Below are 140,203 nucleotides of genomic sequence, written 5' to 3'. Positions count from 1 at the left end.
CTTCAACCAGGAAAAAGCCACACTCGCAGAGCTCAAGCGATGCTGGATTTCGGCATCAGTGTTGGCCCTTGTGGAAAGATAACTGCCTAGGTAGGAGAAGTGATCTACATTTTCCAATGTTACACCATTGAGTTGGATTTGTAGCGCTGCGGAGGGGTTATTTTGTACTTGTTGGTACAGCAGTTTGGTTTTTTGGATGTTGAGTGATGGGCCAAGCTTTTCGTAAGCCTCTGCAAAGATATTTTGGATGGTTTGGAGGTCATCCTCTGAGCGTGCGCACACTACGTTGTCCTCAGCATACTGAAGCTCTATGAGGGAAGTTACGGTAACCTTACTCTTTGCTTTCAGCCTGCTCAGATTGAAGAGCATAGTGATGACTGCATGATGGAGCAGTTGTGAGCTATTATTTTTCTCATGGCAACTTGTCTTCTCAATGCCCACTAAGTCATTGTGGTTCACCACGTCCTGGAGAATGTTCAGCATACAAGTCAGGGTGAACACATGAAACTGCCTTATACCGAGTCAGACAATTGATCCACTGCCTACTCTGCCAGAGACTCTTCAAGGACTCGGTCTTCGCTATACATTTGAAACAGTGCCATAGCACTTTAAACACACATGGCTTCCCCAAAATAATCCTGGAAACCGTAGTTTGTTAAGGGAACTAACAGCTGTTGGGGGACCTCTATTCTCCACACAGAGCAACAAGGATTCCCTCTTGCCAGGGCACTCTTGAAAATTGTGGCTCTGTGAGGAGAGTAGTCGGTGACATTGAGCTTGGGAGATCTGGTGTCACTGGATCAGACCGCTTCTCTGACGGTTCACTAGAGAATGGGAGGCGGACGTATTCACACCTGCTCAGTGATCTTGTGGGTGGGTGTGTCACCACTTTCTCCTTCATTCACCTGAAACATGTGCAGGGAGGAAAAGGTGTGAGTAACCTTTTCAAGTTGTATCAAGTAACTACACTCACCCTTGTGGATGGCAGGATCTAGAATCACTCTGGATCCGTGGTTCCCAATGTGGGGCAAATTTATTTTTAATGGGGGAAATTCTTTTTTTTTTTTTAGAAAATTTTTATTAAGAGTTTTGTTAATACATAAGAGAAAAGACAGAATAAACAAAGAATAGACATAGAAGAAACCAACATAAAATTTAACATCTTGTGATACCCATCTTTTCTTCATCTTTGGACTTCCTCACATCTCGCGCTCCTGCATTCCAAATTTATAAAACTTTGGCCAGCAACTTAACACCTTATTTCCATTCTTATTGTACATATTTCCAATGTTTTGTCCCTAGCTTTGAATATTTTTTATCTAGGTCTTAGATATCTAGTTTTAACACAATATTTATTCAGAATTTATTTTTCTCATAAAATTCACTCCTTCTCATAATCTTTTCAACTAACTTTATGGGGCCCTGTTGTTTTCAAATCTCTCATCCTTCTTAGCACTCATATAGTTTACAATGTTTTTGTAAATAGTCCTTAAATTTCTTCCAGTCCTCTTCCACTGCTTCCTCTCCCAGGTCTCGGATTCTGCCGGTCATTTCTGCTAGCTCCATGTAGTCCATCAGTTGCATCTGCCATTCTTCCAGCGTGGGCAAATCTTGAGATTTCCAATATTTAGCGACGAGTATCCTTGCTGCTGTTGTTGCATACATGAATAATGTTCTATCATTCTTTAACACCCTCTGGCCAACAATGCCCAAAAGGAAGGCCTCTTTAATGGGGGAAATTCTAGAATGAGTTATTAACAGTGAATGGCCTTTTAGGCTGCCTCCGTGTGAATAGGAGTTCACTTTTTGAATAATAAGAATGATATGTCATGGGGGGAGGGGGCGGGCATCAGGATTTTAGGGATGCTTAGGTGGGGGCATGGCCAAAAAAAGGTTGGGAACCACTACTCTAGATTGAAAGGAGCATGTTGAGGACGAGCATGAACAATTGCATATTGAGAAACACTTTTTAATGCTACAAACAGGTTAGCATGTATGTGGGCTTAGACAGCAAAAGATCACTTTTCCCCAGTGGAAAGGGGGAAAGGAAAGTTGTCATGAAAATGTTTAAGCAGAGCCAGCTTGCGGTTTGATAAGATAGTGAAATAAGCTTGATACCATCATTGTTAGCTTATGTTGCAGCATGATCTTAACAGTTCTTGATCCAGGCCTCCCCACCCACATGCACATGTTGTATCTTGTCTTCAGTTTTAGCATAGACAAACTTGATGATCCAACTGCCTTATCATATATAATCTTTGCCTCACAGGAAAAAAGCAACAACACCTGATTCTGACTTGGGTTTTGAGGGGATGCCACAGTGCATTTTTAAAAAAACCATTTGCTGCTTACAGGGGTGAGAGGTTGTGTCACCGGGTCAAGCAACTGCTGTGCCATGATTACATAAAACAGGGGCTGCTGGTCCTCTGGATGTGATATTAGGTGCTTAGGTTGCTCCTCTTTGGTACAGAGATAGACTCTGAGAGCACTGGAGCAGGAGCACAATCTGGAAAAGCCAACTTTTCCTTTAAGAATCTTTCAGAGATAGCAGTTCGAAAGCACGTCAAAGTGCAAGTAGATAAATAGGTACCACTCTGGCGGGAAGGTGAATGGTGTTTCCGTGCACTGCTCTGGTTCGCCCGAAGCGGCTTAGTCATACTGGCCACATGACCCGGAAGCTGTACGCTGGCTCCCTCGGCCAATAAAGCGAGATGAGTGGCGCAACCCCAGAGTCAGTCACGGCTGTACCTAATGGTCAGGGGTCCCTTTACCTTTACACCCCCATTGACAGGAGGTGGAATTCAGCTCCTCAACCAGAGGTGGGGCTCAGGAACCTAGTTATGTCACCCTTTCCTACAGAGCTGGCAGCCTCACCCTTTTTCGAACACCATCCTTTGTGGAGGCGTCCTCTCCCCTCTCCTTGGGAGTCCTGTCCCTGGTCTCTCAGCTGCCCCCCTGCCTAAAGAGAGAGGCACCATTCGCCTGCGGAGCTTGTAGCCAGGGCTGCTGCAACGAACAGCCCCGCAAGCCTTTGGGAGGCAGAGACACGAGAGGGCATCAGAGGAGCGAGGGAAGGAAGGAAGGAAAGAGGGACAGAGGCTAGTGTTGCCTGCAGCACCCCTGACCATCGTTCAAGACACTCCACAGCACACTGGTTGAAAACCACTGTCCTCAACTATAGAGAGAATGGCACTATCTGCTGGTTGGAGTATCTGTCCCAGGATTAATTTCACTTTTGTCTGTTAAAATGCTTATGATGCCCACTCCAAGCTGGTGATTTAAAAAAAAGGAGGTGAATCCTACAAAATGTCATTGACACAATACTAGTCCATCAATGGTGGATTTATGCTGGACCATCCACTCATTTTTCCATTGTTCTGTGATGCTTCCTCAATGTTACTGGATTATTACTGTCTAAAGGGGCACCCTTACACCACAGTGCAACAAAAGGGGGGGCACAGCAACAGAACCTTTGTGGCGTGAAAAGGATTTCAGCAGGGAGCTGCAGGACATGGACTGTTTGAAGCAAAACAGCATGACTGCCCCAGATATTTTGCAGGCAGAAACAGTATTGAAAGCAAGATCATGTATAACTGCCCCAACAGTCAATGAGCACAAAAGTAATGCACAATACAAAAGACATCTGGAGAGGCCATGAGCATCACTGTTTGTATGGATGCAGTTCTTGAAAAGCTTATCTGCAGAATTTGTTTTAGTTCACCATGCAGGAAGGTGGGGCTACAATTACATTCCAACTGCCTACTTCCTATATAAAGAGCATTTTTAATCCTCTGCCTACCTCTTTTTCCATACAGTCATACACATTTGAGAGTGTCTCTTTTTCCACTTTCCCTCTCAACCCCTATATGGAAGTCTCTCTTTGGTCATAATTATTGGATACAAGTGTGGCTCCCTTAATCCTTCTTTTCTGCAACAGAGTTTCTGAGACAGGGCCATTTCCTTTACCGTTTCCCTTCTCTGTACTCAGGTGAAGCTGACCAAACTGGAGAAAAGCTTGTCAGGTTGTTGCTTTTTTAAAAAAAGTGAGTACCGTATTTCATTGCACACCAGTGCTGGTCTTTGGAAGGGGAAACTACCGGTAGTTGCATAGAGTTTCTCCACCATCTTGTCAGCTCTACCGCAAACTGGAGCCTGACTTCAGTGAATTTGACAAGGGTTTCACCATAGATGATGTATGTAGCCTGAATGGGAAAGCAATTTGGGGCAGCATTTTGATGTTGTTGTGCGGACACTGCTTAGAATATGCATGCATGAGTAGCACTGACTTCACAAGAAACTGCTAGCTAGAAGCTAGCTAAAACTGCACTGAATACAGTGAGACTTCCATGTAAACACGCTTAAACTGTTCACTGATTAGGTTGAGGTTGTCATTTAACAGCCTGGTCCCGATTGTGTTTATGCAGAACTGTTCTTTATATAATGGGATTCCACGGCCCGCCGCCACTGCCCCAACATAGTTTTGAATCTGCTCCTTCCCTAATGTTTCCCATTGGGTTTAGTGGGATATCTTGCTTATTTTCCCAGAAAGCTTGTGTGCAGGACTTTGCTCATTGGCTAAAACATGGTTTGTCTTACCGCAACCTTCCAAGATTCTTCTTAAGCTGCAATTCGAAAGCTCAGAATCAGGTCACAGGTGGTAGAAGCTGAAAAGTTTATCTGGCATAACAAGTTCCCTTATGAAAGTGGATTAATAGAATCATGGGTGTACCTAATTCTTTTGTCCTCAAAAAGTTGTGTTACTTTATTAAGTAACATTTGTCCCCAAAGGTCTGCACTACTGGTGCACTGACTAAGCATCTAATTCTAAGACGTAGAGCAGGGATAGTCAACAGGTAGATTGTGATATATTGGTAGATTGTGGGGTGCCTGTAGTAGATCATGGGACCCCTCCCCCGCAAAAACAACTTTGACCTCCCCAAAGAAAGCTCAACAACTTTTACTTCCTAAAAAAAGCTCAACAACAACTGGTCAATCCAGTAGATAGATCACTGCCAGTTTTTTTTATAGTAGGATCGCAGTCTCTTGGAAGTTGGACAAGCCTGACCTAGAGCCTAGAGGCCTCTACAGACATCTTTCTTATGTGTATTCATGATTATTTGTGCTCATTATGCTACTGGAGCAGTCATACACAATCCAATTTTCAATATTGTTCATGTCTGCAAAAGTTTGGGGGAGGTTGTATGGCTTTGTTTCCCACCAGTGCATATCCTATAATTTCCTGTTGAAATCCCATAACTTTTCATACCACAAAAGTACAGTCATACCACGAACCCCGAACGCCTTGCAATTCGAACGTTTTGGCTCTGAAACGCCACAAACCCGCAAGTGAGTGTTCCAGTTTGTGAATGTTCTTTGGAACTTGAACGTCGGATGGGGCTTCCACGGTCTTCCAGTTGGCTGCAGGAGCTTCCTACAGCCAATCAGAAGCTGCACCTTGCTTTCCAAACATTTTTGAAGTTGAATGGACTTCCGGAACGGATTCCATTTAGCTTCCGAGGTACCACTGTACTGGAATTTTACCATTATTTTTACCATTATTATTGGTAGCATGGGGAAAGCTGAGATTAACAATGAATAATGCAGAATGATGGATTGGTGGTCTAGTATAAGTTCTCCACTAATGCATTACTTTTGTGCCATGGACATGTTTCAGAATACCCAGCAAAAAAAGATAAAAACAGTTCGGAGTGGCCCTGCAGAGTAAAAAAGCTGGCAAATAGAGCTCCATCACAGTATAAAAATTGCGGCTAATTTTATTCCCAGCTAACCTGGCTATAGTATCTTTGCTGAGCATGGGAAGAGAAGACAAAACATGATGAGGCAAGAATGTAAAAGCCACACAATTCCCCAAAGCAACTGAACATTTTTACTACGGTTGCCTTGACCTTTTTAATGATCTTGATGAATATTGATTTGCTTGTTAACAGCTCCCTAGCCAAAATAGCTTCCAAGAGATAATTGTGTAAAGATAGCCATAGTCAGTACCCATATTTAGCAGTTCTCATACTGTTTTTCCCTAAGCCAGGGATACACCCATTGACAGTTTGCAAACTTTATTCAGGGTTCATCTGTTGGCTCATGTCCCAGGCTTTGAAGCAAATCCACTTTGTGTTACATATTGCCCTTTGTAGCCATTATTGGTGATGGTGACCCAGCCAAACCACTCCTGTGATTTGCTGGCAGGTCATGACTAGGCCGCAAGCGGTTTGCTGGCAGGGCTCCCCTGTCCTTAAACAAGGTTATAGGCAGGTGTTTCCTGACCCTTTGGGTATGTTTCTTCCCTTCCCAGGATTCATTTCTCAAAAGTCTCCAATTCCTGCCTTCCTATGTACAACCAGTCCTGTAGGTGGCACTGGCTGTCAGCTTCCCCCTCCTCAGTCTGTGTTCCTCTTGTATAACTCAGAAGGGAAGAAGAAGGAGACATAACTAGAGTTAGTTGGATCTGCCTGTCATTTGCTATGGCCGCACCTGTCCTTGGCTCTGTCTCCACCTATTGTTGGCCTCCTGCCTTACACCCAACCAGCCCCAATGGACACCAGCCACCATTGAGAGGAGACATTTAACGAGCCAGTGATATGATCATACCTGTCAACGTTTCCATTTTTTAAAGGGAAATTCCCTTATTCCGAATAGGATTCCTCGCAAGAAAAGGGAAAAGTTGACAGCTATGCATATGATCTGGTCCATGGGTAGGCAAACTAAGGCCCAGGGGCTGGATCCAGCCCAATCACCTTCTAAATCCGGCCCACAGGACAGTCTGGGAATCAGCGTGTTTTTACATGAGTAGAATGTGCCCTTTTATTTAAAATGCATCTCTGGGTTATTTGTGGGGCATAGGAATTCGTTCATTCCCCCCCCCAAAAAAAAATATAGTACGGCCCCCCACAAGGTCTGAGGGACAGTGGACCAGCCCCCTGCTGAAAAAGTTTGCTGACCGCTGCTGGTTTAGGGCACTTTCTGCGTTCCTGTTTCCAGAGTTTATGCCAATGACAAAATGCACTGGAATGATTGATAACCGGTTGTCAATATGGTTTAAGTTTTATAATCACATTGGGCTACTTGTATTCAGTCTTGTTGGTTTCCATTGACTGGTCCTGATTGCTCCTAAAAAAACGCACAGAGAAACGCAAGAAAATTTGGACTCATTTATCTAAGACGCATGTTGAAAAAGAAACACAAAAGAATTGAATGATACATACTTCCAACAGATTTATATTCGTTAAAAAACCGAGCTGAAGAAGGCATTTAGTCCGAAACAGGGCCCTGTCCTGGTCACCACTACTGAGTCGTACATCTAATTCATACTCCGGATCTTCTTTTTGGCCCTATTTGATTCTTTATTCTGACTTTATATAACATGGACTCTTTTTGACTGCTATTGAGACTTGTATAAAACAATTGTTGTGTACTGGTATTTTATGTACCTTTATACTATATCACTGCATATTTGAAACTACATTATTTCTGCACTTAAACGTTGTGTTTAAATTTACTATTATTTTAAAACTGTCGCACATATACATTGTGTTTAAATTTACTATTAGTTTAAAACTGTTATTCTTAGCAGAATATACACGTTTTTCTTTTCAACTTTTCAACCTTTGGCCAGAGCTCTTGGTATATCCTTTTCAGTGTACTTCCAACAAGAACTCCAATTTCTTTAACGGTTTCCATTGACTTGCAACGTTCAACATAACATTCGTCCCACTCCCAAATTTCTGGTTAACAACTGCAGGCTGGAGAGTGTGGAATCCACAATAATTCATATTTTTTTCTGAACAGAGATGCACAGATGTGAAGAGTTTAACCTATTCATTTTTGTTGCCCATTTTGCAGGTATGACAAAAGCCATCCAAGGAAAAAAGCAGTCAGCAGCCCTAGTCATGACCAGTCATTTGGAAATATTACTACTGAACTGCCACTCATCTAGCAGTGTATGACCATTGAAAGGGAGTGTGATAACCATAGTTTATTACCCAAAAAGTACTAATAAGGGAGGGGTTGCAGTAAATCACATGCTTTTCTGGCAGAACATCCTAAATTTGCCCCCCCCCCGGCATCTCCAGAAAAGAAGCCTTGTTTGTTTCTTTGTTTGTTTGTTTCCCTAAGAAACCAGGGGCCTTTCTCCTGGGCATAGTCGGCCAATCGGTGATAAAGAAGGATAGAACTTTCTTTATGTACGCAACAGCAGCAGCAAGAATCCTCATCGCAAAACATTGGAAGACACAAGATCTACCCACGCTAGAAGACTGGCAGATACAACTGAAGGAGTATATGGAGATGGCGGAAATGACTGGCAGAATCCGAGATCAGGGAGAAGAGTTGGTGGAAGAAGATTGGAAGAAATTTAAGATGTATTTACAGAAACATTGCAAAATTTTTGAATGCGAATGATGTTGGAATGAAATGAAGGGGTTCTAGCAATATGATTAGAAGTTTAAATTCATAGGATAACTAATTAAGGGTAAAATCAAGAAGAAATGAATTTGCTATTCAAATTTTTAAATGGGATACAAAAGAGGGAGATGTGAGGAAGTCATGAAAATAAGTTAATGAAAAGTAGGATATTTGGAAAAGGGATTTTCTTTTTTCTTAAATTTTCTTTTTAAGTTTTGGTTTTGTGTGTGTGTGTGTGTATTTTTTATTCTTGTTTTGTTTTTGTGAATCTTTTTTCTGTAAAATTAAATAAATATTATTTAAAAATAATAATAATAATTTTTATTTAAAAAGGAGCCCTGTTTTAAAGCTTATGAGAGTTGCCAAAAGTAGATAATACTGAACTAGGCTGACCAATGGTCTCACTCAGTATTCCACACCACACAATACTTTTCGTTACAGACACTGTGCATTACATCTCAAGAAAGATTTTAAAAAAGAAAACAACTCTAAAGCTATTACTTACAACAGCCCTGTTAAACTTTTCAGAAGTGACACATCATATTCTTTGAATCGTTTTTAAGTATTATAGAATGGTCACATTCACATTAATGTATAACCAAGAGAAGGTTTGTGAAAGTATTGCCTGGGCACCCCTCTCGTCAAGCCTTCTGTTTATACATTTGTTTATTTTTAATCTGCCTCTTTCCCAGGTTGTTTGCAACCTTGCGTGAACACCTCCACGTTTGTTAATAACCCATGTGGGAAATGCACCTTGCTCCTAAGCTCCCATGTAATAAAAACAGTTTGCTGGGAATATTACAGATCCATGATCTCATCCCAGAGCAGCAGAAAGAAACCAGTTTTTCTGCTTTCCTGCCTTCCTTTTGGCCCTCTCTCCTCTCCTCCAGGATGAAGCAACCTGTGTGCTGGCAGCTGTTTCTCCAGATTCTTCCATGAGATAAACATCCAGCCCAGGGTGCCTCTTTCCCTCAGAATTCCACTTAGGTCATATGACAAGATCAGCAACTTTTGCTGTTGTGTCTTCCAGAGTCTCATCTCTTGTTGTTTTTTTCATATATTTTGTGAGGTTTGCTTCTACTTCTTTCTGTCTTTTTTAATTGTTGTGGCACTTTGAGGAAGAGAAGCCCGGGCCTTCCCCTCTCCCCCCCCCCAAAAAAAAGAATCTTCCTAAAAGCAACCTAAAAGTTGCCCATCCCCGTGTGGTGAGTTGTCATGCATACTATGCATGCAAATTGAGGAAGCACATGCCAGAGGCTCATTAAGGTCATCTGCATGCAGAAATAACTCCAAAGGCAGTAAATGGATCTGGGGATTAGGCAACAATGGGACGGCCCACTTTATCAAAGGATGCCACAAATGGATCAGTGTTCTGAAGCTTCTGGCAGGGGCTGGTGAGCTCAACCTCCCCCACTCTGTGCCAAAGAAGTTAAATTCCAATGCCAATGTAAAGGATCGGTCTAAAGAAGAGCTCAGTGCTCAGAGATTGATGCCACACAGGCCTGCAGGAGTGGGTATGAATAACTGAAGGAGCAAAACCTAAATACAAACAGTCTAATATATGTAAAGGAAATTTAATTTACCAAATAAATAAAAAATTGGAGCATAGGTTCTAGGTTCTTGCACCAGCCTCGGTGTGGCTCCTAGCATCTCTATACAGGGAGTGGCTGTTGTTAGAAGCAATTAAATAGTCCTATAAACTAGCTCTGCAGATCTTTTTTCCTTTGGTATGCATAGGGATGAACCAGATGTGATGGCAGCAGTTCTGTGTATTCTAAGCACAGAGCCACCCCAGTTGCATAGAGATTTAAGTTGCATGTCATCTGTCTGTCAAGCATAGTATTGACTGACAACAACTCTCCAGAATCTCTGGCAAGGGCTTTCCAACCTGAGCAAATGTTACCTGACCATTTAACTGGAGATGCTGAGGATTAAACTTTGAACCTTCTGTATGCAGAACCACTAGGCCAGGGATATCCAACAGGTGGATCGCGATCTACCGGTCGATCGCGGGGCGTTCCTGGTCGTTTGTGGTTGATCCCGTGATCCTGATGTATCCCCCCCAAAAAAGGGGGGAAGCTGAACAACTTTGGGTATGACTCCCCCAAAAAAGCTCAATAAGTTTGGTGAAGGCTCCCCAAAAAAGCTCAGCAACTTGGGTCAAATGGTAGATCACTGCCAGTCTTTTTATAATGGGAGTAGATCGCAGTCTCTTGGAAGTTGAACATCCCTGCGCGAGGCTGTTCCCCAAAGGAAGATGTAGGGAATCTAGTTTTAAAAAGAAAAGCAGAATAAGGTAGAGCAGTTAAAAAACAATGTCAGCCAACATCACTTTTAAGTCCCAGGTGGTGTAGAGGTGAGGAATGGCAGGCTAGAGCGAGATTATTTATGGCAAGGAAAGGGTTCCCCATTCCTCACCTGCATGACCCTTTTGCTTTCAAAATCAGACTCCTGCCCTCCCCTCTCTTTCTCTGTGACTAGAGCAGTTCTGTGCCACAATATTTAATTTGGCTCCTAAAGGGGACTTGTTGACCTGCATTAAGCACATTGATATGGTTATTTTGAAGGACAAAGGAGTAACAGCAACAAATGCCCTCAAAATGCTTTTCTACTTGGCCATTTAATCTGAAAGCACATCTGAGATCAGGCCTTGCCTCCTGGCAGCTGAAGTCGCCCTGATCCTTTGGTGACATTTGTACCGGCACCCATGGGAAGATGTTTGGAATATGCCTGATGGAAACCTGGTCACCACCACCAAGGCTGCAGTCCTGATGTCAGGTTTATGGAGGCAAGTAAACTTGCACAACTTGGTCAGATAAGCCTCTTGTTGTTTTTATATTTTTGGATACGAGGTCGCCCAACTCTTCTTACTTACTCCTTTTCCAAATGAAACTGAAACTCCACTTTTACCCCTGGGATGGTTCCTACATTACAGTTATCAGATGGTTTGTTTTTCACTGGCAACCTCAATCATGTAGGAAATAATCTGCATGGGTCTTACGTCTTCTATGACAATTAAGAGATTTGTGGTAACGACATAATTATTTTAAGCAGGTTTATAACACACCCGCAACTCATTACAGAACGGTATCCCCTTGTAGCTCTCTGTACTGTGGGAAAATTTGCCATGGATAAGGTTGCCAACTGACCTGAAAAAACCTGGCCTGGCACACTCTGGAGCCATTAGTGATCTGTAGAAATCAGTAAGTAAAGCTGTCACACCATGAGATTACTACTTTCCTGTGATAATGCTGGCATGCCAAGATGCTGTTAAAGGAGCAGGGTCTGTTTTTTTAAAAAAAATGTTGGAAACTCTAGATAGGGCTGCCATCTTTGTTTTTATTTTTACACCTTTGAGGCTCCTGTGCCTCTCTTAAGTAGCACATCTGAAATAAATACAAACAAATAATACTTGAAGTTTTTCTTGGCTTGCAAGTAAAAAAAAATGGGGGAAAAGGAGCACAACCAGGGGAAAGGTAGAAATCATAATTGGCATTAAATGTAACTACAACTTCTCCACATCTCTGTAGCGTTTTGTATTTCTAGGCAAGACATGTCCCAAGATGAACTTCATTGCAGTGCAAAGCACAGGAAGGCAGATCACTGACATGTGTTCCTTTAATAGCATAAATGATGTTGAGGAACATCCCACACATATACACAAACATAGACCGATGAGCAACTGAAGCCAAGAAATAGTGACTTGCTCCAAACCGTTTAGGTAAGGGCACAGCTCAGCTACTTTGCACAGAATGAGAGGGTAGATTCCAAATTGCATTCTTCAAATTCTTCCTAATAGAAGAACTCATTCCCAGTATGTAGAAAATTAGAATATCAGGAAGAAAGATTTAGGCTTGGGCTTCGCAAGCTGCAGAATAAGGTGGTATAATGCTGAAATGGGGGCATTGGCTTCTCCAATCTGGGGGGCATTGGCTTCTCCAATTGGCTTCTCCAATCTCCAAACTGCATGTGGGAGGAACCATATTTTTGAATGCTCTGTGGTTAAAAAGACAAAATTCCTGCAGGTAGAAAACTAGCTCAGTAGGCGAAGAAGAAGAAGAAGAAGAAGAAGAAGAAGAAGAAGAAGAAGAAGAAGAAGAAGAAGAAGAGTTTGGATTTGATATCCCGCCTTTCACTCTCTTTAAGGAGTCTCAAAGCAGCTAACATTCTCCTTTCCCTTCCTCCCCCACAACAAACACTCTGTGAGGTGAGTGGGGCTGAGAGACTTCAGAGAAGTGTGACTGGCCCAAGGTCACCCAGCAGCTGCATGTGGAGGAGCGGAGACGCGAACCCGGTTCCCCAGATTACGAGACTACCACTCTTAACCACTACACCACACGAATAGCTTAGAGAGAACCATTCCAACTAGTGTGCTATTTTTTTCTCTTCATACAGTTTATTATTTGGTGGGAGCATTCAGGGCCAGCCCATCCATTAGGCAAAGTGAGACCCTTGCCCCAAGTGGTCATATGGAAGAGGCGTCAGTGCCCCTGCCTCTGACCTATGGGCTCTGCTCACCTGTAGAGCTGCCTTTTGCCCTGGACCTAGGAGCATTCAAAAGTGTTTTTGCACATTAGCAGCAGGAAGAGGAATGCTCATTCGTTTCACCTCAGGACCCTTCTCTTTTTCTGCTGCATGTGTAGGATCAACCTGGCGCTCGTCCTGATTCACTAATTTACTACATAAAGAGTAGCATGCAATCTGTGCAGGCAGTGCGTGGGCAGGGTGCAGGAGGAATAAAGTTAATTAATTATTGTGCTTTTGACTAGCAAAGGAAATCTTCCATATCCTGTGTAATTACTTGGCAGGGATCAAGCATTGATTAATTTGTATTCCATTATTAATTACACAATTACCCCAAACTTCCAAAACCACGGCTCAGTCTTTTTCCTGTCACCCACAACCATGTTGCTGTACTATATTTTCAGTGACTGAGAGATTACCTAGATGCAACTACCCATCTCCTCTGCTTAGTCAATCATAAAAACCAGCAAATCTCACTCCTGTCTCTAGGGAGCAATCCTGTACATAGTTATCAAGGAGCTGAGTAACACACAGTTACTGCGGTATTTATTTTATTACTTATTTATTTCATACAATTTATACATCACTTGAATGGTGCCCAGAATTTGCACACAGAATTAAAAAGGTGGTCCCTGCAATCTAAAAGGCACCACACAAAAGGAAAGGGAGGTGAAGAGGTAGAATATTTCTCCCTGATGTACTAGGTTTTTTTACTTACATAGAATTGTTGTTAATATGGGCACATTAGAAAATGTCTTCCTCCATGTGCAGCTTAGAATGGAGCAGTCCACTGTACTTCAGAATTCATGTTGAAACCAGACATTGGATCTGCCTAGTTTTGTGGAATTCACTGTAATTAGGTGATAAGGCTGGAGTGTGCTATGCCAGACCCATACAGTGGAACCTTGGTTCTTGAACGGCTTAGTTGACAAACAAATCGGCTCCCGAATGCCAAAAACCCAGAAGTAAGTGTTCTGGTTTTCAAACGTTTTTCGGAAGCCAAATGTCGGATGCAGCCGTCGGCTATTGTTTCCGGGGCACCTGCGCCAACTGGAAGCTGTGCGTTGGTTTTTGACCATTTCAGGAGTTGAACGGACTTCCAGAATGGATTAAGTTCGAGAACCAAACTTCCACTGTATTTGAAAACTGTGTTGTGTGAAAACATCCCTGCAAATGTATATAACATTTTAGGCTGGGGCATATTTGGTCCCAGCAGCTTAAAAAACCTTAACACATCAGTGACAAAGATTTAGCACAGCATTTACCTTAACACGCAAATTTACTTCATGCAAGGAGCTTTTTATGTGAGGGATTATTAATAACGATAATAATACACAACCGCAACGTATAATCCTGACTGCAAAGCTCAAATTGATTTTTAGCCTGATATACATTAAAACTCTATTCCCTATATGGCAGAGCTCTCCAGAATAAATTACCCCCCTTTTCAGCAGTCAGTGGGAAGATCCCCACCCCCACCCCCCTTTATGGTTTTCTGAACTCCGAAGGCAAATATATATTGTTGGACAATTAAGATGATTTTTTCAGTTAAGACATCAAATTGCAAGGAGGACAATGGAAACAAAAAGTCTTTTGTTCAGGCTAAACTGTTCCTAATGATCCCCTGTATCAACAGCGGCACCAGTGGAGGTATCAACAAGGCCCTGTATTGAGACCCCTTTCAAAAGGCTAAGCAGAGCAGAACGTGAAGTAGAAACTCACAGAGAGTTGCTGGCTCTTCGCACCACCTTGGTGGTCTGACTGCAGAAAAAGGGGGATAGGAGAAAACAAGAGCAAAAATAGATGGAAACATGACGTATCATCCTACAAATAGCAAGGCATGTTTGAAATTTGCTCTGGGGCCTCATTTCATTTTCAAATCAGAGACTGCAAGTGAGGACCTGTGAAATTTCATGGAAATGTGTGCAAGAGAGAAGGGGTGGGGTGAATGAACCCTCGGGAACTTTAAGGGTGCCCACTTATGTGTCACAGAAAAGGAGAAAAGAAAAAAATAAAGCGGACACAGATTTGCATCTGCTAATTTATATGTATAGGTGCAAGTATATAACTCATTCCTATAAATTAACTAGGAATAGAAATCATTCCTATGAGTTAAAATAGAAATAACGTATTTTTTGCTCTATAAGACTCACCTTTTCCCTCCTAAAAAGTAAGGGGAAATGTGTGTGTGTCTTATGGAGCGAATGCAGGCTGCACAGCTATCCCAGAAGCCAGAACAGCAAGAGGGATTGCTGCTTTCACTGCGTAGCGATCCCTCTTGCTGTTCTGGCTTCTGAGATTCAGAATTTTTTTTTTCTTGTTTTCCTCCTCCAAAAACTAGGTGCGTCTTGTGATCTGGTGCAAAAAATACGGTATATTTCATGGTAGTAGTGAAGACTGTGACCAAGTGACCTGTGTGCCTACTCAGTCTGCTGTCCAGCTGCAAACTGCTGATGGACTGCTTCAAGGCTCCTCCTTCTCTACTTGATCCAGCCAGTCTTTCAAACAGGAAGAATCTTCCCACCTTGACTTCATGCAAACACAAGCTTGTGATGCACCACTACAAATCCTTGACTGCGTACTGCGTGATCATTGTCTTACTTTTTTATGTAGGTATATAAAAAAGGAAGATAAGCATAATGAACAACATTTGCAGTGCAATATTCCCAAATTTATCCTTGCAGAAGGACTACAGTTCAGTGGCTGAGCATCTGCTTTGCATGCAGAATAAGATCCCAAGGTCAATCTCAGCATCTTCAGGTAGGGTTCAGAAAGATGCCTGGAACCCAAGGAGCTGCAGCCCAAGATAGGACATTGACAGCGTAAACAGGCCCTGCCATCCCTCCATGCATCAACAGAAGTATAATGTCCTGATCAAGGCCACACCTGGAATACTGTGTCCAGTTCTGTGCACCACAAATTAAAAAGGTTATTGACAAGCTGGAATATTTGCAGAGGAGGGCAACCAAGAAAACCAAGAGACTAGAAACCAAGCCTTGTGAAGAATGGTTTGAAGGAGCTGGGTATGTTTAGCCTTGAAAAAAGGAGACTGAGAGGAGATGTGATAGCCATCTTCAAATATCTCAAGGGCTGTCACATGGAAGATGGAGCAAGCTTGTTTTCTCCTGCTCTGGAGCATGGGACTCGAACCAATGGCTTTATGTTACAAGAAAGGAGATGTGTGTCTTGTGGCTCTGACTAAGAGCTGTTCAACAGTGGAACAAATTCTCTTGGGAGGTTGTGGGCTCTCCTTCCCTAGAGGTTTTTAAGCAGAGTTTTGATGGCCATCTGTCATGGATGCTTTAGTTGAGAGTTCTGCATTACAGGGGGTTTTACTAGTTGACCCTTGGGGTGTTGTATTTGCAGAGTCCTGTACACAGCGGAAGGATGAGCAGTACATGCCACATACTTTTCTTTACTTTATTTACACTTCAATGCTGAGAGATTACAAACATGCATCTTGCCTCTGCGAGAGCAGAGAAACAACTCCTCTCTCCTCGGAAACACCGAGAGAACTGTGAAAAACAGGAAACCAGTGTACGTCACATCCAGTCTCCTATTCCCGTGGGAAACCCAACAGCAACTCTGACTGTGGAATGTAAACAATGCCTTGTGACTAGCATTTCGCTGCACAGTGAAGAAAGCAGAAACCAACATCCTCCCCCTTTCTGTGAACATCACTGGGCAGCGTGTTCGTACAATATCAGTACAAACCCAACTTCTGCACATAGGTACAGTGTTGATCCCTTGATACAATCTTGGACAATACATCAGCAGGAATTTCATTACCTGGCATATAGGACACCGTTACGAGTCCCTTCTGAATACATTCCCTAGCATGTTGCAACTTCAATTGCAAGTGCTTTGTGCTTTGCTTACAACCTTCAGAATTCAGCAAAGCCAAACATGCTTTGTTGTCCTGGTAAACCTGGATTGGACATTTGACAGGAATTTTCATGTCTTTGCACAATTGTAACAACCATTCACAATCTTTAAGTGAATAAGACAGTGCATTCAGTTCAGCTTCACAAGTACTTAAGCTAACTGTTGTTTGCTTCTTGCATGACCAATCAAATAGACCCTGATTGTACATATAGCAAACTCCAGACGTACTTTTCCTGTCTGTAGTGTCACTTCCAAAACTTGCATCTGCAAATATCTCAAGGCCACCAGACTTCTGATTGTTAAATCTCAGTCTGTAATGCATAGTGCCTTTCAGATACCGCGCTATGTGTTTCAGAGCTTTCCAATCCTTAACAGTAGGATTGTTGACTTGTCTGCTTAGCAAATTACAGCTAACAGCAATGTCTGGTCTTGAACATCTGGCAATGAAGTTTAGCTTGCCTAGCACACTTCTGTACAGTGTAGTGTCAGAAAATGCTTCTTCAGTGTCATCTACCTGATAACCTGTTGTCATCGGTGTGTCTACAGGGTTAGCATCCATCAGGTTTAGTTTGCTTAACACATCAGCAATTTTCCGTGACTGGTGTACTAGAATGTTACCATCTTGATCTCTCTCTATTTCCAGAGATAGGTAGTTGTTTACCTCACCAAGATCTTTCATGTCAAAGTGCTCTTTCAGTTGAGCTAGGGCATTATTGTACATTGTGACATCTTTCCAAAAGAACAAAATATCATCAACATAAAACAAACAATACAGCTTCTTTTGCCCCTCCTCTTTGACAAATACACATGGATCAGCTTTCCCTTGCTTAAAACCTAGAGAAAACAATACTTCAGTGAGTTTTGTGTGCCAACATCGTGCACTTTGTTTGAGACCATAAAGGGACTTCTTCAGAGCACAAACAAATCCCTGTTTTACCTGTACGCCATCAGGTGGAAGCATATAAAGAGATTCACCTAGAGATCCATACAGAAAAGCTGTATTCACATTGTGGTGACTAATGTGTAGATTCTCCTCTGCAGCTAGCTTGAGCATAAGCCTAATGCTCTCATACAGTGGGTGAGTAGGTCTCGTGATAGTCTTCACCTGGTACCTGTGCAAAACCTCTGGCTACTAATCTGGCTTTGTGTCTGACTATCTTGCCATTTTGATCAGTCTTCGCTTTGAAGACCCATTTGCTTCCAAGCAGTTTCATTCCTGGAACTACTGGAACAAGCTCCCATGTTTTGTTCCTCTCTAAGGAATCAAGCTCAGCCTTCATGGCATTTAACCATGGCTCAGCTTCCTTTGAATCCAAATCCTGGATTTCTTGGAAACTTGAAGGTTCAAATACCTTCTTGGAGCTTTTAACAGCTGCTACTGCTGTCTTAGCAAATTCATCAGCAAATCTCTTTGGAGGTCTGCCTTTTGTGGCTCTTTGTGACCTGCGAATTAGCCTTAAGTCTTCAACACTCTCCTCTTCCTTCTTAGGAGAAAAATGACCTATTGTGAACAATGGTTCTTCCAATTCTTGATCAGAGCTTTCAGAGGGTCGCATAGAGGCTTTCGCACTCTTGAAATCCTCTGAATCACCCGATTCAGTTTCAGACTCAGAACCTTCATCAGTGGGTGTGGGTTGTTGTGGCTGCTTTTGCTGTTGCCTATCCTCAGTCTCATCACTGTCATCAGGATAGCATTGGAAAATTCCCACATTCTCCCCCCACTTGGCATTGTACTCAACACTTCTTGTGAGCTTAATTGTCTTAGAGTCAGTCATCATTATCCTGTAAGAACCTTTCTGATAACCTAGAAAGATACCATGCAATCCACGTTTGCCTAACTTGGAGCTTTGTGGTGTGTGAACCCACATGTCAGAACCAAAAATTTTCATGTGTTTGATGTATGGCTTCTTGCTAAACATCTTCTCATAGGGGGTACAACCAATCGCTGAAGATAACCTGTGATTATAACTGTAAGTAAAACACGAGAGAGCTTCGGCCCAATAACTCTCTGGAAGATTTGCATCATGCAGCAAGGTTTTTAACCCTTGAAGCAATGTCTGATTTGCCCTCTCGCAAAGTCCATTCTGCCATGGCGAGCGAGGACTAGACAAATCGTGTTGAATTCCTTTCTCGGTCAGAAAAGCTTCAAACCGCTGAGAAGTGAATTCCCCCCCGTGATCAGTGAAAAGAGTCTTTATCTTCTTACCATGCACATTTTCCAACCAAGCACAGAATTCCTTGAACCTTGGAAAAGCCTCTGATTTCTGCTTGAGATTGTACACATAAATATACCTGGAAAATGCATCAATGAGAACCATGAAGTACCTGTTTCCACCCAAAGAGGGCGATAGTGGTCCAACCCAATCAGCATGAACAACCTGGTATGGTTCTGTAGCTTGCCTACTAGACACCTTACCTTTTGCAGCCATTTTCACCTTGTTTGCTGCGCATGCCTTGCACTTCATGTGGTACCTGCAGGGTTTAATAGTCATACCTTCAACCAAGGCAGGCATTTTAGATACTGCCTCAAAATGCAAATAACCAAATTTCCTGTGAAAATCATGAATACATCCTGCATGCAAACTTTTGTTAGAACCTGCAATGCAACAAGTTTCATCCTGCACAACATCATCATAATATAAAACAAACAAACGATCAACATATTCAGCATGCAATACATAATCGTTTTTCTTTGTGATGGTGCATTTCTTGTTCTTGAAGGAAACGTCAATGTTCCGTTCATTCAGCTGCGCAACACTGAGTAGATTGTGTGTGGCATCTGGAACGTAAAGTACATCTTGTATCGATAAGTCCAAACTGTGAAGAACAACAGTTCCGTAGCCTTGACTGGGGATTGTGTGGTCATCCGCCTGGTGAATCACACTTTCCTGCGGTGTAAAAGACACAAACAGTCGCTTATCATTGCACATGTGGTGCGTTGCAGCCGAATCCACCACGAAGAAAGATCTAGACGTCTTCTGGACCTTTGCAACCTTTGGAGTGAAGCGTGAGACCATTGCCTTGTGCTGCGTTGTCCTGGACACCGGACCTTTGCCTTTGCCTCGGCCTTTTCCATGCGATGAGCTTTCGCTGCGCTGCTCTGTCTTGGCCCTGGGATATCTGCATTCCCTCTTCATATGGCCTAGACGTCCACACGAGTAGCATTTCACTGCCTTCAAAGCTTTGGTGCCATCTGGTGGTTCCACTGCACTCTGGGATGATGTCTGTGAAGACTCCCCCTTACCCATGCAGCTAGCACCCCGGCGGTCTGCTTCATTCTGAATCACGGCAGTAACATGGGCTACTGTGAGCTGAGCAGGTGGCTGAACAGCAATCTGAGTGGCAACAGACTCCCCACTTGCATCAGCCAGCATTGCATTAGCCATCTCTGCTTCGTTAAATTAGCTGCGTCACTGCTGCTTCAAACCTCATTCCAAAAGCAAGTTTAAAAGTGCTTTCGGTTTTCAAGCCTCCAAGCCTTTGCCTTAGAGCCTTTGCATGTGCCGTGGCAAACGGCTTTAAAAGTTCAAAGTCCAGCCATAAAGCCATTAAATAGAAGCTGGCAGGCTGCCCGGAGCATGAGCACATACCTCTCATCAATCATTTTGACGCGCAGAGCAGCTAACGTCCGTCCGTTTCTCTGTTCCCCTGCCGGCACTCCGATTCTTTGCTCCTTTGTTCAGTCTGACTGCGTTTTTCTGGGCCCGGAACCAAAAATGTTGTATTTGCAGAGTCCTGTACACAGCGGAAGGATGAGCAGTACGTGCCACATACTTTTCTTTACTTTATTTACACTTCAATGCTGAGAGATTACAAACATGCATCTTGCCTCTGCGAGAGCAGAGAAGCAACTCCTCTCTCCTCGGAAACACCGAGAGAACTGTGAAAAACAGGAAACCAGTGTACGTCACATCCAGTCTCCTATTCCCGTGGGAAACCCAACAGCAACTCTGACTGTGGAATGTAAACAATGCCTTGTGACTAGCATTTCGCTGCACAGTGAAGAAAGCAGAAACCAACATGGGGTCCCTTCCAACTCTCTGATTCTATGAACCCTGAAAAGTCAATACCACTGAATATAGAAAATACTGAGATCCATGGAGCAATTATCTGACTCCATATAACACAGCTTCCTATGTTCTCTACTATCATTAATGTGCTTAGGCTTTCATTCTTACAGGCCTATAGCCAGTGTGATTTAGTGGTTAACATAATGTTCAGTGGAGGACCTTATCGTTGTACATCCACTTGTCTCTTTAGGCCAATTTCTTTCTTTCCTTGTGAATTAGGTACAATAGCACAAATCCAGGTTTTATTCATGCATGCCGTGTGATGATGTAGGCTGTGCAAACAGAAATATTTATGGAAGGAAACCATTTATTTGTTATCCTTTGCCTATCTCAGGTCAGTCTACATGGTTTCCTCTCACCACTTTGTCCTCACAATAAGCCTGAAAAGTAGATTAGACTCAGAGAAAGCAACAGTCAGGTTACCTAGTAACCTGCATAGTTTCCTTGGAATTTGAACCCAGGTCCCTCTACTATATTCTCATATGGTGCCTTGTAAACTACACTAGCTCTTAAGAGTCTAGAGGAACATGATGGGAAATGAGACACGCAGCTGGTGTACTTGGGGAAAACATGGCCTTCAAGAATTACATGAAGGGAAAAACTGCAGCCCAACTTGTAACCTTAAGCTATTTAGCTCCTGTCAAAACCCAAAGCTTCACAGTGGCCTGCAAGTTAAATGCCTGTCCTAAGATGTTGTGTACTTCTAAGCAGCTGTCAGAAAAGTGTTCTTTATACAACTGAGGGTTAAGGAGGTTATGAATCATTTCCTGGTTTAGTCCCCTTGTTTTATTTTATGCCCAAAATATTTCTGAACAATGTGAAAGGCAACCTTCCGCCAAAATCCAATCGGAAAGAAAATGCACGCATTGAACTCCTTGCCTCTTTCCCCATAATTAGGAGGTGGTGATTGGTCTGATAATAGGACCCCTTCATGTGGATGGTTTTTGGACTGACATTGATTTAAATCTGCCAAGCCTTTTCAGAAAGGGGTCAGGAGCTTTGTGAACTGTTGTGATCCAGTTCCCAACAGTTGTTTGGTGAGGGCTAAGTTTATATTAGAACACACAACCTCACTTAACTCCAGTTCTTTCTACCTAGAAAAGAACATCATTTCCTTCAACCAAGGCCTGGTCTTTGTGAAGAACAGTTTCTCCCATCAAAGCAAAAACAAAGTTATGCTTCAGTGACCAGGGCTTGCGTATACACCATACATTTCCAACACATTATGCCACCCACTCCGGATTCTGGGGACTGTAGCTCACAAAGCTACAATTTCCAGCACCCTTAAACTCCCAGGACTCTTTGGGGAAAATAATGTGATTTAAAGTTTAAATGTATGTTTTCTGACAGTAAGGGTTGTTCAACAGTAGAACAGACTCCCACAAGAGGGGGTAGACTGTCCTTTAGAGGTTTCTTTGGATGCATTGCACGGGGTTGGACTAGATGACCCTCAGGGTCCCTTTCATTTAACCACCCCAATACCATTGTAAGCACAAATCACTGTGAATGCAAAATAAAAAGAATGTCTTGAGGGGCCCAAGGTGTGTAATAAAGGGAAGGTGTCATTCAAGATAAGTGGTTTTGGATGGAACTGGATGGAAAGATCTTAATGATCAGGTTGTTTGTTTATTTAACAGATTTCTTACCCCAAGGCCCCAGAGCAGGTTACAATATTAAAATCCCATAAAAAGATTTGAAACAAACCAAAGAATTTACATCAGACAATGGAGGTGGTCTCACAAAAATGAAAGGCCAGGGTAAAGAAGCAAGTCTTTGGCAAATGATGGAAACTGTATAATTATGCTTCTGTCCTGTCAGCTGTCTGTCCTTAATCTGTGCTGCCTAATATAAAACTGGTAATAATAATAATAATAATAATAATACCTGCAAGGATTTCTTCCTGCAAACATATTCATATATGCTTGTAATGTATTTGGGGTCTAGGTTGCAAGACAAAATGTACCAAAGAATGTATCACACTTTAGAGTTTTATACCAATAAACTAGGCCACATGTTGTCTCTGTTACTTGAAAAGTTTCTACTCAAAAGGCAGCAATGTACTTGTGAGTCTTTCTGATAAACGGTTGACTACAACTGACTGCAGTCTGCTGGCTGCAGCTTCAAAGGCTTCATGGTTTGGAAATTCCAGACAGATAAAAAATTGTTGAAAACACCTTGCCTTATTTTCTGAAACCCACCCCAGAAGAGGTCACAGGAATTTTTAATTTATCCAGGGCAAAATGAGCAATTAGATTTTGTGAACTTTTTTTTTTATACTGTCATCATTTTCTTCTCTTTTAAATTGCCTTTAATCTGTTTTTTAAAAGAGGTGTGACCTGCACACATCAGAGGAGAGACACACACATTCAGTCACTTGCCTCAGTCACTTGCCTCTTGGGTATTATTATTATGGAAAACTTTACCTGATCCTATGCATGTGTGTCTGCTCTTCCAGCCTTATCACTGGAGGCCCAGGTGACCTTGGTGACTAGGAACCAGCTTCCGTTAGTATGACAGCTGCAACCATTCCTAAGCCAGGATAGCTTGACCAAAGTAGTCCAAACATGGGTAACTGTGATGCACTCTATGTAAGTCTTCCCTTGCAGCTGGTAACAGAAACTGCAGTTAGTGCAGAATGCTGCAGCCCAATTGCTGACTGAAGTGAGATCTTACCAGCCCATTATGCCTCTGCATTGACTATATGCCTCTGATACCATCCCCGGTAATAATTTTGTTGTTTCTGCAGACTCTTTCCCCAACTTACTCTTCTTACTGTTCCTCTGTCAAATAGCACTTACTGTCAGAATCGTCCTTACAATAGGAATTCCTTACAATTTTTCCAGACAGATAAATTGTTTAAAACCCTCCGTGTTATTCTCTAAATGCCACTCAGGGCAGCTCACAGGAGTTTGTGAGAAAGGAAACTCCTCTAATTGTTGTTTTCTTATACTTTTGCTTGGAATGAAAACCTACAAGTGTTGCCAGTTTCAGAGTTGTAATGAACTCAAAAACTGCCTTTCTAAATCATGCTGTTTGAAAATGTGGCATTTCCCCTTTCTTTTTACGGAGACCCCCAGCTACAGGGGGTTGGTTATTTGACCTGAAATGACCACATAGAGTACCTCTTTTTATTTTTACATATGATCAAATAAAGCTATGGCCTTCTTAACCATAATTCATTGCATTTAACTCTCTCCCCCTTTCATTCTCCTATGGTGCAACCAGTGGTTCAACATTCCAGCCAAACTGCTTCAAAGAGGACTATGAAGTTTTAGTGTTTGAATTTTATTATTCCTTTCTTCCAGTATCTCTTGCATTGGAAAGATAAGACCTTCTTTATGGCAAAGGCATAAAATTGTGCAAAGCATCCATGTAAATTTTGTTGGGTAACAAAGAAAGAAAGAGAGAAAAAGATCTCTCTGGAAAGCAGTTTTTAGATTCTATGTGCACGTTTGGCCACAAATAATTTCCTATGGTAATGCCTCTCTCACACTTTCCCAGACTTTTACTGGCACCAATGAAGTCTGCAGGACCTCATTGTGATGTTAATTAATCATCTTAATGGACTGTTTGAACAGAAACATTCATCACCTTTTGTACCACACTGATTTTTTTAATATTAAAAAAAACCTTAAATGGTTAAGTAGGCAATAAATGCCTATCAGACCAACCACTGTGGGCTAGTAATCTATAACTATAAATCATGGGTAGATCATAATTGTCCTGTTTAATTAACACCTTCAGGGATTTCATCATTAGCTAGCCTATAAGGGGGTCATTCATGTTCACTCTAAGGGAAAGTGTCTTTATGTGAAAAGCATTAATTTTAGTGACTTGCATCAAGTAAGAGGGGGAGAAGGCATAGCCTTTTTTTCAAAGGAAATGACATTGATTGCTGCTGTACTGTATTTTAGAATCTTTGTTCACCATTATGAGCTTCATGCATTAAGAACATTAAGTAAAGGTAAAGGGACGCCATTAGGTCCAGTCATGACCAACTCTGGGGTTGCGGTGCTCATCTCGCTTTATTGGCCAAGGGAGCCAGCGTATAGCTTCCGGGTCATGTGGCCAGCATGACTAAGCCGCAATCTCCATACATATTGAATATGGGACGTCCCTATTTTCGTCGGACAAATGTTGGAGAGTATGAAGATGTCATTTTTCCAACTACAGTGGTACCTCAGGTTATGAACAGTCTTGCTTACAAACGCTTTGGGTTACAAACTCCACAAACCCGGAAGTAGGTGTTCCACGTTGCAAACTTTGCCCTAGGATATGAACGCAATCTGCTTCCAGGGCTGCAGGAGGCCTATGTAGGAAATGCGCACCTTGGGTTAAGAATGCTTCGGGTTAAGAACGGACTTCCGGAACGAATTAAGTTCGTAACCTGAGGTACCACTGTATTAAGTCCATATACTGAAATAAACAAGACCAAAAATGAAATAGTTATAAAGTATTCTGCCTAAGAGAATATAACCTAATAAAATTACATTTATGATTCTAGATGGATAAGGTAATGTTACTGTAAATGATATTTCTCGCTTCTAAAACTTGCAAATATGATCTCTCTAATTAGGGTCATGTTCTGCCATTAATTTTTAAACAAAATGGATCCAGCAGCATAGTCTGCATAAAAGCTGGTGCAAAAGTTCATAAGTGGGGGCTCATAAAATGAAATAAAGAATTCACCCCCTTCAAACTTATTATGAGCCAAGTCCAAATGTCATTAAACTCATCCCAGCACCATCATGGCACACAACTGACCTTTCCACCCCCTCACCCCACACCTTATCTGATGGTATCAGAAATATATAATTTCTAGAATGCCTCAGTATTTTGTAGAGATATAAAGCATACCAGAAAAGTAAATATTTCAGGGTTCCTTGCTCCTGAGAATCTCTTCTGCATGCTTATCTCAATATCCAAAATACAGAAAGCCTTAGGATGCTATGGGTTGTGTCAACTAGTTCCAACACAGAGTAGGCGCCCATTGAAATTAATCAACTATAGTATCCTGTGGGTTTGGGAAGGATATTCACTGTGTGAGGAAACCTTGCAAAGGGTCTGGCGTAATACCAGGAAACAGCAGGAGTCAGGAGAACTTCAATAGTTGTATTTATGAACAACAAAACAGCAACGCAACATAGTATCTAGGACTTGCTAGCAGGCAACACTAAGGTTTCAGCTAATTTCCAGTTTACTAAAGAGGAAACAATACCCAGAGAAGGAAGGGAACTTTCTTTGACACAGTCTTTCAAAAAGACAAGCCACACACCACATTAAGTTAGGCATATCTATTGATTTCAGTCAGCTTACTCTGAGTATGACTTAACTTGACACAATTCATAGTGTCCATGGTGTCTGATGGCCTTGTTAAGTATTCAAGTACTCTGGTAAAGTATATGTTCCTTTTCAAGTGTTCTAGGTATGCCTCTGTCTCTAAGGGTACTCCAAAATGCAACTTAATATTTTAACTGGGTAGTTGGTGACAGGTTGTTAAACAAAAAACAAACAAACCCAGATTTCTCCCAGAAAGGTAACTCCAATTTAAATGAAGCGGAAGGGAAATATAAGGAACTTGCATGCCTGAGGGGTGCTGATGTCACAATACACACCCATCTGGAATTACCCTGGAGAGCTTCCGCCAGGCAATGTAGACAAATACTGAACTACCGGTAGATAGACCGATGAACTGACTCAGAATAAAGCAGCTTCTGGTGTGACTGTTGAATTAGAATGCTGGAGGGGGGCCACCAGGTGGCGCATTGGAAGATGGCCAACAATAACATCTCTCTGACCCATACGAGGTAATTAAGAGGCTGCTATGGGAAGTATGCAGTCTTCCTACCCACCCCCAGGAGATGGGGGGGCTGCCTTGCCAGCGGTGTCCACAATGCACCCCCGGATCTGAGAGTCGGGGGTGCCGGTCACTTGGCATGAGCCTTCGATGAAGTCAGCTCTTCCTGACGCCGATTCCAATCAGCGCACGCTGGTTAGCTTCAGCTCGGAATTATAATTGGAAATATATAATTGGAATGAAGCTGAAGCACTTACATCAAGCAAAGTTCGAGAGATAAGGCTGCTGATTAATGCATCTCTGTGTTTGGAGCGACGGGAGGAGACAAATAAATCAAGCGATGAACCACCATTACAAGACTGGTATGTGCAGAGCGAAAAAGAGGGGGGGTGGAGGAAAAAACTTTTATTTTCTTTGCCTCATGTGAGTATTTATAAACCTCCACCCCAAGAGAGACGAATCGTCACCTTTTACTAATCACAAGCAAGAATTTAAGAGCTGTGTGGAGTGAATTATTGATTGAAGAGAGGACTGGCAAATATGGAGTGCGGAAGGAAAATTCTATGACGCAGTTGTTAATGGCGTCTTGCTAAGACAGGCTTGTCGAAGAAAGACGAGGGGAGGAGGACCAGGGTCATTGGAATGTAAATGATGGATTGAATGTGATAACCTGGCAGAGCCCCTTTGTGATATATGTGGCAAGCTTGGGAAAATTAATAGGACGGACCGAGGATAAATTTTTGAAGAAGGGGAGTAATGGCGGCTGTCCTTATGAGATATGACATTTGGAGTGTGAAAAATCCACTCAGATGTTGTTTGTTCTTAACCTGCTTGCGAAGATTATCAGAGATTGCAAAGAAAGGAATACATGATAACAAGAAGATAAAGAAGTAATAAAGAGACTATCTGGACAGAGCTGGATAGAATCGTTTGATAAAAGCAGTAACAGAAGTGATGTTTTGATTCTCGTTCGGAGCTTGATGCAAGGGTACCCCCAACAAAATTTAAAAATCTGGCTGTATAATTTGGAAGTAATATGATTTGGAAATAATGTGATTGGATTGGCCTGTTAATAAAAATTATGTTTAAAAAAAAGAAGAATTAGAATGCTGGAGTAAGACAGAGTGAAAATGAGAATTGCTGATTGAATTTTAAGAAGGCAGGAGTCTGGAAAAATATTTTCCCCCTCAAACCAGTGAAACTACTGTATGTCTGAATCTCTTTGCCACACAAACCCTCTAGTTACTCCACCACATATTAAGCCAGAATGATACTTCCTCTTTGCTTATGCCTTATGCCATTCTTCGCTCAATCCCTAACAAGTTGGGTGGCATCCTAGCCCTTCTATTTTCAGTCTTCGTCGTACTTACTATGCCAAAAACCCATTTATCAAAACAACGCACCTACTGCTATTGCCCACTATCCCAAATACTATTTTGACTTTTAATCTCAGACATCGTCATTTTAACATGAATTGGGGACCAACCTGTAGAACACCCATTCGTTATTAAGTCAATTAGCTTCAACACTATACTTCACAATCTTTCTTCTCCTGCTGCCTATAGCCGCTATAATCGAAAACAAACTCCTTAAATGATAACCAGCCCTAGTAGCTTAAATAATCTAAAGCACTGGTCCTGTAAGCCAGTAATGAGAACACATCATCCTAGGACACCAAAAGAGAAGGCCACAACCCTTCATTGCCGGCCCTAAAACTAGCAATTTTATTAAACTATCTTCTGTCCATTCTATCCAGCCACCCCAGCAGCTTTTTTGCCGCCTCCTCCACCCAGCCACCCCAAGATGTACAAAAAGGGGTGATGATCTTAATACTATTATGTATATAGAACATTAACTGATTTACCCCATGAAATAATAATATATACATTATCCTATATATCAGACATAATACATATACAGAGGTACCTCGGGTTACATACCCTTCAGGTTATAGACGCTTCAGGTTACAGATTCCGCTAACCCAGAAATATTACCTCAGGTTAAGAACTTTGCTTCAGGATGGGAACAGAAATCGCATAGCAGCGGCGCAGCAGGCCCCATTAGCTAAAGTGGTGCTTCAGGTTAAGAACAGTTTCAGGTTAAGAACGGACCTCCGGAATGAATTAAGTTCTTAACCCGAGGTACCACTGTACGTTTAATTATGCATTAAATATTTACTCCATGAATATCCTTATATATACTAGTACCTGTAATTTTACATAATACATAACTGTTTGTTGTACATAATACTATATACCATACGACTATTAAATATATATTATTAACCTATTTATTTATTTATTTATTTATCTATCTTACATTCAGACATTACCTGAAATATGTCTCATCAAAATGGAAGTGCATTTTATACCCGGTTATTTATTAATCTGGAATATCACGTGAGAATCATCAACCCCTGTATATAAGGCCCCCCTCCTTAGTATCACATCCATAACTTGAGGTTGCATCACTTTCTCACTTTTTCCAAGGCCTCTGGTTGTTAGGTCAGGACCATTCTACTCTCCATCACCACTTTCTCACCTTTTTCAAGGCCTCTGGTTAATGGGTCAATTCCCCTTGCACCCTTGCTCATAGAATAACAGGTTTTCCTGGCAGCTGGTATTTTTTTATTTCTCTTTCCCTTCAGATCACATCTTAAGTGCACACACCAATCTGGTTTCTAGGTAGATTAAAAGAGAAAGTGCTAGTGATACTGCCAAGAAGTAATATCTCACAGCCTGGACTACTTCACAGTATTGATGTGAGTTTGGCCTTTTCATACCCTTCCTCAGAGGGCTCCATCTTATTCCTCACCCTTTAATTTCTAGTCAGAATCTACTTTCCATTTCCTTCACTCTTTTTTTGAACATTCTGAACAGGTTTGTTTCAGTTGGGCATGATTACATAGCTGTCAACGTTTCCCTTTTTTAAGGGAAATTCCCTTATTCCAAATAGGATTCCTCACAAGGAAAAATTGACAGCTATGCATGGTTAGCATTTAAAGAAGATAATTTCAAACTAAAGTCAAAGTTACTGAATGAACTTTTCCTTAAGTGGGTACTCAGGCCTCATGTGAACTGTGAGAAGTATGTTTTGACCTCATGATTGCTTTTTCAGTACATCTGTCACAAATACAGTTTATCTAGGTCCTAAACAAACCTTGTGTAGTTATTGTATTTAATAAATGTTGCTTATAACAGAAAGACAACTTATAATACATCAGGTAACCATTTTCTCTCAACAGAACCTGGCAAATTCACACACAATGTGTCTATTTCGCTATGTCAAAGGTGTGTTGAGCTCACTGCAATAAGGAAGAGGTCAATACTTCAGTTACTTGTCTTCATATCATTCTCTTTGCAATTTCACTGACAGAACAGTTAATAATTCAAGAACTGAAATGCTATTTGGAAGCAGAATTCAACTCAGGTCATTCACAGTTCCCATTGCCAACCACAAAGCAATAAGTCATGCTTTCCTGCATACCCAAATACAGCATGTGATTTACAATGATGACATCAATCCGACTCATTTGGGCTTGTTCTGAGCCTCAAGAAAAGAATGACCTACACATACATAGGAAAGAGTCCTGAAAAAATGGAAATGTAAAAATATGCAAGGAAACATTTAAAATACTTATTAAGCAAAATAAGAGAAACAGAAAATATGGAGGTCCGTAACAGGTTGATAGGAGTCCTTCCACTGCATTTCATGATGAGCAAAATAAAATCAAGGATCTTTAGCAATAATGTTTTAATGTTTTTGTCCATTTTCCTTTTATCCCCACATACACAGAGATTATGTTCCCAGGTACTGCACATATACGTGAAATTGCGTATTCCGGGAAACATCATTTAAAAAGCCAAACTCTGCCAAAAATCCACAAAAATCTGCCAAACTCCACCACAATCGCTCCCTCCAAATCTCCTTTCTCAAACTCCAACTTTCCACAGAACTCAGATGTCAGTGCAAAGCCTTCTGAGATTGCAGTTGCAAAGGCTCCTGGGCTTGCTAGTCGTTTTCCCGCTCTTTTCGTGTCATTTTTGCACTTTTCCTACTCTTTTGGGGCCATTTTTGCACTTTTGGTGTCCTTTTGCAGTTTACATAAATTTATTTAATTATTTCCTGGTGTTGCATGTATACATGGTGGCACACGAGTCAAACACGCAAAAGTGGAGAGACGCCTGTATTCCACTCTCAGTTCTAACTGCATAAATCTTAAAGGCACCACACCCTTCATTTCGGTGGTTTGATAGACGTGCAATTGTAAGCAGACTGCATCTTAAATTCTTTTAGACTATTTTTGGGGTCCTTGGAGTAATATTATATTTTGTAAGATTATGCTAACATGGGAAACTGGAAAAGAACAAGAGATCATATTTCTAACTGGAAACAGATATAATGCAACTACTGTGCAAGCTTTCCTTGCAGGGAAAAATAAGCTAATTTGCAGTACACTAGCTGAGATTTCAATGCAATACATTGCTTTACTTAACACTGTGTTGATTAACAGTGGGTAGACCATATAATTAATTTTTTGAGTACCACATTTTAGAATAGAAAGCAGTTGAAGAGAAGACAAGATTTGCCCTCCCCATATGAGCCCTTTTCTGTATGTTGAGACCCTACTTAGATTTTATTGGCCTACTTAGAGAAGAAATAAGATGCGTAGTTAGTTAGTTAGTTAGTTACAGGTGGTAGTCGTGTTGGTCTGACACAGTCAAAATATATAAAAAATTAAAAGATTGTCCAGTAGCACCTTAGAGACCAACTAAGTTTGTTTTGTGCATAAGCTTTCGTGTGCATGCACACTTCTTCAGATACGTTAGTTAGTTAGTTAGTTAGTTAGTTAGTTAGTTAGTTAGTTTTAGTTAGTTAATAACATGCAGTCATTTCCTCAGAAGTACCAAAGGCAGAAGACCACAATAATAATAATATTATAATAATTTATTATTTGTACCCCGCCCATCTGGCTGGGTCTCCCCAGCCACTCTGGGCGGCTTCCATAAAAACCAAAAATACACTAAAATATCACAGATTAAAAACTTCCCTGAACAGGGCTGCCTTAAGATGTCTTCTGAATGTCAGGTAGTTATTTATTGCTTTGACATCTGCTGGAAGGGCATTCCACAGGGCGGGCGCCACTACCGAGAAGGCCCTCTGCCTGGTTCCCTGTAGCTTTGCTTCTCGCAATGAGGGAACCGCCCTCGGCGCTGGACCTCAGCATCCGGGCAGAACGATGGGGGTGGAGACGCTCCTTCAGGTATACTGGGCCGAGGCCGTTTAGGGCTTTAAAGGTCAACACCAGCACTTTGAATTGTGCTCGGAAACGTACTGGGAGCCAATGTAGGTCTTTCAAGACCGGTGTTATGTGGTCTCGGCGGCCGCCCCCAGTCACCAGTCTAGCTGCCGCATTCTGGATTAGTTGTAGTTTCCGAGTCACCTTCAAAGGTAGCCCCACGTAGAGCGCATTGCAGTAGTCCAAGCGGGAGATAACCAGAGCATGCACCACTCTGGCGAGACAGTCCGCAGGCAGGTAGGGTCTCAGCCTGCGTACCAGGTAGAGTTGGTAGACAGCTGCCCTGGATACAGAATTGACCTGCGCCTCCGTGGACAGCTGTGAGTCCAAAATGACTCCCAGGCTGCGCACCTGGTCCTTCAGGGGCACAGTTACCCTATTCAGGACCAGGGAGTCCTCCACACCTGCCCGCCCCCTGTCCCCCAAAAACAGTACTTCTGTCTTGTCAGGATTCAACCTCAATCCATTAGCCGCCATCCATCCTCCAACCGCCTCCAGGCACTCACACAGGACCTTCACCGCCTTCACTGGTTCTGATTTGAAGGAGAGGTAGAGCTGGGTATCATCTGCATATTGATGGACACCCAGTCCAAACCCCCTGATGATCTCTCCCGCTCTCAAGCAGATTTGTTAGAGCCTGAAGCACATGCTCTACTCCCTTTCATATTCCAGTGCAATTCTTAAAAAGTACGACAGTAGAAGACAGCTGAAGAGAAGAAAATCCCTTCTGAGACCTTCCCTGCTGAGGGCTTGTTGGCCTAGTGAGGTTAGAAATATAGTGACATGAAGCAGGCCCCCTTTTGATGTTAGGATGCATACATGGAACTCCCTACCCAAAGAGGCCCACCAAACACCCTCTCGTGTTTTTAAGATGATTGGCTAAAAGGCTTTTATCTCAAGAGGCATTTGAAGGACTTCACAGCATATTTGTCTGATGTGCTCGTTACACTGGCTATCTTTTTTGCAGGACAATCCAAGGCTAGATCTACACAGCTATAAAAAATGCTCTGGAAAAACCCGTTGTAAAGCTCACAATGGAAATCATTGAGTTGCAGTTTCAGCTCTACAGCACCATCTGGTGTCACGGGTGTTATAACGTTTAAAACGTTGTAGTTTGACTAATATAGCTGAGTCCCAAATCCCAGCTTGGTAACAGTAGGGTGGAGTCACCACCACATCCCTAGCCCTGTTTCTCATGCAGGGTTGGATGGAAGGTGGCTGGGCAGGCAGCAAATCTGGTTCAGTCCCTCCCTCTCCACACCCCTGGAATACTCCATTTGGGGGCTTGCAAGTTCAGCTGGCAGAGTAGAAAGCTTCATGGCAGTGCAGTGACAAGTCATTCCACGGGCAGGATGTGGTAGGTAGGACTGGGTGGAGTAACACCTCCACACAAACCAACCCCCCCATAGCGCAGCAAAAGGGGGGGCATGGATTACAGTTTTATTTACCGATAATATAAAACACATGGAGAGTGCTAAAAAAGTGGGATTTAAAATATATTTTTATATTATAAATAAATGTTAAAGGAAAACATTGAGAGAGTGTGAAAAGCTTTCGTCGTATTTTGTATGGTAAAAATACAAGAACCTATTAGAGAACAAAACCCCATGGTGGCTAACACCATTAGAAGCATTGTCAGTAAAAAAAACTGTGGAAAAAGAATGGGCAACATATAGAGAATTGTTAATTGAGGAGGAGGAAAAGCAATTGAAAGTAAAAATGATATTTTTAGGCTGGATAAAGGAGCTGGTTTTGGTAAAGTACTTTCAAGATTGCAGAGAGAACTGTTGAGAAAAATCTGTCAAAAATGTATAAATTGGTGCCAGAATAGGAAACAAAAGATGAGTAAGTAAAATCTGTAACGATTCATTGGGCAGAAGATGTGGGACATAACATACAAATCACCTCATGGGAAAAGTTATGGAATAAAGATCTAAAACTTACTATTGTTGTTCGTTAAAAGAAAACATTATGAAAATGATGTATAGATGGTATCTGACTCCTACAAGACTTGCAAAAATGTATAAGAACACAACCAACATATTTTGGAAGTGTAAAGTTAAGGAGGGTACATTCTACCATATGTGTTGGACATGTAAAATAGCTAAGGCCTTCTGGGAAATGATTTACAATGAACTGAAAAAAATGTTCAAAATAACTTTCATTAAAAAACCAGAGGCCTTTTTATTAGGTTTAGCAGGAGAAAAAATACCAAAGGATAAAAAAGTATTGTTTTTATATGCAATGACAGCGACAAGAATATTATATGCCCACGGATGGAAAGAGGAAAGAGCCCCATTGAAAGAAGAATGGATATTGAAGATGATAGAATTTGCGGAGATGGCACAGTTAACCGGGAAGATCAGGCACCAAGAGGACGATAGGTTTTGTAGAGAATGGTATAACTTTATTGAATACAGCAGGATTCACATAACGCTTGTAATTTAAATCAACAAAGGATAAAAATGGAGTATAACAAAGTTAGATAAAGTACAGTAATTAGAGGCAGTTAAAAGGGGAAGAATTCTGGAAGCCAGGGAGGGGAACCCCATAAAGGTATTGATATGAATATGGTTTTGTGAAAATAAGTGTATATGTCTGTGTGTATATGTATAAGTGTGTGTGTTTTAAAAAAGTATGTTTTCTTTTTGAAAATTTGGGGATTTTTTTTTTAAAAAAAGATAAGTGTGTGAAAAGCATGTTGGCAGTTTCAAACACACACAAAAACAAGTTCCTGAAAGTTCTTTGTTGTTGAGACTAGATTTTGGTAGACTGCACGCTGAAAGGCACCTCACTGATACATATTTCAAAGTTTGCTTAGACTATATAACCTTAGGGACAAATTACATATGATCTGTGATCTCCCAAGAGGTTCTGTTCTTTTTTTATTAAAAAGCAGCCACTTGTGCTGATTTGGATTGGCACTTTGGGAGGGATTAGCCCCTTTCCAAGTGCTATTTCCTTTTCTTAAATTGCTTATCCCATTAGCTGTGGTGGAGGAAAATATAGATATTTACATAATACAAGCCCTCTTCCTGCTCCACCCCATCATGGGTTATAGTAGCTTCAGGGTGATTTAAGTTGGGTTTCATTATGTTATGTACCCAATAGCCTAATGGGTCCCCCCCCCCTTCAAAATAGCATTAAAAATAAGAAATCTATATTGCCAATTTGCAGCACTGAGGGTGCTATGGGTGTCAAGACAAAGTCAACCTGGAACAAAATTAATCCCCTAGAATAAAAATTTCTCCTTGGTGCAGTGAACTCCCAACAGTGTTGTGTAATGTTTCCCCCCCCCACACACACACACACATCAAGTTTGGCCCTTAATCACATGGCACAAGAGCCAAGGAAATAGGTATGTTCCCTAGCAAAGGGTAAAAGAAAACCAGCATTTGAGATCCTAACTAATTGTAGTGGTCATGTCTATGTGTGTATTTAGGTCAGTAGCAGCCACATAGTTACACATCACATTACATCATCACAGTCTTCATGGTCCCTCTATGATGCTATGATTCCATGAATGTTTCATTCACCTTCTAAATGGAGCAGCCAGTGAAGTGGTGTTGGTCTAGGGACACTGATAACATCACATATTACATTTCTTCTTTTCCTATATATTATCAAAAAAGTTCCTCCTAGTCTATGAAAATTTGTCTCCCATAATCCACTCTGTGAAGGGATGGGGGAGCTTTGAATGCAAGCCAATTATTTTAAATGGAGTCATTTCACACATTCAGTTTGGAGTCATATATTACTAGAGGAAGATAAATCATGCAATGTGCACAGCATGTGTGAGTGCGCCCACTGGTGGTTTTTAATATTTGTTTTCAGAGTTCAAAAATATGCACATGAAATAAATACTAAACATAACAAATAAAAATATCAGTTCTTTCCTAAGACCACGATTCACATATACCGTAACATTCACTCAGAAGAACTGAAGCAGTTTACAACAATAAAGTTAAAATAAAATACAAAAGATACAAGCTTTAAAACCCATAAAACAATTTTGCAATTATATAAGTGTGGTGAACACTTTATGATAGTTGCTTGGTGTTACAGTCTCCTATCTCATGCTAGAAAAAGTATAAATATCTTCAATGTTAGATTCCAAAGGTATTGTGACAGAGATTAGGCATAAGCTTCCTTCTCACTAAATAAAGGATCTGTTAGATTTATATGTGGCTGAAAGAGTCAAAACAAAGAACAATGGTCAGAAAATAAAATCCCTCTATTGTACTGGCCTGGCTGCCATGATACTAAATTACCTGCAGGTGTTTCTCATTCAAACGTTATGTAAGCTAAAAACGTATTGGATTTTATTCTTTAAGCAAGGCATGTCAAATCAGAAAGGATATGCCCTCTTTATGCTCTTTGCTGTGAATGACTTTTCATCTCCTATTTCTATACTAGAGGCCCTGTTCATTAAAAAAGATCAACATCTTTCCATGTAAGCAGCAGGTGATAGGTCTGGTTCCCATACTCAGCTCTTGTTCATAGTCAAATCTGCTGGTGCATAGAATACATTTTTCTTCAACATTTTCTCACAGCCATGAGAAACTGAGAAGTGATACAATAAGAGATCCAGAAAATTCTTGTTGCCAATTATATTGTCTTTCAACTACTTCACATTTCTATTAACACTCTGGTCAGTGACTGACATAAATTGATTCATTCATTCATTCTGTTAACAAAAGCAACTGGATTCCTATATGTTACCAAATTGCTATAATTTATTCTAGAGAGTTTCTTAGTAGGAAAATAACCTGTTCCTCTTAGAGGAAGTGAAATAGGTGGCATTGTCTAATACGAGGCAATATGTATTATCCAATAAGATTCTTTGAAAAAACTAAACCCATAATTATGAATATAATAAATCTGAATGTTTTGTAACTATTGAACCAGTATAATGTGGAGTCAAAAGTTACTTTTTTAAGGATTATGAAATCATTATGAGCATAGTTAAAAATTTTAATGTGAGTAATTCACTGCATCACACACTGCATGTGAAAGTAACCACTTGTCTTTAGAACATTAAATAATTAGCACAGAAGATGAAGATGATAAATTTGTTTGTACACTGAGGCATTTCATCTGATACAACATTGGTAGGCTATCCACATGTGTTTTGTTTTTGTTTTTGAATGATAATACTTATAAGCACAACCTACATTTAATTGACTAATTTTGGGAACTTGCCAAATGGTGACCATTTCACTGAGAACATTCTGATACTTGAGTTTAGCTAGAAGGGCAATTTAAATACTAAATTATCATTATTTCTTTCAATAAGAGTAATGTAGGAAATGATATTCAATTTTGGAGTCAAGCCTAATTGAAGTGGATATTTGATGCTGCATTGAAATAAAAGGAGTCTTTAAAATATCTTACTATAGTGCACAATTTCATTTGCAAATGTTATTTAAAGTCATGACATATACTTGTCAGCCTGTGTATCAAATAAACCTTGAAACACAGATGCCTGATATGGAGTTCTTAAAAAGAGCCACAGGGGTTTGCATAAGTATTTTCCATTTGATCTCAATATACCTGAAGGCAAAAAAGGTGTGTTATTTAAAAGGATTTGTTAATTCCCTCTTCTTTTGTTGTTTCTTTGATAATTGCACCAGTTTCTTTCATGTTGGAGCCTGAGGCTTTACTAAAATGAAAAACTTAGATTTGTGTTACCACTATCATGGTGGGCTAAATCTCAAATTTCATATAATTCAGCTGAGGCTAATTGGTGAAAACAATGTCGTGAACTTTATGTCCATGGTGTAGACCCAAAGGTAGAAATCAACAGGAAATTATTCTGCCCCTGCATGGCAAATTGCTGACAATCCTGTGGCATGGATCCAATGCTGCCCCAAATTTCTATATATCATTGTAATTTTTGTGAAAGGAACTCAGGAATCCACTCTAAATTGGTTCACAGCATTTACAAAAATAGCAGGTTTTGCAAGTGGTAGCAGAGGCGAATTTAGGGTAGCATGACTGGTTCGGCTGCACTGGGCACAGAGCCTCAAGGGTGCTGCAGGGGACACCACAACTATGACGTTGAATGGAAGGAGAGAGGCAGAGGGACACCAAATTTTGGTTCTGCACAGGGCACCAATGAAATTTGAGACACCAAGATCTGTCACTGGTGTTAGATTACCAGTATGTCCTGGGAGACTAGGGTTAAAATCAGGACTCAAGACATGAAGCTCACCAGGTAACCTTTGGCTAGTCACCTTGACCTCAATGCCATTCTGCCCTACCTCTATCCAAGTGAACTTCAGCATTATACAGATAAGCTTTTGTGGCATTGCCTCACAGCAACTGCTGCTGGCCATTGCAAACACTAGCAAAGTTTTTAATGTGAGCAATTATTATGCCACATGGGGAGTATCAACTAAATTCTGTAACAACTTGCTAATTTTGTATTGGAAATCATGACATAAAGTCTGCTCTTGAACACAAATGTTCAAAACATAGCACCCAAAATTCTTATGTGGGTAGGATTGTTTGCCTTTGTGGTTACTTTTTTTGCAGCTCTCCTTCGCAAAGATTTTGTACAGTGATAACAGCAACAAGAGGACAGTATCTTTATCATAAAGCTTCTAGACGTTGTTAGCTCTAGTGATTTACTGTACAGTACAACAAAGTTAAGAGAATTTATACTAACCCATGCACTGTATTTGAGCCACATGCATACACCTCTTGGGTCCTAGGCTAGATTCATCATATTTTGCTAAATACTATGCTGTCATGATTTGGGAGTTTCCCAGTGGGAAACTGGGCCCTTATTTTCTCCTGTATTTATCCACTTTATAGGCTGAGGCTCTGCATATACCTCACATAGGTAAGTGTGCTTAGGATCGCAGCATTAACATTTTCTGCACCCCTTGACATATTGGCTTTTTTCTTATCACAATTTAACATTCAATAGCAACTGGGATGTTCTCAGTTGCAGGAAAACTGGGACCAGTGGTAGAATAAGTAAGCTTATGCCACTATACCGGTAATATGTATTTAAGTATTGCAGGTGTCACAAGAATCTTACTTTTGCACCAACAGATGGGTCCCTTCCAATTCTACAATTCTTTATGGTTATCCCTCTGGAAATAATGGTAGCCTAGTTGTCACAAAGAGCAGAAGGATGTCAGGATTTAGGGCAGGGGCAATGCTTTTGCATAGTTTAGTATGTGGGCTTTTGTGGACTAGTTTTCACTTCATCGGATGCTTCAGATGGCATTTATACACAGACAGAGGGATGGGAAATATGTGTGACAAATTTCGAGCAGCACCATCATCTTTAGTCTATGTAACACTTTAATCCGGTACATTTTTTCTGGGGGACGCAGGGGTACGCATACCCCTAAACATTTTGTGAATCTTTGTACTTTTGTCCATTTACTGTATTTATTTTTCCCAATTTGAACTACAAAATGGTGATTTTCTTGAGTCAAAATGAGAGTACAGTGGTACCTCGGGTTACATACGCTTCAGGTTACATACGCTTCAGGTTACAGACTCTGCTAACCCAGAAATAGTGCTTCAGGTTAAGAACTTTGCTTCAGGATGAGAACAGAAATCGGGCTACAGCGGCACGGCGGGAGAAGGCCCCATTAGCTAAAGTGGTGTTTCAGGTTAAGAACAGTTTCAGTTTAAGAACGGACCTCCGGAACGAACTAAGTACTTAACCCGAGGTACCACTGTACAGCTAAACATTTTTTAAGGAACAAAAGCACTGCTTCAATCTCAAGTTTTCCATAATAGGAGCTTTCTTGGGCTGCCCTAAACTGGGAATAAGCCCCATGGAATTCAGTAGGGTTTCCTATTGGGATTGTGCAGCTAGTAATAATCACCTCTCCCTCCTTTCCCCTGTTTGTATTTTTTCTAACACTAATACAAATCTGCTAAACAAGTCGTCCCTGGAGTTGACTTTCTGTTTATCTGTGGCCGAGGCAGATGGGAGACCGTTTTTAAAACAAAAACAAACAACGAAACCGTGACGTTTGTTGCCATCCAGTCAAAATTTTCCTCAGTAAATCATTTAGTGCAACAACTAGCAACCCTAGTATCTTTTATCTGATTGTTTTTATATTAAAAGCTGGGTACTCGTGGCAGCTTTGCCTGAGGAATTCTCTCGAAGCTTTATTTCCTCCCCAGTTGTTGTTGTTGTTTTTAAAAAAGCATCCTCGTGGCAACTTTCCCCTCATAACCTCCCTCAGATCTTCATATGTGTGTGAGAGAGAGAGAGAGGAGAGCCCGCCTATATCTCCTAATTTGATTGGTTGTCTGGCTCAGTCCTGCTGAAGACTGACACAAAACCGTCTTTGCTGGACAGGTGCGCGCGCTACCTCATTCTCTCCCCCCCCAACCGCGCGCCAAAATATCTAGGAGAAGGCGGGAAAGACCGTTGGTTTTGCGCGCGAGCCTCTCCGCTTCAGGAACGCCACGAAAAAAGGATCAGCAGAGAGGGGCGAGCAACGAATACCTTCCCTTTAGATTTGTTTAGCCTTCTATTTAGTGCCTTCGCTCCATCTTTTAGCCATGACCTTCCCTGGAGAGACGAACTGGTCCTTGTTCACCTTATTGGACAAACACCGACTTTCACTCAGGGAAGCGGCTGGTGTAACACTTGGAAGCAGACATGGCCCCTTTGTGGCCAGCCAGAGCTGTGAGATCCCCAGGTAAAGACTCATAGAGTCAGGCAAGATGGAAAGCTGCTTCCACTGCGAGTACCACACAGACGCAGCAATCACCACCTCTCTCTCTGTAAAAAGACATTAAACAAAAGAGAAAGAAGGTAGCCAGTGTTGTTGCCCACGTTCTCCTTCGCCCCTCAAAAGATCCCACAGAGCAGATACTGGTAAAATAGTAACATATAGTGCTTGCATATGCAAACAGTTCACTCCATCAGTGTGGGAGACATCCATTGAATGGCCATTTCACAAAGGATTGGGAAAGAGATTTCTGATCTGTCATCACCTAATATGAAACTTATGCTCTGAAATGAGGGGCAACTACTTAGCTCAGTCTGTGGTGAAACTGTACCCCAGCTACTAGCATGCAACTAGCTTTACTGTCTGGAAACTGCAGTTTATCTGTAGTACTTTTATGCTGTTTTGCAACAAAGTATTTGGAGAGCAAACATGTTTTTGTTTCACAGTCCTGTGATCCCAAAGAAGGTTGTAATTGAAACATGTTGGACCTAACCACTTGCATTTTTATACACTTAATGCATTTTTATACACTTTTCTAGTTCCAACAGTTGGGAGATATTAGAGTGGAGGATCTTTCCCTCAAAAGTACATTGAAATAATGGATGCTTGACTCTTCAGCTTAGTCCCAGTGGCAGCACCTACCCCACTGCCAGGCGTAACATGAATAAAAGATAACATTATTACCACAGAACTGCTTCTAAACTGTTACATTCTGAGAATATGAAGTTGCTTTGGATATTTGGCATCACAAAGCTGAAAGTAAACCCTGCCTACTGGTAAAAGACAGAGAGCTGCTGGGTTTTGTTTTGCCTGTTTTAGTATTATTGCAACTTGTTGCAAACCACCTGGAAGATTATTTATTCCATTGAAAAGCAGGATATCCATTTTCTAAACAAATTAATTGGTGAATATTGGTCTTTCTAGCCCACAATTATCTCCTCCCCTGAGGAACCCTCCTCAAGATAGGTAACATAACAAGCTCATATTGCAAGTAAGTTTACAATAATAATGATTAATTAATTAATTAATGAAATACAGCCATCTAAGCTGGTGCCCATAATCTTGTGGAAGCATATTTGATGGTTTAACTATGTGCTGTGTATAGAAGTACTTCCTTTTGTCCATCCTGCATAGCAAGAAACATCTTTTTATCCACTTTTCCTGCACCATGCATAATTTTACATAGCTTGAACTCCCCCCCCCCCTTACCTGCCTTTTTTCTAAACTAAAAAACCCCAGAAGTTGTAATCTTCCCTCACAGGGGAGTCCACAACTGGGGAACTGTTCAAGAACCACACATGATCTGTGCAGCCTGGGATGTGACCCGACAACTCCACCGGCAAAGGTCTGAGACTGGGAAAAATATACCTCCTAAGCCCACAGTCTAATAGACCATGGCTGAATTGAGAGTGGAAACAGGAACATCTAGAGTGCTCACATTCTTTCACATTAATTTCATCTATATATGTAGCAAACAACCTGGAATCACAGACTGATTTTCTAAGCTCTGAACCTATACATATTTAGTAGAATGTTCTTCTTGGGGGTTTTCACCCAAAAGTCAATTGCAGGATACGTTATAATAACCAGATTACACACACACACACACACACACACACACACACACACAAATAAAATAGTGTGCTTCTGATGCTGTATGCATTTATCATACTAATCCACTGGATATATTTAGCATAAGAAATTTGGCACTTTAATATCTTTGTCTTAAGCAACGTATGGTTTTCCAAATTTTAAATTAAAAATAATTCTAATCTACGTGCATACTGTTCACTTAACACACACGCTATAGGATTAAATCTGTAACTTGGTTTGTTTGTTTTATTCCTGTTGTGAAATAATGATTTAAGTGCATTTCTATTTGTGCTGCCAAAAGAAAAAAGAAAGAAAAAATAATGTTCATGCTGTGACTTGTTGGAAATGAGCTGACAGGCTTTATCCTCATGTGATACATCTGCAGTGCCTTGCTGTTCCCAGCTTAGATTTCTCTGTAATTAATGCTGAGAGCTTTTTAAGTTGGCATGTTTGGCCAGTAATGTATCTTTTTCTTCTTAAAGGTTACTTCATCTTTAAGAAGTGGGAGCTAAAATTAAAGAAAGAACATATGTGATTTGTTCCAATGAGCATGCCATTCAAATCCTTCTCTTTCTCCTTTAAACTACTCTCAACATATGTTGGCCCCAAACAGCAGACAATAAGCCTGAATGTGAAACCTGGATCTACTATTTGGCACTGCTCACTTACCCACACATTTTTAAAGATGAAACAAAAACCTATCTGGCTAAATTATCTGCCTTATACAGAACTATGATAAAATTCAATGCACATGGGTCATAAAAGATCATTGCAGCAACTGCAAAAACTGAAGGAATCAGAATTGATTTGGTAAAAAGTTACCAAGTTCCAGCTGGAACAAGAATCATTATTTAACTTTAAGAATTGGTGCATGAATTTGTTTCTACTACTTCTTCTTCTTCTTCTTCTTCTTCTTCTTCTTCTTCTTCTTCTTTCCTTTTGTGTTCTGTCTTTAAGATTTTCAATCTGCTTGCAGGGATGCCTTATTTTAATTGATTGCAAATAAGCCACTGGAATGGTGCATAAATGTGCTAAAGAAATAATAATACAATAATAAAAAGTACCAGTAGGAAACATAGCAAATGAGCAGTGCTGATGACCCTTGTGTGTTGAATAAATGGAATCATCAAATAATCTTATTCTGAAACTTTTCAACCTGGCACATTAACCATTTTTTAGAGAAAATATATCTGAAAGCTGAGGATTGTGTGGGCCTATATCAATCCCGTCTTATTTTGATAAATGCTAGTTTTCTAACAAAACAAAAACATTTCCAGTTTCCTCCTTTGTAAGATTATGAGTAATATACAATCATCTTCAAAAAGCACTTAATACTATACTTCCTTAATAGAGAGGAAGCATATTATGAAGAGTGACTAGTGGGGTGCCACAGTGTTCTGTCTTGGGCCTGGTCTTATTCAACATTTTATCAACGACTTGGATGATGGACTCAAGGGCATCCTGATCAAATTTGCAGATGACACCAAACTGGGAGGGGTGGCTAACACCCCAGAGGACAGGATCACACTTCAAAACGACCTTGACAGATTAGAGAACTGGGCCAAAACAAACAAGATGAATTTTAACAGGGAGAAATGTAAAGTATTGCACTTGGGCAAAAAAAATGAGAGGCACAAATACAAGATGGGTGACACCTGGCTTGAGAGCAGTACATGTGAAAAGGATCTAGGAGTCTTGGTTGACCGCAAACTTGACATGAGCCAACGGTGTGACGCGGCAGCTAAAAAAGCCAATGCAATTCTGGGTTGCATCAATAGGAGTGTAGCATCTAGATCAAGGGAAGTAATAGTGCCACTGTATTCTGCTCTGGTCAGACCTCACCTGGAGTATTGTGTCCAGTTCTGGGCACCACAGTTCAAGAAGGACACTGACAAACTGGAACGTGTCCAGAGGAGGGCAACCAAAATGGTCAAAGGCCTGGAAACGATGCCTTATGAGGAACGGCTAAGGGAGCTGGGCATGTTTAGCCTGGAGAAGAGGAGGTTAAGGGGTGATATGATAGCCATGTTCAAATATATAAAAGGATGTCACATAGAGGAGGGAGAAAGGTTGTTTTCTGCTGCTCCAGAGAAGCGGACACAGAGCAATGGTTCCAAACTACAAGAAAGAAGATTCCACCTAAACATTAGGAAGAACTTCCTGACAGTAAGAGCTGTTCGACAGTGGAATTTGCTGCCAAGGAGTGTGGTGGAGTCTCCTTCTTTGGAGGTTTTTAAGCAGAGGCTTGACAAGCATATGTCAGGAGTGCTCTGATGGTGTTTCCTGCTTGGCAGAGGGTTGGACTCGATGGCCCTTGTGCTCTCTTCCAACTCTATGATTCTATGATTCTATGAGTGTCTGAGGTTCACTGTGATATATATCATCAATGTGCTCCCATTTAAGAAAAGGACCACATTCTTATCCACAACTGAATGTGATCATCCAGAGTTAGAAGTTTATGGTCAGGATCCAAAGAACCACACAAGTATTTCTGTATGCCAAAAGGAACTTTGGACTTGTGTTCTTTGAACTTCAGCCAAACTCCCTTCTACCCCACCACCTCCACTCTCATGAAAAATCATTTTTTGAAACTGAAGAGAGTCTCTAAAGTGGTTTGTGATATGTAATGGGTGTGTACTTTCAAGTAAAAAAAAAATCACTGAGCTAAAGGAAGTTATTGTGAGGGCCTAATGTAGGGTGTTTGGGGTTTTTTTTCCCATATCTCAGCTTATATATATTGGGCTATGGATACAAGTTGTAGGTAGAGTTTTAACAAATTCATACAGCATCTATGAACTGGCAGCTCTGTATAACATACACAGCTCTACAGCTGGAGAGCAAGGGAGCTGATAAAATTAAGCAAAAATGTCCTTTTGTTTTTGGGAGGTTCCGCACAATCTGCTATTTTGCTATATGGGGAACAACATTACAGTACTACTGTTCTTGGTTCAGTTCATTGCACACTTTATCTCCCCCCGCCACACACACAATTTTGTTATCCTGCCAAAACCTACATATAATTAAAAACCACAGGCACTCATTCAAAGTGTCAGATCAAAAGGTTAATGTGCTATGGTAGAGAGGAAGTACTTATATTATACCCTTGAACATTTTTTGAAGTTTACAGCATTTGAAAACATGTTAAGTCAAACCCTAGCCAAAGTTAATATTACATCATTTGATTTAAAACATTAATCATAGTTTTAAAGCAGTTGATCCAAATGTTTGCCTGCTTGAAAAGAAATATCATGAGAAGCGGTAGGCAGTGTACTTTCTAATGCTTGAAGTGTACACACATGAAATAGCAAATTAAGATTTCTAGGGGTACTGAAACAAAAAAAGTAAAGTAAAATGTTTCTTGCAGCTTCATAAATCTAACATACTTAAGGCAGTTATGCATGTCAACATTTTATTGTAGACTTTGGAACTGGTATAGATGCAGTCTTTAATTCTATGTCATAACTTGTTTCAGCACTGATGTTCTTAGAGCAATTGAAAATGTTATTGAAGATGTTATCACAAGTCTATCCAGAAATGAAGCACCCGTTCTCATATTAAATAACAGATCTAACTGGGGAAATATACAGTAGGTATATTCTACCGTGTGTGTGTGTAACAAATGTTGTTTGTTTGTTTATAACATTATATACTATCATCTTAATCACACCAGGTATTAAGGTGGTGTACTGCATAAAACAAATACAAAAACATTAACAACTTTTATTATTGCCTCTTCATGTTTCATGAAACCCTGTGCCATGGTACAATGTTTTCCTGAAAAAAAAATCTTCAACAAAATTGTACACTTATTCTTACAATCTGCTGTGTGTGGTTTTCAGTCAGTGCATGAACTGACAATCTGGCTAAAGGTCACCATGGCTTCAGTGAAAATCACAAATGCTACAGAGTTTTTTTAAAAAGTCCCAAGAACAGGTCCCAACTGTGGATGATAATACAAGTTTTGAAGCATTAGAATCTTAGCAGACAGTGAGCAATAAATAAATTAATTGTCTATACCTCTCAGTGGACTTGGGTAATATGGCACCCTGTGCAAGGTCAAAATTTGACACACCCACCCACGCCCTTGCGCTGCATTCCCAAAGATGGATAAGAGACTCTAGGACTCTGTCTCCTTCCCCAAACCCAGAGCCTAACTTACTGGGCTTTGAGAAGGCACCTCACTTAGCTTAGCACCCACTGTGTGCACACCCTAGAAAGTTGAGGAATTGGTAGAAGTAAATTAACAGTGTTGGACTGACATGGTTATTAATAATACCAAATTTCAAGCAGCCACGACTGCAGAACCATTCATAAATACAACCCACAGACATCAGAAAGAGAAAAAGGGACGGCCAATATATGTGGTATCTCATAAACTACAAAGTAATAGGGAAATCATGGGCTTCTGTTGAACAAGGATGTAACACTACACAGTGTGGTGTAGTAGTCTGTTTTGGACTAGGATCTGGGAGACCAGGGTTTAATTCCCCACTCAGCCATGAGGCTCACTAGGTCACCTTGGGCCAGTCACTGCCTTTCAGTGTAACCTACCTCATAAGTTTGTTGTGGGAATTAAATGAGGAGGAGGAGCACCATGTACATCACCTTGAGCTCCTTGGAGGCAAGTTGGAGTATAAATGCAATCAATCAATGGAATCATTATCTGTTAGTGATGTTTTTGAATAGCTGGTTGACAAGGATATCCCCAATAGCAACAGTTCCAGAGCAATTCATCTCAAGTTTTACGTATATTGCATTGAGACACTTGAGAAATTAACTTGCAGCTGACTTAAATGTGTTGTACTGTGATTAGTTATTTAATAGCAAACATGCACTGTATGCAGAAGGCTCCAATGACTCTCCCAACAGGTTTTGCTTAGGAACCTTACACAGTAAACCAAAATAACTTCCTATGTAATAATTGTGTTGCTTAATCACAACATTCCACAACTGAAATTGCAGATATGACTGTAAAGAAAGCATATTCGAAATATGACTTGTCTCAGATGTGGTCCATTTGGACTTTTTATATGCTAATTTAAACCATGAGATTAGATTGTGTGCAACTGGTCTAAAATTAGATTTATGTTTTGTATGGAAATACTTTCAGATATGACCTATGTACATCTTGCCTGCTTTATTTAGATGATAGCTGACCTTTAGGTATTTTTCTAGGGGTAGAGCAAGATAAGAATGGAAATAGTCTGCAGAGAAAAGTCAGGGTTTTTTTCTGGATCATAGGCTTTTCTGTAGCTTTACAGTGCAGTGTCTTCTGCCACCTTAAGGACGTAAAAAGCAGTGCATTTAAAAAGTGAAAATGCAGTCATGTCACATTTGCGCAACGAAACCAATATAACCTTTCCCTAATAATACCACTCCAAATTTCATTGTGATTATACATATCAACAATATGTTAATTATGATTGTTATTCATCAATGTTACACACATACCATGGCACACCAGATTTAGAAAATATAGTACAATATTCAGGATGGCAAATAAACATTGTGACCAAATTTCAAGTACATTATGTTGAAATAAATTATTTATCAGTCACATTTAGGATCTCAGGGCAGTTTACATGACTCTAGATTTTATTTATTCTAATTCCTTACCTAGATCTGACAATATGTCAGTTTAATTTAACCATGTGCAATGCATTTATATAATTACAAGCAGGGAGTGCATGGGAATTTTTAGAAACTAAACAATATTGTGATTTTTAAATGGATTATTGAATTTTGTGGTTTTTGACTTATCACACCAAAAACAGGTGTGTTACTCCAAAGTCACATTTTAGTCCACAAATTTGATTCAAAGTGGTGCCTGACATCTAAACATCAACAAAAATACCCTTCTGCTCCGGAACCCTCTTCCCAATTTGGTCAAGAGACAGTCAAACCTATGCCAAAAAACAGGCAAAGTCATATCAAAATGACATTTCAGTCTACCACCATCAATTAAACACTCCACTCTGGGAACTCTTATGCTAAGTTTCATGATGATATCTTGAGTGATGGCCTAACCTATGCCAAAAAAACAAGCATAGTCATGCCAAAGTCACGTTTTGGTCCACCATCTTGATTCAAAATGGCCCCTGGCACCAAAATGTCAATGTAGATCCTGCCCATCCTTACCTCAGGAACTTTCATGCCAAGCTTGGTGTCAATATATTCAGAGGCAAGCTGAATCTATGGCCAAAATCTGGGAAAGTCACACCAAAGTCAAGTTTTGGTTTACCATTTTGATTCAAATGGCACCCAGTGTCAAACAGCAAGAAAGTCTGCCATCCCACCCTAGAAATCCTCTTGCTGAGTTTGGGGACAGTATTTTGGAAGGCGTACACACATAGAAAACAAATGAAAAACAGAGAGACAAACCCTTTTCTAAATAATAGAGTTGATTACACTCTTCCAAATCCATCTTCCTTTCCGATAGCATTTGACTTTTGCTTATCTGAATTCATGAAGCAACCCTCTTTTGTGTTAAACTTTACATAATAACACCAATTCTGAAAAGTAACATACAGCTGAACTGGTTTACACATCCACAGGTTTACAGATTCTGTAGGTTTGCAGATGACATCTACTGGTAATTGTACCACAAGGAAAATAAGAAGTAACTGTCCCAAATCAGCACCAAAATTTGGTAAGTTTAAGAAACTGAGCAATATACTAATTTATTTTATTTTAATGTAATATTCTGAAGTACAAAAAACATGTCTTTACATCTATCTATCTATCTATCTATCTATCTATCTATCTATCTATCTATCATCTTCAGTTTCAATACAGTATTGGACTACAAAAGTCCTGTTCACCCTCAAGATTTCAATTTGAAAAAGAGGATACTTGTAATTACAGCAAAGTACATTTTTCTAACCTTGCAGAAACTTCATTGATTAGTATATATAGACATAATGGTATAATACATTTTAAAATAAAAAGAGCACACCAATCTTTATTCAGAAACACTCAGATGGCTGGTAATATTTACTAGCTGTTATTTTATATTTCAGCTCTATTTCTTAAAATATTATCTATTATCTACAAGATGGTGCAGACAAACATTTATGCAACAAAAAGGTAATAATAACTTTGTATGTAACTGCAAAATTGAAATAACCATTTAAAATTAAAAATGTGATATAACAGATTTGGCACAGTATGTATAGGTGAAGTATTGTTATGATGCAAGTTGAGCTCAGGTTGAATGTTTTTAGCACTCAGCTGTTGCTTCAGCAACAATCAACCATAGACAAGGTCTTATATAGGAGCCGTAAACTCCACCTTTCCTGAAAAGTGCCTCTTCATTTAAAGGGGCTTGGCTCACACCAGTGTGTTGACAGAGCAGGGGAGCCTCTGGTTGTATTGGAGCTTCTGGAATGGAGTCCTCTGAGTCAGAGGACAGCAATACAACATCTTTGGGTTAAAGTGGCACAGTTGAGTGTCAAGATCCCGCAGCCACACCCTCGTTGGAAATAACTCACATAAGGACATGGATATTAGGTTTATGTTATTAGACAAATTTGGGCCACAACTTTATTGAAATTACAGAATGTGAGAAGTACTGGCTTAGGCATTGATTGGACCTGACTATATCTGACTCCTGCCCAGTGTGCAGGAAGTCCAGTAAGGGTAAGCCACCGGTAGGGGGAACCCTGTCAATGCGAACCAACTCAAGCTCCCCCTGGTGTTTCCATCGGGGTCGTGTCAAGGCCCTAGCCCCCAGCCGGGCTTCAGACTAGATCTACACCCTTGGATTCCATTAATGGAATACCCTTAAGCATGGAGGGGCAGGTGATGGCCACACCTCCCCTCCCCCCACACAAGGTCAAACAATGCCTAACCACAACCCTAAAAGTTGTGACGATTGCTACGAGGTAGGCAAAAACGAAATGGCCAGTGCCAATTTGCCAAGTGGAAAAATTCCTACCAGGCCCCTCAGACAACCAAGGCGACCAACCAAAGTCCATAGTAAGGCCATTGCCTAACCTGCAAAATAGGGAGGGCGGGTGATTGAGGAAGCGAGCCAAAGAGGAAGCCCTCTGGCTCGCTCCTTGGTTTAAACAGCTCCAGCCACACACCCCCAGCCAGTGGATTGGTTAACCAGGCTCTGACGTGGTCGGGTTCCCCCAGGCAACAGGGGATAAGGTGCCCCACCCCTGGTGTGGAGTGGGTGGCCACGCAGTCCACCGCAACTCCTCCCCACTGGGAAGGGGAGCGGATTTACCATAGGCACATCTTGTGGATGTGCTTTAGGATTGGCCCTGCATCCAGTTCCCCTTCGCACTTAAGTCTTGAATCTCATTTCCTGAGGAAGGAGAATCTGATCTCAGGGTTACTTATTTTATTTATTTATTTATTAAATGTATAGAGGATCACATGGCAGTTTACAAGATAAAAACATAAAAATGCATAACATAGTCATAAACAAAAACAATACCACCCCCCACCCTGCCACACACAGTTTAAAATGACAAAGATTGTTTAATTAGCTAAAGGTGTGGGAGAAGATGAATGTTTTTGCCTGGTGTCTAAATATATATAATGAAGTATTTCAAACTTTTAAAATCTTTTAGAGCAAACAACTCAGAAACTACTTAATGTATGAGCACTGTGTCTGGACAGTGAAAAGTCATAGCACTTGTCATTTAATTTTGTAATCGAGCTTGAAATGTTGATTTAAAGGTTTCCTCATTCCCATTCTTCACAGCATATGCCATATTTTTCCATGTATAAGACAATGTTTTTTGCTGAAGTTTTTTAGTCAAACATTGGTGGTCGTTGTCTTATACATGGATGGTGAATGCCAGAACACGCTTGTGGGGCTAACACTTGCCTGTTGCAACACTTTCCACCTGGGGAGGGAGCTGGAGGAGGAGGAGCACCTTGTGGTCCCGATCCACAGGTCAGTCATAGTGGGGACTATGTGCCCAGGCCACCAGCACCTCCCCGGGTGCGCCTCCCCACCAGCTCCCCCCTGTTGCAGAGCCAGATTCGTGCGAGTGCAAAAAGCGCAGCTGACTTGCAGTTGCTGAACACCCCAAGGTGGCTGCTTTCAGCTTGGCCAGAAAGAGCCCACCTCATGGGCGACTGGCAAGGCAGCCCTGAGGCAGCTCAGTAGCACGATCCCTTTCTGCAGGGCGGGTGAAGTAAGGGATGCCCCCCTTTCTTTGCTCAGATGCCCCTGAGCTGGTGGGCCATGCTCTGCTGTTAAAATATTGTTTTCTTAATTTTGGGTTCAAAAAAATTGGGCTCATCTTATACATGGGGATGTCTTATACATGGAAAGTACTTGTTTGGACCAAGGCTATGATTGTTGGGTTGATATCAGTTTAGGAAGGCAGGTGGTAGAAGATAATATGCATGGTATTTAAGTACTTAGACTATATTCCCTATGTAACATCAATGTTTATGGTACTATTATTATTTCATTTATTTTTGATTGACAATATTTTGTATCTTGACAGAGATATATTTTACACTGATACAGCACATTTTGGTAACCAAAGAGTAGTGGACGACATTACCAATGACATTTCCTGTATGCTCAAGATCCCAAGAAGGAGTCTGCATATTGTTAAGTATCAAAAAAGTTTTATTACATGATCTGTAAAAATGTATCACATTTGGAAAAGTACAGCAAATTATTATCATTTGAAGCTGTAGAAGGCACAAATAGGCCAAGAAAGTTATTTCACTGACTATTTCTAGCTGAATATGCCAATAAGGAGAGAAATAAGAAAGCTTGGTACATTGCTACAATCAAAAAATGCTTAATACCTCACCAATTAGTGTCTCAGCTCTGTTAGGAAAATTCCTAGGGCTCCTTCCTTGAAGTAGACTGCCAAAAGCCTCTAAGGAAAGAGGAGTCAGGTACACAAGGTAGGCTCAACAGAGAATTATTAATCATTAAGACAGCGCTGAATGGTCAGCCACGAGGCTATTGCCACAAGCATGGTCTGACAACAGTACATGCTCTCAGGCTCTTCTTATATACTCTTCTTCTATCAGGTAAATACATGAAATCCTCTTGCTTGTATCATTTATGCAACATTATTGGCTAAAGCAATGTGTGAACAGCTTGTGGATACTCTACCTGGCCTTCCAATTGGACACACCATATTTGGAGTTGTTTTCCACTTAGAAACTCCCGTTATCTTATTAAGATGTCATCCTCAATCATTCCTTTTCAGCAGGTTTTGGCTTGCATATTCTGTTACCTTTCCCTCCCAAACCTGTCCTTGGAAATTCTCCTTGTTTGTGCTAACTCCTTACCATTACATTCCAATATGTTTTCCTCCTCTTATCTGGCCAACTATTAGTCTCCTGTTAAAGAACATAGTTGCAAGGTTCTTGTTGCTTACGTACACTGCTTTGGACAGGCAGTTCTGACTCTAAGCATAGTCAGCAATTTTGATTTTAAATACTTCTATAATATTCATATCATTATACATGTTCTATATATCTAACACAGTACACATATTTCTGACAGCTCAAGGCCCCCAGATTGTGAGCATCCCAGATATTTATAAGGAACAGAATTTGCAGTAGCTTCATTTATTCTTATTTACTTTTCTCTTTTGCAACTTTCATTGCTTTCTCATTGAACTGTTTAACTTCTCTAAAGCAAACACAGCATGACATCAGAATTCTTTGAATATTTGACAATGTCTGCTCTGTAATTATTCCTAGATCTAGTGATTCAAGAGTTACCGTACTTGTTCAATCATCTAATCACAGAAGTCATAGCTAACAAAAAATTATAATGTCTTTACGAAACTATTTTTATTATTCACACCTGTGTTCTGAATTGTATAAGCATTACTTTTATTTATTTCTACAGTATGCAACATTATTCTTTATTTCTGTGGTACACTATAACCATTAAGGATGACAGCAAAACATTTACTTATGGGCTCAGAAATACATGTTTCAGAGGCCTGTAAGACTCACCTCACATTTGAGATGGTATTACAGCTTGTAAATTTTTCTCCAGCTTTCATTTTAGTCCCCAACCTGCTCTACCTACCATTCTCATCAGTGCAGTGATAGCTGCAAGACACAGAAGAGGAAAGTGAGGTCTTTCCCTCTGTCTGGTGGCAGCACTCCTGTAGGCTGCCAAGAAGACAGGTTGGTCTCTCTCCACTCACCCCCCTTGCCATACTTTCCTTTCTATGCTTAACATGTTGACATTGCAGTGGCTCTTGAAAAAACTACAGGGGCTGCTTCGGTGTCAGAAAATAGACAGTGAGTGCCACTGCAACAATGGGCAGGAAGAAACCTTTCTCTTCCCACTTTGTGTTGTAGTGCCAACCCTGTAAGTGAGATGGCAGGATTTTGGGAAACCAATTGTCAAAAGGGACTTGGAAAGTGAATGGAGTTCTACAGTAAGCAACTTATTTCCAAAATCAGATTGAGCCCAAAAACAGACAAGCTAATTCACATTTTTTTCCCCACAGCTGTCTACCAGCAAAGGTTGCATTGCTGGTAATCTAAGTTATGTTGAAGAAGATGGTACAAAAGTGAATTGTAGCTGCAGTACAACAGTATGTATTACTAATTCCTTAGAATAATAGAATCATAGAATTTGTAGTGTTGGAAGGGAATAGTTTTGGTTAATTAATTTACATATTATATAAATAAATATGCAATTGAGGTTTTGCAGCTGAGCAAATAAAGGAGGTGATTTCAAATATTTGCAAAAGATAAATGATTGCTCAATGCATTTTGTATATTATAATATTTCCTCAAGAGTTGGGGAACTCCTATTCTTTCTCAGGAGTCCTAATATAGTATCCATATTTTAGTTTGCAATTGATGTTTGACTACAACTTAAGCAGCAGAGACTGTCTAAGAAAATGTTGGAGCAGTGTAAGCAAAGGGGTTAAAACCAATTGTTCCTTAGCTATTGCTTCTCTTAGAACCGTAACAGAATGCCTGTCCAAATCCATAAAATATTCAAAGATGTTGCAACGTGTTAATAGTAAACATATAAAATCTCAACACTTCATAAACCAATGTATGCTTTGAAGATGTATAGATCAAGATCTTTTGGGAGAGAGAAATTAAATGATGACATTTTAATAAAGTTAATAACATTTATTCTAAATCCTTTTAAATTCCTGATGTCTTTTGAAAACATCCAGTATATATGAAAATACTATCAAATTATAAGGCCATGTTCAGATATAACACTAAACCTTGTTTTCAGATATAATACTAAACCCATATAAAGAAATGAGATTCAAAGCATTCCATCATGGCTAGAATCAAACTACTTTACTGTGGAATCCAAGTCTAGTAGGGGATCATTTGCACAAGCCATAGTTGCCCACAAACCACAAGAAGAAGCCATTGGCAAATGATTCCTTGACAGGTTCAGATGAAATAGCAAACTATGATTTGCCAGAAATCAGGAACAGAAGTTTCTCCTCACCTTACACACAAAAGAGGAAAGCATATGCCCAGGGCACATGACTCGGGCAATACATGGTTCACATAGTTCAGAGGTTACTAAAACATGGATTAACACTGGTCACATTCACACATAACACTAAGCCAAACTGTGGCTTAGTGCAAATGAGCTGGCTTCCATAGAGGAGATTGCACCTGCTTTGCTCCTCCCCAGGCTTCATGGCTCAGTGCAGCAGGGCAACAAAGCCATCAATTGAACTGTAGATCGTGCTTAAGGTCTCTCTTTCACCACAGTCTCAGGTCTGGATGACACATTAAGCCATCCTCTCTAGAAGCTAGTATGCTTGCACAGTCCCCACAATCCATACTTTATACAGTATTGTGACATGTGAACAGGGTCATGGACACAGAGTCAATGTTGAAATTTCCTTTTACTAAAGCTGTTACCTTTGACTAGAATACACTATTTATTTCTACAGTGGTATCTTGGTTGTTGAACGGCTTGGCTCCTGAACAAATCAGTTCCCGAACGCCGCTAACCTGGAAGGGAGTGTTCCGGTTTGCAAACATTTTTCAGAAGCCAAATGTCCTCCGTGGCTTCCAATTGAGTACAGGAAGCTCTTGCAGGCAATAGGAAGCCACACCTTGGTTTTCGAATGGTTCCGGGAGTCGAACAGACTCCCGGAACAGATTAAGTTTGACAACCAAGGTACCACTGTATTAATGAAACATTTCAAAAATATTTAACAATACATATCAACAACAAACCATATATAATTTTTTTCATTCACAAAAACATTTTTTAAAAACACAGTTCATCCAGAGTGGGCTTTTTCAGAAGTTCAATCACTGCCTTTTTCAAGAAGACCAGGACCACTTCCTCCCACAAAGATGCATTGGGCACACCATGGATCCACCCAGCCATACACAGTGGAGATGCTTTAATAAGTCAAGTGGTGCAAGATAGGAGGGAATACATTACTTAAAAATAAGCTTCTCACTCAGAGAACCACATGCATTCAGTTCCCTAGTGCACACAATCTGGCCCATTCATTCCAATGGAGAAAAAATATGAGCAACGTAAGACATATTTCCTTTTCTAGGACTAAATATAAGGTTCCTTCAAGATTAATATTTCTCAGGTATCCTTATATTTTAGTATGTCCAGATGTTCTATCTTGAACACCTGCAATGATATAATGGTTAAACAGTAAGGCCACACACTTCAGCTTACAGTATATAGGTGTTTATGCCAATTTCTCCCCTCCCCCATCTCCTTCCCTGTTTCTTTCTCCATATGTTTGCCATATTGAGACAAATTCCAATATGAGATATGAAATGTTAACAACCTTTTCCATAACTCTGGAACTCATATCTCACTTGAGTTGAATAATAGCTGAAAGGCAATAAAACAAATGGAAAATACAGCAGTTTAAAGTGTCTGTAAACATCTGTCATCAGGATGTTTAACGTTTGCCCTTTCTAGTGGCCATATGCAAATTTCAGCATAAAACAAAGTTATTATTTGGGAAGAGTGTTTTGGGCACATTGATTTCATGGTTAGAGTGTCAAACATGGACCTGGGAGACCAGGGTTTGAACCCCCAGTTGGCCACAGAGCTCACTGGGTGACCTTGGGCTAGTCACTGTCTTCCCTCAGTCTAACCTACCTCACAGGGATGTTTTGGGAATTACATGAGAAGGGGGAGAACCATGCCCACTACCTTGAACTCTTTGGAGAAGAATAGTGGGATAAAAGGTAAAGGTAAAGGTACCCCTGCCCGTACGGGCCAGTCTTGACAGACTCTGGGGTTGTGCGCCCATCTCACTTAAGAGGCCAGGGGCCAGCGCTGTCCGGAGACACTTCCGGGTCACGTGGCCAGCGTGACATCGCTGCTCTGGCGAGCCAGAGCCGCACACGGAAACGCCGTTTACCTTCCCGCTGGTAAGCGGTTCCTATTTATCTACTTGCGCCCGGAGGTGTTTTCGAACTGCTAGGTTGGCAGGCGCTGGGACCGAGCAGCGGGAGCGCACCCCGCCACAGGGATTCGAACCGCCGACCTTTCGATCAGCAAGCCCTAGGCGCTGAGGCTTTAACCCACAGCGCCACCTGCGTCCCTAATAGTGGGATATAAATGCAATATTGGGTGTTAAGGGTGGGGTTAGTACCTCTGATGGGGGAGACATTGTGCTCCTTCTGGAGCAGTTTGTCCACCTTTGGTCCCACCCTGCAGTCAGATCTCAACTGTGGCTCCTGGAAGCTGTCATCACGCAGCAGTGCTCAGGAATATCTTCAACTAACCAGCTAAACCAGGTGAGGGTAGCTGATGGGTCTCAAACACTCAGTGAGGTAAGGATTTCCCCTGCATATGAAGATGGACTGGTAGATTGAGTGGACAAAACCAATAGTGGGTCCGAAAGTCAAGAAGGTTGTTTCTGCACGTGCAGTATCCATCAATACACATGGAGTCTATAAAGCAATTATTAATGTAGAAAACTATATTGGAAATTAACAGTTAAGGCCTTTAGATGATTTATTCCTGTTTCTGTTTATCTAATTATTAAATTCCATATCTTTATTTTTGGTACTTTGCCTTTTGTTGTTTTAGGTAGCCGTACCATCTAATGTAGAAGGAATGAGAAGTATCCTTTAAGGAAAACATCTATCTGTAGACTGGGAGAGGGTTTTTCTTCTAAAGAGAGACAAAGACCAATATAAAATTTGTACTTCTTTTTCTCTTTAAAATATTGGCTCTGATACTAAGTTATTTACTATAGTATTCAGCACTTAATTGTATGGCACAATGGAATCCCATCAATATTTGTGGCCTTAATTTTATAGATTTGATCACAGAAGCAAAATTTATTCTAATTGTTGAAAAAGACGCAACTTTTCAGAGACTGCTGGATGACAACTTCTGCAGTAAAATGTCCCCATGCATAATAATTACGGTATGTAGCTAACATTTTGTAACTCTGGAACTTATTTGACTGGTAGTGCAATGATTTCTCAGTATATATTCAAAACATTGATAATTATATAAACTCTACTTAGCCATTATTTCCTTAGGGAAAAGGTGTGCCGGATGTCAACACAAGGCTTCTAGTCAGAAAGTTATGGGATACATGCCATGTGCCTATCTTTGCTCTCATGGATGGTGATCCACATGGTAAGTGTGAGAAATGGAAATGAAGATAGTCCTCCTCACCATATAATTTATAAAGATAGAGTAGTCTAAGAGCAGAATAAGACTTTATGATAGAAACAGTTCTCTCAGTCTCATGGCTCCCTTGTAAAATGATGCTGGGAACACTTTCAGGAGAAAATTGGAATGAGATACTTAACATTTTCCCACCCAGCAACCCATCATCCCTCCCAAGCTTTCTTCTGAAAACAAAAGTGAACTTAGCTGCGGAAGCGGGCAGAGTTGGCAGCCTTCCAAGTGCCCCCTACCTGACATTGGCATGATTTCTGCAAAAGCAGAGTTAGGAACTCTGCCCTACTGAAAAAAATTGGGAAGGCAACATATCTATTAATAATTCATAGCACTATTTTGGTATACAAAGATTTACAATTAAGATACATTGCTAAATCATACATTGATTTATTTTCACCTTTCAAAAAAATGCAACCATGTATTCAAAACACCAATGGTGGCTCAATCCAAAATCCTATCCAACATGCTGGGGAGGGGAGTTTAGATGAAGTGGAGATATATTTCTGCCCAGCCCAGAAGTGCTCCTCCAGTGGACTAATGCTATTGCTCCAACCAAAAGTGAAATGGGGCATTCTATGAACCAAATCTGCCCTCCAATAGGTATACCTCAATTTACATTTCATATCATCTTTATATTAGGTATCGAAATAATGTGTATCTACAAGTATGGTTCTGTGGTAAGTTTTTTACAACTTTAAATTCAAAATTCTGTTGCACCATTTCTAGCTAAAATGCGATATGGGAAAACTATTGCTGGTTTATTTAAGCAGGACTAATACGTTATGTCTTATTTGGTCTACATTCTTTCTGGACCAAAGTCTTATATCTTTTGGGACTGCAGTTGATGAAAAATGTCAATTCAGTGTGTAGCAGCTGTGAAAAGGATGACACCCATGCTAGAAATTACAAAAGAAAGAATTGAAAATGAAATTGTATAATAAAGTTCTGATACAAATTTATGTTGTAACCACATTTAGAGTATTTTGTATAGTTCTGTTCACTCTATCTCCAAAAATACATTGTAGAATTAAAAATGGTGCAGAGTGGGGCAACCAAAATTATCAGGGGTTATAACTCATTCTCATGAGGCTCCTGTAGGGCTCTTAACCTTGGGATGGCACTTCCCCCTGGAGCATATAGGCGATGTGAGTCTTCATTGCTTCTCCATTGGAAGGGCTGCCCTGCACTCCTAGACTGATCCTGCCAAGTAAACTAAAGTTGAATTGGGTTTACAGTTACAGATGGGTAGCCGTGTTGGTCTGCCATAGTCAAAACAAAATAAAAAAATTTCCTTCCAGTAGCACCTTAAAGACCAACTAAGTTAGTTCTTGGTATGAGCTTTCGTGTGCATGCACACTTCTTCAGATACAATGACAGTTCTCTTTCTCAAGCTCTGGGAGGAAGACCTTTCATTGCCTACAGACAGCCACCCAATCTTAAACAACTCCTAACCCACAATAATACTACAACCAGACTTAACACGGACACTGGCACCAGAGCCTGCAATAAACCCAGATGCCAACTTTGCTGCCACATACACCCAGACAACACCATTACTGGCCCCAACAACATCACACATACCATCTCGGGACTATTTAATTGCTCATCGTCTAACATTGTGTATGCCATCAAATGCCAACAGTGTCCTTCAGCTCTCTATGTTGGACAAACAGGCCAAACCTTACGCCAAAGGATAAACGGACATAAATCTGACATCAGGAATCACAAGACAGAGAAACCAGTAGGAGAACACTTCAATCTCCCAGGACATTCTATACAAGATCTCAAAGTAGCTGTTCTATTACAAAGGAATTTCAGAAATAGACTGGAAAGAGAAGCTGCTGAATTGCAACTTATTACCAAACTTAAAACCATGGAGAGACCTGGTCTGAACATTGGATTCTCATTATACATGACAAAGCCATTTTTCACCTTCTCACCCCTTGCTTTTTCCTGTAAGACCTATTGCAGTCGTTAAGAGTCGTCAACAGGCTCATCACAGCTATCTGCCAATCACCCATTCCCACCACCCTTCTGAGCAATACCCCTCCCCACCTTCTCACTATATAGAAGGGTCTAGTGACTTCTGTTTCAGTGTATCTGAAGAAGTGTGCATGCACACGAAAGCTCATACCTAGAACTACCTTAGTTGGTCTTTAAGGTGCTACTGGAAGGAATTTTTTCTTGCTAAAAATACTCTTTTACCGTCACCTCATACCCAGTTACCCTAGCAACCGTCCAACCCCCAGTCTCTGTTCACACCTCAGGGCAGGAGGGAAGGACAGTTCTCTTACATTGCCAATGGCCCTCAATGGCCCTGTATTGTTTCTTAATATCCTTGACTTAGCCAGGTCTCCCCCCCCCTTTTCTTTTCTTTTTTGCATAGGCTAGCCTAGGAATTCCTCTGCAGTTTGTATTTCTCCCTTCACAACCCAAATAATCAAAATCCTACTATTTATTAATTTCTAGGGTTTAGGAGGGTCCCCGAACCCTAGTATAACATAGTATACCTGCATCTCTACCAAAATGAGCATGGGTCGTGAACTTTTAGATGGAGATTCCTCATCCTGGATAGATGTGACTAGAAAACAGGATTCTGATGGGTTTTTTAATAGAAGGACTGAAGCTCACCTAAAACCAGTTATCTCAATAGAAAGAGGCTATAATTTACCTATTGTCTATCCTACTACCACCAATATCTTTGTCAGATAAACTTCCAAGCTGACATTTTTCTTTTTTTAAAAAAAGTATTTTTATTTAATTTTATCCATATAACCCCGATAACAAAATAGAACTTAATGAGACAAACACATAAAAATCAAAACAAGTCTTGGCATGGGATGCTCCATTCACACGAATAAATAATAAAGCTTATCTAGATATTTGCAAGACAGGTAAGTGGAGAGTACTGTCATAAGAACTGAGAAAACGAGAAGTGTTTTTTTCACATTTCAGTCTATGTCATTTGAAGCCCATCGCCTCACAGTTCCTGCTATAAGATGGCTTGGCCTTCTTCCATCTGATTTTGACCGGTTAGTTACTTTTCTAAGAACTTTAATTTCCCTCATTCTTTCACAAAAATGAAACCAAAAACAATACATTTACTTAAAATCCCACAAAACTGGGAAACTTCTGTTGGATTATTCTGTATAAAATACACATGGACAGCTACAGGGTAAGAGAGAGGGTTTTTCAATCAGTGCCCCACTCCTTTTATTTCAGTGTGTAGATTCATGAAAATATTTTTAAACAAGTGTGAAAAATAAGATACAGTAGTCAGATTCATCTATCTGCCTTTCAGACTGAGTATACCCAAGACTGCATTGATTCCATTGACTAAACAAGATCAAAGTAAACTGGACAGTTTGAATACAAGACCTTATATTGCTTATCAATCAGCATGGAAAAAAGAAGTATGTACATTTTTTTACTTTTTTTTTTTTGAGCTTCTTGAACTCATTTTTCCTCTTACTCTACACAGAAAGAATATGTTACCTTAATTAGAATAATAGAATTATGTGATTCTAATTGAGGTAACGTATTCTTTCTGTGTAGAGGAGGAAAATTCATACATCATCCCAAACAACAGTTTAATAGCATGGTGTTTAATGAAGAAGCCATGGTTTGCAATCAACTACCAAACTCAAATCAGAACTAGGTTTCCAAATTATTGCTTGGATCCAAGCAACTGGGAGGAGAAATTTATTCCACAAATGTGTAACAGCTAGCATAGGGGTGGGGAACCTTTTCCGGTTCAGTAGGCCAGATTGGCCTTACCCCAACAGGCCAAATTTGACAGGTGGGTGAGACATCCCATATATCAATAAGCTGTCATTATGACATCAGATCATTGACAGGTGTGTTATCTCACTCACCTATCAAAATCCCTTGCACAACATTTCCCAAGCACCCCATAGCCAGCTGGCTGTCAGGCAACTGGAAATTACTGTGCAGGACTTCCGGGTTGGTGCCACAGCCGAATGGCAGATTCCCTCCGAGCTCCGGAGGGAATCTGCTCAACAGGGGTCGGGTCCTGCTGCGCCAGCGACGCGGGGACCCTCAAAAACCACGGGCGCGGAAGCCCGTGGACATGGTGACTCGGCGGGCACCATTTTGCGACCCGCGACGGAGCCTTTTTAAAGGCTGCGGAGTGGGGACGGGAGCGGTGTGGTGCTGTGAGTCTTCTGCTTCCCCTGACGAGCGAAGCCGCATGCTGTTCGACTGAGAGCGCTGACTTTTTCCTACGAACATTTGGACTAAAAGCAACAACCTGTGAGTAATACGGAAATTGGATTTATAAAAGAAATTTATTTTGAATTTGGCACGACCGGGGAAGACCAAAGAGGAAGTCTGTCTCCCCAGTCTTGTAAACAATCTGAAGCAAGGACTATATATTTAAGGTCAAGAGAATATCTCCTTTTTAATTGGACTAAATTATTAATTGCACGAATTGACAGTATAAGTAACTGTGCTGGAGGATAAGAGCTAACTTTGAGAGCTAAAGTGCCCCCCCCCCGAGACCCGGGAGCGATCCGTGAGAGGAGCCTGCTGAGGAGACATAGAAGACTTTGACAGCTGTCAAATTAGCTGTCAAAGTGGGGAAAAGTAGAGAACTTTGTTTCTGATGCCTTTGCTGGTCACATTTGTTACAATATAGTGAGAAATTGTTGAAAATAAAGAAGAATTGAAACAAGCTAACTGGACTTTTGGGTTGGAAGTGTAAGGAATACTTAATAACCAGAATCCCTCTAGAGGGGATTCAGGGACACTACAAGAATGGAAATAGGCCGAAAAATACTAGCTGATCTGGAAGAGGTTGCTTTTCTCGTGAGAAAATTGGTACAGCAGAGCCATGTTTTGTCTACAGCCCAGGGAGCTGAACAAGAAAAAGTGCAGAAAGAGATATTTGTTGAACAGGAGCATCAGGAAGGAGGGGCTGACATGTTGCAGAAGGCAAAAGGGAACCGGAGGCCTGTCAAGAAGGATATAAAAGAAAAAGAGGACTGGATGATGAAAATTTGGTTTGAACTGAAGAAGGAAGAATGGAAAGTTCTCCCTTTGTGGAGAGCTGAAGAATTTGGGACATTTGGACCTATAAAGATTAAGAAACAAGTTTTGAAATCCACCTTTAAACCTGGAGGCCCGGCCGGATGGAACATGGACATTTTTGGGATAGAGCCCCTCCGAGACTCGGTGGTTATTACAGATGACTTTCAAAAAAACCGGCAGAAAGGAACTGAGAGAGATTTAAGGGCTTCTGATGTGAGGAATCCAGGCTGATAGCATAAGGACAAATGGACAATGGTTTGGGGATTGAAACCGGGAAGGGGAGGGTGGGATCTGGAAATCCAAAGGGTGCACAAGTATGTTTTTGATTTTTTCTATTGTTTCTTTTTTTTGTATTGCTATTAATGTAAAATCGGGGAATTCGTGCAAGGGAAACAGGGTAGACCTTAGAAAAAGTTTTAAAGCATAATGATTAATGTATATAAGTTAAAATTTGATATATAAGTTGAATTAGACATAATAACAAATTAGGGTTAAAAATCTAAGAATAAGAACTTGTTGAATAAATATCTGGATATGGAATACAAGAAGGGGAGGTGAGGGGAGGTCGCAGAAAAGAAGTTATTGGAAAAAAAGGATTGTTAAGGTTGACTGTTTTTCTTTTTTTTTGTCTTCTTTTTTCTTTTTTGTATTATTTGAAACCTCAATAAATATCATTTTTTTAAAAAAAGGAAATTACTGTACAAGGGCTTTCAACTATTAGAGCATTTTTGAATCAAATTTCATGTTTTCTGCTAATTAGCTATGTGTAATCTACCAGATAATGCACTATTGAGACAGGAGTGTATTAATGTGAATGCTAAAGACAATGGAAAAGAAAAGCAGACTAACAGATCCCAGGTATAGATTGTATTTTTAAAAACCTTTATTGGTTATATACAGCACTAAGGTTTATCCGTCACAAATAGTTTATCTTTAAGACCACTTTCATTTGTGTATTGAATAAACAGCTACTGTATTGCATAAGATTTGTCCAGTCATGCTTGTCCTTTTATCACTTTTAAGTTATTAGTTATTTTCTCAGCAATAGCCAATAGCCAATCCTTTCAAGGCATTCCAGGTTTATATAGGTAGAATAAATCATTGGTATTTAAATCAGTATTTAGGCCTTATAAAAGGGACAATAAGCATGCTGCATATTTGTAAAGCCTGTCCATGGCTTTTTGTGATCTTGGAGTTCAGCTACCACAACTAAACTGAAGTCATATGTGCCTGTGAGCCAAAGCCACATAAAAATAGTTCACTAACAAATGCATGATTTATTAAGCACATTGCCCACCTGTCCTCCCACTGACTGTAATTGTAATGAAAGACAGTTTATTATTAATTATACCACCAAATAAACTACAAACAGGAAACAAGAAAAGACCACATTACAGATCTTAATATATCTGACTACTTTGATTCATATAGTGTTATATACTGAAGTTCTCACCCTGGGCCAGCAGGGGGATACTGTAGATAGTTCAGGTCCACATATGCAAATAAGGGATCGAAAGTGACGTTCAGTGATTAGATAGTTACAGAAAGTTGTTACAGTAACATTGTACTGGAGCTCTATATAAGCAGAGTGGCTGAACCCTTCAGTTCAGTTCTGTTCTGACCTGTGAATAAACAAGAGCTGTTTGGAGAATCACTGTGTTGTCTGATATGTTCACCCACAACTCAACAGTAAGCTGCTTTATTTGTTGCAGTGCAAGCTTTTGATTTTACTGCAGCAGTAGCAGCTGATAGGATTGAGCTGTAAATTGCCATGCATAATGTAAAAAAAAGGAAATTACTACAAGTAAAAAGAGATTAAGACCATAATCCAACACAAACATAGGCATTCTTAAGTCAATCAAAATCAATGGTTTCAGTTCACTTACACAGTACATACTCAATTGTGGCCAAAAGCTGCTCTTGTACAATAAAGGTTTGTTTTTATACTATGAAATAACTTGAAACTGGAACAAAACTCTTTTGTTTCTTATGTGGCACAGTTACTCTTCTAGATCACTGTAATATATGCATCATATCAATTTCAATAGAAGTTTAATTTCCAATGCTTTCCTTTACAGCTAGATATTATGGCAACATGCAAAATGAAGGCTGAAATTCAAGCATTGACGTATTTTTCATCTGATTATCTTTCCAGAGTGTATTTGCCAAATAAATTGCAGTTTGGTGGATGGATATGAATATTCAGTCAACTGTTAAAACATTTCATGCATCACTGTAAAAAAGTTTCATGCAATCCTAATTGAAAAGCTGCAGAATTTTTTTTACAATTTGGGGTGCATTTGTTTTTGCCTTTGATCTTTTTTTTTAAATTGGAAAGAATGATAATTTCCTTCCATGAATCCACATTATATTGCAGTCACCTAATATGTACTAATTGCAAATTGTTAAAAATAAAAAGTGATTCTTACAGAAAGGCAAAGAGGATATGTTCTAACTTTTAATTTAAAACCTTGATTAATTTCTCATAATTCAAGATACAAAACTGCTATTTTTAATGCAAACTATTGTTGCAAATACTGTAAGATGTGATGTATCATATAGTCATTTATTTCAGCTTACAGACAATTGCAAATTAACCACAAGATAAAAAACTATAAAATGATTATTCCTCATCTTTATAAAATTTCCTAGAAAAATGGAAACATATGCAAACAATCAATATTTCACAGGCACTTGCAGTAGTATCAGTGGCGTAGCATGGGTTGTCAGCACCCGGGGCAAGGCAAGTAATTTGCACCCCCTAACCCGTGGATTTGCGCCCCCTAACCATAACCCCCAGATGTTGCGCCCGGTGCGGCCGGCCCCCCCTGCACCCCCCACGCTACGCCACTGAGTAGTATTGAAGTGGCTCAATGCATGGGAGTGCAGTGCCAGAACTTTTCAAAGTAGGAACACCAGGGTAGTTGATGGATCTTCCTTGCTTTGGCATGTGAATGAAGTGACTATGAGGCTTTTAAGGGTGGTTGTGACATAGAAGCCCAGAGCAGCATTCCCTAATGTCCCCCAGTTGTTCAACTGTGCTGCAGGAACATTTGTGCTTGCTGGGGCTATTGGGAGCTGTTAGTCCAAGACATCTGGGGGTAGCTAGGTTTGGTAAGTGGTTGGACAGTGTTCTCAAAACTACCAACATGAGTTTCACCAAACTGGGAAGCAGTGGAAGACAGGAGTGCCTGGCGTGCTCTGGTCCATGGGGTCACGAAGAGCCGGACACGACTAAACAAGGTTTGGGAAGACTGGCATAGAGGAAGCCAGAGAATGAGGAAAATTATCAGAGACGGAGTACTTTAGTTTTGATGGGCTTCCTACTTTACACTTGTTTAAATTGTAACACTTCTCTATAAAATTGTTTGCTTTCTAATTAAATGCTAAAGATTGCATTTCAGCTGGAGGAAGATCTTTATTAAATACCTTTTATTAAATACGTTTTTCAAGTTGAACCAATATAGTCAGAAGAAAGCATCACTAAGTTCAGTGGAGTTGTTAGAAGAGGAAGATCACTGAGTTTAGGAGAGTTTCCTCCCCAGAATGTGATATATAATATTGCTGATACAGTAAAATGGTCTTTTGGAGTGCGCGCGCGAATGGTAACAGACCAACACAGCTAGCTGTCTGCTCTTTTGGGCTCATTTGGACGGCTCTTGAGAACAAGGAACCGAACTCTCCTTGGAGACGTGCCTATAGGGGGCGTCACGACGAGCTCCTGCACTTCAAAATTTACCATTCCCTTACACCGGGCCACCTGTTAACCCCCTTCAAAAGCAGGCAAAATGCAAAATTAAATGCATCCAGATTCGTCGTTGAGCAAACTTCCCAACACCTCACAAATGATAATAATTTTTAAAATCCAGATTTTTCCCCCCTCCTGCGTGCCTTCAGCCAAAATTGTTACCTTCGGCTAAACTAAAGCAATAGCCTAATCGCGGAACCGCGCGAGCATCGGCAGCCACCTCGCAATAACCTAAAAGCAGCGGCTCCTAAGGACACAGCCTGCAAAGGACCAACCGGGCCAAGCACGTGAGCGCCCGCCAGAGGCCACGCCCACCTCTAACCCGGCGCCTACGAGTTCAGTTCTACGGTGACGCATGCGCAGCGTGGAGGGGCCTGCGTTCTGTTGCCGCGGCTCCGGGGTCTCCCTTGGCGCTCCGGCTGAAGAAGGAGGAGAGGGTCGCGCGGGGAAGGAGGACGGTCGGCCCCGGCCCGCCTGAGGTACGCTCCCCTTCCCTGCGCCTGACCAGGCCCGCGTGTGGCGTCCGGGGCCGGCCTCGTGGCTCGCCAGGCCCTCCCGCTGGAGCCGTGGCACCTCGCGCTTCTCTCCCCGGCTCCCTCTCCCGGCTTTCTCCGCGCCCGCTCGGTCCCCTTCAGCCGCGGCCCTTCCCTTGCTTGGCCGCGTCGTGGGGGTCCTTCCCCAGCTATGGTATCGGGGCTGGGGGCAGGTAGCCCGCCCTTCCAAGCAGCGCAGTAGAGCCGCTTGAATGGAAGGACTTCCGCCCCACGTGCTGTCGGAGCAGGACTTTATTCTTCAAGGCAGTTCAGAAATAATAATAATAATAATAATTATTATTATTATTATTATTATTATTTATTTGAACCTCACCCATCTGGCTGGGTTTCCCCAACCACTCTGGGCAGCTTCCACAGAGACCAAAAATACACTAAAATGTCACACATTAAAAACTTCCCTGAACAGAGCTGCCTTAAGATGTCTTCTGAATGTCAGGTAGTTGTTTATCGCTTTGAAATCTGATTGGAGGGCGTTCCACAGGGCGGGGGCCACTACCGAGAAGGCCCTCTGCCTGGTTCCCTGTAGCTTTGCTTCTCGCAATGAGGGAACCGCCAGAAGGCCCTCGGCGCTGGAGGAAAGAAAGAAAGGCAGAGAAAGGGGCAGATGGATGGCCGCCTGCCATGGATGCTTTAGTTGAGGTTCTTGCATTGCAAGGGGTTGGACTAGATGACCATTGGGGTCCGCTCCAACTCCTCGGCTCACTGATTCTATTAGCATCAACCTTGCTAACGGTCCCATGGGGATACCAGCAGTGTCCCCTGCCCTCCAGGGTTGTTGTAACCCCAGGGTCAGCAGACATTTTCAGCAGGGAGCCAGGCCACAGTCCCTCAGACCTTGTGGGGGGCCGGACTATATTTTGAAGAGAGAAAAAAATGAACGAATTCCTATGCCCCACAAATAACCCAGAGATGCATTTTAAATAAAAGCACACATTCTACTCATGTAAAAACACGCTGGTTCCCGGACCGTCCGCGGGCCAGATTTCGAAGGCGATTGGGCTGGATCCAGCCCCTGGGCCTTAGGTTTCCTACCCATGTTGTAACCACTACAGAGAACTCTGGAGAAAAAAAACTATGCAGTTGCCCAAGGCACAGCATAGATACGCCCTACACTGTTGGGATGTCACCTTGAAACATAGATCTTTATAATTGCTACAGGGATGTGTCTTGTACAATGTACAGCAATGAAAGCATGAATGCTTCATTACCCTTTTTAGTAACAGTTGGGAATATGTGCAGGGTATCCATATGCTTTTCCTGGAGAGGCACCTTTTTACACTGCTTGTGCTATGTAAAATTTTGAATTTTCCACAATGTGAACCAGCATTAAGGTAGAGAACAAAGTGCACCCCCACTTACATTGTGATAGTTCTCCTTTCTGGCGCATAAAGAGCAGGGTGTTATCTGAATATTGAATGAAGGATTCAGTCTTAACCGCATTTACTTAAAGAACGAGTAAGACCTCATTGAATAAAGTGGGACCTGCTTTTCAGTAAGCATGCGTATGTAAATCCCGCTTAATTCAGTGGCAGCGTTTATTTATAGACCACCCTTCAGTGCGAGGCTCCCAGGGCAGTGTACAGTATACAAAATTAAAACAGACAATAAAACACTACATAAAACAATATAAGTCACAGAAGTAGCACCAGTAAAATCCAGCAGAAGCCATGTCAACAACTACTATATAATCCTCAGGAAGAACACAGTCAAACCTCGGTTGTTGAACGTAATCCATTCCGGAAGCCCATTCGGCTTCCAAAACATTTGACAACTGAGGCACAGCTTCCGATTGGTTGCAAGAGCTTCCTGCACTCAAGGTAGTCCTTCAGATTTGCTTCTATGCCACTGTATTTGTGTGATTCAGGGCATAAATTTATTTTTGTAAAAAAACGAATTAAAAGTGGTCATATTATAAGTATGATGATTGAAAATACTTCTATTTAAATTATTTTCAATTATTTTTACAGGGGCAAGATGAGTTTGTTTGGGTCAACATCAGGGTTTGGAACTGGAGGTACCAGCATGTTTGGCAGCACAGCTACAGATAATCACAACCCTATGAAGGTATTTAGCCCCACTTTGCATCCCTTTGTTTTCGCCTTCACCTGACCCCCCATATCCATGCCACCTCCCTTTTTCATGCAAACTCCTCCCCTCATAGAGACCACTCCCGTGACAACCTTCTGCATCTTCCTCCTCCTACACATTGCACCTACTAAGCACCTTTCCCCCCTTCCATCCAGTTACGAAGCCATTATTCTGCAGCCTTTTCATAACCCCACTTTCATCTTCACTCCCATTCCCATGTAACCTGTCCCTCCTTTTTTTGCAACCCTGCCTTGTGCCCAACGTTTTCATATTCACTCAGATTTGTCTTCCGTCCTCTTTTTCTCAACTCTCCCTTGCACATAGACCACCCACTTTTCCATGCCTCCTCTCCTCGTGTTCTGCAGCCCCCTTTTCGTGCACCCCCTGTTACATATGCTGCTGTATATATAAGAGGAATAGGATTTTAAGAGCTTGCTGTATATATAAGAGGAATAGGATTTTAAGAGCTAGCCTGTAAGCTAGCTTGTTCAGTTGGAAGAGGTTAAGTTTAATTGATGGATGTACATACCAGTATATGGGTGTTTGCCTGTTAATAGAATACCCGTTGAGAATTGCTACTTTGAGCTGGGGACTTGATATTCAAGATAGGACATGGTATCAGGAGTGAAATAAATGGGAAATAAATCCTCCAGTGGGGGCAGTGTAATGATATTCTTTTAGACATGTCTCCAGGCAGATATATTACTTCTAACTTTAATTTCTGTTCCAGGATATTGAAGTTACTTCACCACCTGATGACAGCATAGGCTGTTTAGCTTTCAGCCCACCAACATTGCCGGGGAATTTCCTTATTGCAGGATCATGGGCAAATGATGTAAGTAACAAATGAAAGTAGGTATTGAGGCATACCATGCACTTTGCCTGCACTATTTGTACTGAATATGGGCAGCTGCTTCTTGCAGATAAAATGTGATAATCTTAATGTTTAAAGCATCTGTTTACCACTCTTTAAGACAAGTCTGTTGCAATATACTGACAGACTATAAAAAAGCACTAACAATTTAAATGTTGTTTTAAAAAATATTGGTTGCCTCCGGAACATCTCCTGTTATTGGAATAGAGACTAATGATGATTTATTTTGTATATGAATCACTTCCCATAAAACATTCCAAAATAATTTAATCGTTAAAAACATTAACAATTTGATGAAAAATAGAGGTAGGAGTAGTATCTTAGCTTGCATTTCTCTGGACACACAGATGTTGACATAACATCCTTGTGTGGTTAATTGTTCACTCTTTTCTAATAGTACAATGTTATACATGTCTGCTCAGAAGTAAGTCCCATGGAGTTCACTGGGTCTTACTTCCAAGTAAGTGGATATTGCATTGCGGCCTCAAGGTATCCTGCTTTGGTTGGTGCATCTGTTGCAAATGAAGTTGTTTTAGCAGACAAATTCTAAAATAATAGTCATGCTATACTGCAGTCTTATTCATACTTAATAAGCTTCTTTGAACAGTGGTACTTACTCCTGGGAGTAAGCATTCATAGGATTAGGTTTGCATCTATTGTAGCAAAAATAAAAGTCCTGTGGCACCTTAAAAGCAACAAATTTATTGATGCTTTCATAAATCAGCGTCAGTTCACCAGGAGGTTCTTTGGCCTAGTGTTTTCAAAACACCTGAACCCCCCCCCCCAATAATATTTAGGGTAATATTTAGGGTAACCCATTGCAGCCCAGTAGCTAAGGTAGAAATCAAAAGCCTTAATTAAGAACCTAAGGAAAGGGTTCACCAGATGGCTGCAATCTCACTAGCTCCATTGTCTTGATGTAAAATGGAAAACTCACAAGACTTCAGGGTTGTTTTTGTTAGAATTCGTGCTCCATGATTGCAGTCACAGGATTGTTGTCTATCACATGACGGTGTATGTTTTGACTCCACAGAGTGGGAAGTGACGGAGACAGGATGTTGGTGTTACTGTGTTCCGTGAAGTGGGACTCTTGTCCTTTGTTCTTTCTCTTTGCTGTCTGATGCTAGAGAGAGAGAGAGGGAGCCATGTTGCAGTGCTCCGTGTGTGTTTATATGTAAATAAAGCAGATTCGCCAAAATGCTGAGTTGCTGAGGTCTGTTACGCAAGCTGCGAAGACTTTGCGGATCCCTAAGTGTGCTGGTGTCTGTTGGCATCGGTCGCTGGCTGAAGAAAGCTTGAAGCTCCCGAACGAATGACCAGGTGGGAGAGAACATGCCAGTCGGGCATGTGTGTCTACCAGGGTCCTACTCAAGTGTAGGATGAGCTCCTGACAGTTTTAAGGGCAAACAATGTGAACAGCTGTACATTAAGAGTGGTGTACAAATGAATCTTACTTAAAAATTATTCTGTCTCTTTACTTCAGGTTCGTTGTTGGGAAGTCCAGGATAACGGGCAGACAATTCCAAAAGCACAGCAAATGCACACAGGACCTGTGCTAGACGTTTGCTGGAGTGATGTACGTCCTTTTATTGCACAAGAAGTATTCTTAAAGATCTGTAATGTTTCTTTGGGAAATCTGAAGGCTATATAGCTTCTCCTTCAGTGGAGAAGGATGGAAGAGTTGGGTGGAAAAACCTCTTTAGAATAACCTGCATCCACTAAATGGCATGATCCTATCCTGAAAATTCTAATGTTCTTTTCTACAATATCAGGAGATCTATGCCCTTGATATGCTTTCACACTCGGACATGTATTTTAGAAACAGATAAAATACTACGGAATTTATATTTCCCACCCACACCTTCTCTTGTCATTATATAGGATGGGAGTAAAGTGTTTACAGCATCTTGTGATAAAACTGCCAAAATGTGGGATCTCAACAGCAACCAGGCAATACAAATTGCACAGGTATGATTTTTTTCATAGTCTTTTATAGAAAAGCTGAATAGAAGTGTATTTAAATGAAGATAAATTTAAATTCAGATAAATGTTGAGCATTTTAATCCATTTTCATCAGAATGGGAAGCTTTCTTACGCATGGTCTGCATTACCTTAATAGAAAGCTGTCAGGGGTCACATTCTAGTAGTGGGTAGGCTAAACTAAAAAGTGGACCAAGCCTACACAACCTATTTCCCATAGATACAGGGGTATATATTTAATTCTTAGTACACTCCAGGTTCACCCATCAATTTTCTCCATAGATGCGTCAAACAGATCTTGTAAGAAGAAAGGAGAGAAAAGCTCTGCAGTACCCTTTATATGCCCTAAGTTTTGCAAAAGGCAGATCTTTGCTCTATCCTCCCATGCCTGTGTGAAATGGGGGGGAGTGCAAGAATGCTAATGTGATTAGAGTTTGCTTTGCATTGCTAACTGTGTCCATCAAAAGAGAAGGTACAAGGCGAGACCAGGTTTGCTTTGCAAAAGAAGAAAAAGCAGCGGTCTTCATTCCAGTTATGTCTACACCCACCCTAAAATGCATGAATGAGCCTTATTCTAGACATCTTTTAAAACCTTCTTGTCCTTTAGCATGAAGCTCCTGTAAAGACTGTCCATTGGATTAAAGCACCAAATTATAGCTGTGTGATGACTGGAAGCTGGGATAAAACTCTGAAGGTAAGATGTCAATATTTTGTTTGCATTAACGCTATTCTACATATTTGAAAATGTTTTCAGCAGATTTTGCATAGCATGTATTATGCAGAAAATTGTGAGTTCCGTGTTTTGTTTTGTTTTGTTTTGTTTTGTTTGTAGCATTATTGTATGTGGTACAATTGTATCCATGTTTACTTAGAAGCAAGCCCTGCTGCATTCAGTGGGCCTTTCTTCCAAATAAGTGTGCCGAACATTTCTGCTTGAGGGTGTGAGGTATGAACTGGAAGCGCCTGGTTGTAATCCTGCGAGGCCATGAGCTCCCTCAATAAATGACTGTTAAAGTTCCTTTGGTGCCCTAGTTTGTATCATAGGAGTAATCCCAGTTCCTCCCTTAAAAGGTTGCTCTAAGAATGATAAAGAATGCATTTGAAATGCCCAAAGTCCTTGTTTATATAGTAGTATCTGTTATTAATATGACTTCAGTGTGTAAAAGCACACTGAAATGCTTTGAGCAAAGTCACTATTATTTCAGCTTGCAAAGATTGGGACAAACCCCATACACTCAGTTCATCCTTAAGACCATATTTGAACCAAAGCCCCTCACCCCATTCATCGTTGTATTGACTTGCAATACACAGGCTTTCCAGAACCAGTCTTAGTTAAGGACATGGAGACAGCATAGTCAGTTTTGCTAAGATAGCCTTTATAATACCGTATGTGTGGGATTGTTGATGTTTTTCATTTTTTTAGTTCTGGGACACCCGATCGCCCACGCCAATGATGACCCTGCAGTTGCCTGAGCGGTGCTACTGTGCTGATGTAGTAAGTAAGAGATCTTTTGGTGTGTGTTTGCATGAAAACATGCTGTCGTTTGCCATTTGTTTAGCTGTCTTTCTACCACAGTAATTAACAGGCTGAGTTTGTATCATTTTGTATCATTGTTATCATTTTAGGCAAGTGCTTTTACTGTTCATTTTGACTATGTAAATTTTGATTCAGATGATAATTTAAAAGTTTATTTTCTACTTTTTACTTTAATTTATCTTGTTTCAGGTATACCCTATGGCTGTTGTAGCTACTGCAGAGAGAGGCTTAATAGTTTATCAGTTAGAGAATCAGCCTTCTGAATTTAGAAGAATAGACTCTCCACTTAAGCATCAGGTAATAATTAAACTTGAGTTAACTTGTCTTGATTTATAGGAAGTAGGCCTTCTTTAAGTTGTGCCTAAATCAATACTTTTAAAAACAGTATTTCTAGCAGTTGTTCTATGTATGTGATAGATATTTTTTTTTAAGCATCATGGGCCAAATTCTATAATTTGTTTACATAAATAACTGTCATTATCACTACTGGGATCTTAAATTTTATTCTTAGCTGTTCTTTTGAGAGGGATAAGAATCAAAACTCGTTGGAAGAATAGCTTCTTAGAACCCCCCAAAATGACTTTGCCAGCATATATCTTATTGCAAGGAATTTAAATTTGATAATCTAGAATTCAAAAATGCTATTTCAAGTGTTTAAGAGAACTTGAGCTTACACATATGGAATTGTAAAACACTCTTTTCTTTGGCACGCAGACCTCCATGCCATAATGCAGATCACTTTGAAAATTTCTTCAGTTTCTGAAAAGGTTTGTCTTATGGCATGGTGGGCTACCATTTGAGAAACCCAAAGTGAGTTACTTGAAACTTGGCCCTCATCCTTTGAGTGCAGCCAGAAATGGACGCCTGAGAAATAACTATTTCCCAAAGGTCCTTGAATATTTGGACCTGTTCTTCCTATTGGGATTTGAATCATACACAATTCTTTGGCAAAATCTTTAAAAATCCTGTTAGAGTTCTCCTAATAAGTAAAGGCTTTGCGTGCTCTTAACTATTCAGTAGCTTTTATGTTGCATTGTCCCTGCTAACGCTTTAGGCTTGTTTGATAGCTGACCGAAGTTGCAATCCTATGTACACTTATGTGGGAATAAGTCCTGTTGACCTTAGTGGGATTTTCTTTGGAGTAGACATGTATAAGATGGTGCCATAAAACGCAACCTCTATCCCCCATTTAGCATCGCTGTGTCGCTATCTTTAAAGACAAAGTGAACAAGCCGACAGGGTTTGCCCTTGGAAGCATCGAAGGAAGAGTAGCCATTCATTACATTAACCCACCAAATCCGTAAGTATCTTGAAATGGGCTGCAAGCTGTCCACTTAGGCTTGCATGGAACATGGGCTTGTAGAAGTAGGCAATCTGTTGCGTGCAATGTGAAATGACAAATGCTTTTTTTTCTTCCAGTGCCAAAGACAACTTCACCTTCAAATGTCATCGTTCCAATGGCACAAATACATCTGCACCTCAGGATATCTATGCTGTAAGTATTTCGCACGACATCCAATAAGGATCCTCCAGGGCTGCTGAAAGTTATCCAGACCAAGTATAGATATGATGTCAAATCTGGAGTCTTCGTTCTTTGACATTTTGTCCCTAAAGAGAAATTTTGCTTCTGTCTAAAGGCAGAAAACTGACATCTGTAACAATCAGAATGTGAGTTGCTGAAGAATTTGTGCCTGCTACATTTTCAACCCGATTTTTTTTTTATTCCAGTAAAATACGTTCGTGAGTGAAGAAAATGACATTTCCCCATGCCCTTGGGACAGATGGTCAGATACTTCTCTATATAATAGCCAGTTTCCAATATTCTCTCCTAGCATTTTGTTCCGCTTTAGCATGTTTAGTAACTGGGACTTAGAGCTACGGATTCCATTGAGTTAGCTAGGACAAAGCAAATGGGACCCGGTTTGGGAAACATTTTGGAGGGGTAAACCCCCCCCCCAAAGAAAATACTGGGATTACCCAGGCCAAGGATATCGCTTGAGTGCATATCTTGATTTTCTACCATAAGATCTAATGCACACACACCTTTTGTTTCCGTGGGGGAAAACTTAAAGTTGCATGTGGCAGTGTTGGGCCCAAAACCTGCTCCCCACCCATAAAACTGGGTGTCCTAGTCACTTTTGGCAGACTAGGGGAACAGAGACCAGTATTCATCTTATGCAGCTCTAGCAGATGTCAGTGGAGGGAAAACTTGTTTGTGGTAGCTCTCCCCACCTTTGCCCGAAACAGGGAGCCAGATTCTGTAGCATAGGCACTGAGAGAGCTTCTGGCTTGGAAAGAGGGAAGCATTCCTTACCCCTCTTTCTGGGCCTGGAGGCTACGGTTTGTTGGGGATAACAGCCGGTAGGGCCAGCTTTTAAGAAGCAGTTCAGACTCCACCTTGTGCTTAGTGTAGTGGGGTGGGTGAGGAAGGACCAAAGAACAATGGTTCATCTCCTTTCCTCCTCCAGTCCTTCCCGGTGACCATTGCCTTTGTGAGCAGAGCTAGTTGTGGTGTCAGGTCTGCTTCAGTGGTATAAAACTGGGAGGTGGGGGAAGGGTGATAAAGTATTTTGGGGAAATATTGGAAACTGTCAAGTAATAGACCTTTTTTTTTTACATGAATGAACTTTGCTGTTTTGGTCTGAAATGACTAAACAAAGCTTGCGATGATTTTTTAAAAAAATACATCATTTGCTTCCTTTCTGAACTTTGTTGGTTCAGCTGTTAACTTTCAAACTGATCCATATAAGACTTTTGTTCACTTTTGGAACTGGTGTTTGAATGTCAATATTTTCCTCTTCCTTCCTCATCCCTCTTTTGCTATCATGTCTCTTAGGTTATAAGCCCGAGAGCGCAAACTGATACCATGTAAGTCACTCGAAATGTTTTCCAAAGAGTGGCGTGAAAATGCTTAAATTAAATTTTAAATGATTACTTTGAAGGTTAATGGGATCGCCTTTCACCCTGCCCACGGCACCCTTGCAACGGTAGGATCTGATGGCAGATTCAGCTTTTGGGATAAAGATGCACGGACAAAGCTAAAAACCTCAGAACAGCTGGACCAGCCAATATCTGCTTGCTCCTTCAACCACAACGGCAATATATTTGCATATGCGTCTAGTTACGATTGGTCAAAGGTGAGTTGGCTGAAACGTAAAGAGAGCATCTTTTAATAGATGTTGTTGGAGAAATTCGGCATCTCAGTTAAACTGAAATATCTAGAAAGAGAGGGAAATACACCTAGTACCACGGCACAATATCTGAATGCAGCCAGAGCCCCACTTACTTGCAAGGTGTTAAATAAAATACTTGGTTAAGGTTTAATTTATTACTGCTGTGTAATACAACTGTATTTAACCATTTTTGCAGGGGCATGAATTCTATAATCCGCAAAAGAAGAACTATATATTTCTGCGCAATGCTGCCGAAGAGTTAAAACCCAGAAATAAGAAGTAGTGAGTATAATTCGGACCATCCTTGTAGCACTGCTTTCTTGCCACATGCCCCCTCCTCATTGATCTCTTTCCAGTTGTCTGTCTTGGATTGGTAACCCTTAGCAGGGGTCTCTGTGACGGTTACCAAAGTACATTCTTATGGGCTGGAAAAGTACCCTTTGACTAGTGTGTTCCATGCTGCCCAGGAATGCCTGACATTTGCATGAAGACTTGCCAGTTTTCTTAATAGTAGCAAAATTCCTGCACTGGACCAAGAAACAGTTGTTGCATCCTAAGTACTTGCCAATATTTTATGAATACTACAGAAAAAGTGTGCTTTGCAATAATTCTCAGCAAACCTTTTTTTCTTACTGGATTGAGAATTGGGGGCTAATGAGTGTTGGGGAAAGTCAGTTTTTGTGATTTTAGATTCTTCCGAGGTTTTCTTTTTCATAGAATTGTAAATTTAATATTAATCTGCTGCCAATGTGTACCCTTTTTTTGGTCTTAGACATATTTTTCTACTCATGTATGCAGGCTATGTACTGAAGGCAAAAAAAAATTCCTAGAATAAACCCAAATTAAGTTTTGATGCATTCTAGGAATAATTCAGTTCTGATTTCGCTGCAAACTGTGCCTAGGTTGTGGTTTTGAGATGTGGGCGACTCACTAGGGGGATAGAGTTGCATAGCACAAGCCCTCTCTGGTGATACATTAACATGCAACAGTGGATAAGGCGACTACAGACCCAGGGACTCCGTGCCATGTAGAAATACTGTTGTGCTTGTGTTTCCGTGAACTCTTGCCTGGTCATTGGATGCAAGATAGCGGGCGAACAATACAATGTCTCTGCATTGCACTGTGCCGATGTCTGCAGTAGCAAGAAAAAGAAAGGGCCTTATCATAGCTAAAAGGACAGTTTCATATACATGTGCCACATAATAGGACCACTTCTGTACCCTAATCTGTGTCTTAAAAGAGCTGCAGATGCAGCTATTTCCAAGTAGAGAAAGCATTCCTAACTCCACTAATATTGCATAGGGCTAGGCGGGTAAACCTCATCGGAACACAACTAAGTAGAAATGGTGCAGAGGCTTATGTAATGTGCATCTAGTCCAGGCTTATTCACATTGGGGAATCTGCTGTTCAAAACGTCAAAGGATTTTCTTACAAAAAGCTTGATGCCGATTTCCGTTTTATAATGAATGGAAGAAGGGGGGGGGGCTGAATTTGTATACAAATACGCTTCTGTCAGAATTTTTTCTGTAAGCACATATGTTGTAAAACTAGCTATGATTTAAATAAAACTGTTTTGAATTTGAACAAAACCTTATGTAAGTACTTCAGTTGTCAGCGCTGGTGAACTGAGGGATCAGAGGCAAAATATTTAAAACCACTCTTATTAAATGATTTCATGGAATCTCAACCAGTCTCTTGTTTTGTATTGTTCACAAATTAATGTCTGCTGCTGAGCTAAAGAATTCAGTGGCCAACTCTCACTGATACGCAAGTGAAAGGCCTGTTCTTTTTCAATAGTTTTTTGTTTGGCAGCTGAATGTGAGTAGCTCCCTTTTCACAGACAGGAACATAGGGAGCTGTTGAACTATTTGGCCGTCTAGCCCAGTATTCCCTCTTGTGGCTGGCAGTGTCTCTCTGGGCTTTGCAACAGAAAGGCTTTTCTGAGTCCTTCCACCAGAGATCCTTTTAAATGGAGAGCCAGTTGAGTTGAACCCAGGACCTTAAAGCACATGAGCTACGATGGTTCCATTTATGGTACAGATAGCCTGAATTCAAGAACAAGAAATAGGTTCTATGGAATCTCTGATCAAAAGGGCCACTTTCCACAAAATGCAAGGCTGCATGAAAACCATTTGACCAATACCTTGCTTAAATGGTTCTTAACTTCGACATGGGCTTCTTCAAATACTGGCATGGTTTCCTATAGGGCCATGTATCACGTGTCTGCCAATTCTATATGTGAAGGTCCTGGGGAACCAGCATCCATAAGCCAAGATTATACCCTGCATTTTGTATAGCCAGCCCAGAATTGTCTGCTCTGAAGGCCTTGGAGATGCATGTTGCTTATGGATAGCTGTATTCACAATGGCAGTGTGGCATACACCCAGTACTTTGGATGCAACTACAGTACTTTGAATAGCCAGTAAATAAGATAATATCAAACTTCTCAAGAGGTGAAACTGATACAGAATGAGAAGCTTCCAGTGCCAAATTCATTACTTTTGACTATCAGCTCAATCTTTTTCTCAAGGCAAGCTCCCCTCGTGCTGCTTCTAGTTGTCATGTACAGTTTTAGCCACTAGCAGTTCACGCCTTCTTGGTTAGGGCTGGGTGTTTGTTTTGTTTTTTTAGCGTTCATGTGCTGCTGAACTGCAAATGGACTATTGCAGACTTAATGCTTATTCTTTCTGATTATAAAAGCAACATCTTTCATTTTGCAGTTAAATCTTGTGGAGGTCAGAAGCCTAGCAGGTAACAACGGTGTGTGTACGTGTGTGACCTGTGCAGAGCAAATATTCCCTGGCTTCACTTGAGCTATCGCCTGCTTATCTGTGTAGTAAATTGAGCGTAGTATATATTTCCCTTTTTTAGTGAGTGGCAATTTAGTGAAACCCCACGATCGACACATGCAGTATTGATGTTCCTTCCAAAATGGTTGGTGAAATTGCAGGAGCAGACTGGATTTTACTCTAATTCTGGCTCGCTTTTGCAAGAAAGCTTAGCATTATGTTTGCATTATGCAGTTTTAAGCATCATGCTTATTTGCTAGCCTGACTACTTTTGGTGAGATGGTTGCTGTTTTCTCATAGGGCACTCACATGGCAATTTATATTGACATTCAGATATGAATCAGTCCTTTACTTCCTTTTTGTTTATGTAAAACCCAGGTCCGTGCCTGATAAAGCAACTTATTTACAACCACTCTGCAAATCCATACTGAAAGGGGAACTTGGAACAGATCCAGATCTTCCTTTCTTTTTACCACCCTCTTTGTTTTTATCCTTGAGAGCAAGTTATGAGTATAGCGTAGGAACCCGATAGAGCTGAAATGATAAACTTGGTTCCCCAAAGACTTTTATAACAAGGTAGCAGGCTGCTATTTTCGTATGAGTTTTAGTTGATTATATGAGCACATTCCTTCAGAAATGCCCTCATTCAGGAATCTATATTCTGTTCACCTTTTGATGCACCTGCAGGGAGTATCACTTGCATTACGTTTCTGTGCTTTGTGTGTGAGGAGAACAATTTGAGGGCAAGTCCAGAGTTAAACAGAGTTTGATTGCCATTTTATGCATGCTGTTAGAGCATTTTGTGCATTAGCTGATATAGCTTTCTGAAGATAAGTGTCTTGGCTTTGTGGATGAGGCAGAAAACGAGAATGGATTCTTCCTGTAGCCTTCATAGTTATTTTGAGATGAACGTGATAAACTAGGAGTGGACTGATTTACCGTATTTTTTGCTCTATAAGACTCACTTTTTCACTTCTAAAAAGTAAGGGGAAATGTGTGTGCGTCTTATGGAGCGAATGCAGGCTGTGCAGCTATCACAGAAGCCACAACAGCAAGAGGGATTGTTGCTTTTGCTGCGCAGTGATCCCTCTTGCTGTTCTGGCTTCTGAGATTCAGAATATTTTTTTTCTTGTTTTCCTCCTCCAAAAACTAGGTGCGTCTTGTGGTCTGGTGCGTCTTATAGAGCGAAAAATACGGTAAATTGAAGTTTTAAATCAAGTTTCCCATTTGCACACCAGATATTTCATATAAAAAATAGTTATCACTGAAAGCTTGATTTATAACTAAATAAGGTTCTTAAGCTATATTGAAGGGTCTATATTGCTGTTTTTTAAAAAAATTATAGCATTTTTGTTTTAGCAAATGGGTACAGAATACATTGCTTATTTATGAAATTTCCATGTTGTCCCAAAACCAAATTTCTGAGCGCAGCTACTAGTTCTCAGCTATTAGCAATATCTTTACCTTGCTGTAAGAGATTCTGGAATTTATTCTGCAGTGCATGCTGAGTTCATGCGGGACACTGCCCAGGCCTATTGAACGTCAACATTGCCCCCTATATCAGTCAGTACTCCTATCATTCCCATGGACTCCAGATTTCAGGGAGAAGATCACTTGAAATGTCCAACCTATATTTCAGGAAAGTTGTTCTCCGTTGTGCATCTTCTTAAGGAACTGGCTTCAAAAAGAGCTGTAGAATTTCCCCAAACACAGCATGAAAACTAAAATAAAAAATATCCTAAAGAATCAAACGCATAGGAGTCAGTCCCTATACAGTAGGGAAGATTAGCCTGTGGCTGTCTAGATTTATTTATTTCGTAAAATAAATGAAATGTATTTTATGAAACTTAGATGTATTAAGTGGTTAAGGCTCTAAATGCAGCAAATAAACAATAAATTCATGTAGCATCCCTGGCATAGCCAAAAGCAGAGAAGGAAAGTGAGTAAGGGAAAGTAGGAACTGCCAGCCCCTTTTGCCATCCTGTTAAACCGAAGTGCTTGAATTAGCAGCATGGTGTGGCTCGGTGTGGCTCAGTCTGTCTGCGAAGTTATTTCTAAGCCCTACAGGCTTGTTAGCGCTTCCTTTAAAAAAACAAAACAACGGCACTGTTGTTTGCCTTTGTGCTAGGATTTATGCTGTAAAATGTTCTCTCCCCGCTGTCTCCTTTCCAGTGCTTCAGTAGAAATCTTATCCGTACACAACTCTTCAGGGCTGTCATGCTCCTTGAGTGTTTGCTTGGACACTAGCGGAACAAGGTTGAATGAATAAGCCCCTGGAGTGCCTCCCTATTCTCTTTCTAATCTAAGGTCTTTGAAGGGCTGGAGTTGAGTTTTATAAATAAGCACCCTTACGAGTCCTCTTGTTCTTTTTCTGTTTTGAAGGTACCACAGGAACTTCAACTGAGGAAGGTGTCTCTCTACCCAGAAGTTAGCTAGCCTTGCTTGCCACTTGGGCTTCTTCCTTGTGTCATCTTACCTGTAGCAGCCAAAATGCTTAAACTATACTGCTGGGTTTTTCTTCTTCTCCTCCTAAACCTTTTTATCGATATGTTTTTGTTCTGTGGGAACTGCCTCTGGTTTTCCTTAAACTCTCCTCCTATGGGTTGACCTATGTCAACATTTCTACCCACTTCTACAAGGGCATATTTTTGAGTCAACTTGCATAGGATTGCACAGTAATGGCACATGATACTACTAGCAGATGCTTTAAGCTGAGCTATAGAACATTAGCAGGCAGACAGTCGCCTGTAGCTTAAAAATGTGCACCCAAAGGCTCACATAGCTGAACAACAGGTGCAAAATTGTATCATCTGCCTTCTCCATCCTTGCCAAGAACAAAACAGTCTTCAGTTCGTTCCCCCAGCTCTGTAGTTTCCAGGGCACCTTGAAAAAATCATTGGAGGCTTAGCAAGGGGCTTCCTTCCATGATCAGTAAAGGTGTAAAAGCATCCTTGTCCCTGACATAGTCTGAGGGTGCATGATGGTCCCATTCTGGTCCGTGCCTGCATGAATAGGAGACTGCTTGAGAACCTCATGTGCATCACCTTGCGTTTCTTGATGGGAAAAATGTGAGATGTAAATATAGTAAATAAGAGATAAACAATGGTCTGGCCAAGACTACTGCTGTTCCCCTGCAATGTGAAACATCTGTATTGCATAACAAACTTTTCATGTGATAGTGAGGATCAATGGTTCCAGCAAGCACCCTGCATGAAGTGGGGGGGGGGGGGGAGGATGCTGTAAGAAAGCAGCTCTTCCTCAGCAAGCTGGTTAATCTGAAGAAGGCTCCCTACTTGCAGAATGCCTGGAGGCTTGCCATCCCTGGTGTCTCCCTCTTCCCCTACCCCTCCCTTGGCCAAAAATAATCATTTTCAGTTGCAATACATTCCTGCATCTTCACTACTCTGCCTTAAGGTCTGCTGTGTGCGACCACCCTCTACGCCAGTCACAAGAAGAATCGGCCATGACAAAAGACACCAAAGCTGAATCCTAGCTTTTTCTAACGTGTATTGGTTTAGTTTATGCCTGAGGAAAAGCCTCTGGCGTTCCCTTCCCTTCATCATTCAGGCCTTGCTTCTTACCATAAATTGGCTTATTGCAAGGAGAAAGGGGGAAAGAATTTTGTTCATGCTCCCTTGCTCTTTCATTCAAAATAGTATTCCTAGTTAATCTGGGCTGGATGTTCAAAGGCCTTCTGCAGCTAGCCACATTTTAAGTGGGTGTTGTACAATTGGACCAATCATTGTGATCCATTGTACATGTTCTAGATTGTATTTATGGTAATATTCCTGCACTGTCCAAGGGTTAGCTGAGGTCCTCTTTCACCAACTCTGCGTAAACCCTGCCTTCTAATGCATTTATGTGATCTACAAGGGCTTTATGAGGTGGTAAGTGGACTGTACCACAACAGATTGTAGATAGTGGATCATAACCAAATGTCCTTCCCTTAATCATCATCATCAGTTCTGTGCATCAGAATCCAGCCTTATCTCTGATATGCTGGTTTTCTATGTGCTTGATTTTTCTATCATGAAGATATGTTCATCCATGTGCTCTCAGTCTGAAATGAAACAGTCCACTGCAGTTTTACCAGCTCTTCGGCTATTGGTGTGAATTAGACCTAATTTTGAGACCTTTTGAAAAGTTTTTTCCACTAGCACATTAATGCTCGAAACACATTTTCCAGTGATCTTGCACTCCAAATGAGTATTATCAATCTTTTGACGTATGTAAGAATCCAGTCTTAATCCAGATTGAAAGTAGTCAAATTTATGACTTCCATTGAAGAGAAGTAACAATCATTTATGAAAAAACCTGATCCACCAGCACACACACACACCCTCCACCCCATGTAATATGCCACACATTGTAATCTTGATGACAAAAAGAAATGGATCACAGGACTGGTCGCAAGCAGTAAAACTTGAATTTATGTGACTTTCTTGTATAAATCTGACCTGTGGTGTGAATATAATATGCAACTAGGAATAACTGTGACCCCTGGGTCATTGGTTTAAGACTATATCTGCTAGAAAAAGCAGTTCGTCATGTCACTTATAGCAAAATAAAATGTTCAAGATGGCTATCTTACGTTAATTCTGTGCTTTCTCTCCCAGTGTTGTGAGGAGAGAAGAGAGTGTGTTGCATTGAACTCTTTACCAATTTATCTCCTCTTCTTAGAGAATTTAATGAAATTACATCCCACCTTTCTTCTAAAAGCAAAAAATTAAGGCACGTTATAACATCACCCAACTGTGTTTGCCAAAATGGCCTACCCGGTAACACAAAGTATTATAAGACAATATATTAGAATCTAGTGCATTGCTTGCTGGAAAAGTTACAGGATATTTGATCTAGCATTTATAGATACATAATCTTAAGATGTGCACAAATACCAGTTTGGATTCTTGTTTTCTTTAAATATTGCATAAAAGAGACTTTTGGGCTGCAATCCTATGTTCATTTACCTGGGAGTAAGACCCATTGAACTCAATGGGGCTTGCTTTGGAGTGGACATAATATTGCACTGTTAAGCTATTTAAAGTTTATTTTTTTAATACATTGTTGGCCCACTTAGTTTTGTGTGGGTCTTAATCCTCAGCAAGCATTCTTCCTGAATGGGCTCATCTTGTCCTCCTGGAAGTAGCAACTGCCCGTTCACTCCCCATATTTCTCTGGTGGCTGTGTGGATTGAGCCCCAAAGCCTGCAAAAAAAGCACAGGTGAGATCAGAACAGTCACATGGTCAGACTGCCATTTAGCTTTTGATAAGCTTTGCAGAAGGGAAATAGCCACTCCTACTCTGTAAGAGCAAAGAATCCAGGAGGGACCTCAAAAGATTAATAAGCCTGTTGTGCCATAAAACCTATTATGGGTCACAGCCCACTTTTGTCAGATGCATGATTCTAAACCTTAGGAGAATTTCTTGAAAGGTAAGCACTGTTTCACAATGGAACCAACTTCCTTGGGCACCAGTGGACTCTCCATCAACAGACGATTAAAAGCTGCATCTTGCGCTGGGTAAATGACCTTACATTGGCAATTTTAAACCTTTATTTGGGCCAGAAGATGGCAGCATTTGTATCCGTTGAAACTTAACTGAGGATTCTTCTGGAGGGCTCTGCATTCTGCTGGATGCTAATAAAAGCAAAAATGAAACAAGAAAAAAAAGACAACACAGACTTCCATGACTTTGGGCTTTATTGACACCAGCAAACAACAAGCCACCTCTAAAGTCAGATGCCTTATTTTTCTTTTTCTGATAATTATAGGTGACTGCTGCAATCACGTCAAGTGCTTTCCCGTTGTGTTCCAGGATTAGCTCCCAACTCCTTCAGCAGCTATTATAAGTATTCCTTTCTCTCCCTCTCTTCTAAAAAAAAAATGTTGATGTATTCAAAGAGCAATATATATTTACAAGTGGGACTTGCGGTGCTCCTAGTCAGGGTTCCAATCCTCTTTCAGGATATTCCATTCCACCACCATTTCTATTTGTTTGTTTTGGGTATTTATATACTGCTTTCCCACCTCTCCACCCACCCAAGCAGCCAGCTAGCATTCCATGACTGCTGAGCACGCTCAGTCCTCCCTAGTCTGTTTACAGTTCCCACACCCTTCCTACTTCCCATAACCCTATTTTTAAAGGGAGATGATGTTTGTTGCACTTCAGAAAAAACTTGGGATTTCCCCACAGCCTGCTTTTACCACCTCCTCATGCTCGAATGGTGTCATTTTGGCTAAATAAGGGATGGTCATACAGCGTCCACTATCTGTATACACATTTTTATTTTATAAAGCCAAACCCTGGATGCATATGGAGAGAAGAAAATCAAAACAAGAAAGGAAAATGGCACCAAGAAAACAAAATCAATTCAGTTCCTCAGCAGGTGGGTCTTGCCACACTTCCAAAACGTGATAAAGTCTGGACTTTGGTGGACAGGCTGGCCATGTAGGCATCACCAAGAGAGAGAGATTTACATAAAATTTGCATGTATTAGTGTATCTGTATAGATGCAAATTTATAAACAATTCCTATCAATATAAAAACAGTACATTGCAGCAGGAGAGACTGCGACTGTTGATGAACAACTTCCAAGGTGTTCTGATACAAATTTCCTTATGGTTTGGTATGTTTAAATCTGGACTTGGACCAGACAGCTCTTCAAATAGATTTGTACGGTAGGACACATGCCCTCCCTATTGGTGGAGGGACCTCTACTCTCTTTGCACCCCACCTTATAAAAAAAAAGTCATGAAGGGGCATCTTCAGCAATCACAACAGGATACATAGGTTAGTTATTTCATTTACAAATGAATTGCTTCTGATGGGGCATCTCAAAGCAGTATGCAACACAATAAAAAAATGTATATAAAACAATTGCATGTGTAAAAGCAAGTTTTTAACAATTACATACAAAGCAATGAAAACTTTATAACCCATTTCAGATCCAACACGGGTACCAACTGGGATAGCAAGCTCTGCTTCAAAGGCTTGGAGAAAGAATAACGCCTCCTAAAAGACCATGGAAATGACAGTTATATTTGTTGCGTAGTTAAATTTGTATGGAACGCTCCTCCTTAACCTCAAGTGTCGTCTTTACAGAACTCGGCTTATTGGGCCTTCTCAAACGTGGAACACTCTCCCATCAGATGTCAAGGAGATAATTAACTCTACAACCTTTAAAAGACATCTGAAGGAGGCCCTGTATAGGGAAGTTTTTAAAGTTTAATGTTTTATTATGTTTTTATATACGCTGGAAGCTGCCTAGATTGGCTGAGGCAGCCCAGTCAGATGGGTGGGGTATAAATAATAAAATCATTATTAATGTTGCTTTGCTTTGCTTTTGTTCTTGTCTTTTGTCTTTTGAGTTTTTAATCTTGCATTTTTCTGCTGCTATGAACTGCCCTGAGATCTACAGATGAAGGGCTGTATGCAATTTTTTAGTTTTATTATTAATAATGATGATAACAATACTGTTGGTATCCATGCTTTCCACCCCGCCAGTCCCAGTGGGGGGAAAATACATTTTTAAGGGAGGATCCCTGTTACTTGTTGGGAACGTGAGCCGTATGAAAACGGTCGTGCCTACTCACCCGTTATTTATACACCATAAATAAGTAAATCTGGAAGGGAAATCTTATCTCTCCACCCTAAAGTATGTCATCTCCCCCATGCCTGCTTTTCCAGGACGAGCAGAGTTAAGGCACTTTCTTACATATCATAGGAGGGTTTTATGCCCACACCAGCTGTTCCTTTCAAAGTTCCCAAAAGGCAGTGGAAGAATAAGCGAAGCCCTCCCTCTCTAGAGCTATTGCATTACTTTCGCCTGGTACCTGGTCCAGGGGGGCAGCTTTCAGAAACATTTCCTTGCATACACAAAAGCCAGGGGCTTGGCTTCACGTGACAAGATCCAGCAGACTCAAAAGACACACACACACACACACACACACAACACATTAGCATCCATGCAGCCCCTGAATAATTAAAGTGTCTCTTCAAGCTGAATGCATTCACCGAGTAATTAATCAGTCAGTAGGAGAAAATGTGCTCCCTTTAGGAAGCCAACAACGCCGGCTGTTGCATCTTTTGTCTGACTTAAACAAATGAGGTTGCAGACATGATGGTGCAGATCAGAAATTTTGGAACATGCACAGGTTTGCGCAGCAGGCTTTTCCAATCTGCATGGAACACGCTTGTCCTTATGACACTGGGTGCACGGAAAAGCCACTTCGCAAATTCCATTTTCTTTCGTCGGGCACCTGAGATCTTTAAAGTGTAGCTGTAAAAAATGGAAAATGGAATGCAAGAGAGATGTGTTTGCCTATACATGTATTGTACAATACGACATCAGGAGCGATTGTTGGTTAGCACTGACTCTTGAGCACACATTTGTTTATTAAATTTATAGAGCACCCTTCAGGGCAGTTCATAAAGTAAAAATGCAATTTAAAAGTACAAAATACATGATAAAGACACTTCACGGGCAAATGTCAGCTGGCCTTTGTGTAATGTACAAAACACCCTATTTATGGGGACTGATACACATGTGCCTCATGCAGAAAACCATAGGTTTGATCCCCAATCCTTGCAATTCCCCCTCTTCCTCCAATGAGCACAGTGTGGCAGGAAAATATAGATCACCCATATGGGGTAATTAATAGAAGTCTTGGCTGTATCCCTAGATCCAAAGCCCTGGATTAAACACACTCCAGTAACGGAGCCCCAGCAGAGTTTAAAAGTCATAAAATGTGCAACAGTGAAGTGTTAGGAATATAGGCTGTTAGACCCTTTTAATACAGTATCCCATCTGGTCCACTTACAGCCACCACCACCCCCTGCCCGCCTCTACCCCTCTCGCAATGAACAGGCCACACCATTAGTAAGTTTAAATGCTTTACTTACAAACTCCAAAGGTCAGATTATTTCTTGGTCAGATTCAGCAAGAGGAACACATGCAGAAACTTCCTGTGTTACCAAATACAGAAAAATACTTAAGAGTACGAGGCCTGGGCTTGTTGCCTGGTCAACTTGACATCATGGGAGAGAATGACGAGGGGACCTGACTTAGGTAAGTCTGAGAAAACAGCTCACTCTATGGTCTTGACCTCTTAAGAGTTGAGCTTACTAGTTCTGACTGCAATTTCCCACACTCAGGGTGACAAACATTATATTTTAACCAACGGGTATCAATCACTGTTCCATAGAATCACAGAATTGTAGAATTGGAAGGGACCCCAAGAACCATCTAATACAACGCCCTGCAGTGCAGGAAATATTTTGCCCAGTGTGGAGCTTGAACCCACAATTCTGCGATGCAGAGTCGGACATTCTATCGTCTGAGCTAGATTGATAGTTTGTTTATATATATATATAATGAGCTGAAAATTGTACAATAGCTGCAGCAAGAATTTTGTTAGTGAAGAATTGGAAAATACAGGAAGTACCAACACTGGAAGATTGGCAGATGAAGATGATGGATTTTTTGGAGCTGGCCGACCTGACTGGAAGAGTCTGCGACCAGAATGAGGAGGAGTACAAGGAAGAATGGATGAAATTTAAAGATTATTTAGCTAAATATGTTAAGATAACTTAATTGGAAAAGCTTGCAAATAATAGATAGGCTTAGGATTCAGATATGTAAGGATAAGATTTATGATGTTTAAAGTCAAATTAAAAAGAATGAAAGATGTTAAGTGATCAAGTTAATTTTTTGAGAAATTTGATTTTGGAAAACTGTTAAAATGATATATAAAGAAATTCAACAAAGGGGATTTGAGGAAGTCACTTAATAATGTTACCAAGATTTAAATAGGATGTATGTATTTTTGTTTGTCTGTTTGTTTTGTTTTGAATTTTTGAAAATCAGTAAAAAAAAATTGAAAAAAGAGAGAAAATTGTACAATATCCACATTGTCAAAATGCATAGACCAGGGCCTGACTGACTGCAGTGACCCTCAAAAGCAACGCTCCTGATTGGTCCATCCAAGACAATCCCTCACCTGACTCACACATTTGAGCAATGCATGACACAGGACTCTTGTCACAAAGGCCTGTGCTGCTAACACACCACCTCTAGCAACCCTCTGAGCACCCTCCACCACCAACCACGGCTGCAGCTGCTGCTTGCTCTGGCTGCGGCAGAGGGAACAGGGCAAGGGGGAGATGAGTGGAACGATGCTGCACTGACTTCCAGCTACCGGTTTCCCGCCGCCTTCCAGCTATGGCTGTGCCAGGGGACAAGGTCTATAGCAGCTGCCTCCCTTTCGGCGAGACGCACCAGAAGCTGCTAGCCACCATCCTGATCGTGCTGGGACTTCTCGCTTTACTGGAATATGCCGTCAGACTGATTTCCTTGGTAAGCTCTGGGCCAAAGATGGAGGGCGTTATGGGTTTCCTTGGGCGTGCTGTTAGAAGCACCAAGGGTTAACTCCAACAAAAGGTTTGCAAAGCGGAACAGCCCCTAAACAGTGGCTGCTGAGCAGTACAATGACACTTGCCTTTTTCTTCTCTCCAGGGCTGGATTAGCATCTCTCCATTAATGAGGAAAATACATGACTCTTGCTTCAAGAAAGGTAAGTTTTAGATGAGAAAGAGGTGAGGATGATATCCTGTTTTCTTTTGTCCCTCAAGTTCTTAGGATTATGCTCCTGTCCTGTTTTCCAGCTCTTCTGTTTCTCCCAGGCCACGGAAATCACGGTGTTGAAACTGGAAAAGTATCTGCTGGTACCCACACAGCTAGAAATATCAAGGGGGGAAACTTAATAGTCAAGGAAGCAGTCAAAAGTGGGGAAAACTTGAGTATTTTTGGCTGCTCAAACCTCCCAACAATACCAAACAACCTGGTGTTTTGGCCAAAGAAGTGTGTGTGTGTGTGTGTGTGTGTGTGTGAAAGAGAGAGAGCGAGAGAGAGAGAGAATGAGAACTGGAAAGAGAAAGGAGATACTTGTAAACATGCAGTTTTATTATTCTGGGATGCTTAGAAAGTTGGAGTCTGTTAGCTAAGACTCAATTGCTAATGATTTGTTAGCTAGCACGACTCAAAGAGGGCAAGAGTAGTGAGGAGAGACTGAATAAAGAAATGTCTCATCACACAGGGATAGCTAAGGTGGTTCTCCCCACCCCCAAAACATTGTGGACTACAACTCCCATCATCCCTATTGGGCATCCTGGCTGATGGGCATTGTAGTCCCTATCATCTGTGTTGATTACCCCTGCGCAGATCTGAACTCAGGCCCTGCATAACCAACACTGGCAAGGCCCACTGGTGCTGAACCCCTAGCAGGGTGGCTGGGTCAACAAGCAGCCATTTGAAATTCCCTACATTTATCCCAATGAAAGCTTTTTGGGAAAGCTCAGATGGCTGCTTACAGCTTACCTTCCAATATCACCAGGTTAGCCCATGGCTTTGGCAGCGGGGTGGAGGCAGTCACCTATATACAAGGGGGGGCCACCAGGGGACATATTGCCAAGGGTGCCCTTCAATCTGCCCTTTCCTCCCCTACAAAGTGCTAGGACTGGTTCAGATGCAGGTCAGCACTCAAGAGACGAGCAGAGAAGTTAACTCTTTATTCAAGGAAACAGTATACAAGGCAGCAATCCCTACAAACAGGGCTGGCCCCTATGAAACAGCTGCCAGGACTGAAGGTCTTCGCCTGCTGTTTTCCTCTGAGTCTCCTGCCCTGCTGGATGTTTTCCAAGCAGCTTCAAATTACGTGGGGAGGGAATCTGTGCCACTTGTTCTGTGACATACATAGCCCTCCCTGTCCTTGGAGACAAAGGGGGAGAGGAGCTTAGTACAGTAGGACCCCCAAGCTCCTGGGATGCTTCTGCAGCCTCCTTTGCCTCCTCCTCTGCTTCATCTTCTGAGTCTGAATTGCTTTCTGCACCTGGCTCCTCTTGCTCACTAAAGCCTGTTGCTTCCTCAGCATCCAACCACTCCTCCCTCCTTCTCCCTCTGACCTGTGTTCAGTGTCCCACCACCACTCCCCGGCTGCTGAGCCTTCCTCCTATGAGGCTTCCTTAGGGGGCTCTCCAAGTGGTGCCACCCACCACTCCTTGTCAGACAGCTAGTCCCAGGCACAAAGTTATCATGGTTGTATACTGTTGGGGTCACATATACTACCATGGCTTCACTCAAAGAGTCCTGGGAACTGGACTCTTAAATTCTCTTCACTTCTGAGGCATCCCCACCCCTCTCCTTGGGACCCTTCCCCCTATTCCATTATTATTTCTTTGCTTGTTCCACCAAACAGCCTGCTCAGGAAAGCGAACCAGGCTTTGCTTGATCTGGGATTCCGTAAATTAACTTACAAAGTTTAAATTGGGGGTGAGGTCCACTTTTACAGCCTGAAGTCCGCTTTCCGTTCTGGTAAACTTTCTGGGGTCTGCATGCCAGTCATGACTGGGTCCAGAAGCCAAAGCAGAAATGTGAATATTACCCTTTATGCAGTAGACTAGTTTTTACACACGAACTCACACACACTCCATCCAGGCAGAAAAAAAGAAGCATCATCAGAGTTCCAAGACACATACTTGCAAAGGAGGCTGGTGCAGGCTGTGACCTAGGGAGGGGAGGCATGGCTGATGAGAGTCCTAAGGGCCAGGCAGAGCGGTTTGGAGGGCCACGTTAGGTCCCTGAGCCAGATGTCCCTCACCCATGCAGTGTTTCTCAACCTTGGGTCCCCAGCTGTTGTTGGACTACAACTCCCATCATCCCAGACCCCAGATCCTGCTAGTTAGGGATGATGGGAGTTGTAGTCCAACAACAGCTGAGGACCCAAATTTGAGAAACACAGGCACTTTAAAGCAATGACCAGGGAAGCAGCTTCCTTTTCCTCCAATTGATGCTCCCAAGTGTTCTAACCACCCTCACACTTCTCCGCCTCCCTTTTCCCCAGGTGGCCAACTTCTGAAGACCATGAAGGTCCTCTCCAGCAGCAAGAGACTGTGGAAGGAGTCGCTGCTGCTCAGAGGCCGCAAGAAGCTCTCCAGCATGCGCTTCCGCTGCATCGTGGACCCCGTCAAAGTCACGGTGAAGATGAGCAGCCTGCAGGAGCCCAAAGCGTGCTGCTCGCAGGGCGGCCGCAAGAGCAAGGCCTACTACTCTGGCGAGTGGTCCAGCCACCACGACACAGACGACAAGAAGGCCAGTTGGTGCAGGAGCCAGCAACGCCGTCGAAGCAGCCAATGCAGCTCCCACCCCTCGGACACCGAAACCCCCCAGCCGGCGTGCCCCGCCGGGTCCGTCGCCTCCTGGGTGCGTTTCAACTTCAGCCCCCCGCAGCGCGCCGCCGAGGCTGCAAGCAGCTCGGCCCGCTGCGGGGCCCACGCCCGGAGCCACCAAAGAGCCACTGGCGACAAGCAGCACAGCTCGGACATCGCCAGGGAGGGTGCCCAGGGGCAGAGGTTCCTGCAGCACTCGGTGGGCATGAACACCGAGGAGCCTGCTCCCCGCTGCCCGGAACCCACTCACGAGCACTTCAACCGCCAGTCCAGCGAGACAAATTTCATCCCCAGCCCCATCTTGCCGGGTCCTAGGCGGGTGGTGTACTCTGCCCTGGCTTCGGATGCGGCGTCCCGGACCCACCTCAACGGCGAGGAGTACCCCTACCCGCATTCCCCAAGAGGGCCACGGCACCGCCTCGGGCCAGAGTGGCAGCAGCGCTTGCCTGCAGCGCAGCAGGCCGAAGTGTATGTTTACCTGGTCAGCCCTCCGCTGCCCAGCCCGGAACACAACCCCGACCAGCCCAACCATCCCTTCTCCGCATCCCAAGGCATCTCCAGAAAGGACGTTCTGGCCAATAGGATGTCTCTCAGCCACAGCAGGGGCAGTTCCAGCCAGGGACCGGCAGGGCAGGGGGGCAGTGACACCCACAAGCAGCGCAAGAGTATCTGGGAGAGGAAGCACCAGCAGAGGTCCCTGCAGCCGAATCCGGACTACGAGAAGCTGGCAGGAGGCAGCGGTGGTGCCAGCCTGGGCCACCACGAACCCTTCTCCCACAATCCCCCTCTCTTGGCGGACAGGGGGAGGGGAGGGCTTGATGCAACACCACCCACCATTGCTGCTTGAAGGTGCCTTTAAGTGGGGATGGGCTCCTGAAAGGAGCAAACGGCAACCTCTCCCGTTTCATTGAATACCCTTTGAGCGTGCTCGGGTCAATAAAAATTGAAGGCAAGGCATGAACATTTCTGTATGGAGATTATTGGAAGTGTCTCAGAGTTTGCGACTGGTTATTAAGTAAAAGAAATTGCTGTCTCCCTAGATCTAAACACATGGCAGAATACTATGGTAGAGAGAGTCCCAGAAGAGGTGTCAAAACACAAAACATGCAGCAAAGTGAAGCACGGGAATATAACAACAACAATAACAACAACAACAACAACAACAACCATTTTTATTTGCACGTTGCCCATCTGTCTAGGTTGCCCCAGGTACTCTGGGTGGCTTCCAACATACAGTGGTACCTTGGTACTTGAACGGCTTGGCTCATGAACAAATTGGCTCCTGAATGCCACAAGCCCGGAAATAAGTGTTCTGGTTCGCAAACATTTTTCGGAAGCCAAACATCTGACCCGGCTTCCGCTTGAGTGCAGGAAACTCCTGCAGCCAACCAGAAGCCGCGCCTTGGTTTTCAAATGGTTTCGGGAGTCGAACGGACTCCCAGAACGGATTAAGTTCGAGAACCAAGATACCACTGTATATAAAAACATAATAAAGCGTTAAACATTAAAAAGCTTCCCTATACAGTAGTACCACAGGTTACAGACGCTTCAGGTTACAGACTCCGCTAACCCAGAAATAGTATCTCAGGTTAAGAACTTTGCTTCAATATGAGAACAGAAATCGTGTGGTGGCGGCGCAGCAGCAGCGGGAGACCCCATTAGCTAAAGTGGTACCTCAGGTTAAGAACAGTTTCAGGTTAAGAACGGATCTCCAGAACGAATTAAGTTCTTAACCCGAGGTACCACTGTACAGGGTTGCCTTCAGATGTCTTCTAAAGGTTACATATAGGCTTAGACCTGTTAAATATTTTGTTCTAAGTCATAGAATCATAGTACGAAAAGGACAGATATAGTATAACACAAAGAGTATAATCAGTTACATTTCCATACATACATATACAGTATATGCCCAGATATTCATAAAATGTTATTCAGAAGAAGCGGGGCTGAGCAAAGGCAAGATTATGAACTTTTTCTGCTCTCATAATTCACTAACCACAATGTGTGTGCGTGTTTCTGTTTCAAAAAGAGGCTCATTATTTATAGCAGCAGCGCTGAGATCTAAAAGGCCACAGTGCGTTCAGGGTAATCGGAAAATGCAGAGACAAAGGAAGAGACCTTTGGATACAGCATGATCACTGCTACAAACGAAAAAGGATTTAGGGCATCTCCTCCCAGGATGCTTCACAGCCCAGAAGGGTGGCAAGCATCCAGCTTTGGCATTAGCAAAGCCAACAAGCCTAACTATTCCCACAGTACTGTACAAGCTTTCGGAGAGCGGATGGAGGCTACAGTCTACAAGCCACAGTCCAAAAGAGATGCTTTTCCTATCCCCAGCCCAGCAACTCGAGAGCTTAATACCTGCTCTGGAATTGGGGTTTTATTCCATGGAATGCAGGCACCCCACTATAGGCTCAGGTAACAAGCAAAAAAAAAAAAAGTTGTTTTGGTCTGGTCCTACCATTAGGCAGATTGTGGCAGCTGCCTCAATTTGGCGGTGGATGCTGAGAGGTGCAGAGCAGTAATGAGGCGTTGCCAAACACAACTCTGTATACCATGTGGTCTTCCCTGCAAGGCTTAAGACAGCCTACTGTGAGGTGGAAGATGTAAAAATCAGTTGCCAACCTGGTTGGGTTTCCATACACAGGCAGTGGAGGTGGGGAAGACCATATTGTCTTTGCCTCAGGCAGCAAAACGTCTGTCCCAGGTTTAACTCATGTCCAAGCAGAGGGGGAGAAGTCTGACTATTCTATTTTTGGCCTGATCTACACTATCAGGGGACGCAGGTGGCGCTGTGGGTTAAACCACAGAGCCTAGGACTTGCTGATCAGAAGGTCGGCGGTTTGAACCCCCATGACGGGGTGAGCTCCCGTTGCTCGGTCCCAGCTCCTGCCAACCTAGCAGTTCGAAAGCATGTCAAAGTGCAAGTATATAAATAGGCACCGCTTCGGCGGGAAGGTAAACGGCGTTTCCGTGCACTGTTTTGGTTCACCAGAAGCGGCTTAGTCATGCTGGCCACATGACCTGGGAGCTGTACGCCGGCTCCCTCGGCCAGTAAAGCGAGATGAGCGCCACAACCCCAGAGTCGGTCACGACTGGACCAAATGGTCAGGGGTTCCTTTACCTTTACACTATCAGTGGATGAGGGAGGGACACTGAGAGTAGGAGGCCCCAATTCCCCTCACAGAGCTACAGCTCGAAGGATAACCTCACAATCAATCCTTTCCAGGCAATTCTTGGAATTGTAGCTCTGTGAAGGGGAAAGAGTTTCCTAATAGCTTTCAGAACCCTTAACAAACTACAGCTCCCAGGACTGCATAAAGTGGTATGATACTGCTGTAAATATATAGTGCAGACAGGTCCTTATTTTGGTCCATCTAGCAGGTTGCCTGTTCTTGATGGGGTTACACTCCCTCTGAAGAAGCAGGTATATAGCTTGTGGGTACTTTTGGATGCTTTGCTTGTCACTTGAGGCTCTGGTGGCCTCAGTAACATGGAGGGCCTTCCACCAGCTTTGGCTGGTGGCCCAGCTGCACCCCTAACTACTGTTGTCTATGCTCTGGTAACCTCTAGGTTAGATTACTGCAATGCATTGTGTGTAGAGTTGCCTCTGAAGACAAGTTGGAAACTTTAGCTGGCACAGAATTTGGTGGCCAGGTTGCTCATCGGGGCAAGACTGATCCTGGCACAACTAATAACTGAGCTCAATTCAAAGTGCTGGTTTTGACTTATAAAGCCTTAAAAAGCTCAGGGCCGCAATACCTCAAGGACCGCCTCTCTCCATATAAGCTGACTCAGACCTTGAGATCATCTAAGACCCTTCTTTGTGTGCTTCCTCCACAGAGGTCCTGAGGGTGGCAACACGTTTGTGGAATGCTCTCCCCAGGGAGGCACCAGGCAAAAACATTCCTCTATAATCAAGCCTTTGGGTGATTATTAAAGGTAAAGGTACCCCTGCCCGTACGGGCCAGTCTTGCCAGACTCTAGGGTTGTGCGCTCATCTCACTCTATAGGCCGGGAGCCAGCGCTGTCCGCAGACACTTCCGGGTCACGTGGCCAGCGTGACAAGCTGCATCTGGCGAGCCAGCGCAGCACACGGAACGCCGTTTACCTTCCCGCTGGTAAGCGGTCCCTATTTATCTACTTGCACCCGAGGGTGCTTTCGAACTGCTAGGTTGGCAGGCGCTGGGACCGAATGACGGGAGTGCACCCCGCCACGGGGATTCGAACCGCCGACCATGCGATCAGCAAGTCCTAGGCGCTGAGGTTTTACCCACAGCGCCACCCGCGTCCCTTTTGGGTGATTATTATTACCTTTTAAATGTGCTTGTGGAAGGGGCTTATTGATTTGTTTTTTGTTTGTTTTGTTACATATTTTCTGTTTTTATTTTGTATTTTTATGTTGTGATCACCATGAACTTCAGATCAAGGGTGATATACAGAAGTAATAAAAAACTATCGCCCACAGAGAGCAACTATTTTTTGTTGGGATAAGCCCCCACAGCTCCTAGGAGCTGGCTCTAATGTGCATGATTTTTTTATTTAAGCGTTCGCTCTTTTCTTCCTCTTCCCAAAGGCGCAGCTTCGTAAACATCTGCGGACACCAAACACATTATAAGCAAGGAGGGACGGAGGCTCCCCGCCCGATGACCTTCTCCAAATGCCAGCGCTCGCCAGCAGTTGCAATTATTTGCAATCGGGATTCCTGCAAAGTTCAACATTTAAAAAACAGGCGCGCGCGCTGTTAGGCGGCTTTCTCTGGCGGGCTTCTCGGCACAAAGATTTGCTTTGCAAACTTGCATTTCTTAGTCAAATCCAGCGCTCCTTTCTGCCGCCTCTCGCCACCCCTATGCAAATCGACCGTCCGTTTGCAACGAGCGGCAATATTCTCCAGGGTGGGGAGGGGAGGAGGAAGAGGCTCCCGCAGTGCCTGCTGGGGGATGTAGTTTCAGTGGGAAGCAGAACCGACAGGCTTGGAGCGGGTAGTGGTCGCTCCTTGCAAAAGCCACTGTTTGGGATGGGTAAATCCACCAGCAAATGCAGGCTGTGTCTCAGAAGCGCACAAATACCCCATGCCCAGTTATCAGGAATGAGGCGCAAAAGCAAGCAAGCATACAAAACAAAAAGCCCTTAGTTTCACATACACGATCAAGGCGTCTGAACTGGAGATGACTGACCAGGAACAAAACCTTGGGATCATTGTGGATAGCTCAATGAAGATAGGGATCCACTGTGTGGAAGCTGTGAAAAGGAGTGAACTCCATGTTACGGATCATTAAGAAAAGGGTATTTTAGTTCTGGAAAAAGTTCAGAAATAGGTAACCAAAATGAACAAGGCGCTGGAAAAGTAACAACATTTAAGTCTTATATTCTGGGGGGGGGGGGGAATAGCTGCAAGGGGGCATCACAGAGGTGTAAAAGATTGTGTATGCAGTTGAGAAAGTGAATAAAGTGTTTTCCTCCCTCTCTCATAATATTTACTGTATTTATATCCCATCTTCCTGCCAAGGCACCCAATACCCAGGACCATCCGATGATGCTGAATGTTGGGAAATTCAAGAAAGACCAAAGAAAAACTTCACACAGCACCTTGTTAAACTATGGAATTTGCTCCCACAAATTCCCAGCGGCTAACCAAATGCTTCTGGGAATCTTAAAAACAGAACATGACGGCAACAACCCTCTTCTGCTGTTGGTTTCCCAGAAAGTGGTGTTGTGTGGGAACACTGCTTCTCAGCATGGAGATATCTTTCAGCTATCGCATAACCTAAGTGTTGAATTTAGTGGTTAACTAACAAGTAGATTAAACTTGTATTCTGCAAATCCAACAGAAGCATGGGAGGGGAGAGGTGCGCTGATGCGCTCGTCATGAGAAACTACACGTTTGGTGCGTTTGGTACACATAGTTGGTTACTTGGCCAGATCAGTTCTCTGTTCTCTGACAGCCAGTGGGCAAGTGGCTACTAAGGAAAACAGCCTTTTCTGTGGTTGCACATCAGCTGGGATGCTCTTCCACAAGTTGACTTGCCTGGCCCCTTCTTTGTTGTATCTTAGACCAGGCTTAGCCAAATACTGATGCTTTTTAGACACTGGACTCCAACTCCCATCAACCCCAGCCAGGGCCTAGGGGACTAAAGGTCAGGGATGGTTGTAGCCTAGCAACAACTGGAGGGCCACAGGTACCCCACACTCACTTTAGCCTCTAGGCAAAACATGTTCAGTTTCAATGGGCTTTGAGAATTTAATTCAGGTGTGTTAATTACATTGGGCTTAATTTTGATAGGCTTATGTTCATTCACCTTCTGGCAGTAGTCGTAGCTGGGATCCTGAACGCCTTGCGAGTCGAACGTTTTGGCTCCCGAACACCGCAAACCCGGAAGCGAGTGTTCTGGTTTGTGAATGTTCTTTGGAACCCGAACATCCGATACCTTGGTTTCTGAATGCTTTGGAAGTTGAACGGACTTCCAGAACGGATTCTGTTCAACTTCTGTATAATATTTGAATTACTGCTTTTTGTTTGCATCTCCTGTATTCTTAGACTGCACTGCAAAGTGTTTTGGAATTCAATCTCTAGGATTCTGCACTTGATTTTCTGGAATGCTTCTAATTGTGGGAGCATAAGCAGCGACTCGAGTGATAGGCAACAGGTTCTGATTTTGCTCTCAGTGCAAGCTAGCCATTTGGAGTGGTGGGATTCTGCCAGCATGCAGAAAGTTAAAGATCACAGACATGAAATGTAGGCAGAGCCAGAATTTTATAGTGGTGAGCCACATTTTGGTTTCCAGCAGCCTTTGTCTAGTTTCCGGACACATGGCTGCATATGGCACACAATTTGGCAGCCACAAGATTTTGCGCAGAAATTTGGATTGGATGCGTTCCAACGATTGGTTAACTGCACCAATCCATAATGGAATGCCATACAGGAGTTTTGGGGCTACTTTGGCGTTGAAGACCTTTAGTACTTTTAAAAGAATGTATGTATTAAAAGACGGCTTAGGAATTTTGTGAGTGTGCGCGCGAATGGGAAGGTGGAATTTAAGTTTTTAAAATCAAAAAGCAATATTCTTCCATAGGACTTCATTCATCTAAGCAGAAATAGGCTCCGGCTCCGGTAGTCCATGGACGCTTCTGCCTTGCTACCACGTGCAATCCCGTCTACTCAGAAGTAAGCCTCGCCAACGAGCTCCGCGCGACTTATTCCCAGACCCCACGGGATTGCATGATCAGGCTTCGAAGCGCCTCGAAAGTCCGCGTCGCCGTCCTCGTTTTTGCGCCGCCCCAACGGACGAGGCGTCGGCCGCGAAGAACTACGAAGCCCAGGGGCCTCTGCGGCCGGCCAGGCTCGACGTTTCCCCCCGACCCGGCGGCGGGGAGGCGTGGCTGGAGCCCGGCCTTGGAAGGGGCGGAGAGGGAAGGATGGGTACAAAGGCGCGCGAGCGCTGGAGAGCACTTTCACGCTCCGCGGCTCCAGGCGAGAGGTCGTGCTGCTGCTGCTGCTGCTGCTCGACGGGGCGGGGGGCTGGCAGCGCTTTGGGAAGGCGGAGCGCTCTCATTGCCCCCTGCCGTCGATGCTGCGGTTGCTTTTGCCGCTGGAGCTGCTGCATGGGGCGCGGAGCTGCTGCTGCTGCTGCTGCTGTGGTCGCTGAGTCGCTGTTGCTCGGGGGAGCGGGCTCCCCCAGTCTTCTCCTCCTCCTGCTCCTCGACCGTGGACCGCTCGCTGGGGCGCACGGTGACCCAGGCAGAGTAGGGCACCTTCTTCCTTCCACCCTGGACGTCTTTCCTAGCGCCTCGTCTCGCCCTTTCCTCCTTTTGGATGCTTATTCCAGCTTCTCCCACTCTCCGCCGCCCTCCTCGTCCTCGTCGCCCTTCTCCTCCTGCTCTCCAAGTAGCAGCTGCGGCCATCGCCGTCGGGGCTGCTCCGGCGCCATGCACACGGTGCAGAAGGACACTACCTTCACGAAGATCTTCGTCGGGGGGCTGCCCTACCACACCACGGACTCCTCGCTGAGGAAGTACTTCGAGGTGTTCGGCGACATCGAGGAAGCCGTCGTCATCACGGACCGGCAGACGGGAAAATCCCGGGGATATGGCTTCGTAAGTGCGGATTTGGGGGCCGGGGGGGGTCGCTTTTCGGGAAGGGCTGGGAGGGGCTGTTCTGATCACCTGGCGTCGGGGCACCTCGCCAAAGGACCTCGCCAGCCCGCCTCTTGCAGGTCTTGCCAATGAATTCGGAGTAGTCGACACGTCGGGGCGCTCACCTGCAATAGGAGTCTTCCGTTTTCTGCCTTAAGCCTGCGTGGAAAGGTTAAAATTTCAATGGCCGAAAAGAGAGACCGGCCGTGGGGAAACCGTACAGTATTTTTTAACTCCCTCCTTCTCGAACTTGGTGATCCCTTTGAGCCATAACCAGCCTGTATTGAATGAGATAGTAATAGAATTGTAGAGGTGAAAGGGACCCTGAGGGTCATCTAGTCCAGCCCCCTGCAATGTCGGGATCTCAACTAAAGCATGACAGATGGCCACCCACCCTCTGCTTAAAATTCTCCAAGGAAGGAGAGTCCACAACCTCCATTCCACTGTCAAACAGCTCTTTCGTCAGAAAGTTCTTCCTGATGTTTAGTTAGAATCTCCTTTCTTGTAACTTGAATCCATCAGTTTGGGTCCTACCCTCCAGAGCAGGAGGAAACAAGCCTGTTCCCTATGTGACAGCCCTTTTGATGTTTGAAGATGGCTATTGCATCTCCTCTTATTCTCAGGCTAAACATATCCAACTCCTTCAACCATTCCTCATCAGGCTTCATTTCCAGACTTTAGAGCATGTTGAGTTATATAAACTTGCAATGAAATACGGGGAGGGGGGATTGAGGAGGTGGGGTGCAATTTGATGGCTTAGGGTGGGACCCCACAGACCTGCAACTGCCTCTTCAGGCTTATGAAACTGGAGGAGCCATATCTAGAAGGACTTGGTTGGTTCCAAAGGTGGTTTGGGAGTCTGGTAGCTTAGAGTTGGGGTGCTGTGTGGGTGGAGGGAAGAGATGGGGAAGCAATTGGCTGTTGCTTCTAGAATGGTCCTTGGAGTTGGGGTGTCCAGTTCAAGAATACTCTGCAGAGCTGAAAACTAGGTTCCAAAGGGCCTGGAGAGCTCTTTGCATTGAAGTGAAGTGTTCTGCTTAATTGGCGTTTGTGTGCTCTTGTGGGGTATGTCGTTGTTAACAGTACTGTAATAGTAAAAACAACGTATTTGGTAAAGGAGAAGAGACTCCTTGCAGACATATAGCTGGGAGGTGGAGACTCTGCTTGGATTATCTGCTCAGTGTGTTTCTGGGGAAATGGGGTTGTGGGTCGCACGAACTCTTTGCTGTAGTATTTACGGCATCTCTTTCGTGTGCGTGTGTCTTGTGTTGTCTCCCTCATCCTTTCATACTGGGTGTGGGGAGTGGGGCAACCTCCAAAATTGTATCCCATCAAGGAATCCGTTCCAGTGGTTCTACGGTGGTCCTGATCCGTAGGGAATTTGCGGCACAGTGGCAGAAGTGCCGTGCGGGTCCGGAAGTGGAGGGTGTCTCTTGGAAAAGGAATCGGGCTTAACAGTTGCAGGGGGTATTGCATGAGCAGAGGTTTTTGCAGGTTGCGTTACTTCCTGCTGCTTTCTGACTTCGTGACCTCTAATCGGTATAGAACTGCAAAGCTTAGCCTGGTACTTTCCCCCTCACCCTGTCAGATGAAGGGTACTTAACTCTGTGCATGGGGGAAATGGTTTTGTATCCCAGTGTACTGCTGCCCCACTGCCTTTGATCCTTGTTGTGTTGTTCCCACTTCACAGAAATCGGGGTGGGAATATTACCCTGTCACGTTCCCCTCCCCCTCTTCCAAATACTCCCACACTGTTCATGCTGTGGTGGATTTGGAGTATCACATGGGCTCCTTTTTGCATTTCCTACGGACGTCTTCCAACAATTTTTCAAAGACAGTTGCTGGGCGAGGAGATGGAGGAAATTGCATCTTCTCTCTGCCTTCCAGACTTGTGAAGGGATTGCATGCTAAGTGCAGGAGCTGGGAGAGGTGAATAGCGAACTCAGTTATCCGAATAGGGATATTCACACAGCCAAAACAGCAACACACACACACACACACACACACACACACGGTGTTGGCAAGTTGCGGAGAATCCAGAGGTTTGCAGAAGAGCAGAAAAGAAAATTAAAATGTGCATTCACACACACAATTTTCAGGGTGGGTGGGGGAGGAGTAGCCTCTCTAGAACAGCTCAGTAAGGACTGAGCATCTATTGGGTGGGTGGGTGTGGAAAAAGGCATGGCTGACCAGAACTGATGAGGAGCACTTTGTGCCGCAACATTTTGTTGCAGGCACCACTTAAGTAGTAGTTCTTTAACTTGCCACAAAATGCAGGGATAGCTTTAAAAGGGGATTGGACAAATTCATAGAGGTATGGAGAAGTACCAGTCATGGTGGCTGTACGCTGTCTCCATAGCACCGCCCACGTCCCTAAACCGTTGAGTCTCTTGGGCTTGCTGATTGGAAGGTTGGTGGTTCGAATCCGCTCAACGGGGTGAGCTCCCGTTGCTCTGTCCCAGCTTCTGCCCACCTAGCAGTTCTGAAGCACGCCAGTGCAAGTAGATAAATAGGTACCACTGTGACGGGAAGGTAAATGACATTTCCATGCGCTCTGGCTTCCGTCACAGTGTCCCATTGTGCCAGAAGCGGTTTCGTCATGCTAGCCACATGACCCGGAAAGCTGTCTGTGGACAAACACCAGCTCCCTCGGCCTGAAAGCAAGATGAGCGCTGCACCCCATAGTCACCTTTGACTGGATTTAACTGTCCATGAGTCCTTTACCTTTTACCTCTGCTATCTCCAGGATCAGAGGTGGGATGGCTCTGAATGCTGGTTGCGGTGGAGAGTACAGTTGCCCTGCAGCCCTGCCTGTGAGCTTCCCAGAGGCATCTGATGGGCTGCTTTGAGAACTCGTCTTGCATTAGGGACATGGGAAGCTGCCTAGCTGATCCCTCTTGCCCATTCTACACATGCTGGCATCTGTTCTCGCAAGTTCTTCAGCAGATGCTTTCGTAGTCTTACCCAGAGAAGCTGAGGATTGCACCTGGGATCTCTACCATTTCCTTTCCCAGGTTCTTAAATTTCTTCTTAAAGAGGATTCTTGTTGGAAGCGACAGGAGGCTTTCTCTAACCAATAACTGACCTTTCACTTCATTGTTGGGCATCTTGAGGATGCATCTCAGCAGGACATTTTCATCACCGCCTCCCAGCTGCTTTGCATTTTTATCATTAGAATAAAAAGTCAATGAACTTGTGCAGCCCAGGAATGATTTTATGCAGTGTATTCTTAGCATTATGTCAAAGCCGAGACAACTGTGGTCAGTCTTAGCTATGGTTTATGGTAACAAGCCAGATTCAGATATGGTTTATGAAGCTGACTTGTTGCAATAAACCACAGTTAAGACTAACCACAGTTTACGGGGTTGTGCCTAATGTTAAATCACAGTTGAAAACGGAAGCAAAAAGATTCTGATCTCAGTACCTGCACTCGAGAGTTTGCTGTGAGGAGCTGACAAACCCAAGGTTCTTTCATGTAACACTAAGCCAGAGTTTAGTGTTGCATCCCAACCATGACAATTATTTCCAGTTATGTAGGAATGTCACATTTAGCTGGAATCTTTAAAATAGAATTTGCATGATCTACATATACGAGGCATGTTCAGTTTCCCCTGGAGACAATTTTGCAGTTTTGTCGTGCATTGAAATAAACCCTACAGACTTGTTAACGGTGTACAGACAGGAGTGTCTCCTGCCTTCTCAAGCTTCAGTAATGCAATTCCACACTTTCAAAAAGGGGAAGCTGTTCATTTCTGTGCTGTTCTTGCTGCTGGTTAGATGGGGCTGTGCTGCTTGGGTTTCTGTTTGCTTTGTGGTGAGAAGAAAAGGAAAAGCTACCACCTGATATTCCCTAACAGTGCCAAAAGGAGAGGGGAGTGCAATGTGTTGTTTTTAAAAAAGAGGAAACAAAAATAGTAGCTACTCTGAACTTCTCTGCCTGCATTTTATAGCATTCTCCCTTGAGTGCTCTCTTGCTTTGGGATGCTTCCATCTACTGCTGGCTTTTCCATTGTAAATCACGTTCTGAAGGGCAAACTTTACAGTGCTTGGAAGGTACTTCAGCCATAAAGCTGCCTCTGTGAGTGTACCGGAGTTCAAGGGATCTTGAATCTTAAAACGGCGTCTTCACCTGCCTCCGCCTCTGCTTGGCTGCCTGATATTCAGCCTGCCTGGTCTTTTTTACTTGTGTTGTCAAAACAGGAAACAAAGGGGGATATAGGTGGAGATGATGAGGCTTCCTCTCTCCAGAGCTACATAACAGATTATCCCCTCTTAACAGCTTTTCAAGTGAGATTCAAGGAGCTTTCTTAACTTTGTGGTGTGGAAGTGCTTGCTAGAAAGGAGGGGAGGAAAAACACCCACTTGGTGGTGTTCCAGGTCTCTTACAAACGCAGTCTGCCTGCTTCTTTCCAGGTGACCATGGCTGACAGATCTGCGGCCGAAAGGGCTTGCAAGGATCCCAACCCCATCATTGACGGCCGGAAAGCAAATGTCAATCTTGCCTATCTGGGAGCAAAACCAAGGAGTGTTCAAACTGGTGAGACAAACTGCCCCCACTCCCCTCTCTCTTCTCTCTCTCTCTCTCTCTCTCTCTCTCTCTCTCTCTCTCTAAATTTCCTCAATATCTTTCTGGGTTTGAATAGGACAATAAAAATAAAGCTGTGTGTTTTCTGCACCCAGGAAGCTCATTCCGCCATCCAAATAAACTCTGCATGCTGAGCTTATTTTGTGCGATTTGTTTCTGCTGCCAAGAATGGAGTTTTCAACTCCACTGACAATCTCTTGGCAAGTGCTGCAGGAGCTGGAGCAGAGAGACCATGCAACTATGCATGCTCCAGTTCCCAAGGAACAGGGACCGTGTGTTTTTTGGACAGTCGTGGTCAAGTGACATGTGCAGGCCCTCCCCTTCTTGTGTATGCATTTCCCTTTCCTGGTTTGTTCTAACCCTAGTTTACCATGATGTTCACATCTGGCAAACTGTGGCTGAGGATTATTATTATTATTATTATTATATTATATTATATTTATACCCCACCCATCTGGCTGGGTATTAAAATACAGTAATCCTTCAAACATTAAAAGCTTCCCTAAACAGGGCTGCCTTCAGATTTCTTCTGACAGTCTGGTAGTTGTTCTCTTTGACATCTGGTGGGAGGGCGTTCCACAGGGCAGTGGCACTACCGAGAAGGCCATCTGCCTGGTTCCCTGTAACTTGGCTTCTCGCAGCGAGGGAACCACCAGAAGGCCCTCGGCGCTGGACCTCAGTGTCCGGGTAGAACGATGGGGGTGGAGACGCACTTTCTAAAGAAAGTGGGGGATGAAATTGGTTTATAAGGAGCATATGGTATGCTCAAACTTGTAGTGTACAGTGGTACCTTGGTTTAAAACCATAATCCGTTCCGGAGGTCCATTTGTAAACCAAAACAGGTTGTAACCCAAGGCGCACTTTCGCCAATGTGGCCTCTAAATTTTTTTTTGTTCATAATCCAAAAAATAAAAGGGTTGTAATCCAAAAAAAAAAAGGTTGCAAACTGGGACACGCACTTCTGGGTTTGACGTGTTTGTAATCCAAAACGTATGCAGACCAAGGTACCCCTGTACTCTGGTTGTCAGACCAGGTGATTGGCCTCTGTGACATCCAATTATAAGGTAAATCTTTAGAACATCTTTGTTTAGCTCAAAGCTCACAGGAAACCGAGGTTGGGGTGTGTGGGGGGGTTTGTTGAAAAAATGTAATTCAAGAAAAATCGTAGGTGTCTTTCTGTAGCTTGCTGGCTCACTTGAGCCATCATAGATGCCTCTGCTCTTCTTACTGCTCTCCTTTGGAAAGTTCTGCATGCTTTTGAGGACAGGCAACTACAGCTGAAGCCCTGGATTCCTTCATTTGTGTTCTTTTTCGTCAGCTCCAGAAACTATAGGCCGTGCAATATAGCCATTTGATGTTGTCATCCGAGAGCCCTTTCAAAGAAAGAAAAGCAGACAAATTATATTCAACATGATAATGTATATATAGAGTTTCTGAGCATGCAATGGAGAATAAATGTGCTGGAAGCAAAGAAGGGGAAGATGGGGATTTGTGCAAAGAAAAGAACGCTGGGGAACTTTGCCCAAGGATTAGTATAGTTGCCTTGAGATTGTATATAATCTGCAGCCAACTGTTCACAACTTCAGTAAACTGTGTGTGTGTTGGAGAATGGTTACAGATTGAAGCAGAGGCGAATGTCTGAGACCAAGGGGAAAGGTTGACAGCAATATGACAGGTGTAGCAGTCTAGGGAGAAGGCAGAATTATACGAACTCGGAAAAGGATGCTGTGAAAGGGAGATGGAAGCATTTTACCTCTAAGGAAGCAAAAAAGAGAAGATAGCAGATGGACATGACAATGGGCCCAAGTAAGGAGGGTCCCCGTTAATGAAAGTCAAAATAAATTGTAGATGCTTTCATAAATGGAAAACTAGAGCTTTGAACACAAACATGAGTCAAGTGGAGGACTAGCTGTCTAGAAAAGAGACAAGTTGGAGACTTGGAATTAATAGAATGTAGCAGAGTGTGGGTGATAGAAGAGTATTATATTATATTAATAGTATATTAAAAACTGGGAAAATTAAATAGTTGGGAACTTGCTTGTGTAGTTACACAAACATCCTGTGATGGTGGTAGGGGGAGTGGGAAGTTGACTTGACACATTTTTAGAAGTTTATTAAAATAGCTAATAGAATACACTGCAGTCATCTGGTTCAAAAAGAATACCAAACCATAGTTTGACATAACATGAGGCCATGAACAAACCTTGTTCTCCTTCTCTCCTCTCGTCCACTTCAATTCAGTAAGCTGCTTCCTGTGTAGTACAAACGTAGTCTGCAGTTAGAATCCAAACCAGCAAACCGGTTTGTACTTGCCTTGCAAAACTTGCCCAAACCGTAGTTTGCAGTCATGGTTTGGAGGGACATGCAAACCATAGTTTGCTAGTTTGTATGTAACTGCAAACTATGACTTGTGCTGTATGAAGTAGCTACAGGTGGGAGTGGATGAAGTGTTGAGAGGTCTGGAAGCATAACTAGTTATAATGTCAAGGCTAAACTAATAATAAAAAGGGGGCCATGGTCGGAAAAAGGTTGGGAAACACTGGGCTAAAACATGCACTCTGAAATGTGATAATATACAGTACAGGAGAAACATTGGCCAGTTCAGGTTAAGTCGCCAACTGTTGGTAACAATTCAGAGCAGAGTTAAAGAGATGCCTGAGGACAGGAGAATGTTTCTAGCACTCCACACAAACTTATGCTGTATTTTTTAGTCTAAAAGGTGCCACAAAACTGCTTGCTGCAACAGACTACGCAAGACCGGAATTCATCAGATAATGTTGTCATAGAGAAAGTAAACACAAAAATTGTTTGTACTAAAGAGTAAGGATTAAGATAGCTACGATGCACGAAGCAAAACTGTAAATCCCGCTGCAGACAGCGGCACTTAGCTCTGAGTAAGCAGGCCTAGGCACAAGCTGCACTTCTGAATACACAATAACGTTGCACAGCCGGATCTAATACTGCGTTTTGCAAACATTTTTCTAGGTTTCACCTTAGGGGTGCAGCAGCTACATCCAGCTCTTATCCAGAGACCTTATGGGTAAGTGGAATTCTGTTGCTTCTTATAAATTTCATTAGCAACTTAAAGGTAAAACTAGCAAATCGTCTTGAAGAAGGGAAATAAACTCCTATGTTGCAGCAAAACCTCCTGGAAATCTACGGCAAAGCTTTTTAATCTTTGTGTTTGGATCACCCCTTTTGGTTTATTTTCATGGGCGTTGCATTTGCCATCAGCAAATTATAATCTTTGGAAATGGCCCTTTTTCCTTGGGTTGCAAGGGGCTCAGCAGAGCCTTTCTTCTCCCTTAAGTTTCACCTCCCCGCTTCACCTCTCAGGGTGCCCCAGAGTTGTTCAGGAGAAGGGAGGTGTGTGCGCAGCACCCATGAGCCTCAAGCCGTCTCCCTTTGCTTGATCATCTTACGTGAGCTTGTGTGCTGGAGGGTGACAGAAGATACGACTACAGTGTCTTTCTGCGGACCATGGCCATAATCCTGTTACCTGCTCTACTGATGGGTACACAAAACTCTTGAGAATACAGTGGTACCTTGGTTCTTGAACTTAATCCATTCCAAAAGCCCATTCGACTCCCGAAACCGTTATAAAATCAAGCCGCGGCTTCCAATTGGCTGCAGGAGCTTCCAAAAAACATGCACAAACCGGAACACTTACTTCCAGGTTTGCGGCGTTCAGGAGCCGATTTGTTCAGGAGCCAAGCTGTTTGAGTACCAAGGTACCAATGTATCCCATTTCTTCAGTCCCTTTGTCCTATCCGAAGAGTCGGAAGCCATTCCATAGTACGTTTCTCCAATCTTTAATTCCCCCATGGGATACATTGCACTGGGAAATTCTCTTGCACAGGCTCTGCTGAAATGAATGGGGGCTGTGCAGGAGCATGGCATTTCTGGGTTTGTGAATGCCCTCATGCTGCATAAACTTCGTACAACCTAAGCAAGGTCTTTTTTTTTGTGGGTTTTTATTTTTGCATAGCATTAATTTGAATTTGCTGCATGTAGTTGCCTCATTGCTTTGTGCTTTGGGTAACACTCCTGGCCCAGAAGACAAGCTGCAAAGTCTTAATAGTCAATGAAAGGAACATTAGGTCAGAAATTGATTCTGGACAGATGTTATACGGGGCTTGAGGAGCCTACAGAAGCAAGCCATTGTCTGCTGTTTTCAATAGCATATCCCATTCCTCCCCGGTCCAGAACATCCTCTTTTTATGCATCTAATAGGATCTGGCAGCTGCTCTGGAAAAGACAAGTGTGCGGCTAGAGAACAATAGCAACTGTCATACTACCTTCATTTAACTGTTTAATGATTGATGCCATTCCTTTTTCTTTTTTTCTTTTTTCAGCACTGTGTTTTTCAGAAAGTGCATGTTGGGTGCTGGTGTGTGTGTGTGTGTGTGTGTGACCTTGGGAAGGCTTCTGGTTTTATGGGACAATGCATTGTCTCTTTTTCTTTGCCAAGAATAATTAATATTTAATCTTTTTTCCCCTGTCCTCTGCAAATTTGATGCTTTCCCCCCCAAACCTCCCCACCCCCACAAGGAAGCCTTCCTGCTCTGGGTTTTGCCAGCTGCATTGATGTTAAAGATTTATTGGTGTGAGAGGTCGTGTTGTCACAATAGCGACTTCACCACCTCTGTGTGTGTTGTTGAAACAAATTGCTTTTTTCACATTCAAATGCCCATTTTGGGTGCACAAGTGTAGGGCGCTGTCTTCAAATAAGGAATATTTGCTCTTGTTCTTAATAGCTCAGGGGAAAAAGAGCATGGGGTTGTGTGTGGGTTTCTACTTTTTCTTTAAGGCTCGGTTTGGGGAAGGGGTTGTTGAGGGTGGTGATAGCATGAACCCTGTTGAATTCAGTGTGGCATTTTCTGAGCTGAAGCATTTCCCGACTGCATTTACCTGCAGATGGCCTAGATGTGCATTCGCAGAACTGATCTGAGAAGTAGACTCTGCGCAGCTTCCCCACCGCACTCTCCAAATACTGAATTTTGCAGTCATGTAAATCTGCACTAGGGACGCGGGTGGCGCTGTGGGTTAAACCACAGAGCCTAGAACTTGCCGATCAGAAGGTCGGCGGTTCGAATCCTCGCCACGGGGTGAGCTCCCGTTGCTCGGTCCCTGCTCCTGCCAACCTAGCAGTTCGAAAGCACGTCAAAGTGCAAGTAGATTAATAGGTACCACTCCGGCGGGAAGGTAAATGGCGTTTCCATGGTCGCCAGATGTGGCTTAGTCATGCTGGCCACATGACGCCGGCTCCTTCAGCCAATAAAGTGAGATGAACGCCGCCACCCCAGAGTCGGTCACAACTGGACCTAATGGTCAGGGGTCCCTTTACCTTTACCTAGCGTAATAAGAGGAGGAAACGTACGTCAAAGTAGTCTTAATCTTCTAATGGACTTATCAAACAAGGAGGCTAGAAACTGACCCTTGCCATCATTGCACATGTCTGTGTACTCAGTGCATATAAGTGAAGAGGTCTACAGTTCACATTCATCCTGACAGTTCAATCAGACCTCCACATACAGGAGCAGTATACCTTGGAATGCCTATGGTAGGCACAGACATGGGATGGTTGTTGTCTTTATGCCTACCTTGTGAGCTTCTGGATGCCTTCACTTGGAAACAGAAGGCTAGACTAGATGGACCAGATTTCCTCGTATCTGTGCAAAATGTGGAGATATCTGTTCACATTTAGCTATGTATGTGGACATGGGTGGCGCTGTGGGTTAAACCACAGAGCCTAGGACGGGGTTGGAATCCCCGTGACAGGGTGAGCTCCCGTTGCTCGGTCCCTGCTCTTGCCACCCTAGCAGTTCGAAAGCACATCAAAGTGCAAGTAGATAAATAGGTACCACTCCGGCAGGAAGGTAAAACAGCTTAGTCATGCTGGCCACATGACCCGGAAGCTGTACGCCGGCTTCCTTGGCCAGTAAAGCGAGATGAGCGCCACAACCCCAGAGACGTCTGCGACTGGACCTAATGGTTAGGGGTCCCTTTACCTTTACCTTATGTATGTGGAAAAGCTGGTGTGTGGGTGAAAGCTTTTTCCAACTCTTGTGTGCTTTGTCTTCATGCACTATGGAATATGGGACTCTTCATGCATGTGTGTCGTGCAATCTAAGCAGTCAGCGTTCCAGTTCTTGGGCACCGGATTTTGTCAGCCGAGAAACCATTGGGGTTGCATGCGGTGTATATATGGCAATGAATGTCAGAAATTATTTGTTGGTTGCCAAGAGACGGGAACTGGGAGGCCAAGAGAGGCAGGGAAGCAGGGAGAGAGATATGCATGCCTATATCTTGTTTGTAAGCATCGCTAAACAAGAATTTCGCTGCATTCTGCTCCAGCAGTGATTCAATCGCGGGAGATGTAGGCTGGCAAGACGCAGAGACGTTTGCCCAAGTGATCTTGGTTAGCACTGTAGCCTTGCTCCTAAGCAGAGCCTTGGGAAGTTCTCCTGGGCAACACATGTTTGGCAGCTGCCTCTATTATTGTCCTGCTGGAACAATAGGCAAAGAAAGTTTCAGTGCTGGATCCAGCGTTCCTTGAGCACCCAAGGCTTCAGACGCCTTTGGAAGAAAGAACTAAAATGGTAGTGTTTGTGGCCCCTGATATTTTCTGGGAGTGATTCAAACTTGATCTGTTACAAGCTGTGCCCTGGAGTGTTACATCCTCCGACTTCATTGTGTGTGGAGGCGATGGGGGATGGACGGACAGGATCCATTGCAACTGAAATAGTAGGGCTTAAATCTCTTTTGTGGGTCAGTATCCAACATGTCAGGGACGCAGGTGGCGCTGTGGGTTAGACAACAGAGCCTAGGACTTGCCGATCAGAAGGTCAGCGGTTCGAATCCCCATGAGGGGGTGAGCTCCCGTTGCTCGGTCCCTGCTCCTGCCAACCTAGCAGTTCGAAAGCATGCAGTGCAAGTAGATAAATAGGTACCACACCGGTGGGAAGATAAACGGCATTTCCGTGCACTGCTCTGGTTTGCCAGAAGTGGCTTAGTCATGCTGGCCACATGACCCGGAAGCTGTACATCGGCTCCCTCGGCAAATAAAGCAAGATGAGCGCCGCAACCCCAGAGTCGGCCATGACTGGACCTAATGGTCAGGGGTCCCTTTACCTTTACCTTATTCAACATGTCAAGTTCTTGGGCTGTGTAGACACCATGGGCAGAAGTGCAGAAGCCCTGTCCTGTGCAAGGACTTCCACTTGCGGAATGGGGCTTCCCCCCTTCTCCCCTTTTGACCCCCAACATAGCTCAAGGAGGAGTTTGGGGGGAAACCCAGAACAGCATACAGCAGGGGGAGGAAAGCTGGGGATTGTTCTTTCTGTTGCTTGTTCAGATGGAATGTTTGTAATAGTGTGACACTAAATTCCACCTTGTACATTAAATAATAATAATTCTGAGAGCTGTACTTGGTGAAAGTTCTTGGAATCATAGATCTGAGGGGGAGATTGCAGTTCCAAGGATTCTGAGCGGGTGGGTGTGCTTTAAATGCATGGTGTGTACGCAGACTGGTTTTAGGGCTTCACGGGAAAGGTTTTGACCAGAGCGACTCTCTGGATTTCTCTCCTTCCCTGGCAGAAATGCTTGTGGCAATTCATTTATTACTTCGGGAGACGTTCCTGGGGGTGGTTGAGGGAAATGTTGTTGCGGTAACCACAGACAACAGACCCTGCAGTTAGCAGTGTTGAAATTTTTATTGCAGGTCTCATGAGAACTAGAAGTTCTCTCTTTGAAGTGCAGCAGATGTGAAGTTTCTCTCTCTCTCTGCCTGTAGTTAGTAAAAGAGATTGGGGGGGGGGGAAGTTGGGGAAAGGGCCTAGCTCTGTGGCAAGGCACCTGCTTCGCAAGTAGGAAGGTCCCAGATTCAAATTCTGCCACCTCCGGTTAAAAGGAATCCAACGTAGCCTGACCCCCTCTCTCTGAAACCCTAGAGTGCCGCTGCCAGTTGGAATAGCAGTGGAATACAAATAGTAGAGAAATAGTTGGACTTGGTATTAAGGCAGCTGCTTGTATTCCAGTCTACTGGATTGTAGAGAAGAGCTTGAGGATGGGAGGGTTGTCTGGAAAGGTAAAGCAAATGGAACAACAGAGTGACTTTTCTCCTAGAGTGTCTTACAATGAGACACGTAGAGCTGCCGAATCTTCTAAAGAATTGTTCATGCTGTAATTTCAAGATGTTGAGAGGTCTAGTTGTTGGTGTGGTTTAATGCTAACAGGGAGAGTTCCTAAATGGGTACCTGCAGAGTGCTTCCTGAACATGTGATAGATCCTGGTCTGTTTCAGATTCTTGCCTGATATTATTTGAGTGGGTGGGTCTTATGTAGACAGTGTTATGAACTTAGGTACAGTGGTACCTCGGGTTACAGTTGCCTCAGGTTACATACGCTTCAGATTACAGACTCCGCTAACCCAGAAATAGTACCTCGGGTTAAGAACTTTGCTTCAGGATGAGAACAGAAATGTGCTCTGGCGGCGCAGCAGCAGCGGGAGGCCCCATTAGCTAAAGTGGTGCTTCAGGTTAAGAACAGTTTCAGGTTAAGAACAGACCTCCAGAATGAATTAAGTACTTAACCCGAGGTACCACTGTATATAAGCTAGGCGCCAAATGGCACCTTAAACCTAGGTTACGGTTGCCACAACGGAATTTCTATTCACCAGGGGGTTGGACTGGATGACCCCCGAGGTCCCTTACAGTGCTATGATTCTGTGATTCTACGGTCTCAACTACATAGCTTGACTGTAGCTTGTCCTTACAACAATTCACTTGTCCCAGTATGCAAAGAGAAACACACCCAGTGGAAATAGTATTACCTAACTGTGGACTAAGGCAGAAGTTTTTAAACTGTTAGTCGCCAGCCTGGCGCCCAGAAATCTCCACATAGTTTCAACTGGACCCATGGCAGTGCCTGGCTACTGTAGGTAGATGCCCATGTATGTGGGGAATTGAACCATGTGACTCTTCCTGCCCCACCCCTTTGAGGGGGAAGAAACATATGATGCGCATATAATACAGCTGTCCACATGTACATGCTGCAAGTCAGGTGTGATTTAGGATGCTTGGGTATTCCCCTCCCTTGCCACATCAGAATCTGTAGTAAACATCTGGACCAGTCAGTTGAGTTACTACCCCTCTGTAGAGGATCACTTGTCTACCCATCACAACATAAGGCCTGTAACAGTGTCCTGATTCCTCTTCCCCCGTATTCTGAGCAAAGCTTCTCTTGGAAGGAGGAACTTCATGGAGCGGGAACAGATTCCTTTCTATAGCTTTTTTTGTGGTGGAAAGTACAGATTTCGGCACGTATTGGCTCTTCGGGTTCAGCTTGTACTTTCTGAGTCTCTATATATTAGTACCAAATGTAACACGGATACATCCCCCCTCAAAATTCCTGCATATGGAGATGTTTGGCTGGGAGTTAGAGTGCTCTTGTAGGTAGGACTTTTGAGCTCAGATTGAGAAACCAGAGTTTAAATTCCCAACTGGAGACAACATGTTCTATAGAGAGAGTCTGGCTACAAAAATCCTCCTCCGATCTGGTGCCCTCCCAGTGTTTCAGGGAGCCATTCCAATCTGGGTTGGTGGGCTCATAATCCAAAACATCTGGAGGGCACCAGGTTGCAGAAGGCTACCAGGCAACGTCACCAAGAGCGTTTCACTGTCCTGCAGCCTTAGCCCATAGGGCTGTTGAGAAGGATTACAAGGATGCTGCAGGCTCGTTTAGGCCACCGATACAGGTGTAAGGAAATACAGTGAACAATTGCAAACGTAGCGAAAGTTGTCATGAACAATAAGGGAACCATAAATCATATTAAGATTAATTAAAGATGCAAAAATTAAAATTAATCACGGCAACAACAACCCCCCCCAGCAAAACCTCCCTAAAACAATACCCCAGCCCAAGAGTCTTTTCAGCAGCCTCAGCTTTTGTAGCTGGAGTCAATCAGGGCCCTGTTCTCCCAGAATAGCTAGAAGGGTAGGACTCAAACCAGTGGCTTCAAGTTACAAGAAAGGAGATTCCAACTAAACATGAGGGAAAGCTTTCTGACGGTAAGAACTGTTGGGCAGTGGAACAGACTCCCTCAGAAGGTGGACTCTCCTTCCTTGGAGGTTTTCAAGCAGAGGTTGGATGGCCATCTGTCATGGATGCTTTAGCTGAGATTCCTGCATTGCAGGGGTCAGACTAGATGACCCTTGGGTCCCTTCCAACTCTCTGATGCTATGAAAAATGCCTTTAAGGCAGGGAACAGGTCTTCCCGGACTCACAGCCAAGATGGTATAGCTCGTCCTTGACATTTCTGTGCCTTAACCAGGCTCCCAGTGTCGTGGGAGGAAATCTAAGCACAGTTCATCATCCTTCGATTCCTAGCTTAAATCAAACAAACAGAACTCAGTTTCTAACTTTTGTGGCTCCCTGACGTGTTAACGCTTGGGGTTTTTAGCATTTTGCTTGATCAGCACCAGCCTTGGCCATTGGAGCTGGTACAATTCAGGCTTGGTGAGTAATCCTCCTTGTGTGACAACGTTCACATGGTGGAGAGGGCAGGGAGCTGGTTGAAGAAAGCAAACCTGAATTAAGTCTTGCTGCCGCATTCTGGTTTTTTCTTCCTTTCAGTCATACAGGCATTTAGTTTCTGGGCCAAATTCAGAGTTCAGCTGCAATATTCAGGACACATTGCAGGAAAGAGCTGCAAGTAAGGTGAAAGGGACTAACTTACTGGTAATTTAAGCTGCTTCTCCGTGAAGAAAAAAAGAAGAAGGTCATTAGGTGACTATCTGTTGGCTTAGCTCAGCGTAAGATGGAAGGAACCTGATGTATACATGGAGGTCAGAGGAAGAAGGCCAGGATAACTTAAAAGGGATATCGTTTGTTCCATCACAGCAGTTTTTCTTCACTGCGGAATATCCTTCTGAAGGATGTTTGCAGTGGTGAGGAGGAACCATGGGCCATTAATAGCTACAGAATCCTATGAAAATGCGTTTCAGGCGATTTAAGGCTGGCCGCTTCATTATCCTGAGCACTACGTAAAGTAAGGACTCAAATTGGAACCTATATTGTAGCGTAAATGTTCCTGTACAGCGTTCCTGTTTCCATGGATGCATTTGCAGTAATTTGCAAGCTGCAATGTAGCTCCTGTTCCTTTGATAGAAAAGAAGGGGAAAGCAGCAGCCAGGTTCTTGGCTAGGAAGAAACTCTGTCATTGACAATCTGAACAGCGTGAGCTTCAAGCTGTTTCACATAACTTTTAAGAGGAGGCCGGGACTTGGTAGGACAGGATGTATGTCTGTCCTCAATTTTATATGTATTTAGCAGATATTGGATTTAAGGACTAGAGCAATCTGTGTCCTGGGGAACTACAAAGTTCTGATGGATTACCTTGCCCAGTACTTTTGGTCATCCCCTGTCGGGTGTGTTGTGCGTAGGGTGGACACTTGTTTCATATGGGGTGACTGTCCTCTGCCCTGCTTTGGTTTGTACTTAAGTGTTACAGTAGTTTGGAAAGAAACACATGAAGCTGTGTCCTATTGAATTGGAACTGGTGGCCCATTTAGACCCAGAAGCCGCTGACTGGGCAGGAAAGAGCCATTACACATACTCTGCAGCAGGTGGGTTGCTGTTGCTTATTAGGAGGAAGAAGAACACGGGAGGTTGACGCAGTGCTAATGCACTGGCAGGAGTCCTGCATTGGCTCTGCTCGTGAGTTTGCACTGGGCTGCCTCTTCCTCCTGGAAAGCAAAAGTGACTTGCCTTCTGGGAAATTAGTGTAGCAGCTCCATACCACCTGGTGAGCTGCTTCTGTTTAGACCTGTTCTGTCTAGGAAGAAGTTCTTTAGGGTCTTGGGCAGAGGCCTTCCCCAGTCCTGTTTCCAAAGGCCCATTTAGCTGGTGATCTAACATGGGAAGTTAACACAAGTAAAGCATTACCATGTTGTTGTTTAGTCGTTTAGTCGTGTCTGACTCTTCGTGACCCCCTGGACCAGAGCACGCCAGGCACTCCTGTCTTCCACTGCCTCCCGCAGTTTGGTCAGACTCAATGTGGAGTTGTCTCCAGAGAGGATTCGTCTGGGTTTCAAGCTGATGTTACTGTTTTCCCCTTGCCTTAAAACGACGAAAGAAGTAGCTTTAGAAACTTACAGAGATGCTATATGTTGTAAGGATTTCTCCTTGGGGAATGGAACCTTTTCCCCATGTACTCCCCAAATCTGTTCTGGGGGTTCCCTCAACCCTCTGGGGCAGATTTGGGGATGGTAGGAGAGAGGGGAAGTTGCATTGTGCTGGTGGTAACCCTTGTGATCAGAGTTATTTAGTTCAGCCCTGCTGATATGAAAAGTGAAAGAAAAACCTAAATATTCATTTCTCTTTCCTCCCTCCCTGCAGTACTGTTGTTTTTGTGGAAAATAATAGTTAACAGATTTAGCTGCTGCAATGGCAAAGAATTGAAACAGCCCCATCTTCCTGCCCCCTGGCATCATGACTCCAATCTGCCCCAGACACACACACGCACCCCACTTGCCTTTTGTGAAACACAACCCACCAGAATATGTGAAAATGGCTGCATTCAGACAGCGCCTTATTCCATTTTCTCCACCTGATATTTTCAGGGTTTTTCCTGTGTGATCTTCCACGTAGCATTAAGAGTAGCTTCTGGAAAACCAGAGGACTCTAGTGGCAGTTCAGCACTAATTTCTGTGTTTCCAAGGGTGGGCGGGACAACCATTCGCAACCTTGTTAACTCAGAAAATCACAGGAGTTTTGCAGTGTAATTAAATGTGATGAATTTTTTTTTGGGGGGGGGGTAGTATCCTGGCATATGGTTCTTTCCTGCTGTTTAGAATTTAGCATGACATGGATGCATGTTGATCAAAAAGCCAGAGTTCCATAATGCAACAGGTAATGCAGCGTAAAAGGAAAGTTATGATCTTGGAGAGAAACACCAGTCCAATAATCCCCACATCTGTCACTTTACACTCTTGCAATTCTGGATTGCAATGGAAGAGCAGTTGTGGGCAAGCTATCTTTCAGGGCAGGTTTCATTATTGATTTCTTTTGCTGCAATTTGATTTTTTTCACTAGAGGAACCCTGATAATCTCGTAGAAAACCCCAGGACTATGTTTGAAACCCCTTTCTTTGTTTAAAGACCGCTTACTCATTTCTGTTATATTAAAAAAGGTAAAGGTAAAGGACCCCTGACAGTTAAGTCCAGTCACGGGATTCGAACCGCTGACCTTCCAACCGGCAAGCCCTAGGCTCAGTGGTTTAGACCACAGCGCCACCCGCGTCCTTCTGCTATATTAGGGTTGCCATATTTCAAGAAGTAAAAATCCGGACACAAAAAGTTTTCCGTCATTGGAATCCCGGACATGAGATATTGGAACTTGACGGATTGGCTTAGTCAACAGATTCATAGCTAAGCATGCCCAGTTCTTCCAATCTGTAGAAGCAAAAGCAGGTTTTCCTTCTAATCTAATGCCTTTTACTTGTTTTGTGTGAAAGAGACTATGAGTAATTTTCTTTCTTTCTACAGCTTGGCAGATGCAGAGGCTGAAAAGATTTTCTCTGTTGTCCTCATGTAAATTCCCTCCCCCACCCACCACACAGGGAGATTGTATCTTCAGCTCTTTTGCCTGACAACCTGTTTTGTGCGCCTGCCCATAAATATTTTTGTTTCTTCCAGCTTTGTGGGGTTGCTGGTTGTGGCAGTGGCCAGATCAGATCTAGCAACAAGGCTCTGGATCTGCTTAGCTTGAGTTGCAAAAGGTCTCTCTTTGTTCTTCTTCTTCCAGCTAAGATAGGGGGTTGATTGTCTTCCTACTTTGCATTACCACCTCTTTTACACTTTCCTACTGTTAGGAAGCTGTTGTTAAGAAATAAAAGTTGTGTGTATTACGTGTACCCTAGTAATCTATATTGCTGCTGAAGCTGGTGGGGGAGTTCTAGTGCTTAGGGCAGCCTTCCCCCCCCCCAAAGCAAACTGGGTAAACTGTTGTGGACACACAAATCCCATGACCAAGCACACACCACAGCCTATTCTACTACCTTTGCTGTAAACTGCTTGCAGGTGTTTAATTTGAGTAAGTTGTGTTACGATATGGATGCAGTGCAGCTGCAAAGTGCTAGCTTGAAAAGTAAACATGATGGGAATGTTGGGACTGCCCGTGGGAATCAGAGGGACAGTCAGTTCGCAGTGCCAAGCACCGGAATTAGCTCAGAGTGTAATATGAGCTCTTCCGTTTGTTCCTGTCCAGGAAGTTTTTGTCACTTGACTGCTGGAGTTTGAAGAGAGCAGTCATGTTTTTTGTAATGCTGCAATGACAGAAATAAAGGCATGTAAATACGTTTCTGTCTATCTCTTTCCCCTGCCCGGGGGGGGGGGCAGGAAAGAGGGGTGTGTTCTTCTCACGCTGAGAAGGATCGCCTATTGCGACCTAGCCTGGATCGTGCTGGGGAATGCAGCCAGGGAGGTCAACAGGGAATCATGCTGGGTGCCTGGGAGAGTTGCCAGTTTCTCCTGATAAAGGCTTGATTTCCGACAAGTTGTATATACATTTCTAGAGCGGGCGCAAAGTGGGGCTGGTGAGGATTATTATTATTATTATTATTAATGCCCCGCCCATCTGACTGGGTTTCCCCAGCCACTCTGGGCAGCTTCCAGCAGAATATTAAAATACAACGATTCATCAAATATTAAAAGCTTCCCTGAACAGGGCTGCCTTCAGATGTCTTCTAAAAGTCAGATAGTTGTTTATTCTTTGACATCTGATGGGAGGGCTTTCCACAGGGCGGGTGCCACTACCAAGAAGGCCCTCTGCCTGGTTCCCTGTAACTTCACTTCTCACAGTGAGGGAACCGAGCTGGACCTCAGTGTCCGGGCAGAACGATGGGGGTGGAGATGCTCCTTCAGGTATACTGGGCCGAGGCTGGTTAGGGCCTATAAACCCTTGTGGCAGCAGACCTTAAGCGGCCATTCGGCTAGAACAACTTCGTTAAGTTGAGCTCTGTCCTATTGCAATAGTCTCCAATAAACTCCAGGTCCTTAACTGGATCTGCTGAAGTTTACTGTAATGCGCTTGGTTCCGTGTTTTATTTAAAAGCTGCTCTGTCACCTGGGCAACAAACAGGTGTTGTAGAAGGTAAATTCTTACCACGTTAACTGTCACTTGGTGTTCACCTAAATAGTCTGTCCAAGATTTCAGGCAGGGAGTCCCCCTCTCAGGCCGACTTCAAGATGTTATGAATTTAAACAGGCACCTTCTGGTCCATTTAGGAGGAGTGCTGGAGCCAGCCTGTATCTATTCATGCTTATTTATTTATTTATTTTAAAAAGTTTATGTATATTAGCATAATAGTCACAACAGTAAACAATACCTAGGGTTAGCAGTAACGAAACAAAATGCTTTGAAAATCTAGGAAATTGCCAGCCAAAGGACTTTTTAAATAGCCATCTTTAGTTGGAAGAGCCTAGGGTCTTAAAAAGAGAGTACGTAGTTGCATTTTGGCCTCATTCAGCGGGGTCATTTTTAGGCGTGGGTTGAAGTGGCTGTAACATTAACCGCTCTCGAGTTGACACTAGATGCAGTCTGCTTGCTTTTATATATCTGTCCTTTTGCCTCCCGTAGATCTGCATATAACCTTTTCTGTGTTTTGCCTTGTGTCTCGTTAATGTTGGTTGTGGCGTTGTGCCACGTAGCTAGGATAGCACCTCGATCCTGACCGCGATCCTTTCTCCGCCTGTCTTGGGCCCAAGGTACCAAGCGACACCCGACACAACTCTCTGCAAGAAACGTCAGTGGTTCTAATTTTAGGTTTGACCAAGTTCTCTTTGCTGTGTTTCCCGAGTGTTTGTGGTTTCAGCCAGTGATTAATCAGTAATGCCATGAAGCAGCTCATGAGTTGCCATTCACAGGGTGAATTTGATGTGTGATGACAGCTTGAGGATCACTTGATTGATATTTTTATAATCACGTTTCCGATGAAGTTTCCTTCTGGCATTAAGATAAAATTATTCGGGCCTTGTTTTGGATTCCCTTACAGTTTAAATGGAACAGCAAATGTTTTTGACTTGAGTTGTTAAATCTTTATCCCTCTTTCTCTTCCCCCTTCTAAATAAATACAACAGTTTTTTAAATCTTTCAGTTTTAGAAAAAGAAAATGTTTTATATGCAGAAACGCAGCCAGGAGATAACTTCATCCCATAGTACTTGGTGTGTGCTTCCTTTAGCTGATAATCAAAACTTAACCTACCTGATGTTTTATTAGTATTAATGTGTTTAATAATATATCCGTTACTGCTGTTTTTCATAAATCTTTATTTTATCTTTTGTCCTTTCAAGGTTTTCAGTAAACGAATCTTAGGACCAAATCATTTAAAAAAAAATTGTGAATATCTAAGAAGTCTTGCCAGAAGAAGGAAGGGATACTTTATGGCATGGTTTTATTATAATAATTTGGATTATTATTATTATTATTATTATTATTAAAGAGACTGGATAAATAGTCTTAGAGAAGATTGGTAAACATTTATTGAATATATGGGAAATAATTGTGTACAGCTGAAAAAGCTGGCAGCATTCAGATAAATTCAACAGCGTAAATAAGTTTTGATGGATGCAGTAATGAAATATTGAATGGTATATTTTATGTAAAATATGCAGGAATTTATGATAAGTAAAATGAACCATGGAAAGAGAAGAAGGGAAGTCACTGATATCTTAAGGATGTAAAAATGAGTATTTTAAATTGTAAAAAAGAAAATTTAATAAGAATTACATACAAAAAAAGAGAGAGGGGATAGATATCCCCCCCCCAATCCCCTCCATCTGCAGCTACAGCACCTAATTTTTTTATTTTTTTTTTGCATTTTAAGATAGGTGCGTTCTTAAGAGAGTTGTAAGATCTTTCTATAAATGGGTTATCTGAGTTTTCTTTTTCTATGTTTTTAGTGGTTCTCATTTTTGTGCAGGCAACCCCCCACCCCGTTCACACGGGGGTTGCAATCCGAGGCACTGTGCGTGTCTGTGAAATCGCATATAATTGAAACCCATTGGAAAAACCCCAGCAAACGCCCTGTCTTTATGGTGTTTCTGGGTCACTTCCAGGTTCGGCTCAATGCAGATATTGAATGCATGTAAACAAGGTGCTTGCCTGTATGTAAATTGAGTCCTGCCAGGGGAAAAGATGGGGTGGGTATGTATGTATGTATGTATTAATGGTTGGTTGCTTAAAAAGTTGTCTTCGCCATCCCAGCATGAGGTGCTGTTGCTTGCACAAGCTGTGTTTGTGCATGCAAAGCATTATGGTCTGCAAAGGGTGTGTGTATGTGTGGGTGGGTGGGTGGGTATAAACTCTATAAAGTTGAGAAAGTTGACCCTTTCATTGCAGTTGCCTCAGTTTCTTGGTAAATTCTGGCTGTAGGAAAACCGAAGCCCCAAACCTAGCCCCACCCCCCATCCCCAAAGACTAAAAAACTCATGTCATCAACACGGGATTTCTTCAATTGAATTTGCAAAGGTCATAGTTTTTTTCCTGCGAAAAATGTAATTATGCGGAACAATATATACTGGGTTACCTAGCAAGAAAAAGGATGTGGTTGTTTCGGTGCTGGAAATTATTTAAATGCCTGTGAGACGATGACAGGCTATGATTAAATTCCACGTCAGGACATGGGTTAAAGTGGCCTCATGTTCTAAATAATAATAATAATAATAATAATAATAATAATAATAATAATTTATTTATACCCTGCCCATCTGGCTGAGTTTCCCCAGCCACTCTGGGTGGCTTCCAACAGAATATTAAAATACAATAGTCTAAATAACATTATGGTAAGTATCGGGAAAGATACAGCTTGTGGAGTACAGTATGTCTTGGTGGAAGAACAATTACCCAGTTTAAGAACGTGTTCGCTGGTTAATCCATATGTGTTTTTAATATGTATACAGTAGCAACACTACTTTTCAAAGAAATAAGCCTGCTCTCTTTGGTTTTTTATGCTTTTAGATACTGCATCTGTTGCAACAGGTCCCATCTAGGAAGAGGCGTTTCCCTGTCTGAGAGAAAAGGGGAAATGTTTCTTCCATGGTGGGGTCAGCTACCCATGGCTTTTCTTTTTTTTTTTTTCCCAAATACATTTTTATTGAGGTTATACACATAACAAACATACAAACAGATACAAAAGAAAACATTATAACAAAAACAACAACAACACAAAAAAGTGTCAGGATATACAAGCCAACTTTTTCCTCTCTCTAACTATACAAAGATAGATTAATCTGGCTGTTTCACAAAACAGTAAACATCGTATGTCATCAGATGACATCGTACTAACTTTAGAAGATCCAAAAAAGAGTGTAAAAGAAGCTTTACTAAAGATTGACGAATTTGGAGCCGTGGCAGGACTTAAGATAAATAAAAATAAAACCAAAATGTTGGTTAAAAATTTAACAAAGGAAGAAATAATAGATTTAGAGAGAAGGACGGAAATTGCAGTAGTTAAGAAAGTGAAGTATCTTGGGATATGGGTCACAGCTAAGAACATAAATTTATATAAGGATAACTATGATGTCACCTGGAGGAGTATAAAGAAAGACATGGAATTTTGGGGGAGGATGAAACTCTCCTTTTTGGGGAGGATAGCTGTTGTCAAAATGAATATTCTGCCTAGAATGCTATTTCTATTCCAGACCATCCCCATACTTAAAGACCTAAAACAATGTAAAGAGTGGCAGAGAGTCTTGGCAAAGTATATCTGGCAGGGGAAAAGGCCACGGATAAAAATGAAAATTTTGATAGATAAAAAAGAAAGAGGGGGCTTTTCTCTCCCAGATCTAAGTCTATACTACGAAGCGGCCTGTATACTTTGGTTAAAAGATTGGATAAAACTGGAGAATAGAGATCTACTGGATTTAGAAGGCTTTAATAATTGGTACGGATGGCATTCGTACCTTTGGTATGGGAAAGTGAAGGTCCACAAGAGCTTTCTAAATCATATTTTTAGAGGACCTTTATACCAATCATGGGAAAGGAATAAAAATCTCCTTGAAAGAAAGACCCCATGGTGGATCTCACCAATTGAGGCTTTAACGGTGAAGAAAACAAACATGGAGGAAAAAAACGCCACCTATGAGGAAATGTTAAGAAAAACAGACCAAGGGCCAAGACTTAGACCTTATGAAGAGATAAAAAATCTATTCACTGGGTGGTTGCAATACCACCAGGTGAATGATTTGCTAAAAGAGGACAAGAAGAAGTTGGGTTTTGATGACAAAAAATCAAAATTCAATGTAGAAGTAATAGAAGGTAAAAACAAAACCCTATCTAGAATCTATGACATACTTTTAGAGTGGTATACAAAGGACGAGGAGGTGAAGGAGGCAATGATTAAATGGGCAATTGACTTTGGTTATAATATCGATTTTGAAAGGTGGCTGGAAGTGTGGAATTGTAATATAAAGTTTACAGCATGTATGTCTCTGAGAGAAAATGTTTGGAAGATGCTATATAGGTGGTACCACACCCCTGTGAAGTTGGCCAAAATGTATAGACTAAAAGATAAGAAATGCTGGAAATGTGGGGAGGTGGAGGGTGACCTATATCATCTATGGTGGACATGCAAAAAGGTGAAAGGCTTTTGGGAATCGGTTTACAATGAGCTTAAAAGAATATTTAAATACACTTTTCCCAAAAGACCCGAAGCCTTTTTGCTGGGAATGACGGGTAAAGATATTAAGAAAGAAGATAGAACGATATTCCTCTATGCCACCACAGCAGCGAGAATTTTATTGGCACAATATTGGAAAGTGGAAACTATCCCCAATATAAATGATTGGCAAATTAAAATGATAAATTATGCTGAGCTTGATAAATTAACAGGTAAATTAAGAGACCACGATGAACAGAAATCTCTGAATAATTGGAGTAAATACTGGAACTATATTGGAATAAATGCTTAATGTGATTGGCGGGGTCAGAACAATACTACCAGCGTGTGAATTTAGGCCTATAGATTAAAAATCAAATACGTAATGGAAGCAGATATTTGATACTTACCAAAAGGATGGAAGGAAGTCCAGGAGGTGGTTTTTGCGTGTGTTTTTTTTTGTTTTTTTTTTTGTTAAATCGTTTACCCATGGCTTTTCTAAGAACCATTAAAAAAATAAGTCACTCATATTTCTTTCCGAATCTGAGGTCATCATTGGTAGTCCTCATCCGAGTGTCACTGCCAAGTCAGATCCTGTGGGTGCCTATGGGATGTGTTGCTAGTGTGTGAAAACAGTCCAGATCCAAGGATTCCCCAGGCATGCACCTCCCAATGGTGGGGAGACATCAGGTGCTATCCTGGCGCCTGCCCATCTTCACTTGGTCGCAAGTGGCCGATAGCCGGCTGCAAAATGCGCCTGGTGCCTGGCTAATTTTGAACGCTGCTTTCCAGAGAAGCTCACCTGCTGCTAATTTAGATAGGGTTGGGCAAAGACTTTAACATAAGTTGAAGCTTTCACTCTCTAAAGGTTTCAATTTTATTTATTAATGTATGTTGTGGTGCATTTTGTAGTGTACATAATACCTCCTTATGGTTCAGATTGTGTATTGATGATGTTTAGCATGGTGTCCAGGGAACTTCGGAAGCAGAGCGGCATAGAAATTACATTAATACATAACTTCTGCTGCCCAGTTTAATCAGGGACACCTTTTTTTAATGGACTGGAAACTCTTTTAGTAGGTTAGACTAACCAATGAATTGAACCAAATGTTCAGCCCTGACTAAGTCATTGTGGAAGGCTTAGGCCATCAAAAATAAGACCATAAGCCATGGGCGTAGCCAGGATTTATGTTGGATTTAAGTTTTTTTTTTATTGATTTACTTGATTTGAGCAGGGGGAGCTGCTCCCCAGGACTACGTGCATCAAACAGAACACGTTTCCAACTCTAGCAAAACGTTTTTAGTGGCAATCTTCTTCTTCTTTCTCTAAAGAAATTTTCGGGGGGAAATTTCCTTCCTTGAAGGAGGAGTACAAATGGGAGTGCAAAGCAGTTAACTCGTGTCAGCAGATACTTTCTTTCTTTCTTTCTTTCTTTCTTTCTTTCTTTCTTTCTTTCTTTCTTTCTTTCATCCAGGGTCCCAGATAAGTTGCTGAAACCAGCTCAAGTCTCAGCCTGTTAAGGAAATGGGGGAGTTTGTTTGCATGGCAACTTCAAGGAAATCTGAATAGGGTGTGGGAGAGGAAGGGGGAAAGAGTAAAGAGTGCAAGCGCCTTGTGTTTTTACAACAAACGCCTCATAATCGCTGCCAGAAAAAGAGAGGAGCCTTCGCTATTGTGGCAATACAGGTTTAAACATGGAGTCAGTGACAACAGGCTGGAATGTTAAACAAAACCTGAAAAGGCCTTTACTCTAATTATAGCTAGAAGCAACCGGCCAGTATCTTGGAGATGCAGTGATGAGGAGAGCCGTAATGAAATTGCCTCACAGGCATGGCTGAGGTGGACAGAGGACTCTGTTTTGACAATAACACTTGTTTTGTGGAAATCTTGACCAGAAGCTACAGCGTTGAGTTCTTTAAACAAATTTTATTAAATAAAGATATTGTATATCATTAAGCCCAACTTCAGCAGATCACTGGCTTCTTGTGAAAAGCCTTGACTAAGCAAAAGCTAGACATGCTCTGCAGTCTGAGTGGGAGTGCTGAAAGGATGATTGATTGATTGATTGATTGATTGATTATTGACTACGTCTGAAGGTGATGTGCAGTGTTGTTGTTTGGTTGTTTAGTCGTGTCCGACTCTTCGTGACCCCATGGACCAGAGCACACCAGGCACTCCTGTCTTCCACTGCCTCCCGCAGTTTGGTCAGACTCATGTTTGTAGCTTCGAGAACACTGTCCAACCATCTCGTCCTCTGTCGTCCCCTTCTCCTTGTGCCCTCCATCTTTCCCAACATCAGGGTCTTTTCCAGGGAGTCTTCTCTTCTCATGAGGTGGCCAAAGTATTGGAGCCTCAGCTTCAGGATCTGTTCTTCCAGTGAGCACTCAGGGCTGATTTCCTTAAGAGTGGATAGGTTTGATCTTCTTGCAGTAGAAACCCAAGAGTGCAGTACAATCAATTAAAAGCTGTTAAACACACACACACACACACACACACACACACACACACAGAACATAAATGAAATCAGTGCGATTTTTCTAGAAACAGAGGTGCCAGAACTTGACATGAACACCTCCCTCATTCTCTTATAATGGCAGTGGCGCCAACCTGAAAGGTGCCGGAATTGAATGCCCTGGATGACACCATATAGAGCAGGCACTTATGGCAAAGGCCCATTTACCCAGCTGGGAAAGCCTGCCAGAGCAAAAATGCCTTGTTGCTAAACTTTTTATGATAGACAGTATAATGAAATGTATCACAAAACGTATGTGGCAAAAAAGTGGACTGTAAATAAAAGAAGCTTCTTGTTCCTATTCTTGGTTTTTTAACCACAACTCCAGACATTTTTATGACACCCATCCGCACTGTGCTTGATTTTAAAAGAGCTGATATGCAGTAGAATTATTAAAGAAGAAAAATGGCACCTAGCATAGACCAGTTGGTTCCCAACATTTTTTGGCCCCACCTAAGCGTCTCTAAAATCCTGATGCCCGCTCCCCGTGACATATAATTCTTATTATTCAAAAAGTGAACTCCTGTTCACATGGAGGAAGCCTAAAATGCCATTCACTATTAATAACTCATTCTCGAATTGCCCCCCTGTGGGGCGTGTGCCCCACGTTGGGAACCACGGGCATAGACAGTGAGTACCTTTCCACAGACGTGGGCGACTGTGGCTCACACTTGGAATCCCACTGGTAAATCTTACGTTGATACTTCAAGTGTCAGAACCTAGGTGCCAAAAGGCTCCCCAAATCAAGGTTGCAGTCGCCAAAACAGAATGTCTAGTTGCCATTTGGGGGCAAGATGGCTCTAAAATCTTATTTTTTAAATGATGGACTAACTGTGATTGATTCTTAGTTAAACATTTGGCTAGTTCAGATGACTCCTTTGCGCTAGGTCAGGCACCCCCAAACTCGGCCCTCCAGATGTTTTGGGACTACAGCTCCCATCATCCCTGACCACTGGTCCTGTTAGCTAGGGATGGTGGGAGTTGTAGTCCCAAAACAGCTGGAGGGCTGAGTTTGGGGATGCCTGAGCTAGGTTAAGAACTTTGAGAACTTAATGGTGACTGCTCCTGCTCAGGCTGCACAGAAAAAGCATTTTGGTTCCAGATACTCATTCCGATGGTGCAAATAAAATATAACAGATAGACTTCTACAGGATGTGTTGCTAGTGTGTGAAAACAGTCAAGATCCAAAGATCCCTCAGGTATATGCACCTGGTGGAGACTTTAGGCGCCATTCCGGCACCCAGGCACCTTCACTTGGTCACAGGTGGCTGATATCCAGGTGCAAAATGCACCTGGACCCTTGCGAATTTTGAATGCTGGGTATTCCCAGAGTTCATATCCCCTCTCTGCCATGAATCTCACTGGGTGTCCTTGGGCCAGTCTTCAAGTTTTAGCTTAACCTACCTTATAGGGTTGTTGAGAGGTTACTGTAGAAGACCCATCCCTGCCACCCTGAGCTTCTTGGAAGAAAGTTGGGATATAAGTACAAGAAATAAGTAATTCGATGGTAATGGTTTATAAATGATAAACCGTGCAAATAAACACTTGGCAACTGCTTTGCATGCTTCTCTTGAACTTCTAGATAACCAGGAGACAATAGACAAGCATAGTGGCAGCTTGTAGAATATCTAGGTATTTCCCAATATCTTTAGAATCGTGCAAGCAGGAGTGTTTGGCTGGTTTTCTCGCCTGCTGGCTGGCTCCATCTCCATGTCCAACTCATCCCTTCACATGGCAGAAGGAAGGCAGGACCAGAACATCCCTGATCGCCCTCAGGAGTTTCTAATAACATGGGGAGGTGGATTGAATGCCCAAAGATGGTCTATGAGAAGTAGGTGGCAGAGGAGCGACTTGTGTTAGTCCTCCTGGTGCTGCAGGTTGACCAAAAGGCAGTCGATTGCAGCATGGCGGCCGGTTTTGCTTGGCAGCTTACCAGTTGTTGCAGAACTTAGATGTTGTGACGTGTTCAGATGGCAAGCGCAGACCACAGAAGCTGATAAGATCTTAGCTTGCCTATCCAAAAACTATACACTGAGGACACCTGAAAAAAGAAAAGAAATGGGATAATGCATATTAGGAGTGAGAAACACAGGAGTCTGGAGCAACTAAATGTGGAATGGAAATTAGGAATGCAGTAGGAACCTTAAGGAAGTAGGGGGAGGAAATGTGTTGGCTTCTCAGTTCAGCCAAAGGAGATGGTGTTAAATGTTCCATAGTCTGCATAAGTGCTTTCCTTCCTTCCACAGATGATGTTGGGTTACAGCTCCCCTCAACCCTGACTTATGGCTAAACTGGCTGTGGATGATGGGAGTTGGAGGCCAACAGTACCTGGGTACTCAAGGTTGAATTGGAAGCCCAGCTTTAGAGGGAGGGGAGTGTTCACGTCTGTCCTCTCAAACTGCAGAATGCAGTCAAATATGTCCGATATATTAGTAGTGAGTAGGTTATTCCTGTCTGCTTCTGTGGAAAAGGAAGTACTTAGCTGCTGGAATAAACTTCAGCCATGTCGTTTGTCAACTCAGTAGGTGAGAATGCACCAAGTGAGCAGGAGTACTTTTTTCCTGGCTGTAAACTGTTCTGAGAGAGTTAAGTTAAATAAACCTTTGCAGCTGAGGTGACCTCTGTCAAAAGTGCTAGGTGCCATTGGAGGTGGCTGTCGCTATTCATCACCATTTTGTGAACATCCAGGAGCCATCTAGCTGGCTGGTGGTTAAAATGCAGTGCTGGACTAGATGAATTATTGCATGCTATTGTGTGTACAGACTAATCATTAACTTTCTGAGTGTGGTCAAAACAGATCAAGATAGGAGGTGATCAGCAGGCAACACAAACACACAAAATGCACTTTTAGAAAAACAAAACTCTACTCCCGAAACAGCCTGATGAGGATTGAGCATGCTCAGTGGGCACTGAATGTTGACTAGCTGTTTTGGAGACGAGACAGAATGGTATGGCGTTCTCTTGGAAGAAGCTGGTTGGAAGCCTAAACCAACCCATGGGCCTCTGTTGTCTGTCTGCTGTTTTAAACCTTCCCAATTTTCTTGCTTTGCTTTTTATTTCACTGGTCCTTCTCTCTATCTGCTTTCTGGTTTTCGTAGCCCAGTGATGGTTTGGCTCTCCTGCCCCTAACTATTCGCTGCTCTCCTGTGTGAAGAATCTTGACTGTGTCTTCTGTCTGTCTTTAACCTCACAGGCTCGCCCACCACTTCATTTACCCTCAAGCCATCGTCCAGCCCAGCGTGGTCATCCCGACCCCTGTACAGTCGATGACATCTCCCTACATAGACTACGCAACGGCGACCCAGGCCTACTCGCAATTCACCGCCACCGCTGCCTACGACCAGTATCCGTACGCTGCCTCTCCCGCTGCTGGCTACATGGGATATGGCTACACGGGGGCTGTCCAACCACCTCTCACCGCCTCCAATCCTGCAGTAGCCGCTTCCACCGCCTTCATGCAGTATCCAGCCACACAGCTGCAACCCGACCGTATGCAGTAGATGATGACGGCAGCATCACCTCCATCCTTTTGGAGAAGGACTATTTCTTTCTTCCCATGATGGAGTGGAAATATATATTTTTTTTCTTTAGTGGGTGGGGATTGGTGTCGGAATCCGTGAGACGAAAGAGGAAAGCAGTTCAAAAATAAATAAATCGGGAGTTTCTTAAAAGACTTTTTAGGAAGAATGCATATCAATACCTAAGCTATTTATAGTGTTACAGGCAAGCTTTGCAAAGGAAAAGGAAAAAAGAAAAGACATTCACAACAAACAAACTTTCGTAAGCTCTCTCTCTTTTAATGAAGACAAATAATTGTTGCAGAGGTGGACTGTAAGCGACCTAAAGAGGAAAACCGCAGGTCTGCGCACACTTAAATCAGTCTGCTTCCACCGGCCATCATTTTCTCACTCCCTGCTCCTGCTTTTATGCACTACTTAACTCTATTGAACTCTGCAGGGTGGCCATTTGCTCTTGCCACAGAAGGTACCCGGAGAATACAGTAATGAAAAAAAAAAGCAACCTTTTTCTTTTTGGCTCATCTTAAAAACTTTGTAATATTCAAGATGCCTTAAGGAGGAAAGAAAGAAAGAACCTATTTTAATATTTATTGTGATCTTTTTTATTATTATTATTCACGGGAGCTGTGAAGTGCAGGTGGAAGAATAGTAATATCTGCCTTGTTTAATTCTCAACTAAATTATTGTATGTAGGTGAAGAAAAAAAACGTTCCTAAGTAATGCTAAATCACTTTCAACATGCAAAAAAAGGGAATATTGGCTCGAAGGACGTTGGAATATTCCTTTAGTCAACGCACTGTAATTTTCTCTCTCTCTTCTTCTTCTTGTAATTGTTACTCTTTTAAGATTATCTCAAAAGTTTTAGGTATATTTTTTAAAGCAAAAAAAAAGGAAGGAAAAAAAAGAATACTGAACATATTGTCTACTTTGATAGATCTTTTGTTTATAATGCTGCAAAGCCTAGAGAAATTTTACAGTATTTATATAAAAAGCTAAGCATGGGCCCGTGGGCCTGTCAGTGCTTAGGAGAATGTCAGGAATGGATCAGAGTTTTTAAAAGGTGTTTCACACTTGAACAAAGAAAGGGTTTAAAACGTGACATTTTTTATACCCAATGGTACAAACTGCTGATTTAAGCAAAGGACACAGTGTAAGTTAAGTGCATTTTTACAAAAGAAGAGCAATAAACTATTTTGATTTTTAAAACGACTTCGCATTGTCTCTTGAAGCCCTGTAGCAGATGGGGATGTGGGCTGTGGCAAAGTTGGCCCAGGTTGGTAGACAATGGCCTGTTATTTGCAAGGGCCCTGGGAGAAAGAAAGCCTACAAGGGCATGCCAATCAGTGAAGTCCAAGTCATCTGCTCTGAGGAAAGGCACACATGGTTAGCAGGTTACTGACAGAATACCGTGCACTCAGATTCAGTACAAACTTTGAATTAGTGACACCTAACTTGCAAGCTATTAGGGAAGCGGGTGGCGCTGTGGGTTAAACCACAGAGCCTAGCGCTTGCCGATTAGAAGGTTGGCGGTTCGAATCCCCGTGACGGGGTGAGCTCCCGTTGCTCGGTCCCTGCTCCTGCCAACCTAGCAGTTCGAAAGCACGTCAAAGTGCAAGTAGATAAATAGGTACCACTCTGGCGGGAAGGTAAACGGCGTTTCCGTGCGCTGCTCTGGTTTGCCAGAAGCGGCTTAGTCATGCTGGCCACATGACCTGGAAGCTGTACACCGGCTCCCTCGGCCAATAAAGCGAAATGAGCGCCGCAACCCCAGAGTCAGCCACGACTGGACCTAATGGTCAGGGGTCCCTTTACCTTTAACTTGCAAGCTAAGAGGATTTTAAATAAATTATATAACTTAGCTGGCGAGTGGATTACATCTAGAAATCAACAGAAGTGGGAATGCAGTTTAATTAAGTAGTTGTCATTTGATACATGGTGTTGGGTTTGGAAGCATGGAACCATATCAGGTTCTTGGTATGAACTTCAGGAAAGGTGGGTTTTGGGTTTTTTTGCAAAAACTTGTTCCAATGGTATCTAGCCCCACTTCTGCTTAATAAAATGTATTCAGGGCTTGTTGGAGCTGTAATCTTTCCTAGGGCAGATGTGTTGCACAACTTTTGGTCATGGCCTAAAATAAAAACAACAGAGAGTCTTGCGGCACTGTATTATGGCATAAGCTTTCATGAACAACATCCCACTTCGTCAGATGTGAGAATGTAAAATAATGCATTAGATTTCTGTCGTAAACGAAACAAAATATAAGACGTCATACACTACTATTGGACACTGAAGTAATGTTGCTGTATTATAGTAACTGCTTTGCCATGCTATAATCTAGTATCAGAATACTGGGACAAGGATTCATGTATCGACAGCTGCATGTTTAGCCTTACGTTTTAAATGGAAATGGTCAACACTCCTCCTTTGGATTAACTGGTTCCTGAAAATATGGGATACGGGCTGTAAACTTACCTTTTTGTCAACAGCTTTGAGGTTGTTGGGTTGTGTGTTTTTTTTTTTAAAAAATACAATCTAGTGAACTATAACTTTTTAATGAAATAAATAAATAATAATAATGTCAGAGTGAGAGGAGGAAGGTTACGAGGTAATCGATTCATTGCAAGATGGAGATTATATATCCTGTGCTGGAATAATAAAAGTACAAAATGCAGCACGTAGGATACCCTCTCCTGGGAATATTATAAAAAAGCTAAGGTAGTTTAAGTTCATAACCATTTGCTAAAACAAGTATATGTATTCGCAGCATAATGCTTTTTGATAGTCATTATCTGTTTTTTAAAAGAGAGGTCTACCATTGGCTATTAAGAACGTGAGAGCTGATGGAATTTCCAAGTGTCCAGTTGGCTAGAGGCCAAGGGATGTGGGTGAGCTTCTGTCTTTCATGGCCTGTTTAGTGGGCTTCCTGAGGCCATTCAGAAACAGGATTCTGGTTTACATGGACCTTTGCTCCAGCAGGGCTCTTACATCCATGAGTTAACAGCTGGGCCAGATGGCTGTGCTCTTTCCAGGTTGGTGGAGTCCTCTTCTGTCTTTCAACCCTCACAGTTGTTTAATTTTTGAGGATTATACTTGGATATAAAAATTGTGGACGGAGGATAGTGTTTTTCTGAGGTCTATACTGCAAGTGACAGACATGTGATTGCAATTTCCCTGCATTTCCCTCGTAATGTGTAGCTGGGAGCAAACGTGTGATGTGAAAGCATTATGTTAGCATTTTCCTGTACCTTGTTCTGCTTCGTTGGGTGTTTCTTGTAGACATGGGGAAACACCAACCCAACGTCACCATGTTACACTGCCATCTTTTTCTTCAAGTGCACATGACAGGGGCATCAAAGGTTGAAGGGGCCCTCACCTTCCACAAAGCATGTAGTTCTGCTGGAGGATGGCATTTTAACCACCTTCATTTTGCAGTCTTTATCATTTCGCCTCTTTTCATTTTATCCACGACAGGCAAGCAACCGAACCAGAGCTATTTATTTCAAGCAACGGCTCATCACACAGGATTTCCACTAATCCATCATTCTCAACAGGCTTTTAATGACATGACTGGTTTCTTTTTGTCTGGTTAAATCCTTGCCTTCCCAAGCCAAGTCACACTGTTTCATCTGACCTAAAACTGGGCATGGGCTTTGCCCTGAGTACACACACATCACAGTGCCCAAATGCTGAGATAATGGCAAAATTGCTCTGCTTCGAAGGATGCATGATTGTCTCTCTTGTGGGGCATTTGAAGTCCTGGGTCTGTTTCCTAATTTGCGAGAGGCGCCGGTGGGTTCACTTCGGTAGTTTCAGATTCTGGACTTTGTATGGTGGGTGGGTGTTAAATCTCTTTACATCAGGCTTGGGGAAGCTTTGGCCCTGCAGAAGTTGCTGAACTACAGCTCCCATCATCCTTGGTCATCAGTCATGGGAGCTGGGATGGATGGAAGTTGTATTTCAGCAACATCTGGAAGGAGTCCACATCCTACAACATGGTCATTTCAAGAGGGGCTTGTCCCCCACAGCAGTGCAGCCCAAGGCATCTCTCTCAGTCAGCCTGCACCCAGCCTGCCCAAGATGGATCCCAGTCTTTTTTCTCTTCCTTTCTTCTACCCAGAAACCCTTGCTCAAAACTCTCCATGTCACCTCACACCCAGTTACCCTGGCAACCTTCCACACACACACCGGGTCTCTGTTCACATCCAAGGACAAGGGGGGAGGACAGTTCTCTTGTACAGTGGTACCTCGGGTTATAGATACTTCAGGTTACAGACTCCGCTAACCCAGAAATAGTACCTCGGATTCAGAACTTTGCTTCAGGATGAGAACAGAAATTGCGTGGCAGCGGGAGGTCCCATAAGCTAAAGTACCTCAGGTTAAGAACAGTTTCAGGTTAAGAACGGATCTCCAGAACGAATTAAGTCCTTAACCCAAGGTACCACTGTATTTCCAATGGCTCTCAATGGCCTTGTATCGTTTCTTAATGGTCCTAGCTTGGCCAGGTTGGAATTTCTCCACAGCTTGTGTTTCTCCCTTCACATCCCACATACAGTGGTACCTCAGGTTACAGACTCCTCTTCAGGTTACAGACTCCGCTAATCCAGAAATAGTACCTCTGGTTAAGAACTTTGCTTCAGGATGAGAACAGAAATCGTGCGGTGGCAGCAGTGGGAGGCCCCATTAGCTAAAGTACCTCAGGTTAAGAACAGTTTCAGGTTAAGAACGGATCTCTGGAACGAATTAAGTTCTTAAGCAGAGGTACCACTGTAATAAAAATCCTACCATTTATTACTTTCTAGGGCTTAGGGGGTTCCCCCCATCTATAACAGTATTAATAGAAAAGTGTCTGTATACTTAACCCCATCTCTTAAATACCAATCCACTTTTTTTAAAAAAAAAAAAAGTATTTTGATTTCTTTGTTGGGCTTCGGTGAGTACTTGAGGAAAGGGAGTTTCATTACCCTAGAGCAGTCAAGGGGAACATTTCTCAATGTGCTTTGCCCGGGACCTCTTGATGGATGGAATTGTCAAGAGCTCACTCACGACAAACGGGTAAGCTGGCGTTAGAATGAAAGGAATGAGGCAGCGCGAATGCTTATCGGGCAATAAAAGGGCATCCTGAGTAGAAGCAGGCCCAGCAATCTGAAGCCTGCCTCGCCTTGGCAAGAGAGAGCAGCTTGTGCCACTCAGAAGCAGTTTGTCAGCGTTGCTCCAAGTCACTTCTTTCCAACAGCTGCATGGAGACTGCATCTCCAAGACTGCCTTAAGATGGAAAGCTCTTGGTAGGCTTCCCACGATGGAGCCTTTTAAAGTAGGTGCTTGGATCAGTCAATCTCTCTCTCTCTCTTTTTTTTTTTAAATGAATATTTATTGGCATTTTCAATAATAACACAAAAACAAAAATAAACAAAAAAATGACAAAAATACAAAAGTACAAAACTTAAAAACAATTAAAAACACATAAAATTTCAATTGCTTATTTTCTTTTAACTTGCTTCTCAGACCTCCTCATACCTCCCCTTCTTGTATTCCAATTCAAATCATTAGCTCAGCAAATCCTTTTTACTTATTTCTCAACTTTAACTTGATAATTTATTTTAACATGTTATTATTCCATTTTTTCTCTTTCATCCATTTCCTCAATTTATTTTTACAAACCTTAGCTTATCCAAACTTAAACATCAATATTTATACATCAATATTCATTCTTAAACATTTTTCCTAAAGTCGACCAAAATTCCCTTCCACGACTTTCCCAATTTTCATACGAATAACAAAACAGAATAAAAACAAAACAAGTTACAATTATATACCCTTTGGATTCCCAAACTCCACCCACCCCCTTCCCGGTTCCAGTCCCCAGCAAGTGTCCATCAGTCTCAATATACTGTTAGCCTGGAGATCTCACGTCCGAGGCTCTTAAATCTCTCTCAGTTCCTCTCTGCCGGCCTCTTTGATAGTCCTCAATGTTAAACCCCAAATCTCGGAGATGCTCCGGCCCAACAGGATCCATGTTTCTTCCAGCCAGACCTCCATACTTAAAAGTAAAGCCTATGGGGTATTCCAACTCTTGCTTCATACTCCTTTCCAGTCCAAATGTCCCCAAAGCTCCAACTTCCACCTTAATCAAATTTATAATCCTTCGGTCTTCGAATCTCCACATAAGGAGATCTCTCAATTTTTCACTCTCCAATTCAGGCCAGACTTTCCACATCAGGATCAGTCAATCTCTCTCCCTTCATCAAGATGTTCCATTCTGGAGCACACACACAAAATGAGTGAAGCTAGCAAAAGGTTGGCCTGTGGACTGCTGGTCCTGCCATCTTTCTGGATAACCCATTCCTTCCAGATGCTGTTGGATTCCAGCTTATATCATTGCCATTGCCATTTTATTTATAAGCCACATTGTCCACAAACAAATCTGCGCTTAAATATCTAAACCCAACTACGAAAATAGCACCACAATGCCATATAACATCACAGCAACATAATACTGAAAAAGTAATAATCAGTGATCTCTTTGACATATACTGTATAAACATTCACCCATAAAACACACCAAAACAGTTTTTGTTGGTATCTGTCTGTCTCGGGAGACGTGTCTTTTTCCAGCCCATTATCAAAGTCCCATATTCCTAATTGCCTACAGAAGCATGTCCTTTTGTCTGTCCTTAATCTACCGTCAATCAGTTATGTGAATCCCACTGCCACCCTGTACCCATGTTGAGTGCTTTTCTGTCCCACCCACTAATTCTTGGAAACTCAGTTATGCAGCCCACTTTTTAAAAAACCAAAAGGACTAAAGAAAAGCTCAGTTCTTTAACTGTTAGGGAAGGTGTTCAATCAAGGATCAAACATGGATATCAATATATCCTCTCTTTTCTACCAACAGCATTTGGATCCAAAGAATCAGTCTGGGGAAAATTGCCTCTTCTGTTCAACACTTGTTTTCTAATGTATTCTGTGTCTGAGGTCAGAGAGGTTATCCAGTGACACAGTTTGCTGCCACCGAACGAGTCATTAAAACATTTGCTATGGCTGATAAGCTGCAAGGCGAAGGAAGAGATGGCGAGGGAAAGGGACACGTGCCCTCAGCAGAGTTTATCTAGCTCAAACACTTGAAGTGGCTTCAGTATTTCCTGCTGGACAGAGAGTTTGTGTATGCTTTTTTTTAAGTAAGTCAGTCAGGCATTTCTGAAGAAAGTTAGAGCATAAAAGTGGGAGGCAGTGCTAATGTTTCAGCCCTAAGCAGGCCGCTCCTTTGCTAATGACATTTAATCACTTGATCACTGCTGATAAGCAGCCATAGGATGGAATGTCGATATTCCCATCTGGGATTTGAGTATATTTTCCCTTCGCTCCCCCTTTTATATTTGCAACAGGCGTGTGAAGTTGGCTAGGTTAAGTTAATCTATGTACATAAGCAGCAGTTCTTGTAAAATAGATTGCAGGCCCAATCCACACACAGTGTAACAGACCCAGGAAATCCTGTTGGCTTCCCTGGCTCTCTACACCTTTAATAGCCACATGTGGCAAGAAAAACAATTCATTGGTTGTATTATGCATTTTGCTGTTTTATGTAATTATCGTATTTATGTATCTAAGCCTATATCAGATTTAATAAAGTTTGTAAAAAAGGGGAGGGGAGTGAGGGTAGGGTTATACAGTGGTACCTCAGGTTAAGAACTTCATTCTGGAGGTCCATTCTTAACCTGAAACTGTTCTTAACCTGAGGTACCACTTTAGCTAATTGGACCTCTCGCTGCCGCCGCACGATTTCTATTCTCATCCTGAAGCAAAGTTCTTAACCTGAGGTACTATTTCTGGGTTAGTGGAGCTTGTAACCTGAAGCGTCTGTAACCTGAGGTACCACTGCAGTCCTAAACTCTTTTGCAACTTATTTCTAATGTGCTTGTTTCTCATATCTGAGAACTAACCCTGAAGTCCAGCCAACAATCCATATAAACGATTCAGAGACTTCATGGCAATGGAAGATGACAAGGCCTTTTCTGTTTGCATCCTCTGCTATGGCTCTTGTAATCTAATTTCCCCACCCAATTACCAACAACCCCATGTACTTCCAATAGGCTTGATTGAAATAGACATTAATTCTTTTCTGCTGCCGAGGTAAGATGCCCTGATAGTTTCCTGTGGTGTTGATTCCATGCTCATCCCTTATAACTTGCCAGAACTGAAAGAGGAAAATGAAAAATAGACAATAGTAGTAGCCAGAGGCGGAGCTAGCTGCTCTGGCACCTGGAGCGGTGCACATGCTGTGCACCCATGGGGCGGGCCGCACCCACCACACCCCCCTTCCTCCGCCAGTGGTAGTAGCTTGTCAATACTAATACTGATGGGGCCACCTGTATTGCAGCAGGGAGGTCACTTCACAACCCTCAGGCCACCAGTGGGAAAGCCCACCTGCAAGTTACCACAAGCCAATAATCACCAGTCATGTGTTGATGCATGGTTTGTTGTGTTGCATGAGCTAGTTTGGGGACTCAGCATTTTGAATGCGTTATAAATATGCAACACCAGATGACACTGGAGAGCATTAAAAATTATTTGCGATTTTTCTTTTGTTATAACGATTTAATTTCTGATTTATTTATAGTGGTTTCCCCCCTGTGTGTAGATCCACCCTGGAACAGGGTTATCCAATGTATTCTGCAGATATTATTTGACTACAGCTCCCATGGGTGGCATCCGTCTCTCTTGGGAGACAATGGAAAAATGCACCTTCAAGGTTGAAGTCAAACCGTTGAAGAGTTACAGCACCTGCTGTGGCTGTAGAGACCAATAGGGGAGAGACCTGTTTCATTGCAGCTGGAGCAGATGAAGGTGTCC

General features: G+C 42.5%; 4 protein-coding genes and 1 long non-coding RNA gene across 11 annotated transcripts; 4 read left to right on the top strand and 1 right to left on the bottom strand.

The window, feature by feature from the left end:
* The first annotated feature begins 40,408 nt into the window (after positions 1-40,408).
* Positions 40,409-65,428, top strand: SPO11 (SPO11 initiator of meiotic double strand breaks). 5 transcript variants are annotated; one of them, XM_079979717.1, is made up of 13 exons: positions 40,409-40,674; positions 45,773-45,886; positions 48,855-48,949; positions 49,320-49,386; positions 51,774-51,882; positions 53,766-53,852; positions 57,329-57,362; positions 57,562-57,671; positions 57,790-57,889; positions 58,577-58,614; positions 60,893-60,969; positions 61,239-61,350; positions 63,765-63,794. In XM_079979717.1, exons 1-13 carry the CDS (start codon positions 40,535-40,537, stop codon positions 63,777-63,779), a joined length of 1,098 nt encoding a protein of 365 aa, XP_079835843.1. In that variant the 5' UTR covers positions 40,409-40,534; the 3' UTR covers positions 63,780-63,794. The 5 variants fall into 5 exon arrangements, with proteins under 5 accessions (XP_079835843.1, XP_079835842.1, XP_079835841.1 ...); XM_079979716.1 differs by lacking the exon at positions 63,765-63,794 and adding an exon at positions 65,065-65,428 and having other exon boundaries at positions 40,410-40,674; positions 57,574-57,671; XM_079979715.1 differs by lacking the exon at positions 63,765-63,794 and adding an exon at positions 65,065-65,428 and having other exon boundaries at positions 40,411-40,674.
* On the bottom strand, positions 63,848-66,990 carry LOC307218184. The gene is made up of 2 exons (XR_013839863.1): positions 66,897-66,990; positions 63,848-64,745 (listed from the first exon to the last, which is right to left on the bottom strand). It is a non-coding gene; the product is annotated as an uncharacterized lncRNA (long non-coding RNA).
* Positions 66,991-67,062: 72 nt separating this feature from the next.
* On the top strand, positions 67,063-84,312 carry RAE1 (ribonucleic acid export 1). Of its 3 annotated transcripts, XM_079979767.1 has the most exons (14): positions 67,063-67,213; positions 69,256-69,352; positions 70,107-70,211; positions 71,734-71,826; positions 72,132-72,218; positions 72,838-72,924; positions 73,654-73,725; positions 73,957-74,064; positions 74,961-75,067; positions 75,187-75,262; positions 76,710-76,904; positions 77,137-77,222; positions 79,661-79,691; positions 82,112-84,312. In XM_079979767.1, the coding sequence occupies exons 2-13, from the start codon at positions 69,263-69,265 to the stop codon at positions 79,662-79,664; spliced, it is 1,110 nt and encodes a 369-aa protein (XP_079835893.1). In that variant the 5' UTR covers positions 67,063-67,213; positions 69,256-69,262; the 3' UTR covers positions 79,665-79,691; positions 82,112-84,312. The 3 variants fall into 3 exon arrangements, with proteins under 3 accessions (XP_079835893.1, XP_079835895.1, XP_079835894.1); XM_079979769.1 differs by lacking the exon at positions 79,661-79,691; XM_079979768.1 differs by lacking the exons at positions 79,661-79,691; positions 82,112-84,312 and having other exon boundaries at positions 77,137-78,627.
* Positions 84,313-89,787: 5,475 nt separating this feature from the next.
* On the top strand, positions 89,788-93,911 carry LOC307217767 (uncharacterized protein). Its single transcript, XM_079979621.1, has 3 exons — positions 89,788-90,083; positions 90,243-90,300; positions 92,626-93,911. Exons 1-3 carry the CDS (start codon positions 89,949-89,951, stop codon positions 93,795-93,797), a joined length of 1,365 nt encoding a protein of 454 aa, XP_079835747.1. The 5' UTR covers positions 89,788-89,948; the 3' UTR covers positions 93,798-93,911.
* Positions 93,912-100,384: 6,473 nt separating this feature from the next.
* On the top strand, positions 100,385-132,562 carry RBM38 (RNA binding motif protein 38). The gene is made up of 4 exons (XM_079979750.1): positions 100,385-101,044; positions 105,497-105,620; positions 108,654-108,708; positions 131,032-132,562. Exons 1-4 carry the CDS (start codon positions 100,553-100,555, stop codon positions 131,336-131,338), a joined length of 978 nt encoding a protein of 325 aa, XP_079835876.1. The 5' UTR covers positions 100,385-100,552; the 3' UTR covers positions 131,339-132,562.
* The last annotated feature ends 7,641 nt before the right edge of the window (positions 132,563-140,203 follow it).

This window comes from Podarcis cretensis, assembly GCF_951804945.1.
Source record: "Podarcis cretensis genome assembly, chromosome: 6".
Lineage (NCBI taxonomy): Eukaryota > Metazoa > Chordata > Lepidosauria > Squamata > Lacertidae > Podarcis > Podarcis cretensis.
Note: the sequence above shows the minus strand (reverse complement) of the source record. Positions and strands in the feature narration are given on the sequence as shown.

Excerpts from the sequence above, each read along its gene's own strand:
- SPO11 (XM_079979715.1), top strand. The coding sequence starts at position 40,535 with ATGACCTTCCCTGGAGAGACGAACTGGTCCTTGTTCACCTTATTGGAC. Across the intron at positions 58,615-60,892 it reads TCTACAAGTATGGTTCTGTG|TCTATGTCATTTGAAGCCCA; the intron begins GTAAGTTTTTTA and ends TTCACATTTCAG. Across the intron at positions 60,970-61,238 it reads CTTCCATCTGATTTTGACCG|ACTGAGTATACCCAAGACTG; the intron begins GTTAGTTACTTT and ends TCTGCCTTTCAG.
- RAE1 (XM_079979767.1), top strand. The coding sequence starts at position 69,263 with ATGAGTTTGTTTGGGTCAACATCAGGGTTTGGAACTGGAGGTACCAGC. Across the intron at positions 72,925-73,653 it reads GCTGGGATAAAACTCTGAAG|TTCTGGGACACCCGATCGCC; the intron begins GTAAGATGTCAA and ends TCATTTTTTTAG. Across the intron at positions 73,726-73,956 it reads GGTGCTACTGTGCTGATGTA|GTATACCCTATGGCTGTTGT; the intron begins GTAAGTAAGAGA and ends ATCTTGTTTCAG.
- LOC307217767 (XM_079979621.1), top strand. The coding sequence starts at position 89,949 with ATGGCTGTGCCAGGGGACAAGGTCTATAGCAGCTGCCTCCCTTTCGGC. Across the intron at positions 90,084-90,242 it reads CCGTCAGACTGATTTCCTTG|GGCTGGATTAGCATCTCTCC; the intron begins GTAAGCTCTGGG and ends TCTTCTCTCCAG. Across the intron at positions 90,301-92,625 it reads TGACTCTTGCTTCAAGAAAG|GTGGCCAACTTCTGAAGACC; the intron begins GTAAGTTTTAGA and ends CCTTTTCCCCAG.
- RBM38 (XM_079979750.1), top strand. The coding sequence starts at position 100,553 with ATGGGGCGCGGAGCTGCTGCTGCTGCTGCTGCTGTGGTCGCTGAGTCG. Across the intron at positions 101,045-105,496 it reads AATCCCGGGGATATGGCTTC|GTGACCATGGCTGACAGATC; the intron begins GTAAGTGCGGAT and ends GCTTCTTTCCAG. Across the intron at positions 105,621-108,653 it reads ACCAAGGAGTGTTCAAACTG|GTTTCACCTTAGGGGTGCAG; the intron begins GTGAGACAAACT and ends ACATTTTTCTAG.